Source organism: Phocoena sinus, chromosome 4 (assembly GCF_008692025.1).
Source record: "Phocoena sinus isolate mPhoSin1 chromosome 4, mPhoSin1.pri, whole genome shotgun sequence".
In the NCBI taxonomy this organism is placed as follows: Eukaryota; Metazoa; Chordata; class Mammalia; order Artiodactyla; family Phocoenidae; genus Phocoena; species Phocoena sinus.
The window spans coordinates 69,998,178-70,142,356 of NC_045766.1; positions in this window are offsets into that span (position 1 = coordinate 69,998,178).

Below are 144,179 nucleotides of genomic sequence, written 5' to 3' on the forward strand. Positions count from 1 at the left end.
ACACCAATAATTGAACCAGATTTTGGAAGGGTGGGGCCCAGGCATCAGCATTTTTCGAAGCTCCCAAAGTACAGCTGGAACTGAGACTCATTCCTCCAAATGGATGCAGCCTAAGTGAGCCTTAGTGACCTGCGAGTGGTCCCCTTTGGTGTGTGAGGAGCCCTGCAGGGAGTCACAGAGACAAGGTGCCATTTGGGCATTGAGGCAATAGTTCCTAAGCACAGCATGTTAGAAAGAGACTCTCACTTTGCCTCATATGATCTGAAAATTCCAGACAAGTGTCTAGCTTTTTTAAAAAAATGCTTTATCGTGATAAAATATACATAACATAAAATTTACCGTTTTAACCATTTTAAAGTGTACAGTTCTGTGGCATTAAGTACATTCACATTATTGTGTAACCATCACCACCATCCATCTCCAGAACGTTTTCATCTTCCCCAGCTGAAACGCTGCACCCGTTAGACACTAACGCCCCACTTCCCCTACCCCCAGCCCCTGGCAACCACACATTCTATGCTCTGTCTGTATGAATTTGACTACTCTAGGTATGTCATGCCACTGGAATTATACAATCTTTGTCCTTTGGTGTCTGTCTTATTTTACTAAGCATAATGTCTTCGAGTTCATCCATGGTGTAACATGTGTCAGAATTTCATCCCTCCCTTTTTAAGTTTGAATAATATTCCATTATATCATATCACATTTTGTTTATCCATTCATCTGTCGATGGATATTTGGGTTGTCTCTATGTTTGGGCTGTTGTGAATAATGTTGCTATGCATGTTGATATACACAAATATATCTAAGTCCCTTCTTTCAATTTTGGGGGGTATATATCAGGCTCTATTAACTCTGTAAAGTTACCCGGGACTTCTCCCCCATGAACTGAAGAAATGAGAGTTCAAGGTCTACCAAGGGGTAAGATATTATTTAGGTAAAATGGTAGATGGGGAGTAGGCAGGATGCAAGGGCATTGGTAGAAATCTTTTCTTGGTAAAGTAGGGGGAAAAAGAATTAGGAAATTGACTTTGGCTGAAAATTGAGATGAGGCCCTTGGCCAGGGACTGTCAGAGCATCCCAGGTGTCAGAGGTCTCAAACTGCCAAACCGGTGGGGCTCGGGCTGGGTCTTGTCTGCGCATGTGTAAGTCTGGGCTGCACAATTTTTGAACTTTTAAAAATTAGTTACCTACATTTAATAGCAGGAAAATCTCATTTTAAAAATCCAGATTTCAGGCTTCCCTGGTGGAGCAGTGGTTGAGAGTCTGCCTGCCGATGCCAGGGACGGAGGTTCGTGCCCCGGTCTGGGAAGATCCCACGTGCCGTGGAGCAGCTGTGCTCGTGAGCCATGGCCGCTGAGCCTGCGCGTCCGGAGCCTGTGCTCCGCAACGGGAGAGGCCACAACAGCGAGAGGCTCGCGTACCGCCAAAAAAAAAAAAAAAAAAAAAAATCCAGATTTCATGTTTCTCTTAAAGATCTGAAGCATTTGCAACACTGCCCACATTCCATCGAAGCAGCAAATGGCTGGGGGTGATAAGTGGCTGCCCCCTCTAGACAGGGGCACACACTCTCCGTGCAGCCACAGTCCCCACCCCTCTCCACTGTGAACCTAGCCAATTCATTCATTTGTATTTCCTTGGCCCCTGAGAGTATTTGCATTTTTTACCTGTGATCTAATCCAAAGCTCCCAGAGCATAGCTGAAAACCCCAAGAGCCGTGTGGTTGAGTAACTCAGCCAAGATGACACGGTACCTGGGGTCCAGAACTAGGACCCATGTCACATGACTTTTTGTTTTCAGCCTTATTTTTTGTTTGTTTATTTTCAGCCTTATTGATGTATAATTGATGTATGATAAATTGAACAAATTTAAAGTATACAATTTGATGAGTTGTGACATATGTATACACCTGTGAAACATTCACTAAAATAAAGACTATGAACATGTCCATCACTCTCAAAAGTGTCTCTGTGCCCCTTTGTAACCCCTGCCTCCTCTTCTTTGCCCACATCCCTTCTACCCCACCCCAGAGTCTCTAGGCATTTACTGATCTGTTTTCTGTTACCATAGATTAGTTTGCATGTTCTACAATTTTATATAAATGTAGTCATACAGTATGTGCTCTTTTTTGGTCTGGCTTCTTTCCCTTAGCATAATTATTTTGAGATTCATTTATACTGTTATGTGTATCAATAGTTCATTCCCTTTTACTTCTATATGGTATTCTATTGTATAGCTATACTACAACTTTTATCCAATCATCCATTGATGGACATTTGATTTATTTCCAGTTCTTGGCTATTATAACTAAAGCTGCTATGAACATTCTTGCACAAGTGTTTGTCTGAACGTATGCTTTGACTTCTTTAATGTATACCTAGGAAAGGAATGACTAGATCACATGAGAGGTATGTGTTTAATTTTTTAAAGTAAGTTGTCAAACTGTTTTCCAAAGTAATTGTACACTTTGCATTCCCACCAGTAATATTTGAGTGTCCTGGTTTCTCCAAATCCTCACCAACCACTTGGTTTGGCCAGTCTTTTAAATTCCAGCCATTCTAATGGGGATGTGGTTTTATTTTGCATTTTCCTAACAACTAGTGATGTTGAGCCTTTTCTTCCCCGCTTTGGCCATGCCTGGCGGCTTGTGTGATCTCATTTCCCAGACCAGGGGTTGAACCCAGGCCACAGCAGTGAAAGCCCAGAATCTTAACCACTAGGCCACCAGGGAACTCCGGAGCTTTTTTTTTTTTCTTTCATGTGCTTACTTGCCATGCATATATCTTCTTTGGCAAAATGTGTATTCAAATCTTTTGCCCATTTAAAGAATTAGGTTATTTGTCTTCTTCTCAATCAGTTGTAAGAATTCTTTATTATGCTCTAGACGTAAGTTCTTTATCAGATTCATATTCTGAAAAAAATATTCTTCCAATCTGTGACTTGCATTTTCAATTTTGTAACTTTTTTTTTGAACAGTAAAAGTCTTTATTTTGATGAAGTCCAGTTTACTTTTTAAAAATTTTACATTTCAGGCTTTTTGTATCAGATTTAAGAAATCTTTGCTAAATCCAAGGTCATTAAGATTTCCTTCTGTGTTTTCTTCTAGAAGTTCTATAATTTTGGCTCTTATAAATTTAGGCCTATGATTAGCATAGGTGAAAAATTGAGACGCATGTGTTTGAGTGAGTTGGCCAAGGTGACACGGTGACTCAGACCCCAAATGGGCTCCATGTCACATAGCTCATTGTCCTGAACACTTACTTTTTATTTATTTTTGGATTTAGTTGCAGAATGAGTTAATCACATTCCTTCATTCATAAGTACACCATCACCAGTAGTCTAAGGCAAGGCTCCTATTTTTAATTATATTTTGTTATTTTTACAACATTGATTATTTCTTATATCTCTGAGCCCAAGCCTATAATTTTATATTTTGCTCTGTAATACTGGGGCTTAAACTCTAAATTCATTTCCCAGACTTCTTTGCCAACTGGCTTCCTGGCAGTTTCTGTCAATGGGACACACGGGTTAGAGATAGGAAGGCAGGAGGAACAGAAAAGCTGTCTTTCAGTTTTCTGGCTCCTGTCAGCATCCCTATGCAGCAGCAGAAAAGAGCCGCAGCTCCAGCCCCAAGCTTCCTTCAGCACTCCCAGCACCAGCCATCAGCCCCAGTTGAGCCCCTCCACCAACGGACTGCAAATTATGCCTGCACACCAGCCATGGGGTTCCTTCCTTTGAACTCCTAGGTCCGGTGACACCATTTCTTCCCTTTTGTTCCACCAGCCATAGATGTGATTGATTTTCACTATCTCAGTGTCCCCTTTCTCATCTCCTGGCCTCCAATACCCTTGTAATCAATTCTCTGTATTAAACCCTCTCTGTTTGAAATATCTAGAGTGGTTTCTGTTTTTTCCAATTGGACATTGATTGATATATCCCCATTTCTTGCTGCTGTATGGGCACTTAATCTAGTGTGTTTGGTATATATCCTTGGATATGAATAAATCCTTGTAAAATATAGTTTTTTTCTGCTATAGTTTTAATTTATATAAATGCTGTTGTGCTAAATATCTCATTCTGTTTCTTCTTTTTCACTCAAAACCATTTTGCTACTCATGCTGGTGTTCTACTTCTAGTTCACTGTTTCTGATTACTACATAATATTCCATGACATGCATCCACCTCATTTCACTTAGCCATTACCTAGAGGTGGTCTCTGAGATCATCACCAACTCTCTACTACTGCAAACAACACAACTCTGGCCTGTGTGGGCATTTCTATGACATTTACCCCTGGAGCGAGGGCTGGCCAGACGTCACATGCTTTCTTCAGTTAAGGTCATACTGTCCCTGAAGTTTGCTATCTGAAATGTGTATCTGCAGTGCTTGTGGGTGCCTTTCTGCACATCTTTACCAGTATTTATGATCTGATATTCTAGTGTTTGCAAATTTTGTGAGTATAAATACAATTTTGTAATTTTACTTTGCATTTCTTTGATTATTAGTGAGGTTGGGCAGCTTTTTGTATACTTGCTTATCTTACATTTTCCCCTGTGTGACTTGCTCACACATAGCCTTTGACCATTTTTCCACTGGATTTCCCATCTTTTTCTCTTTGGTCTACGGGAGTTCCTTGCTTATTAGCTTAAGGCATTGCAAACATCTTCTCTTCACATGTTGCCCTTAAATCTTTATCTAATGTGTCCTTTGTTGAACACGAAAATTTAATATTGTTGTAGCCAAATCCATCAATATTTTGCCCTGAGGTTTGTGCTTTTGGATCCTTCTTTAAGAATCTTTTTCCACCCCAGGGTCACTAATATATTCTCTTACATTTTCTTCTATAGATCTTTTATAGCTTTATCATTTTACTTTCCCATGTACGTCGTTTTTCTTTTTCTTTTTTTTTTTTTTTTTTTTGCGGTACGCGGACCTCTCACTGTTGTGGCCTCTCCCGTTGCGGAGCACAGGCTCCGGACACACAGACTCAGTGACCATGGCTCACGGGCCCAGCCGCTCCACGGCATGTGGGATCTTCCTGGACCGGGGCACGAACCCGCGTCCCCTGCATCGGCAGGCGGACTCTCAACCACTGCGCCACCAGGGAAGCCCCCCATGGAGGTCTTTAATCCATCTAAAACTCATCTTTTACACAGTATAAGGTAGGGATTCCAACTTTATTTTTCTTCGAGGAGTGGCCCATATTCCCAAACCCATATGATCTCTTTATAACTTATATGTAGAAAAGCCAGCCCCTTCTCTTTGCGATAGAAATAAACCTCTGTGAGAAAAAACTATGATTGTTTAAATTATAAAAAAAGATTTATTTAAATGTTTTAAATGAGATTTAACTAAACTGGGACCATAAATAAGATAAGGAGATGATCGTGTGCTGGCAGACTCCTCACTGGCTAGTTCCTTCCATCCTACACAGCCCCCCTCACCCCTCACTACCCAACACGGAGGCTCCTGACTCTTGCCAAACATCCTCTGGCCATCCCCTCAGGGCTCCTCCCTCCGGTTGACCTGCCTTCACACATGCCACCCCCCTGCAATGTCCATATCAGGCCGCTTCCTTCTTCTCTGTGCCACACTCATCCCTCCAAAGACGGCTTATGGGAATCTCTCCAGACCCAACCCTTTCAATGTTTTCTGAGCACTGAAGTCTGCACTTGGCCTTAAACATCCCGGGCTGATTAAGCTCAAGGTGTGTGTGTGTGTGTGTGTGTGTGTGTGTGTGTGTGTGTGTTGCTCATCAATATCTCCTGCTTTTATCAAACCCTTTCTCATTCTCGCTCATGAATCCTGTAAAGCAGATAGAGCAGTAAATGTTTCTCCCACTTACAAACGAGGGAACTGAGGCTCGAAGAGTTCAAATCTCTTAAAACTTAGGCAGTTTGCTCAAAACCATGCTGCAGGAACAAAGAATGGCTGGGACAAGACAGCAGTTCTTCTGGTTCTAAGTCTAGTACTCACTCAACGCACCACGCTCTTTCCTAGCATGGGCACAGGGTCTGTCTCTGCAATTAGATGGCCTGTTTCTCAAGGGCAAGGCAGGGTTTGTACCTCCAAAAAGCACTTGTCTCATCTGATCCGAGGGAACTGCTGGCACAGAGGACATTGTACTTGGAGCCTGGTCTTGAACTCCTGCCCTTTGGCTCAGGGCACTTACACTCTTCCTAGCCACAGAGGCTGAGCCCTCTTGTAATACTGTGTTCATCCTTGTCATAGCATTGAGCACAGCCGGAAGCAAATCACCCCTGTGCCATTACTATTTAACGCCTGTCTCCCCTCCAGGCTCCCTGAGTGCAGGGGCCCCATCTGTCTCATTCATACCTGTATTCTCTGTGCAAGTTCTGTACTCGATAAATATTTGTTGAGTGCATGCATGCATGAATGAATAAATGAGTGACTATTTCCTGTGCCTTCTCAGCCACTGCCTGGGCTCCTGTGCTAAGTGAACCAAGCACCTGTATTAGCAAAACTGGCAGCCACCCACTTCCAGCGCCTCTACCACCCAGGCCCAGCCGCAGTAAACCCCTCCCAGGTGGGCAGCTGTGTTTGCCACGCACTTTTAGGTCCAGCATGAAGCCCAGCCAGGGGACCAGTGCCACCGTCAGGGCCCTTCCTCCAGCCCAGGTTCTGCTTGCTTTCCCTTGCAGGCCTCGCCTCCCCCAGCTCTGCATCCCAGCACACCCTGAGTTCATGGCCTCCCAGATCAGGGTCCTCTGTGGCTCCTTCTAGAATCCAGCCCCATGGTCTGCACAAAAGAGACTTTTAATAGATGACGATGAATAATGAGCTCTTTATTCCTCTTGGAAGTTGGATTTTTAATCTGTCTCACAGATATGAATGGAAAACACAGCTGATTGGTAAGTAGGAAAAAATGCTTCCCACTTCCAGTAATGTGCCTCCCCCTGCCGATGTTCAGAAATGTCAGAGAACGCATCAGTGGTAAACAATATCTCTTGAATGATTACTCTGGAAAGAAATGTGGCTCTAAGCACACCATAGGATGTGAGCCTGGAAGAGAACCACTAGAATATTCTCCAAGAGCACCCAGGTCCTGCCTAGGTGAGCTTTCCACTGGACAGGGAGAGCAAATACTATAAGACACATACAGGAAGACACTCATACACACAGAATTGATGTTGAATGGCAGGGTGGTTTGGGACATAGGTTTTGGAGTCTCACAGAATAGGGTTCAAATTCTGCCTCTAATTTTTCCTAAGTAGTTTATTTAAGGTAAATTACTTCTCAGACTGTGTTTCTTCATCTATACACTGGGGTAATAATACTTACCCCATAAGGTTGTTGCAAGGATTAAATGAGATACAGAAACAAAGCTCCAGGAATGCAATAAGGGGCAAAGCAGGAGGGGCTGTTAGTGGTATCAGAACTGGATTTTAAACTTTTCAAAGCTCAGTATGTAGATGTTGGAATGATGCAGAATAAAGATGGCAGGGAAGGCATCTGGGGAGAGGTAAGTTCAGAGGTAGGTATGGGAGAGAGAAGCAAGGTGGGTGCTGAAGGTGGGAAAAAGGGCCCATGAGGAGTGGGCTCAGCTCCGGGTCACAGCTTCTAGTTGTGGTCACTGCTGAACAGTCCCAAGGGGCAGTCTTTCATCTCTCTGATCTCATGCAATTACTTGCCTTTTTTTTTTTTTTTCAGCTTTTCACTGAAGTAGCCTTGGACATTCTGCCCAGCAGCCTGTGAGGCTCTGGGGGGTGCCAGGCGGACTCATGAAGACATCCTGCCCTTGGACACACCCTCCAATCCAGCCATCATCCCGTCCTGCTCAGGGCTCGATGGACAAAACTTGTTAGTGAGGTCAGTGAGCACAGCCATCTCTAAAGTTCCCATGGAAAAGCCGTTCTCATCTCATCTCTTGTCTTTTAAGTTCAACAAGCCAGAGGAGAGCTTCCTGTGTTCCAAAGTCTCTCTTGCTTGGGGAAAAGATAATATTTAAGGACTTGCTGTTCCAAATGTGGTTCTTAGGTCAGCAGCATCCGTGTCACCTAGGAGCTTTCTTGAAATTCTGATTCCAGGGTCCCACTCTGACCTGCTGACTAAGAATCCCTGGAGGTAGTTCCCAAGAATTGTTTTTAAGAAGTTATCTAGGTGATTCTTTCTTTCTTTCCTTCTTTGGCTGTGCTGGGTTTTAGTTGTGGCACACATGATCTTCGCTGTGGCATGCAGGATTTTTAAGTTGCGCCATGTGGGATCTAGTTCCCTGACCAGAGATGGAACCTGGGCCCCCTGCATTGTGAACGTGCAGTCTTAACCACTGGACCACCAGGGAAATCCCTCTTTTTTTAAAATGGTTGTTTGTTGCTCTAGGCCACAGTTCCACGGGGATACTAATAAATGTGATTGCTTTTGCCAGAAAGTTCATCGATCCTGTGGTTTAGTGGGCTGATAATGGAACATGCTGTCCCACTGACTTTTTTTTTTTATTCGTATGTGCAGTAATGTTTGCGAAGCACTGGTTTAAGGCACAGTTTAGATGTATCAGCCTCTCTCGTGCTTGCTTGCATCACTTGTAGCCGTGTGTTTTACCATGTGATTAAGAAACGGTCAATTTTTATTCAAGATAACAGGAAGTTCACTCTGAAACACAGCTGCCAAAACCTTTGTTTCAAAATAGAAAAGAACTTTAGAAGATTCCACTGTGGGTCAGTCAAGAATAATCATAATATAAACTGAACTTTAGAAGTGTAGCTATTTGGACTGAACTATTCTATCAGAATTCTTTGGTTGCAAGGAAGAGAAATGGAATCTCACTATCTTAAACACAAAATGAATTTAGTAGAAGATACAGGACCACTTACAGAATCAGAATCAGAAGAATCAGTCTCAGAATGGCCAGGAAGCAAGGCAGGCGGTAGGGAGCAGGAACTAATGGGTGGTCTGGGAGGGAGCTACTGATGGGATTAGGCCTTCAGTGGCTTTCCAGAGCTGCACTGTCCATCCAAGATGCAAATTTGCAAGAGAGAATCTGATTGGTCGAGGCACAGACGCATGCCAAGACCTGGCCAATGGAAGGAGGACTCCTTGACTGATGGTCCCAGAGCCCCTCCAACACTGCATGCAATGGGTGCTGGATGGTTCCCCAGACATGAGTGGATGGAGCTGACAGGCAAAGCAGGGGATTCGCCCTGCCTCCCCAGGCTGGCTGTCTTTGACCGGACATGAGCAAGAGGAATCCAGATGCGTAAACCTTTAGAGAGATGAAAGGAAGTGTGAAAGTTTTCTTAGAGAGGCTAGGGGAGTTCAAAAGCTCGGAAAAACAGAGTGGAGACCGCAGTTTGATTTAGGTGTAGTTGTAAAGGCCAAAGAGAATGACCTTAGGTCATGACTTCAAGAAGCCCAGCTCTGGGAGGCTGGCAGTGGCAGACGCACTGCGAGCTCTGAAAGGGAGGGAGGCGGAGGTTCAGAGGTGTCTGTGAGCCTGTGAGAGACCGGCAGGGAGAAAGCAGGCGTTCCTGATGCGGGCTCTGCAGGGCGTGCAGGTCTCTCCAACACACACCTGTAATCTGCAACCAGTAAGAGGGCATCACTCCCTCAGGGCCACGGTATGGTGGTGGGGTGGGGGGCTGGGGGCACGGGAGGGGCCCTGTTAGCTGCATTTGGGCTGTGGGTGTGTGCAATGTGACAGCGAGGACCCCAAAGAGGCACCTTACGCGGGAGGCCACCCCTAATGCTGCCAGTATGTACGGACTTACGGACCTTGATGCTTTTAAAAAGAAACATTGACCAACTATACCTCAATTAAAATAAATAAATAGATAAATAAATGAAATATAAATAACAAAATGTATTTATTAATAAATATATTAATAAAAATATAAACGATTTTATTTATATATTTTATTAATAAAAATATAAATAATTTTAAAAAGATTTTAAAAAACAATGAGAAATGTTGAAAACATCAACTTCTATCATAGGATAAAAGTTATTCACAGCTGCTGAAACCCAATGAAAGGCACTAGAAATATATGTAAAAAGTGGAAAAATTGCTAGCACTTAAAATTGCTAGCTAGGTGACAGACATAACGCCAAACACTTAATGTCATCTTATTTAATCCACAAAACAACCCCGAGACCTCTGTTTCACAAATAAGAGTTCAAGCGACACACTCCTGGTCAGGCCGATCATGTGTGGCAGGGCCAGTGTGTAAGCCAGGCGCATTTAACTGTAAAGCCTCTACCAAATATCACAGTAGCAAAGCCTTCGTTAGTATTCAATTTACTAGTAAATTGAGATGTAAAAGTTTGTACAAGGTGCCATCAGAAATAAAGCTTTCATAGCACTGAATACATATATAGTATTGTACAGATAAAGATAGGAGAGAAAACTTCCGCATTTCTCCGTAATTTTCTTTTTACACAGTAGCTACATGAAGCACAGAGTAAGCATCTTAGGTGTCCTTGTTTAATGCCTAAGCTCTCATACAGACATGTATGGTTAGAAATACAAAACATATATGGTCATTTTATATCCTAATATATTTTTTAGCTGGCCAAGTCTAAAGAGAAACCATCAAAAGTTATATGCCTAAAATATACTTGACCAAAAGAGGCATAAGATACGAGGAAAATCTAAAACTCCTCTACGAAAAATCGTGAACTGTTTCCAAACCAAAATAAGGCAGGGCCCATGGCTTAGTGTCGATTACATACCAACCCCATGGAGTAAAGCGAGGAGGGGTCTGTGAGGGCCAACCAACTCCATGACTGCACCAGGCTGATTTAACTCATGAGACCCCCCGGGCCCTGCAGTTCACCTACAGCAGCTATACATTCGGTGAGGCCGTGCCCTGTCACAAAGTCAACGGAACCCAACCCTGCAGTTCTGAAGTCATTCCAGGGAATGTGGGGCCCAGATGGGGTGCAACAGAAAGTAACAACGGACGCAAGGCTCTGGAAAGTCTTTTGGGGGTGGGGTGGGGCGTTATCAATTTTTCCTCAGCGGGGGCCTTCATTTGACAGGGAATTGATGGTCTCTGGAATCTTCGAGAACATTGTGAACCACGTCCCACAGTCTTGCAGCCTAGTTCTAGGCAAAACGTTCTCTCGGGGTGTGAGCTCCCCTCTCAGCCCAGCGAAGGATTCCCCGTGGACAGCCTTTTAATAGCACCTCCCAGAACACTGGCATTCCAACTTGTTATTTAGAAGCTGGCGCGCTCCAGCCTCAGCGCAGGCCTTGGGGATCTCCTTTCCCTGAGTGTTCCCCCGACTTCATCCCCCCACACCTACTTGCTTCCTGGTGCTACTTCTGCATGTCCCTCCCCAGCCCCCAAGCCACTTAGAAAACACAGTCTGCATGATTCATCTCCCTGTTCACTCCTGAGCATGGTGCTTTATATCGGGCTGGCGCTGAATAAATACATATGAAAATGCTAAATAAAACAAATTCTGAGAATAGCTGTCTAGGAGGATACTGCGTACCTAATTTAGGAACTCTTGCTGGTTTATGCCTTGAGATGCAGGTAAACATCTGTTTTTTTAACGCCTGCCACAGATTAGATGTGTGTGAGCAAAGTGTTTGGCATGTAGTAGGTTCAACAAATATTGATTAAATGAATGAATACACTAACTGAAGAATGCATGCAAGGAAAGGAAGGTTCTAATAAACATTTCAGCAGTCCTCAAATCAAGAGGAAAAACCAATAGTGAGATTGGACGGTCTCCGTTTCACACTGCAATGCATTAAAAATCCACAATTCCACAAGTTACATGAACAATTAAAATTCTTAGATGTATCACTCGAGTGTCATTTTACTATATTATCAGCATATCGGGGAAGGTGTCTTTTAAAATTTCTCAAGTTACAAGAACCTACAGTAGAGGACAGGGAACTATGTTCAATGTCTTGTAATAACCTATAATGGAAAAGAATCTGAAAAACAATATATATATATTTTTTGCTGCACACCTGAAATATTGTAAATCAAGTATACTTCAATAAAAAAATTATTTTTAATTTTTCAAGTTAAAGATTTCTTAAGTTAAGAAATTTATTTTGTTTAAATGTTTAAAATTTTTATTGGAGTATAGTTGATTTACAATGTTGTGTTAGTTTCAGGTATACAGCAGTGACTCAGTTATACATGTACATATATCCACTCTTTTTAAGATTCTTTTCCCGTATAGGCCTTTACAGAGTACTGAGTAGAGTTCCCTGTGCCATACAGTAGGTCCTTATTAGTTATCTATTTTATATATAGTAGTTGTGTATATGTCAATCCCAATCTCCCAATTTATGGTTCTCCCCCTTACCCCCTGGTAACCATAAGTTTGTTTTCTACTCCTGTAACTCTATTTCTGTTTTGTAGATAAGTTCATTTGTATCACTTTTTCAGATTCCACATATAAGTGATATCATATGGTATTTCTTTCTCTGTCTGACTTACTTCACTCAGTATGACAGTCTCTAGGTCCATCCATGTTGCTGCAAGTAGCATTATTTCGTTTCTTAACTTTTAAAATTATCAAATTTTTAAAAAGAAGAGGCCCCGTTCATGGGAAACTTCTTCAAAATAGAATTTAATTATAAACAAATGTACTTCAATTCCCTCCTTCTAGATTACAAAGGTCAGACTACTTTCTAAGGTCTGGGCTTTCTTTAGTGAGGAAGATGTGCAAATTAGGAATTAAACGAAAAAGTCAGACCTCATCGTCTGCAAGCACGGCCTCTTTATTTTTTAATAGGCCTCTTTTCCATTTGGTTTGAGATAAAGTGGCCCCAATTATTTTAGAATCCTTTAAAGGAAAAGATATCCATAAATTAAGCTATAGTCCTCCCCTTATTTCTCGGAGAAATTAAATTCTTACCTTAAATGACTTAAATCACCTTGCACAGAACCAGACAAAACTCCCTTCTGTAGTGTTACAGAAGATGGACACAGCAGCACAGAACTTTGGAGCTAAAAAGATAAATAGAAATAGATATAAACACGTACCCCACTAGCAAAATTCAATAGTAAGATCAAAGCTAGACTTTCTCCTTCACAGAGCTCCTGTTAAGATTTTTTTTTCTCTTCCGCACCATAATCTGAGTCTCAGATACTTTCATTCCTATTCAGTCTCAAGATCAAACAGCTCACACACATCTGCTGGGGTAGTTTTTTTTTTTTTAAAGCATTCAATAATTGATGGGGGTGAGGGGAGAAGAGGAGTTTGAACATCAACATAACGGCAACAGCAAAATACACCATCGCACTCCATCTGCCAATAGAATTGAGGGGCCCGGTGGGAAATGTGTGTATATGAGGGGGCAAATGTTTGTAAGAGGTAATACTAACAAGTCCCAAAGAGAGTTTTCTCAGAATGCTTGCCCTGCCACTTAAAATTACCTTTTTTATAAAAAATAGAAAATATTGTTTTATTTCACCTCTTTCCAAATGGAATCCTGCCTCTGGCCTCTTTGGGGAGCAATGAGGTCCAAGGCCTGGGCTTGGAAAGCATGCCGTCACACGCAGGAGCTGGATGTACATACACAAGCAGAGCAAAAGGCAAAACGTGGCCACTAGTCAACAGGGAACTTCTGTGGCAGTGCAGGGCAAGACATGCTGGATTATGACTAGGGAAGAGAGAAGGCTTCCTGGAGGAGGTGATGTTCAGACAGGGCTTTGAAGGATACAGAGGGTTTTGCTAGAGAAGTAGATGGGCATGTCTTGGGCAGAGGCATTGGTAGGAGCAAACTGGTACTGGAAAAATACAGGCATGTTTGGGGTCCAGTGTAACTGGGGTGCAGGGGTTGGGATTGGGGAGAGACCCCAGAGACCAGTGAAAGTTCTGGAGGCAAGATGGAGGGTCAAGGACACCATATATGATGATATTGTATTTACTCATTCTTCACTTCATCTTTCCTCTAGTCCCAGTTACTCCCCGTCCCCACCCACCCTCAAATAGTATCCTTCTGTTTTCAAAACAGTAACATCCAGCAGCATGTAAGGTCCTCTATTATAAATGATGTGGCTTAAGAAGATTCATGTCCAAAGATGAAAAATCAAAATAACCTGTGAAGAACCAAGTCTAAATGAACCCCAAGAAGCAAGACTTCATAGTTTCTTATTATCTTCTCTGGCAGTAATACAGTTTCTCCTCCAAAAGTCAAGAGCTCTGCTATTTGAGGGGCACAGTCCTGGTCTCCCTGCCTGCCTCACAGTCCATTGCATTAGTCAGGTTAAGTAATGTTAGCTGCCATAACAAATAATACCCAAATCTCAGTGGCTTAATACAACAAAAGTTTATTTCCTGTTCAGGTAAAGTCCAATGCAGGTCAACAGCTCTCCTGGATGACTCTCTGCATCAGCCTTAGGGACCCAGGCTGCTTCTTTCGGCCACTAACCTACGATGGGAACTTGGGCCAATCATTTCCCTTCTATGGACTTCAGATCCTCCATTTACAAGATGGTGCTAATAGTCCTTGCCCACCTACCTTATAGGATTATTAGGACTTGGAAAGCGGGGGGCTACTCTTCATTGCGGTGTGCAGGCTTCCCGTTGTGGTGGCTTCTCTTGTTGCAGAGCACGGGCCCTAGGTTCGTGGACTTCAGCAGTTGCAGCACACGGCTCAGTAGTTGTGGCTTGAGGGCTCTAGAGTGCAGACTCAGTAGTTGTGGTACACGGGCTTAGCTGCTCCGCGGCATGTGGGATCTTCCTGGACCAGGGATCGAACCCGTGTCCCCTGCATTGGCAGGCGGATTCTTAACCACTATGCCACCAGGGAAGTCCCTATTAAATTCTTACTATGCATAGACACTATGCAATGTGTAATAAGCATTATTTCATTTAATCCTCATAACAACACCGTCACAAAAGTCCTACACTGTTATCATCATTGTTAAATGGATTTGTTTTTGCATTCATAAGTGAAACATAATTGTAAAAGAATATTACTTGAACGCATTGAGGCCCCACTCCCACCCAGGGCCTTGCACATGTTAAATCCTCTTTCAGGAAGGCCTTGTCCCAGTTATCAAAGTGCTGTGCTCTCCCCTCATTCAGGCTGCTAGCCTCGTGTCATCTTATCAGAGAGGATGTTCCTATCCACTCTATCTTTCCAAATTGTCACCTCCTACCCCATCATACTGCTTTATCCTCTCATCCTGTTTGTTCTTTATAGCATTTTAACCCCCTGACATATGGGGAACTCCTAATTATTTACTGTCAGTCTATCCCAACTAGGCTGTAAGTTCCATGAAAGCAGGAACTTTCCTTGAAGCGTTCACTGCTATATCCAGGGTCTAAAATAGGGCTTAGCACATAGTAGGTGCTGAGGAAACACTGGTTGAGTCAATAGGACCCAATCCTTATTTTATGTTGCTAATTCATGTGGGAAAATGATCCTTTGTCACTTGACTTTTCTTTTTCTGCAAAGGCGCTCTATCAGAAACACAACTGCAGCGTTTCAAGGGCTCTTGAGTCTAAAACATTGACCCTCGTCAAGCTCAGGGGGATGAAATCTACCAGCTGCAACCCATCAGTTCCCTCCTGGTGAAAGATTAGAGGGGAGCACATGCTCTTCCAGCCAGTTCCCAGGCATCTGGATCACCCGCACAAGCCTTAATCAAGTTATCATATCTAGCCAGTGTCTCCTGTATCCCGTCACTTCTGAATGAGAAAAAATTTGCAGACAAATTTCTAGCAGCAGGATATTGGAGCTTTCCTGCGAGGCTGCCTAAAAAACACCTGCCGCACCAGCAGCCTCCCTCCTGTTCCTGCTGAGAGGCGCTTCCAGCCTCCAGCTTGGGGACCGGGTGAGTCTCTCTGCTCCTTTGCTTCCGACCTACCTGCCCCTTGGAAATACTGCTCTGGTACCGGGACTGCCCTGGGCCAGGTCCAGATGAAACATACACCCACGGCCACCTGGTGACGTCTCCATAATGGGCTTTTCCTAAGTTGCTCTGATCAAAGACGAGGGCTCTAGCCAGAATCAAGAAACCTATCACCACCAGCAGCACCTGCCCTCCTCGTTGTCCCGTGTTCTGGGGCATTTGATTAAGTGCCAAGAAAGTTCACTTTAACTTCCAAGAAGCCTCACTCAGCTATTCCAGGGAGGAAGGGTTGCTTTGGCTTCTGGGCTTTATCCATACGTGTCCAACCATTTTCAGTTTTTAGGGAAAACTGTGAGAGAGAAACAAAAAGCGCTTTTCCCCCTTCCTCAGGAAAAAAAAAAAGAAAGATTTTTTTTTCCCCCAGGAGAGAGCGTTTTGCTGGAGAAAAAGAGCTGAGAGGATAAAGATATTGGCAAAGCTTAATGCCATAAATCTGATTAATTTACCTTGTGACACTCGCAACAAAAAAGTTAAGGGTCAGAGTCTTGCCTGCGAAGTGACCTTTCACCAGCAGCCAAGGCGGTCACAATGGGGGCCTGGGCTGCCTTTCACAGCTACCTGCTGCTTCTGACAATGAGATTGGACACAGTCTTCAGCATGATGGAGAACACCTCTAGAGCAGCGGCTTTGTCCTTTCTGCATGCAGAGTGCAGAGCGCCCAGGCCCACATCCTCACCGTCCTGTGTTGAAATAGGACCAGAAAGGAGCTTGTGTCTCTGGGATGGAGAGCCAGGAAACTAAAACAGAGAGCTCTGGCTATGACTCATCACAGAAACATATATTTAATAACTTACAGAATCTACAAAGATGGATCCATCTTGGTCTTGCCCTAAGGCAACACAGGGGGCCATGTCACTAACTAAAACAGGATACAATCAATGCCTAACCTAAGGGAGATTCGGATGCGTGTTCACAGGATGAATGACTGAGTGACGGATGGGGGTGCTTTGTGCACAAAGGAAAGCACTATGAGAGACGGAGTCTGGAATCCCCAGATTGAGGAAACTCAGAGAATGATCTTCAAATCCGTCTCTTAAATTATGTCAATACACATAAGGGATGAAAAATCAGGTGACCCTCCCTCTTCTCACATTTCTATTAAAAGACATCCCAGGCCAGTCACCATCTCATGAGACACAAACAGCTTACACGGGGCCCCAGTCATGGCGGCTCTTTCTGGAAACGAGTGGTCCCACAAAGGACACTCTCAGAGATTTCTCTGTTCCTGTATGTTGCCACATCATGTTGCCAGCAATGCTCACAGCCTTCAAGTTTTGCGTTTCATCTTGGCTTTAGCAGAATGTATTAATAGAGGGGAACATCTGGCGGAATGGCATCACGAAATGGGAACCAGCTGCTGGGTCAAGCGCCACCGAGAGCTGTTTATCCGTGGAATTAACCTTTTGTTCAGCGTTTGTTTTGTGGCCTGGCTGTGCTGTGTTTTTAAGTTCACGTTTCTCCTAGTCTCCTCTCAAGGCGCCCAACTTTTTGCTGATTCAGCACTTCACATGCCTGGCAGAAGGCAGTTTGGAACAGCAGCCATGGAGGCTTGAAAGTCCTCCAGTGGGCAGCTGAACTTGGCCCCTTGTAGATTGATGAAGCCACAGATGGGCCTAGGTGGACTTGTGGGAGAATCCCGGGCAGGCCCAACTCCACCTGCACACTGAAATTGTGTCTAGACAGAAGTCTAGGTGCCCTCACCTCCAAATTCCCTTTGAAACAGCCCGAAGTGTGAAATGAATTTAATGCTACTGAAAGGTCAGGAGCGTGTAGGACAAACACAAGGACATGCTCTGGGAGAGAGAAGGGAAGGGAGGGAAAGAAGAAAGGAAGGGAAGGGAGGGAGGGAGGGAGGGAGGAAGGAAGGAAAGAGAGAGGGAAAGAGAGAGAAAGGAAGAAAGAGAGAGATAGAGAGGGAGTGAGGCAAGGAAGGAAGGGAAGGAAGAAAGAAAGGGAGGGAGAGATGGAAGGGAGGGAGGGAGGGAAGGAGGGAAGGGAGGTGGGGAGGGAGGGAGGGAGGGAGAGAGGGAAGGAAGGAAGGAAGGGAAGGAAGAAAGAAAGGGAGGGAGAGAGGGAAGGGAGGGAGGAAGGAAGGAAGGGGCACTTACCAGAGGGTGTACATGCCAAATTAGCACAGCTCACACGATTCCTCCGTGCCTGCCTGGTCTCCTGCATGGAGGTGGTGGGCTCCGACCATCAGGCAGGTTATGTTGCCCCATGGCTCAGCTCCAAGAAGGAACAATGAATCTTCCCATATCAGCCTTAGGGCTAGACATGGCCCCAAAGGAGGCTGTCTTGTTGTTATTGTTGTTTTGCTTGGGTTTCCATGGAAGCCTAAGATATAAAACAGAGCAAAGAGACCTGGCTCTGATCACAGCACAAGCAGGAGGTGGTCAGGAGCCCACTCCGTAGGACGTTTCTTCCATTTCCCCCACCAACACCCTATCCTCCTCAGCTGGCCCACAAAAGACATTGAGGTTGAGACTAATGGATCCATTCCAAGGCCCAAATTGGTGGAAGCCATAAGAGGAGGAATCGACCTCCCTGTGAGTGAGCGGCAGCCCTGGGACCCGAAGCGCACCTCTGTCTCTCAGACAGGTGCTTACCCTTATGCACTGGGCTAGGTGTGTGCCTGGGCTTCCCTATTTTCTGATCCTACAGAGGAACAGGGCAGGTCTCTTCAATGATAGGAGAGGCACAAGGAAGCAACCTTGGGGCTGTGGGTCCGCCCCACCCCGGGCACGCATTCCCAGCTGGGGAACATATACTGCATATACTGCATATAATGTCTGAAACACTCTAAAACCACCTCTAGCTTGAGATTCAGACAAGCAGACTTCGTCTGGGTACCATATGTCTGGCATCTTAGAGATTTCATTTTACATTAAAAATATAAACATCGGAATGAGGGAAAAGCTGAATTCATTCCATGCTTATTCCATGAAGGGTTTACTTGTGATTTATTAATTTTTTTAAAACAGAGAAGTAAAAGGGAACCAAAAAGAAAAAATCCCAACAGATCACTTATTCTCCAAGCAACCTGTAGCCTGATGCCAGTATCAGGCCTGTCACAGCCAGCCTTGACCTCTTGAAAGATATATTTCAGTGGAGAAATCAGTGCTAGAACATGATACAATTTGAACAGATGAATAATGTGAACAAAAGGAGTTTCCTGGCTCTTAGAAAACATTATTTTGGAAGATTATCCAGACTTGCAAATTAATATGAGATGTTGACATCTGGAGAGACCTGATTTGATAATCTGGCAGGAAATATGAGGAAAACACAAATGGCAGTTTAAAAAAAAAAAAGTTAAAGGAAAGCATGGCTGCTGTGGCCCAGTGCAGCAGTCCTGGAATGTCAGATAGCCCAAGTTCATCACCCGTGAAGCTCGAATGATGGCAAGTCCAGCCTGGGTCCAGGAAGGCTCCAGAAGGGTAGGTGAGAGTGAGGAAAGGGAAGGTTCTTTGGTGAGTGCAGTCAGTGGTAGTGGAAGCAGGCCGGGCTATGGCTGGTCCCTGTGATGTGGCCACAGGGCCGGGAGGAAATGGCCCTCCCAACCTGCTATTACAGCAGCTGTGGTTGGGCCCATCCTGACAGCTCGGTGCTGGCAGGCTACACAGGAAGCTGGCTGGTCCAGCCATCAGCGCAGCGGGAACACACAGCACTTTCCCAAGCTCCGGATTCCAGGGCACACCACTACAGACTCGTTCCAGTAGCCTGATGGTCCCCGGCTCACACACCCTCTTCTCAACCAGATCAAGTGTTAATGTTGTACCTTCCTGTCTGTGGCTAGAAATTCATTTTTGAAAAAATGCTTTGCGGTATAATTTACACTTAGTAAAATACTCAGATCTTAAGTGCTTGATCAGATTTGACAAACGCATACACTCGCGTGTCCCAGACCCCGAACAAGACACAGACCATCAGGACTTCCCTGGTGGCTCAGTGAATAGGACTCCGGGCTCCCAGTGCAGGGGGCCCGGGTTCGATCCCCGGTCAGGGAACTAGATCCCGCATGCATGCCGAGGCTGGGAGTTTGCATGCCACAACTGGGAAGGCTGAGTGCTGCAATAAGGAGCTGCTGAACTGCAACTAAGGAGCCTGCCTGCCGCAACTAAGACCCGGTACAACCAAATAAATAAATATTTTATTTAAAAAGACACAGAACATTTCTATCCCCCCAGAAATGTTCCTCATGCCCCTTCCTCGGCAATGCCCCGACACACACATACACATAGCACGAAGCAATCAGCCACTGATCTGACTTCCGTCACCACAGATGGAAGGTGCTATTCTAGAACTTCATACAAATGGAATCCTACCACGTATCCTCTTTTGTGTCTAGCTGCCTTCACTCAGTATGTTTTTGAAATTCATGCATGTTGTTGCACGCATCAGTTGTTCATTCTGTTTTTTCTTTTTCTCTGAGTAGTCTTTTATTGAACAGATACACAACAAATACCGTAATTTATCCATTTACCTGTTGTTGGACTTCTGGGATGTATCCAGATTTTAGGTATTATGAATCAAAGCTGCCATGAACATTCCTCTAGAAGTCAGGTAAATTCATTCCTCCAGAGTAAATATCTAGGAGTGGAATTGGTGAGCCATAAGGGTAGATGGTCTTTAATCTTTAAAAAAACTGCCAAACAAATTTCCAAGGTGGCTGTTCCGAAGTTCACATTTAAAGTATGCCTATCACGGTGGTCCCCGTGCTCCAGAGTGTGCGAATGACTGCACGGTTGTGGACGCAGCAGAGAACCTGGGCATCGGGACATCTGAGGCATGTTTGTACTGAAGTGTCCAGGACTCAGTTTCCTTATCTGTTGAATGAGGTGGTTGAACAGATGATGTGTCCAAGGGTATTTCTTATTCCATTCTGACATAATGAATCTTCTATTTCACCACTCTCTAGAAAAGCAAAACAAAAAAATACGTTAGCTATTATTTTCTTTAAAAGCCAGTATCTGGGGAGCTCCCTGGTGGCCTAGTGGTTAGGATTCTGGGCTTTCACTGCTGTGGCCCAGGTTCAAATCCTGGTCGGGGAACTGAGATCCTACAAGCTGTAAGGTACAGCCAAAAAAACCAAGCTAATATCTGATTTGTAACCCACCAATAGAGTGACTAGGTTGGTCATCTAACAGTTTCAGGCCCTGGGTCATTTATGATACTACTAACTGCAAGTATCAGAAAAGTTCATTGAAACTGGCTTAAATAATAAAGAGGAGTTATTGGCTCATGGACCTGAAACAAGCCCAGGATCAGGCTGGAGCGACCAGGGTTCCTGTTCCTCTTGTCGATGGTTCCCTGGGCTTTGCCCTCCTGTCTACTGTGGCTTCATCCTTAGTTTAATAACAAGATGAAAGCAGTTCCAGGCCTCACCTCCACATACAACACAAAAGGAATTATCCTTTCTGGTAGCTCTTCCTTAAAAATGAGGAAACTTCTTTTTCAGAAGTTCCTAGAAAACTTCCTCTCATATGTGTCATTGGCCTGTGCTCGATTACAGGCAAGCCGTGTTTATTATATTTCACTTTATTGAGCTTAACAGGTACTGTTTTGTTTTTTTGTTTTTTACGAATTGAAGGTTTGTAGCAACCCTGTGTTGTCAGATGATGATTAGCATTTTTTAGCAATAAGGTTTTTTTTTTTTTTTTTTTTTTGGCGGTACACGGGCCTCTCACCGTTGCGGCCTCTCTCGTGTTGCAGAGCACAGGCTCCGGGCGCGCAGGCTCAGCGGCCATGGCTCACAGGCCCAGCCGCTCCGCGGCATGTGGGACCTTCCCGGACTGGGGCACGAACCCGTGTCCCCTGCATCGGCAGGCGGACTCTCAACCACTGGGCCACCAGGGAAGCCGGCAATAAGGTATTCTTAAATTAAGGTATGAACTACAGTGTTTTTTTGGACACTTAATAGACCACTGTATAGTATAAACATAACTTTTATATGTACTGGGAAACCAAAAAATGTGTGTAACTTGCTTTATTGCAATACTTACTTTATTGCAGTGATCTGGAACCAAAGCTGCGATATCTCTGAGGTATGCCTGTACATGCCTTTTCCAGACCAGTCTCTGAGCAGGATAACGCCATGAGATTATTGGTGGCCTGGATTCCTGGGCCAGTCAGTGATCCGTTAGACTTATCAGCCCTACTAACAAAGAGGTCAGTTTCCCCTACAGCATGAGACTGTATGGAGATGGAATAGGCACCCCCGCAAAAAAGAGGGGGGATAGATATTTAGTAGGCAGCCAGTGTCCACATAAAGCCCTTCTTCACAGGTATAGAAATATACCACATGGTTCTTACCAGGGGCTAATGGAATCTTAAGGGATCACACAGAAGACCCAGAAGCAGAGGCAATTCAGGAAGTATGGTATATTAAATGTGACCACAAATACTTTGTAGCTCCTCCTATCAAATGGAGTCTATTTCCCCATCCCTTGAACCTGGCCTTGTGTGGGTCAATAGCATGTGGCAGAAGCAACACTGTTTATACTCCACCGCCCAGGTTTGCATCTTCTTCCGTTCTCACGCAAAACTGCCTACACCATATAAGGAAACCTGGGCTAGATGATTAAATGATAGGAGACCACAGAGCGGGGAGGCCCCGAGGACAGCCAGCACCAAGGCTCCGGACACACAAGTGAGCCATCTTAGATCCTTCAGTTCCAGTCCAGCTGTCAGATGGCTGAGTGACTCGGGGCAAGAAGAATTGCCCAGCTGAGTTCAGCCAACCAAGAGAATCACAAGAAATAATAAATCGTTGTTTAAGCCCCTATGTTTTGGGCACTTTATTGTATAGCAACAAGGCAGGAAGGGCCCTAAAACTCCTCCAGGGACTTCCCGGATGGTCCAGCGATAAGACTCCGCGCTCCCAATGCAGGGGACACGGGTTTGATCCCTGGTCAGGGAACTAAGATCCCACATCCCACATGCCGCATGCCACACGGCACGGGCAAAAAAAAAAAAAAAAAAAAAACTCCTCCAAACTTGGGCTTCCCTGGTGGCACAGTGATTGAGAGTCCGCCTGCCGATGCAGGGGACACGTGTTCGTGCCCCGGTCCGGGAGGATCCCACATGCCGCGGAGCGGCTGGGCCCGTGAGCCGTGGCCGCTGGGCCTGCACGTCCGGAGCCCGTGCTCCGCAACGGGAGAGGCCACAGCGGTGAGAGGCCTGCGTACTGCAAAAAAAACAAAAACAAAGAACCTCTTCCAATCTCTCCAGCAGCTGATTATCCACAGAGCCTGTCAGGCTGAGGTATGAGACAGCCTGTTCCATTTTTGGAGAGCTCTACTAGGAAGTTTTCCTACTGTGAGGCCGACGCAGCCTTCTGATGCCTCCAGCCTCAGCCCTCGTTCCCCCTACTCACTGGGATCCTGGAGAACGAGTTCAACCGCTCAACTAACACAGAAGCACTTCAGCTATCTGATCACTGCCGTCATCCTTCTCCAGGCTAAACAGTCCTAGTCATCAACCCTTTTTTATTGCTGATGGAACCTAGAGGGCCAGACTAGTAGGAGACTGTTGCAATGGCTAAATGATGCCATGATGGTATCCTGAACCCCTGGGGCCATGGCCAGAGCATCCCCTGAGGAGGGGCTGGCCAGACCTGCAGAAGCGCCAGCCAACCCGGTCAGGGTAAAGGTGGGCTTCTGGGAGCCCACCTCCCAGTTCGCTGTGTTACTGGGAGCCAAATGATGCCTGAAGGGGAAGGAGGCAGGGTATCTGAGGGGGAGGGCTATGGGGCTAGGGGCTGGTTCTGTGTGGGTTGTGGTGGAAAGTAGGGTTTGGTAGGGAGAGAATAGAAAAGACTGGGCCAAAAATCAGATCAGCTGGTGGTGTAAAAAGCAGAAGAAATACGCAGTCAGGAGGACCTGGATTTTGGTCTTGGTTTAAGAGAACCGAGGCCAACGAGAAGGCCAGAGCTGGTATTCATAGGCTGTTGCGTGAAGGTCCATGGCGGGTTAGCTGGAGGTAAAGGCTTGGGCCCAGCAAACAGACACCACTGAGGATTCTGTGCCCTGGAGGAGCTGGTGGGCAGACAGGGCAGGGGAGGTCACCTGCTTTACAGTACCCTCAGGCTGGCCTCTGCCACCCCTCCCACCTCCCCACTGCCTTCTCCTGGGCGTCCTGGGCCACTGGCAGTAAGCCTCCAGTCTCCCAGCAGAGAAGGAACGCTGGGGGCTCTAAGCTCACAGAGTGCTGGGTAAGTCTGCGCGTCTACCCCAGCAGCCCTCGGTTGCCTTAGGACAGAAGCACATTTCTTCCTTCTCTTTATGGGGTGGAACGCATGAGCACAGGGCTTTTTGGAGGCCTCACTAAATATTTGTCATGAGCACTTCGCTGTAGTCAAACAGAAACTGCACGTCGACGCTCCTGGATGAGATTACTCCAAGCTACTCCTCCGCTGCTGCAGGCCCTCTGGCAGTCAGCTTCCCACCCCACCTCTGTGCACCTCAGCAGGTGAGGGAGACTCAGAGAAGCCCCCCTTGGACTGGCACATGGACAGTGGCTCTGTTGGGGATACAGCGTGTTGTAGGTGGAGGGGGTGGAAGGTGTGTTCAGGACATGACTCCCCTGCCCTCAGAGGCCCCACTTCATGGTAAGGATCTGGGAGATGGGATCCTCCAGAAGCCCCCAGGCCAGACCACAGGTTCAGAATCCCCAAGAGCAGGGAGCTATGGAGAAGGAAGGTCAGTCCTGTTGTTCTGTGGGGAGACCAGTGCCTTCCTCAGGACGTGGGGGGCTCCCTAAGGAGACCTCAGGGGAAACATAACCGTATGAGGAATAATGGTGCCGGAGCTGGTTGTGCAGAAATCAGGCGACAACCAGCCAGACAAGAACGATCTGAGAGCTCAGACTAACTCCCACCCACCTCACCCCCTCCAGCCTTTTTTTTTTTTTTTGCGGTACGCGGGCCGCTCACTGTTGTGGCCTCTCCCGTTGCGGAGCACGGGCTCCGGACGCGCAGGCTCAGCGGCCATGGCTCACAGGCCCAGCCGCTCCGCGGCATGTGGGATCTTCCCGGACCGGGGCACGGACCCGTGTCCCCTGCATCGGCAGGCGGACTCTCAACCACTGCACCACCAGGGAAGCCCCCCTCCAGCCTTTTTTATAAAAATGTTCTGCCTTAACTTTTCTTGGTTGGTCAATCATGATATCACAAACACGAAACTCCTCCCCCAAAGCTCTTGGTATGTTTTCCTGAGATTTTCACGTTCCCCCCTCACAAATGATTATCCCCGCACCCCGGAATGGAGAAAATAGATTAGCAAGTGGTTACAGACTCATCCTTTCCACTGCACAGCCCCCATACCTACCTCCACCTTCCCTCAGAAAGTATATCAAGACATTATTGTGACTCTTACATGAATAGGCTCTGCTTAAAATTTAATGAGGTGGTAAGGATTATATCAGAGAAGTCCAGTAACTCTCAGATCCGTGCGTGCTGAGGGGAAAGGGGCCTTTAGTGAAGTCGCTGTGACCACCATCTGCCTCAAAATGTAAAGATGAGTTTAACAGAGATAAAGTGAATAGAAAGGCAGCTTTGCACTTAGGATGAAACTATTATTTTTTTAAGCTAATCCTAAGAAGTCAGGTCATCCCGCAATATGATGGGGGAAAGAAAGGGCTTTTGTAAAAGTTATGCCAACAGAATGCGGAATTATCAAATCTAAAGATAGTAATCAGGAAAAAAAGTATCCTCCAGGGGTACTTTGAGCTAAATATCTTTGAGCTAAAGAAACTGAGGCCTGGAGTGCATAAGTGATTTATCCAAAATCAAAGGCATTTCATTTCTTTGCTGTTCACACCACAGAATCACAAGGTGTCCAATCAGGGGGCACTAAAACCTGACTGGTTTGTTTCAGGCAGAAAAAGGACTGAGCACTATCCCGGTGCCAGGATGGCAGACGTGAGGTCAGCAGTGTCTAACTGTCTAGCTGCTTCCACGTTGACCCCACCAAATGTTGCAGTGCAATAAGGGTTAAATCAGATGGGTCTCGGAGCTCAGATCTGCGTGTGCAGGGGTGCATGCAAACTGCCAAACCGAGGGGAGGAAAGCCCTTGGGAAGCGTTCCTTCTCTTATCTTGATGGCAGGGGTATTTGGTGCCCTTTGTGTAACCCCAAAAGCCTTGAGTCTGACAGCAAAGTTTGCAAAGACTGTCTCCAGGCTGTAGCCCTTGCAAGTGCTTTTGCAAAGATTAGACTGTTTGATAAATAGATAAACTTGGAGCTGGAAGGGACTTTAGATTTTGCCCAACTGAGCCCTCTAGACTTTTTTTTTAAAACAGAGGAGGAAGTTGCAACTCTGAGAGGAGGCAAGAATCACTCAAGGACACACAGTGACTTACGGGGCCACGTGTAAGAGAACCAAGCTCTGGCCGCTGCCTTGCATAGCTTCTCCTGGGAAGGCTGGCTTCTGGAATGGCCCCCAGAGCTCTCCTTTAGTCCCAGCCCATACGCTTCCTCCCTCCACCAGCCCTCAGCTCCATTTCCGGCTTTGCCATTGCTGACTGCACGAGGGAAGCTGGAAGCACAAAACCTATTGTTGCTTTTGCAGAGGAGTCCGTCAGGTCCTGGCCTTTGAAGGCATTCCCATTCCAACCCTAAGTTTATAAAAAAGTTTCTTAATCAGCACCTGTATAAGAATCACTGATGGACTCCTGCTAAACTCCAGTTGCCTGGGCCCCATCCCAGGTAGTGGATTGGGAAACCTCATTTTCAACAAGCACTTCTGGCGAGTCTTATAACCAGGCCGGTCTAGGAAGATTTCCCCAGGCATACTGGGTAGAGTTCAAGGCTCTTCACTGTCAGGCCTCAACCAGCCTTTTCAACCTGATTTCCTGGGTTTCTGCCCATCACATTCCCATGCTTCAGTCTCACTGAACTTTTGGGCAGTTAATAAAATCTCACTTGTGGTCATGAGAGCTACCGTTTACTCGGTGCCTCTGGAGAACCACACAACCGCCATCTTGTTGGAAAGCCTCTCCAAGCTAGATGCCGATACCGACCCCATTTTACAATGAGGATTCTGAGGGGTGGGAAGGTAAGTAAGTGGACTAAGGGCACAGAGCCCAAAGCCCTCACTGCCAGTCATTTCATGGCACAGTCTCCTTGAGCACAGCCCTTGTTTTTCTCACGTGTATCTTTGTTGACACCACTTCCTCTACAAAACTGAAGCCGCCTCCGCCCACTGTCTCTGCCTGGTGGTGTCCAGCTCCTTCTTCCCAGCCAGCACCACCTTCCTATGCCTCTTTCCGGGTTCCTCTGACTTCCTGTCTCGTATTGGAGGTGGTCGTGTGCATCTTCCCCGCTGGCCACTGCCCCAGGCCACACGTGTGTGACTGCGGGAGATTCCTATCTGGTCTCCACCCTCACTCCACACGGCAACAAAGTGATAGTCTTTAAATATCTGTCAGGTCACGTCATGTCCATGTTCCAAAGCTCCCCATCTCCCTGAGACTCAGCTCCCTGACCAGGGGCCTTCCCTCAGGTGCTGACCTCATGCCTACTTCTCGCCCTTTTGCTCTATGTGCCCGAGCTCATTGGCCTTCTGCTGTTCCTCCAAGATGCCGTGCACCCTCCTGCCTCAGGAGTTGCTGTCCCTTCTCCAGAGACCCACGTGACTCATTCTCTTACTTCCTTTATGTCTCTGCTCAGATGTGGCTTCATCACGGATGCCTCCTCTAACTTCCCAGTGCAAGAAGGTAACTCCTTTGGGACTGCACAAATGGGGATGCCAAGGTCCAAAGAGGGAAATTTCTAATCCCAGGTCACACATGAAGCAGTGGCACTCCAGACTGCAACCTGGCTTCTCAGCTTCTATCAGCCCCTTTGCCGCTGATCTCTATGACCAGGAAGTCCCAGCATCCATTCTGCTTATCGCATGGATTTGTCCAATTTCTGCCACACATGGGCCGTATGATCACAGGCAGACAGCTTCACGTGAAAGCCTTAATTTCCTTAAACATAGTGGGGAGGGGCAGAGGGAAGCAAGGAGCATGAATAGAGTTGGCCTCTGAATTAAATAATCTTTGAAGGATGAAGTTTTGCTTCCTGAAACCCACTTCTATGCAGATCCAAGTTATGTAGGGACTAAAGCAAATAGAATTTTGAGGGTTTTCTATGAGAAAAAGAATACAAAAGATTACAAATAAAAAATTAAGTACAGACATGAATATTTATTTAGAAAGCTGGAAAACACCATAAACTTTCAAAATCCTAAAGACAACTTTGTATTTTGAGTAATTAACTACCTAGCATATATATAATTATACATCTACCTACATTCTAAACTACCTTTTGAATACTTTTTTAATATGACAATGATTTTGCTATAATATGATGTTCAGTAGAGATAATAGGAAGATAATACACTCTTTCCTCTAACATGGTTGACTGGAGTTTGTTTCTTTATTATTGAAAGTTGCAAGGCATAAATTCACAATTTCTCACTAGATACACCTGCTTTTTGTAGCCCTGCTACAGGTCTGTGTCTACAGACACAGAATTGCGATGCATTCTATTTCACACAGTTCTCATTTTAAAAGAAAAAAACATATAATGTGCTTATAATTATAAATAATGTCTTACGAAGGATAGTCTTAACAGGAGAGAATTTTCCTTCTACCAGGCATCCTTGAAATGACAACTGACAATAGTATTCATGTGATGATTCAAGGCATACTCCACAGGCTTGCTTTTAGCTCCAAACCTGCAAACCTTGCCTCTCCTCCATTACCCAGAGCCTCCAGGGTTTAGTTTAACCCTCGATGGGTGTCATGACAACAGGTGAGTTGGCACAGTGAAGGTAACATTCCTGGAATCCATCCCTACATCAGAAAGGCTGGGAATATCTTTACTGTACATAGGAGAGACAGCAGACGGTGTAAGTATATCCTGCGAAGCCCAACCTAAAGTATCCCCAACTCAAGGTCCTCTTAGCCGGAGGGCACGATTGCCCTGCGGCCACTTTAACATACCTTGACAGCCCTGGGGGGGTACAATGGAAGGAAAATCAGAGTGGAAACAGCGTTCTTAACCAACTGTGGTTAAAAATATCTGACTTTTGCAAATTTCAAGAAGACAAATGGCAACGAGAACACGTTGGAAGGGCCTGTGCCGATGAGAAGCTTAAACTGCTTTAGCCTCCCTGTGAAGTCAGCCCTGCCCTCGAAGCAGAGGACTGCCCACTCCACCTACCCGTTTAGCCAGTGAGTTAAATCCAGGGAGAAGCAGCCTCTTTGATCCCACAAGAGTATATTTTCCTCTCTATGGAATAACCTCATAAACTCCAGACAAGAGCTCAGCTCTAGCACAAAACCTCGATGACTTCATATGCAAAGGATTACGCAGAGTCCTGCTTGAGATGTCTTGGCCTTGTATTTCATCCTCAGTGTTCAAAGTACTGCACCATCATTTACAATCCTCGTGACATTCTTGTAAGGCAGGTGGGTGGCAGGGACTGTTCGTTATGGTGCTGAAGCCATGCCTCAAACAGGGCTGAAGTCTGGCAAATGAAATATAATCAGCAAGTTATACAAAAAACCAGAACACTGAAGTCTTCACTTTGGGTATGTTTTCTGCTTACCTTTAATACCATCTGATTCTTTGTATAATTGGGATATGTAACTTAATAGTAATATTTCCACTGGATTGGTGACTTTTAGAAAAGGCAAATCTTTAAAGCCATTAAATATCATTGGCTACCTTTCTAATATATCTCTTTTTTATCTTCTTAAAGGGATTACAGAGTAAAATAACTTGAAGATGAAAGAGTGTGATTTTTCCATTTAAGGAGGAGTCTGCTGTTTCTGTTGGCCAAGAGATTGTCGATACACCTCTGAAGATAAATAGTTAATAAAGGTGTTTGGATTGCGACATCTGTTGCCTTTCTTGGAAGCTGGGACTTAATTGCAGACTGGAGCATCAAATCTTCAGAGGGTTCGTAAGACAGAGATTGATTGGGGTCACCAGGTTACCCAGAAGTACAATCCCAATCCTTATCTTGAAAATGCAGTGTCCAGTTGATTCTCTCTGGATCATTACACACGGCACATGGAGGTAAAGCCAGGAGAGGAGTGGTCATACATTTTCCTTTTCAAGATATTTTCAAACTAAGCCAAAGTGGTGCTTCGATTTTGGTGAAGGATCCCAAAGTGAAGGGCCGACGAAGGCTTAGAGCTGGAGGCAGCAACATTATGTTAATAACACACCTTCTGCTTTTACGTCCAGTGAAGAGGAGGGGCACTGAGAGGGCCTTGTCTGCTTTTCCACCTTAGAGCTTGGACCACAGATGCCAAATCCATCCAGCCAAGGGGAGCAGGGTGAAACCTCAGCCTGTACATCACAGGGTCCATTAGCAATCTATACAGTCAGAACAAATGATGTGCTTCTGTGATTAAGATGTGACCAGCATTAACAGCCAGGGGCCACTCTTTAACTGAGTCAGGAGAACTGAGTTCTGGTCAGGCTGTACCACCAAGTCCCATGTGACTTCGAACGGATCGCCTTTCTTCTTGGGATGCCGTGGCTCCATCTTTCAAATGATGGAGTAGACTAAATAATTTCGAACATTCTTTTCAGAATTTGAACTTGACACACAGTTATCTTTATTTTAACGGGTATCCATATTCTGGGTCTTAACTGAGTAAGTTTCCTGGGACTATGGCCCCTGAATTTGAGAATCTATCTCTCCAAAACAGAGACCATCAACAGGGAAGGCCTAAGCCCTGGTCAGAGATACTGTGGACCGAACGACCAAGGAGTGTGGATTTCTGGCTCCGAGTCTTATATTGATGGTCGGTAGCTTCTAAAGGAAACCAATAAACATTATCTCTAGGGTCTCTTTCATATATCTTAGAAAATCCTAGAGAGATGGGGGCATCAACAGAAGACAAAATGCTACGTCATCCACCAGAGCTTTAGGAGATAAAGGTATAGCTTCCTGGAGAATTTTAATTTCACTCCATCGTCCTTTCCAACAGACATATGAACAGAAAGTCAAACGTGGACAGTAACTCCCAGGACCTGTAAAAACAGGAAAGCCTGTTCCATGAAACTCTTCAACTCTAGTAGTTGAAGGAACAGCGGTATCCAGGGCAGGGTTCTCTCAGAAAGGAAGATGTGAGAAAATACTAGGGTGAGTTCAGTGCCATATTTTAAACGCTCAGAACACTTTGGGGTGTGTGTGGGGGTGGTGGGGAGTTACTGTTTGCCTTCTCTTTTTGGCACATAAAAAAAAGGCCAGCACTTACAAGTTGGGATTCCTTAGTCCAAAAAAGACCCAAAAGTGCTTCCCTGAAGAATTCTGCTAGCCTCGACATACCGTTAATTATCCTTTCTTATTCGAATAAAACTATTTTAAATTCATTTATATTTACATTTACAATGATCAAATCCGAAATTTCGTATCTTGCTACAAGGATCACAAAATGTGTATTTGTGATACCGTTGTAAATGTAGAGTCTTATTTCACTTTCTTAAGTTATTGATGTTTAAAAATTTGGAAAATATGCATTTGGAATTGTTACATAATCTTGTCATTTGCGCAGTGCTTCTCCCAGTCTTAACCAACCATTTGGAAAGAGAAGAAACGTGAAATCTATTCATAGTACAGCTCTTTGCTCCCTTAAGCAAGCACGCGTGTGTGTGTATGCACGTGAAACACACACACACACACACACACACACACAAGCCCCTATTCAAATTCCCCCATAACCATTCACATTTCTCTGGTCTACTCTGAGCACCTCATGAGTTTTGTTGCCTTAATTAGTTCCTGCACATTTTCAGAGGTTTAGGAGGGGTAAAGATTGCTTGTTTCCATTTAAGGCTAGGATGCTTTCTGCTGCCTGGTAATCCAGTAATACACTTATGCTGAATTGCATTGTATCCCAAGAAAGAGAGGCTCATACCAAGGGGACGGCTTGACTTTAGCTCCCCTTTCTCCTTTCTTCCCAGACAGGGTGCTCCGGGCTGGCCCAGAACTCAGTTCAGCATACTGTGCTAGGCCGTCAGAGAATGGACTCCTTAGTGCTTGCACTAATCCTCCTCTTTACTCAATAAGCAAGTCAAGCTTTGGGGGTAGGAGTGGGAGGAAAATTATATAATTTGAGTTCATTGGTTTGGGGCTACCCAAAGCCCCAGCTGTCTTGAAGGGAATTGTTTGGTCTTCAAGACCCAATTAGAGACATTCAACTGATGTAAAATAGATTTTATTCTTTTTCTTCAAGTCATTGTCAAGAGACTCAGCCTCTGTCCTTACCACACCAAAAAAATACCCTTTAATCACAGCCTCCCCACATGCATCCTGAAAACGTCTGGAAATAGGTATACATAAAGGCACGGCAGAATATAAAGACATGCTAATTAACTAGTTTATTTTACAAGTTCAAGAATGCAACCTGTAGTGATGAGACAGGGACTCCTTTCAACAACTCTTCAGGTCCTATAAAACGTGTGGTAGCGAATCAAACCGTTTGAACATATGGATGAAACTCTATCTTTCGTCCCTACATAGAGATTGGTTGGACAAATTTGAGGAATTCATGTTTGCCCTTCCTAGAGCTGAACAAAACCACATGTGACTTCCTTTTGAATGATCAACATGCAAGGCATGGCCATGGCGACACTCACTTGCAAAGCAATAGCAGTTTGAGTTTTCAGGCATAAAGTGACCTGAGATGTGTTGGCTTTTAATTCCAACAGCTTAAGCCAATGATGCTGAAATGGGTTTTTGTTGATGACAGCGAAAATCATTCCTTTTATAAGGTCCATGTGACCCAGAAGGAAATTAGAAACAAGAACTGTAATGTATAGAGGCAGCGCCTATGTTTACAGAATCACTACTCGGTGCGGTAAGTTGTTCAGTTCAGTTATATCCCAAGGCAGCACCACGTGCACAGTCCTGGAGAGGAAATGGAATTGAGACCAAGTCCTCATCCTCAAAAAACGTTCAGGCACAGGGGTGGGCAAGAATGAGGGAGTTACAGAAACACTTGTGAAGTTGAGAAAAACAGAGGAGGTGTATGGATGCACATCTAGAGGATAAAAGGAGGAAGGGATTTCATCTAATTAGAGATTTTATAAACAAAATGATGTTCAAGATCGTTCGTAAAAGGTCTAAGTGATTCCAGCAGGCAGAGGAATGAATCACTTACAGCTTTCCAGGCTTCTCTTGAACATTGTTTTGTTGGGGGAGGTTGTCCCAAAGAGAGAGAACAGCACGAAGAAAAGGGTGAGGACAGAAAATTTCGAGGGGAAGGTCTGGAAAACATTGGGCAATGCAATTGAAATGCAACAAAGAGCCCTTGTGGGGAGCAAGTGGAGCTTGGGTTTGGAGGGCAAGGTCAGGGGCAGATCCAAGGCCCTGACTACCAAGGTGAGAAATTTGTCCTTGATTTCAAAAGCAATGGGAGCCATCTAAGGATGTGACCTGAGAAATGGTGGGATCAGAACAGTGCTTTCCATAAAAAGAAACGAAATTGAGTTATTTGTAGTGAGGTGGATGGACCTAGAGTCTGTCATACAGCGTGAAGTAAGTCAGAAAGAGAAAAACAAATACCATATGCTAACACATATATATGGAATCTAAAAAAAAAAAGGTTCTGAAAAACCTAGGGGTAGGACAGGAATAAAGATGCAGATGTAGAGAATGGACTTGAGGACACGGGGAGGGGGAAAGGTAAGCTGGGATGAAGTGAGAGAGTGGCATGGACATATATACACTACCAAACGTAAAATAGATAGCCAGTGGGAAGCACCAACATAGCACAGGGAGATCAGCTGGGTGCTTTGTGACCACCTAGAGGGATGGGATAGGGAGGGTGGGAGGGAGATGCAAGAGGGAGGAGATATGGGGATATATGTATATGTATAGCTGATTCACTTTGTTATAAAGCAGAAACTAACACCCCGTTGTAAAGCAACTATACTCCAATAAAGGTGTTTTTTTAAAAAAAAAGAACAGTGCTTTCACCTGGGAGGCCCTGAGATCAGTGGGCTGTGTGGGAAGAGGCAGTGAGGGTGTAAGTGAGAATGAAGTCCCAGCCCCAAAGACAAAACTCAGATGAGATGAGCCTAGAATGGGTAAAAGGAATGTCTCTGGTAGGAAACCAAGGCATGCTGTCTTCTACAGCCAACCAAAAAATGGATTCTGAGATAAACAAGACACCTTATTGAGAAGGGGATTGTATTCCTTTGAGAGAGATAATTGAGCACCTTCTTTGTGCTGGGCTCTGTCCTGGCGTGGGATATCAGTGAATGTAAGACACTGATCCCTGCCTCCTGAAGGAAGTAATTAACTCCCACGGCCCTCAGAGTCCCCCTTATAAAAGCAGAGATGAAGGGCTAGTTTCTAAAGAAGAGCTTCCCCACGGGCAGCCGTGTCCTCTAGGAGCTTAGAGCTGCTACGCATTGCATAGGTTAGAAATACCAAGACCATGACATGTCCCCATGAAAGTAGGTTCCCTATAGGAGACAAGCCATCTATGTGCAGGCTGTACACAGCTAAACCAGCAGGGTCAGTGCACGAGGGGCAACAGCGGGTAGATAAGGGGTAACCCAAAAGCCAGAAGATGTCATAGACCAGAAGCAGGCTAGGAACAAGAGATATCAAGGGCCTCAACTTTTATAAAGAAATGAGTGATAACTCAGGAGGAAGCAGCATAGAAAAGGAAGGACAGAGTATTGGAACTTGGCATTGTTTGTATGGCAGGAGAAAACCTCTGGCTATAGATAACTCTGCCCAGACTCAGGAGCGGTATCACATGGAGATGGAGGCATCGGGCCATCTGGACACGGTGCCTCAAACATAAGCAATCACCTCCCTGGCCTCTCTTGCCGTGAGACTCTGCTTACCAGGCAAGATGCTGGTTCCACTCAGCTTCCTTGGAGAGCTTGCCTGCAAGAAAATGATGAGCTGGACAAGTGTTTCCAGTCCCCAGGAGAGGTCAATTCCACTCAGTAAATGGGTGAACTGGAAATCTCATCTACACATCAGTTGCCGATACAACAGGCTCTGTGAACAGGATCCTCTTGGCGGCCTGTCAAGGGCAGGACCCCAGAATGCAGTGACTTCACCAAAACACAGCCAACCCTTCTAGGTGTCACTACATACCAGACAATGTTGTGAGCACTTCACATGCCTTATTTCCTTTTCTCCTTACATCTGTCCTATGAGGTTATAACGTAGTGAGGTAGCTCTCACGGTTCTGAGATACGGCGGATGTTAAGTAGCCTCTCCAAGGTCAACCACTAGGAAGTGGAAAAGCTGTGACTCAAGCTTAGGTTCCACTGACTCCTGGCTCTGCTGTTTAGGTCTCTAGCCAACCTCCCTGGGAATCTTCTCTGCTGCCACTCTCAGCACTATGAATATGCAGCCCGTATTGGGTCCTTGGGGGGAGCGGCCACTTCAGCCCCACCGTCACCTCACATTAGCACAAGCATTTTCCTGCAGTCAAAGACCCTCTGCGTGCACTTAGGTCATTTGATCCTTGCTAGCACCCTGAGGGAGGCAGGGTAGGGATTGCTCTCTCCATCTGACAGAGGAAACCACAGAGACTGAGGGAGATGAAGCAGTTTACTGCGGTGGCACAGCTAGCTCGAGAGAGAGACCCGCCTCTAGAGGTCCTGTCTTCTAGCTCTCAGCCGGGGGCCCTTTCTGATGGCTCTTCAGGAGAGCCGGGCCTTTTTCTCATTTATGTATGTATAAATGCCAGGGACAGACTAGCGTGTAGCAAGTGCTCAGAATAAACAATAATGGGGAGAAGAAAAGAAAGAAAAAGAGAGGCTTGGCCCCTCTAAGTCAAAGAAGTGGAATTCAAAGCAAGGCCATGAGGCATCCATCCTCCAGGAAGTTAAGCAAGGACCATGGGCTGGAGATGGCAGAGAGCACTGTGTGTGAGCCCTGGGAGGGGCAGCTGCTGCAGTGTGACCTGGGGGTAGCCCTGGGCCAGCAAGCCAGGTAGGGCACAGCTGGTCTTAGGGAGGAGGTGTTTTTATTAGGTCAGCCTCACACAGCTCCGTTAGGTTCACACATGCTTATGGCTATAGAGCAAAGCCTCGAGGTGATACAGAATCCTTGGGGCAAAAGAAAACTCCGAGCCACGCTCACATATTCATTCTTTCAGCAAAATGTTTGAAAAGACTCTTTGGGACTAAACCAAATGACATCAGACCACCATCCACCCACACCCGCAGTCTGAGTCTGATCCTAACCTAGGAGTGGGACCTTGGAAGGGGTCCCACTGGAAAACAGACCATAATAATCATAAAATCTAACACTTGTTTCAAGCTGCCATGGCCCAGACATTTCCCTAGGTGCATTGGGTGTATTGATTCATTTAGACCTTACAGCATCTCTGGGAGCAGGCACTACCCCCATGCCCATTTCACAGATAAGGAATGAGGACGACAGGAAGCTGAGCAGTTTGCCAAAGGCCATCGTCGGTAAGCAGTGGAGCCAGAATCCCATTCCAGGGCCCTCTCACCGTCACACAACTGTGCAGCCACGCCACGCTAACCACTCCCCACCTGCAGCCCTACGAGTGATTTCTCTCTGCCGCAAGAAGCCACTTTCCTGTGAGTGTCCCTTGAAGCCCTCCGTGGGTCTCAGCCTCCCCTTCTGAGAAGTGAGAGGGTTACACTCTGTGCTCTGGTGCTCCAGCAGGTTCCTGCTGAGTTCCTTTGGCATACGGCCCACTGGAAATACTCTCACGCCCCTATATTTTAATTTATGCCCTTTAGTGTTAAATTCACAAACAGCTTCAGCATCTATCAATAAAAATCCTAAGGAAACTGAGCTGAGCGAGAAACCCACCTAGAACTCCTCTCCGTTCTGTGATAGAGATGGTGTGTCACCAGATGGAACCTGCTGAGATTAATCGGTCATTACCCCTGTAGGGGGCGGAGGCGGGAAGCCTCCGTGGGGTCCTAATCGGAGCCCTCGAGGGCCTCCCACCCCCCTGCATGCCTCTCATTAACTCCTCACAGGTGCACTGGCCCCACAGTAATTGGGCTCCTGTCGGCCAGGCCCATGGGGACCCGCAGCTGGAGGACCCAGGCCAGCCTCTCTTTTTCTTTCTTTTCTTCTTCCCTTTTTTGTTTATCTATTTACCAGGTCAAACAATTGGGAAGACTAAATTCTAAACAGCCTTTGTCATTTCTGCTCCTTTGGCCCCTCTAAGTCAAAGAAGTGGAATTCAAAGCAAGGCCATGAGGCATCCATCCTCCAGGAAGTTAAGCAAGGACCATGGGCTGGAGATGGCAGAGAGCACTGTGTGTGAGCCCTGGGAGGGGCAGCTGCTGCAGTGTGACCTGGGGGTAGCCCTGGGCCAGCAAGCCAGGTAGGGCACAGCTGGTCTTAGGGAGGAGGTGTTTTTATTAGGTCAGCCTCACACAGCTCCGTTAGGGTCACACATGCCCATGGTTATAGAGCAAAGCCTCGAGGTGATACAGAATCCTTGGGGCAAAAGAAAACTCCGAGCCACGCTCACATTTTCATTCTTTCAGCAAAATGTTTGGAGTGCCCAGTACTGTTTGAGGTTCCCAGGTAAAAAAAGCAGACAGAAATCTCTGCCCTAATGGAACTTACATATTAGTAGATAATTTGCCCAGCAGTCCCCAACCTTTTTGGCACCAGGGACTGGTTTCTTGGAAGACAATTTTTCCACAGACGGCGGGGCTGGGTGGTTCAGTTGGTAATGCGAGCAATGGGGAGCAGTGGGGAGCGGTGGGGGGCGATGGGGAGAGATGGGGCGGTGGGGGGCGGTGGAGAGCGGTGGGGGGCGGTGGGGAGAGATGAGGAGCGGTGGGGAGCAGTGGGGGGCAGTGGGGAGCGGTGGGGGGTGGTGGGGGGCGATGGGGAGCGGTGGGGAGCGGCAGATGAAGCTTCGTTCACCCACCCTCTGCTCACCTTCTGCTGTGCGGCCCGGTTCCTAATAGGCCACAGACTGCGGGACTGGGGACCCCTGAATTAGACGATAAATAACCTTATACTATCAGGTAGTGATAAGTGCTGCTATCAAAGGGAAATAAAACAAGGTAAAAGAGAGAGAAGAAAGAGAGGGAGAGGGGGTATGTCCGGAAGGTGACATTTGAATAAAGTAAGGTTGTGAGTCATGGGAGTAGACAGGATAGACTGTTCCGGGTGGTGGAGACAGCAGGTACAAAGCTCTGAGGCAGGAGTGTACTTGAGGATCAGCATGAAGTCTGCTGTTGCTGGCTAGGGTGAGGAAAGGAGAATTTAGAAGATGTCAACACCAGACCTTCTGTTTCTGGAGCTGCCACTATGCAGAGGTGGGAGCAAAGCATCCAATATTATCATCTCAAGATTGGTTGCTAAAATCTTGGAGCTCCTTGAATAGAGTGCATTTTGTTTTATAAAGGAGCAAAGTAGCGTTCATTCAACTATGTATTTAGTGACCTGCTCGTCACCAGCTCCCTGGAGATCTTCTGCACCCAAACTAGGACAGTACTGTTCTCCAGAGACCATCTGATTTGTGTTATATGAGAGAATTATTTTTTCTCCTTGTCAATTTGCAAGGACCGAATGTCTCAGCAGTGGTGAAGATTCAACAACTGAATCTCCAAGGAAAAGAGAGAGAGAGAAAGAGAGGGAGAGATAGATATAATTTATCATAAACTTTAAGTTTCAAGGTTTTTAACCTTTCTTTTATCCTTTCTACAGGAACTGATGTGAAAGAGGCAATCATCTTCTAAAGGCCTTAATTTAACTTCTGAAGGCCCACAGTACCTAGATACTAGGTAGATACCAGAGCTTCACAGAGCATGCAATGTAGCTAGGACCCACGAATACTTAGGTTCTGACCTTCAGATACTGGATGTGTTAGCATAGCACAGCAGGGCTGGGACAGGTTTGAGGGGGTCGCTTGAGTCCAGCCTCTCATCCAGTGCCCTCCTTCTGTACCCTGTTATACAATGTGTTACTAACTCTACGGAGAATTAAAAATAAAATACCGCCTTGGTATTTTCGAGGGAAATATTAGTGAACCCTGTGCTCTCTATTTAGTTGACAAGCATCCTAATGCAATGTCTTCTGTGCTCTCGGTCTGGGTATTTGGAGGATAGAAATGTATCTTTGAGTCTGTCTCACTCTGAGCTCCTAGCTTGTAGAAACATATTAGCTATGCCTATCATGAGATCTTTACACATTTTTTCCCAATCCCCGTGTTCATCTCCTGTCCCCCAAACTGCCACACCACGGCACACGTCTGTGATACTGCTGAGACCGCTCCTGCCTCCTGCCGTTCCCTTCCCCTATTTGTACCTGTGAAATCAAGGCCCACATCCGCTAGATCTTTCCTGTTCTCCAAGGTACCAGTTGCCATGGTACTCTGAACTCCATGAACCACCATGGTCCTCTATGCATCCAGCATTCTGATGGAGTAATGCTACTTTCTGCTACGAATTACAGTTATTTGTGAGCCGCTAGAAGACAGAGATCGTACTGTCTTCATCTTTGCACCTCGCTCTCAGAGTCACCCGCAGTGAGACAAATGACACCACCAGCCTTCCCGGCCTCAGCAATGGAGTCCCAAGGGTGTGTAACTTCAAGGCGGCAAGGACTCAGAGGTTGCGTTAAGCTTTGCCTTCAGCAAGTACGCCAGTTTATCCCTCATGCATTCTCAGCAGAGCCTGGTGTGAAAAATCACTAAAAGGAAACCCGCATGCCCTGGAGTTTCTAGATGGGAAATAATCATGTTCAGACCACAGTTGCTGTCCAAAGACTCCACAGCCTGAACTGTGAACCACTGGCTTCAGGTGCGCTCCCAGCTGCCTGCATAGTGGCGTGGCCGGTGTCACTGGGATGGGCGCAGGAGGAGGAACTAAAGTTTCCGGCTGATGCAGATCAATAACAGCAGTAATGATCAGCCCAGGGGTCTTGCCCAGGTCAGCATGAGACAGCAATCCCGTGAGGCCCGGATTGTAGGGCGCGGCCGGATAGCCATTACGCATGCACTAAGTATGCCGCTAGGGCGTATGCACCTAATATGCTAATCAGGTTTTGAAGCAGTGGCCTCTCCAAAGTCCGGCTTGCGAAATGCGATAACCATACGGACGAATCAGGGACTTACACGAGTCCTTAAGCCCTTATATAAGCAGACAGGCTCGAGCGTACGGGGTCTTCCTTCCATCCGCCCGAAACCAAGCTGTACTCCAATAAAGTGTGATGCGAGAAGAATCTAGCGTGTGGTGATTCGTCATTCTGCTGGTCAGAAGCGGCTCGCCGCACCGGATCATCAGTTCTCCATCATTCACCAGCTGTGTGACCTCGGGGAAGTGACCTAACCTCACCAGCTTCGGTTTCCTCATCGTAAAGCGAGAATAACAAGCACGCCAATCCCATAAGGTTGTTGTGAGGATTAAATGAGTTAATACATGTAAAGTGCTTAGAACGATGCCTGGAAAAAAGTAAATATTCAATGAATGGGCGCTATTAGTTAGAGTAATCATAATAGCAACAGCTATTATTAGAGGAAACACATTTCTATTGGCCTCTTGTGTTGGGGCAGATGAGAAGGAGGGGAGGAGGGGGTGGGGTGAATAAGAGAGTGGGTAGAAGAGGAAGAGCCCTATTGGGGGTGTGGGAATATGGTTTCTTGGCCTGGCTCCATCACAATTTAATTCCGCGACCAGGAGCTAAATCATTGTCCCTCTCTGGACTTCAGTGTCTTCATCTGTAAAATGAGGTCATTGTATTAGATCAGAGTTTCCTAAACTGAGCTAAGCACCAAAAACTTTGGGGGAAGCTTTTTTAAAAAATCTCAGTTCCCAAGCCCCACTTTACTGAATCGGGCTCTGAGATTGTGGAGCCCAGAAATGTGATTTGCTTTCAAGCTTTCTAGGTGAGTCCACTAACTGATGTCCACTAACTGATGCATCCAGTTAGTGTTTGGGAGCCACTGGCCTCACCCAAAAGCCTCAGCCTCAGGGCCTTTGCACTTACTCTTCCCTCTGCCTTGAAAACTCTTTCCCTATGTGTGTCTTTGTCTTGTCCTCTCATTCATGTCACTGCATATATGTTACCTCTCAGACAAAATCTTCCCACTCACCCTATGTAGCACAGTTTTCTTCCAGCCGCTGTCTGACCCCTTAACATGATTTCTTCCCCCGTGGCACTTCTCACTCTGTGACTCACTGGAATGTAAACTCCATGAGGGGAGGGACTGGGTTTGTCCTCCACTACATCCCAGCACTTCTGGAATGGTGCCTGGTACATAACTGGCACTCAGTAAATCCGTTTTGAATAAATAAATAAATGCTCTGAATAAATAAATAACTGTGCATCACCGTTACCTCCGCCTGCAAATCAGAACATGGAGATGGCAGAGGGCGGCAGGGTGGAGAAGGCGGTTAGCCTCTCAGCAACCAGGGAAATTCGGCAACTCAGGACCTCGCCCTTCCTGGGCCCCCGAAGTTCCCAGGACCGTGGGACAGGCAGTGCCCCTAGGGAGAGGTTTCTAAATCCAGCTGACTTCCTCGGTGCTGTGCTTTGGCCTTTCATTGCACTCACGTTTTCCAGGTGCTTACTTTTAGGGAGGATGATGATAAACTTTTCAGCTGTCGCTTTATGGAGGGGTGGGGAAGTATTCCCCATCTCCAGTATAGAACAATGTATACCAACAGACATGATGTCATTTGGTTTTTAAAAGGTGTCTGAGCTGGAAAACGTTTCCAAAAGTATTTTAGTGGGTGTTAGTAAATGACTAATAAAATTTATATACATGGGTTATTATCTAAAAATACAGTAAAATATGAAATACTATTGAAGGTAAGACTTTAGGGGCTAGCATTATACTTCCAGATTTCTAGGGCTTTACAAAATAAATATGCTGATCTAAGTCATTCAGCTCTAAAGGAAAAAGTCCCTTTTCCTATAACACCTCGTTATTTGCATATTTAGGAAGTGTAATTCAAACACACAGTTTCCTGGAGAGGTTTAAATGATCTGTTTAATTGCTGGCTCTACCAAAAATGTACAGCTTGATTACAATACCAGCAGCCTTGATTTTAACTGATTTGTCAAACTTAAAAGCTCTCATTTTCCCTTCTGAATAGTATTTCTCCAAAACTTTAGGGAAAATAGATAAGAGGTCAGATAATCCATGACCCTAAAAAGCACATGTTTTCATGTGAAACTCCAGAAATTCCACACCTTCCGAGAAAGGACCATGTCATAGAATAAGGATCATACCCAAAACACAACACTGAAATAGACCCACCCTAATAAATCCTTAACACCAGCTTCCACAAGATTGAGATTTTATATATTCATATGTCTTCAATAGACAGAGATTTATTTTAAGGAATTGGCTCTTGGCTCATGTAGTTGTGGGGTTAGGCAAGTCCACAATGGTAGGGCAGGCCAGCAGGCTGGAAACGCTGGTAGGAATGGATGCTGCAGTCCTGAGGTGGAATTTCTTCTCTGGGAAACCTATTTTTACTCTTAAAGCCTTCAACTGATTGGATAAGGCCCACTCGTATTATCAAGGGCAGTCTCCTTTACTTAAAGTCAACTGATTGCAGATGTTAGCCACATCCACAAAATACCTTCATAGCAACGCCTGGATTAGTTTTAGATAAAATAACTGGGTACTATAGTCTAGCCGAGTTAACACATAAAACTAACCATCACACCTTCACAACACTGACAAAAATATTACAAGAAAGTAAAAACCACAGATCAATATCTTTCATAAATATAGATGCAAAAATACTTAACAGATATTGTTAAATCAAATCCAGCATTATATATGAAAGGATAACACATTATGACTAAGTGAGGCTTATCCTGGGAATGCAAGGTCGGTTTAAGATTCAAAGAGCAATCAATTTAATTCACCACATTAACAGAACCATAGAAAAATACCACACGATCATCTCAAAAATGAAGAAAAGGCGTTTGACAAAGTTAAACACCCATTTATGATTTTAAAAATCTCTCAGCAAGCTAGGAATAAAATGTCTGATAAAGGACAGCTCTGAGAAATCCACATTAACATCCTACTTAACGGTAGATTACTGAACACTTTCTAAGATCAGGAACACGGCAAGGATGTCAGCTCTCACCTCTTCTTTTCTGGCCAGTGCAATAACATGGAATAAAAAGTATAAACACTGGAAAGCAAGAAGAAAAATTATTTTTATTTGTAGATGACATGAATATGTATGTAAAAAATCCTAAAGGATGTATAAAACCACTAGTTGAACTAATTAGGGAATTTAGCAGCATAGCAAGCTACAAGGTCAAATATCAATTCTATTTTTGCATACTAACAATTAGAGGATAAAATTTTCAAACTACCATTTACAATAGCATCAAAGTACTTGAAACATTTAGGAACAGGTTTAAATAAATACATGCAAGACCTCTATATTAAAAAGTGTACAATATTACTGAAGAAAAAGAAAACAAATAAGTAGAAAGAGATACCATGTTCATTAATTGAAAGGATCAATGTTAAGCCTTTCTCCCTCTTCCCAATTTGATCTACAGATTTAACATAATCCCAGTCAAAATCTCAATGAACTTTTTTGAATAAATTGACAAGTTGATTCTAAAATGTATATAAAAATACAAAGGACTAGAGTGGCCAAAATCATCTTTAAAAAGAAGAGGAAGATTAGAAAACCCACAATATCTGATTTCAAGATGTATTAAAAATCTATAACAATCAAAGGAAAGTAGTACTGGCATAAAGAAAGACAAAAACACAAAGAGTTCAGAAATAGAGCCACAGATATATAGTCAATTGATCTATGAAAAGGCATCAGAACAATTGAATGGAGAAAGGAAAGTCTTCATCAAATGGTTCTGGAACTACTGGATAAATGCTTGGAAAATATAAACCTCAACCCTTACCTCACAACATACACAAAAAACTAATTTGAGATGAATTGTAGAGTTAATCACAAAAGCCAAAATTGTAGAGCTGCTATAAGAAAGCATAGAGAAGTGTCTTCACAGCTTTGAATTGGGCAAATATTTCTTAGATGGGCTAGCAAAAGCACTAATCATAAAGAAAAAATTGAAAAATTGGAGTTCTTCAAAATAATAAAATTTTGCTCATCAAAAAGATGCCATTAAGAAAAGGAAAATGAAAGTCATAGACCAAGAGAAAATATTTGCTGTACCCCTATTTTAGAAGAGACTTTTATCCAGAATATATAAAGAATACCTACAAATGAATAAGGAGAAAAGCCAATAAATAATGGGCAAAATAATTAAATAGAAACATCAAGAAAGAAGATATGCTGTAAAAAAAAAAAAAGAATGTCTTATGTCTTATATGGAAAGAAAAAAAAAAGAAGATATGCAAATGATAATAGTCTCATGAAAAGGTTTCTTGACATCACTAGTCCTTAGAGAAAAGCAAATTAAAACCACAATGAGATTACCACTTCATACCCATTAGAACAGTTACTGTTAAAAAGACTAAAAACATCAAATGTTTGTAAGGAGATGGGACTACTGAAACTTTTATACATCGCTTCTGGAAGCATAAGATGGTACAACCACTTTAGAAAACTGTCAGTTTCTTAGTTTCCTATAAAATTAAACATACACCTAACCTATGATTCAGCAATTCCACTCCTAGGTAATGGCCCAAGAGAAAAAAAAACATATGCCCAAAAAAGATCTTGCGCAAGTATGTTTACAGTAGCTTATTTCATAACAGTCTAAAACTGGAAACAACCCAAATGTCGATCAATACAAGAATGGGTCCCCTGTGGTGTCATCATACCATGGAATACTACTTATACATGAAAGAGAATAAACTGATACACTCCGTCAACATCACAGGTGAATCTCAAAAATACTATTTTGAGCAAAAGACGTCACACACAAAAAATTCATACCATATGATATCATCTATATGGAATTCAAGAACAGGCAAAACGAATATGTAGCAATAAAAATTAAAACAGTGATTACCTAGGGGTGGTTATTGACTATACGGGAGCAGGAAACTTCTGAAGTGGTGGAAATATTGTGTATCTTGATTGTTGTGTGGATTAACAAGATGTGATATGTCCAACTGGATGCTTAAGCTCTGTGCATCTCCCTGCATGTACATTTGACCTCAATAAAGTGGGAAGAGAAAGTGAAAGAGAAGGAAAGAGATGGTGGAGAAAAACAAAACAAAATTAAATTATCTTTTACCTGAAAGCATGCACACACACAGAGACAAAGTAAACACGTGTAAGCGCTATGTTCATTGTGAACGGGGCCAGTGTTGCAGAGTACTGTATACTTTAGATCCATTTCAATAGATATCTTCAAATCTCATTATGAGAAAGGGCTTTCCTCAATTCGTTTTCTTCTCTCTTGGGCTTTATTACCAAAATACCCACACATGTTTGAAAAGAGAGGGAACAGAAACACTAATTCTGAATTTCACATTTATCAGAATCCAAGACAAATTGTTGACATTTTCAGATTTCATCTCCTGCCACGATTCTCTTCGGGAGAGGAAACTAGAAAGGAAATAACTCTCAACTCCTCCCTGGCCTCCTAACTCTGGCCACTTGATTTGAATCTAGTGTTTGACTAATAGCAGAAAAAAAATTTTTTTTCAGGAATAAAAAATTATTATTCTTAGATAACTCTTAAATTTACTTGATATCACCTTCCCATCATGAATGACCAAGTGATATTCTCAACAATATTATCTCGCTTCCTTGAGAAAGTGTACTGGTCACATAAAAATGTAACCATATGGAAATGAATTTCCCCTTTTCACATCTCTGTCCTTGGTTTCCATGGAAGAAGGCTAATTACCTTTTTAATAGCCCTAATTGACGGGCTTACAGATCGTATCCTTCAGTCCCCACTTGTGTGTGTGGTGACGTGGGGGAAGGGTGGCATTTCTTTTCTCTTGATCCCTGAGCTCCAGCTCTTCCCTTATTGGAAGGAGGGCTGCTGGCTCCTGAAAAGACCGTGCCTTGTGTTTCTCTGTTTGCAGGACTACCTGCAGCCCATTGTGGGCTGACCAGGAAGCCTTGCTTTGTCTTGGCCAATTGACACAGCTGCACACTCAGTAAATAGACTCAGATGTTGAGCTTTTGTTTGAAGGATCTTTTCAGATTAATGCAGAGAGAATTCGTTTTTAAAACTTAAGCCGGAGCTAGGATGAGTAGAATGGAGCTGTGAGACATTGAATTCACATCCACAAAATGAGACCAACTGTCTTACAAGGGCGTTTATCCCCTGTTCCTTTGGGAGGTAACACGGAGGGGAGAGCTCCCACTCAGACCATTGTGAGGAGAAGATCTGACCAGTGATTACACCGGCTCCAGCTTCATTCTCCAAGGGGAGAGAGCCCGCCCTTGTTAAGTAAATGAAATTACTGCAAAATATGTGTCTACAACTGAGTTGGGTTTCCTTATTGGCAGATCACAAGAGGTTCTGATAAATGGTATAAACACATCCGTGGCCCGTGGCAAAGGCAATTTTAACAGACTGGCAGACAGGACCGCAGTCTGGACTCAGATCTAGCATCTCAGATCTTTCAGTCCTCTCCTTTAGACCAGCCAGTCTCATCCCTCACCCACGGGCTCATTCTGAACCATTACCTATTGGGACACAAGTATCAGGCATGGCTCCCAACTGATGGCTGGTTTCTTGAGGGGGGACCATATCTTGGAGAATACCATTTCAGTTAGCACAGCTTGGAACTTCAGTCCCAATTTTGAGATTCGAAACTATCGTATTTCTTGCCTCTCTGAGACTTACAAACTCATTTTTCTCAAGCTACAAATTGGGTTTTTGTTCCTCTTTGCTAACAGTTCTAGGTACTGAGGGAGGCAGATTGATGTTGTGGAAAGAATTGTGGCTTTGACTCATAGGATCTGAATTCAAATCCTACCTCTGCCACTTATTAGCTGTGAGCTCTAGGAAAGTCACTGCTCTGAGCACAGATGTCCTCACCATGACAATTAGAATATGATTACTTGTCTCATGATATTGTTGGGGATGGAAAGAGCTTCCTCATATATATGTGAACATAAGAAGCAGTCTTCCTAAACATAATTCAAAAAGACACATGCACCCCAATGTTCATTGCAGCACTATTTACAATAGCCAGGTCATGGAAGCAACCTAAATGCCCGTTGATAGACGAATGGATAAAGAAGATGTGGTACATATATACAATGGAATATTACTCAGCCATAAAAAGGAACAAAACTGGGTCATCTGTAGAGACATGGATGGACCTAGAGACTGTCATACAGAGTGAAGTAAGTCAGAAAGAGAAAAACAAATATCGTATATTAACGCATATATGTGGAACCTAGAAAAATGGTGCAGATGAACTGGTTTGCAAGGCAAAAATTGAGACACAGACATAGAGAACAAACGTGTGGACACCAAGGGGGAAAAGCGGGAGGTGGTGGTGGGATGAATTGGGAGATTGGGATTGACATATATACATTAATATGTATAAAATAGATAACTGATAAGAACCTGCGGTGTAAAAAATAAATAAATAAATAAAATTTAAAAAAAAAAGAAAGAAGCACTTTTCCTAGAGTATTGTAGACTCCGCAACACGTTAGCTCTTCCTCTCCAGGTCTCTGCTTTCCAAAGGTTTTTGTTAAGGAATTTAAAAATATGCCAAATGGAAAAAGCACCAAGGGAATGATCAAGTATGCATATATGAAGCAATCTTCCTTCATTATACTAAGCATACAATAAATATGCTTAGGAATGGCCATTGGTGGGCAACCCCAACTCTAACCTTGTCAAACACTCCCTTTCCCTCCTGCAGCTGCGGTGTCTGAGTGACTGTCACTCTACCCATACCACTACCTCCCCGCTCCCCACATGCACATTCACTAAGCTAAAAAAGAACTGCTGACAGAGCAGAGCCATGAATCAGAAAGATGCAGGGAGCCATCCCAGAGGAAAACAGGCATCAGCAATCCCAAAAGTTGACCATTTCATCAATGAATTATAGACAGGTTGGTACGGAACATATTTCCCAAAGGAAAATGGACTCCTCCTTGCTCCAGGCTATAGAATTGAAAGAAAATGATGTTCCTTCTTTACTTTATGGAGACACTACTCAATCTGGGTTCACTATCACATGTTGTCCATAAAGCACTTTGTGCTGAAGAGTCAGGACACCAGGCCAGCCCTGCCACCAGCTCGCTATGGGCCTATGGTCCCCCCCCAAAATACGAGAAGATTGACCTATATAACCTTAAGGACCCTTCCTGAGCCAAGCATCCAGTACTCTGATTCTCCTGCAGCTTCCTGAAAGGAAGGATGTGAGGGCAGAAATGTGAGTTTTGAACCAGCTCCAACAATCATAAAAAATGCTGACAGGATGGGACTGCCTTGTGGAAAACTACATCAACCCCCATGTTAGGTCAGATGTCAAGTTTTGACCAATAGGACTCTTAGACTCTAAGAAATGAATACTGCAAAATAAGTCTCTGCTTTGGGGAAATCATAAGAGAAATTGTGGTTGATTGAGTTTAAAATTCCGAAATATACCCCCAAACCGTACCGTAGTGTTTCTTTTGTGGCTTAGAAAGCGAAAAAGATAAACTTCTTTTCACTCTGCCAGAGGACTCTGCAGGGGGAATCAGAAGAAAGGCATCACAGCTTGTAGAGCCTTGAGCTAATCACCAAACCTCTCTAAGCCTCAGTTCTCATTCCTTTCTCTGTAAAATGGGGACAGAATTCCTCTTCAAGGACTCTTCCTCCCACGAGGAGAAGGACAAGACAGAGAAACAGGGAATAGTTTAGTGATGCCATGTTTCCTGCCCCTCGCTATAGAGCAAAGGAATAGGTCTATGTTCCATGAGTGGGCTATATCTGTCCATAGGCTATTGAACAGTTAACCTTGGAAATGTTGGAGCTTCCCATCGTACCTTGGCTGGAAATCAACACCAGGAACTTTGACATGAAGTGCTCAGACTGAAGGAAGGCGGCATGGGGCAGTATTTGAGAACACTGAAACAGAGTGGGCTTGGAGAATTGAAAAGAACAAATAATTCTGAGCCTGGACCAGGGGATGCAATGGGAGACTTGACAACAGCATGTCACCTGCCTTGCTTAAATAGGACAATTAAGGAGCACCGGGCTGAGAGTCAGGAGGCCCGGGTGCTGATTCTGCCTTTCCAGTTTGGGCCCCAGCCTCTTCATCTGTAAGGAAAAAGGCAGGAGCAGATGATTTCTAAGGGCCCATCTATTGCCAGGCTGCTGAATCACCCGAGAAATCAGCTTAGTACTTATTCCCCTCCTCCAAGGCTCTTGAGCCTGACTTCAGAAACAAAGATTTATGAAATCAGGGCTTCCCTGGTGGTGCAGTGGTTGAGAGTCCGCCTGCCGATGCAGGGGACACGGGTTCGTGCCCCGGTCCGGGAAGATCCCACATGCCGTGGAGCAGCTGTGCTCGTGAGCCATGGCCGCTGAGCCTGCACGTCCGGAGCCTGTGCTCCGCAACGGGAGAGGCCACAACAGTGAGAGGCCCGAGTATCGCAAAAAAAAAAAAAAGAATTATGAAATCAGAGTCTCAGAGGGAGATACCTTTGGTTTGGAGGCTTTTGGCCCTTGGGTTGAGTTTCTAAATCTCACTCAGTGGGCCGTGTAGGTAGGCAAAGGTGGCTTCTGCTGCAGCCCATGGATGAAACACCGGATAAAGCTACATTTGTGTGTCCTCTGCCCACAGAAAGGCTCCACGGAGGGGCTGGAATTCGAGCTGAGTCTTAAGGGATGCATGGGAGAGGCACTGGTGGATGAACATTCTAGGCAAAGGCAACAGCTCCCACAGTTCCTAGTGTTATATGAACAATCTCAGACTGTATAGCAAATTCCCTGCTATAACCAAGAGTCCCCAAAGCATACAGTGGTTTACACCCCACGGACACTGATTTCAAGCTCATACATAGGATGGGTGGAGCCGCTACCCTCCACCTATCATTTAAGTTTTTGAGCTGACTGAGGCTCTGCCATTTTTAACATTTGGCTTCAGAAGTTGCCCAGAGGGTCATCTTCACTCCAGGCGGCCAGACAGGGCAAAGAGCCCAGAGCTGGCGCTTGTCACTTCCCCCTTCCCCACACCGTGTCTACTGCAAGGGGAGCTGGAAAATGTAGACGTGTGGCTAGGAAATACACAGCAACATGGATTCTGGGGGATGCCAGCCTCTGCCACACAGCCTGGTCCACTCCTCAGGGATGGGTCAGCAGGAAAAGAAGGCAGAATCCCAAGCAAAGCAAGGGGGAGAGATAGGAAGTATCAGGCAACCCGGAGCAGTACTCTGGGGGTAGTCAGACATGTTGTTGACTCAAGACAGCTTCATTGTTGGTAAGCCAATTTCCCTCTGATGGGATGAAGAGGTCTGGAATCCCACAGGGAAGGGGGCCTCCACATCACTCCCGCTGCTTTTGGGGAGGAGAGAGAAGGGATGTGACAAGAGCGACTTTTCACAGGCAGCCATCCGGGCCTCCCAGGGTAAAGTTTGGAAAACCCCTGGCTTCCCCTGGCATTGCCCTTGGCCCTTGGCCCCTCCTCCTGCTCTGTTTTCAGCCCCTCTTTCTGGGCGGGCTCCAGTGACCAGACAGTCGCATGGCCTGATACCTTGGTTCGGTGCCCAGCCTGTGGGCCACTTGGGGCTCGAGTTACTGGTGGGAGCTAATTCAGGAGCCTGGCCCAGCCCTGTGGCTTTGATGGGATTTCATCACCCTGCCTGCGCTGCTTGGCTGGGTGCCTGGGAGAGCTACACAGTGTTGCCCCAGGCTATCTGCTTCCACCGAGGAGCGGCCCTCCTCTCTGAATAGAGGACCTGGAGGTGACTTTTGAGGTGAGGTTTGGGGCTCTCTGGTCCACCCAGTCTGAGAATCGATCCCCACACCAAAGCCATCTGCCTTCACCCAACTTTCCCAAGGGGCAGAGACAAGATAAAGGATAGAGAATTAACACCAAACAACTTGTTAATGATTTTATTGCAGGTTAGATAAAATGCCTCACATAAAACTACAGGAGACCTTCTTTAACCTTACCAGGCTGTAAATATGTATTAACTCAATTACTATCAGCAATTAAGGACTAGTTTGGGAACAGTGGCCTGAGACAAAAAAGATATTATCATCCTGGGAAATGAATCCAGAATAAAAGGAATTTCTTCCACCTTAGCTAATGAGCAGCTGTATAGGGATGGAAATGAAGGCCTTTGCCTCCAATTGCTTTTGACCGTTTGGGAGAGGAGAGAAGGTCCCCTTTACGGAAAGCTCTTGGAAGCACATTAGGGACGTTGTTACAATGCAAATGAGGAGGACCCGTTGTGTTTGGGTGGTTTAGGAGTTTAGTAAAAGGAGTAACATTTCAATTAGTGGGGGAAGGAATGAGGACCTGCCTCAAAGAGGCTTAATTGGCAACTTGGCTTTCCCAGGGGGCTTTGAGGTAGCATCAGAGATGGAAGGTTTTCAGAGATGGGTGAAGAATAGAGCAACTGTAGGGCCCTGGGCGCTGGGAGTGAGAGGGCAGGTGGGGATGCTCAGAAGGTGAACCCCACCGGGCCACCCAGTCCCAGCGCCGGCTCTGATCTTCAAGGCTCCTGGACCCCTTCCCAGGCATTTCACCCAATTCCCCTCTGGGAGCATCAGGACCTGTCCCTTTCTAAAGCAGTCAGGCTCCGTGAAACCCCTTCGCTTTTAAGGGTGAAACCCCTTCGCTTTTAAGGACGGCAGCCCTAACCTCACCAGTGTGGAATTCCTTTTTTCTTCTCAAGAGTCCCTTTTGCTAGGTCTCTAAGTCCAGCTCAGCAGACTGGGGAATTCAACTCCTAATTGCTGAGAGTTTGGGGGAGGGGGTGTGCAATATTGCATACAAATGTGTATTTTCTGTCTGTGTGTGTGTGTGTGTGTGTGTGTGTTGAAGGACCACAGTGTCTGATGATTCAAGTACGATCTGACCTGAAGACAAGGGATTGAACAACTGACTTTTCAAGGAACACCGCTCAAATTTTGCAGGGGTCCAGACTTGCATCTTTCTAGGGTCTTCCTTTGCTGCTGCTGAGAGCCGCAGTCAAAGGTAGTTCAGGAGTCACTCATGTCTTCATACATCTTCACTGACTTGAGGTTTTACTTCTCAATCCACTCATTCACAGGATATGATGAATTTTTTTTTAATGTGGAATAACCTTCCAAAGGAGATATTACAGATAACATGCCAAGATAATTGTTTGAAATGAAATTTGGAAGAAAATTCAACTAACCCTGTGTTTTAGTTGAAAGACAGCCATCTGACCAGGGGTTTGGAGAACCATCCACACAAGGCCTCCTAAGTGGTGAGCTGGTCTTTCTAAGCTAAAAAAAAAAAAAAAAAAAGAACCAGAATGAAGAACTTCCCAGTGACTCCATGACTCTGTTGGTTCTCAGGATGTTGACTTTGGGGAGGGCAGACTTAACTGTCTGCCATGTAGGCCTCCGTGGATGTGGACTGGATTGCGCTGGAGGTCTGACCAATGAACCCTGAGCTGGAAGGCGCAATCACCCTCCATTTGAAGCAATCAGCCCCAAACACGCAGGCCCTTGCTCCAGGCTCTGTCCCTCTGTCCTCCCTTCTCCCGTGGGTGGCTTTTCCTGGAACGCTGGCTCATATCTCTGGAGCCTGTGGTTTGGGGATCACCATTAGCCAACTACAACAGGGTCTGGAGAGTTTACTTCTGCTGTAAAATGGGAACTGGACGCACCCTCTGAGTAATACTCATCCCTTGGCAGGTCTCAGCGGTGGCCTGCTACTTTACAAGTCACCCTCTTCCCACTCCCCTCGCCTTGGGTGCCTGTGTAGAGTGACCACTCCCTTCCCCAACCTCTTCTCTTGCTGCTTTCCCAGAATCAGGACTGAAGGAAAATACGGTATCTGTCTGCACCACGCACGTTCCTGCATCCTGGGCAAGCTGTGGTGTGTCCAGGCCCCACGCCACTGTGAGGAGACAAAACCAGGGCCTTAGCACAGCAGTGTCAACTCCTGATAATTGCCCTGAGTGGACAGGAGATCCTGCACCAGTGATGACTCAGTCACTCAGCTACACCAAGCTCTTCAGCCCCTGGAAAGTATTATTGACTCAATGCTGGGACAATACAGAATCCATGTGCTGGAAAGGTCCTTAATAAAATCCTAACCAACCTATGCATAAGAGACTCAGGTCAAGACAGGCGAAGAAACCTACCCAGGTACCCTTAGGGAGCGAAGGGAAGAGTTGAGATCCAAACCTAGGTGGTGGGTCTGAGGCCAGTGCCCTCCTTCTCATAGTGTTAAATCCCAGCTTCCACTTTCCAGTGGGTGCCTGCCTCGGCTGGTGTGGAAATCAGTTTTGTAAAACCCTGAAAAGGAAAAGAGAGAGACAGAGAGAAGTAGGCTGCAAGGCAAAAGGAAGCCAGCAAGCATCTGTCATAGGTTTTCCTGTAATGGATTGTCAAGACATTATTATATACTCCTGCCCAACTGAAGGTGCATTTTGCATACTTTCTCTGTGTTTCTTCAAACCGCTTTATTACAATCAAAGCTGTTTCAGTGGTGTTTTGTTTAATGTGCAGGAGAAAGTTCTCATACTAGACCGTTATTTCCAAAATGCATTTCTCAGTATCTAAAATGTTTCTACACCCAACATCACACAACCTGTAAGGGCAAAACGACAGATTCTATTATCTCTTGTATTGTCTATAAAGTGAAAATGGGTCTTCCGGAGGTGAAGTAACTTGTCCGAACCCACATTTCTCACGAGTGGCTCATACAGACCTAGGTCCCAAGTCTTCTGACACTTGGCAGCACCCTAGTCTCCAGCAGGAAACACCCTGGCTCCTGACAATATCTCGTTATTTACTCATCCTCTTTAGGGAACAATGAAATCAACGTTCCTTTGAAGCAGGAGAGTTTGGATAGACAGGGTGTATTGGTGGCCACCTCCCCTCCCCTCCTCCAGCTGGTATGCAGCCGTCAGAGACTATTCTGAGTCCACAGCCCCAAGCTTACCATTCCCATCGGAGTCCAGGTCACCAGCAGCGCCTCTCTGAGCCGTTGTTCTGGAATGAATGAGCAGAACTTTCAGTCTACTATTTTAAAGGAACAGGACAGGAGGAAACACATCAGTCAATGCAGGGGCTGGGGAGAGGCTATGGAGAGGAGACAAAATCTTTTCATCAATTTTGCTGCTTGAGAGTTTCTTCTGGACAATATGAGGAAAGAAGTGAAGAACTAAATGTGGAAAATGTGAGCTAATACAGGGTGTTCACTCCCCAGACTAGAGCTTCGCCAGTAAAGTAGATAACAGAAAATATTTCAGACAAGGGACAAGCAGCAAATAAACACCCAAAAGAATAAGGAAGAATTACTTCCTCACAAATGTCTCCAAAAACAAAAAATGCAAAGGACGTGAATTACGCGCTGCTTAGAGCTGACATAGGAGCATTGAACTCACACTCGAAATCTGCCGGTACTAAAAAACAGTGTTTAAGAGAGACATGAGTTCCTGTGGAACAATTCCACCTTTGTGTCTACCAAGCTCAAGTGGGCTTTTCTGCAGAACACACGAAAATCTTCAGTTGGAAAATTGTGTGTGTGCGTGCGTGTGTGACTACACTATGTGTAAAGCTTGTATCTTAGTTCGAACTCTTACCCATCTCTCATCTGGAAAATGGCAATGGCCTCAAAACTGTCCTCCCTGCCCCTGGTCTTGAGTCCACCTCCACACTGCTGTCTAAGATGCAGATCTGACCACTTCCCTCTTTGACAGGAACCTGCCCAGGACTCCCCATGGCCCACAAGAAAAAGTCCACCTCATAGGCAATGTCCTCACCTCCCTCTCCCATCTCAAGGCTCATTGTTTCCTGCCTCACAATTTATGTGCCACGAGCATGGAGCTCTTCAGAGTTTCCTGCCCACACCACATGGTTTCTCTCCTCCACAGCTTCACTTACACTGGAACCTCTGTCAGGAATGACACTTGCCCCTCCGGGACTATAGAACACATCCTGCCTTCTTTTTGTTCTCCCACAATGCCCTGGGCACATCCGCATCTCACACTTAAAGCGATCTGGTTTTGTGTCTTTGTCTGCACTGTTCTTAAAAACGACAACAGCAACTTTCTGTTGAGGAATAACATTCATCAAGAACTGTCCAAAGTTTGCAACCTGCTGAATGTTTACACGTCTTAACCTGCTCCAAGGACAAGAAGTGGCCATTACGTTTTTGAGGTCAGAGGCTGAGTTTTGATTGTCTTTGTAATCTCAGCACCAAGCACAGTGGCTGGCAGGCAGGTACTTCACAAATAGTGTTTGAATGGATCAAAGAATGGTTCTCTCCCTGTCTCTTCATCTTTGTTTGACTCACCTTTTCTACCAATTCCCCCTTAACCTGAGTTGCTCAACGGATAATTCAGGATTTCTTGCCTAGGCTTTGGGAGCCTGAATTCTGAGTGATGAGGCTTGTGAGGAAGTGTTGGTGGTTGGGAGTAGAGGGATGGGGTCAGCTTGGATGCCAAGAACCAAACCTGGATATGCAACTCGGTAAGATCCAAGGCCTGGGCATAAGAGAAAATAAGTCTTCTCTCTTCAAAGACTTTACACTATAACTGCAGCTATGAAAGCTTACCATCAGTTAAGAACAAATGAAGAAAGCACGTATCAGATTTTTGCTTTAGATCTAAGAAGGACAAGTGACATTCATTTCTTCCACCCTCAGCTTCTGGTGCCAGGCATCACTGTCACCTTAGGTCAACAGCTGCTACCACAACTGAGGAGGGAAGGGTCTATTCTACCTACACCCACGAAAGCAATCGTAGGATGTGTAACATAGACTGATGCTTCCTAAATGCTAATGTCCCCATCCACACACTTGTCTGTGAAGCCCACAGCAGGAAACAGTAAACCTACCATTTACTTAGCACTTACTATGTGCCAGACACTGGGCTAAACAACCACCTACACATGTACCACATTTATCCTTCACAGGTATTCTCTCACGTAGGTGATATTATCCCCATTTTACAGATAAGAAAACTGAGCAACTTAAGCTAGGTTTGATCCCATATCTTAGATTCCAAGGCCTGTGAAGATAACCACTATGCTTAGTGCCAGGGCTAGCTCTGCTTTCCCTGTGTCTCCGCTACTGATGAGAACAGCTATAGTGCTGAGATTGAGAACCTCTGCTCTAGAAGATGTCCCCACATGAACCTCTGAGCCTGAGAACACCAGGTGGGCCTCGTGAGCAGAGTGAGAGGGTCCATCCCGATGGCTTACTCCAGTAAGCAGTCTCCATCTCACTGCTGGGAACCCAGGTTCAGTGGATTCTTGTGGCGCAAGGTTGCAGCCTGAATTATTTTTTTAATTTTTAAAATTTAAGTATAGATGATGTACAATGTTATACAAGTTATGGGTGTACAATATAGTGAATGATTCACAGTTTTTAAAGGTTACACTCCATTTAGAGTTATTATAAAATATTGGCTATATTCCCCGCATTGTACAATACGTCCTTGAGTCTATCTTACACCCAGTAGTTTGTGCCTCCCGTTCCACACCCTTATATTACCCCTCCCTGCTTCCCTCTCCCCACTGGAAATCACTAGTTTGTTCTCTATATCTGTGAGTCTGCTTCTTTTCTGTCATATTCACTAGTTGTTGTATTTTTTAGATTCCACATATAAGTGATGTCATATAGTATTTGTCTTTCTCTGTCTGACTTATTTCACTTAGCATAGTGTTGCTGTACATGGCAAAATTTCATTCTCTTTTATGGCAGCCTGAATTCTTATGGTGGATTTTCTCCTGGGGAGCTTGATGTTCACCCAGGGCCTTGTTTTGGAAGAGGTATTTTGGGGGGTTCACAATGCACAAGGAATGAAGCGTGGAAAACAGCCACTCTTTCCACGGGCAGCCAAGGGAGACGAACCCTTCTGAAATGGAGGAGAACTGCTCCCCCAAGGAGCATGCCTGCGACCAGCTGGGATTTCCTCAGCAAAGCACTCAACAGAAGAGAGAGCCTCCCTCTACCTGGCCCGAGTGCTCCTTGCAGAGGGGTATGTCACCCTGGGAACTTGCCCAGTACCCCTGTGGAGCCCCAGGAAGGGACGTTCTGGCCCTCAGACTCGCCAGCATCCAGGCCCCCTCCCTGGCTTGAGGACAGACACAAAGCCACCCTGTGCCTTGGCCCAGACCTCTAATGAGCCCCCCTGCCTCCCACCGCTCAGACATCCCCTGTTTACATTCTGCTCTCCAGCCAGACCTAATCCCTGGGCTCCGGATCTGCACTTAATCCTGTTTCTGTATATCCTCTAGATCAATACATGTTAATAATAGTCATCACTGTGGGTAAGAACCTTGTTTGAGAAATTCTGAACCCTTCAGCTTTGGTGCCAACAGGAGAAAATATGGAATAGGAAACCCAAACATTTACAAACATTCCAGAATGTTTAGTTCAGCCTGCCCGATGTAAATAAGAGAAAGCCCAGGAGATACTCATTTTCCTGGGACTCACTTATTTCGTCCCAAATAAAGATTGGATTAAAAAAAAAAAATCCAAGTCACCGGTCCCTGTTTCTTTCTCACTTCTTGGGGCCATAAGATCTTTTTCACGTAGCTTGCTTCAACACTATCATGTTTCTTCTGTGCTTTGAAACTGAGCCCGTCTCTTTGATGGACATTAGTAAGACGTGCTTTCGTGTCTCCCTAATGAACTTTCACTTGGAAAATACCCCAAACAAGGAAGATGCTAGAAGGCTAACTATGTTTTGTTTAAAGCAAAGAGAGACCCTCTCTTCTGCTTTCCCCCTCTTTGGTCCACCCCAGAGGAATCACTAGCCAAGAATCACAGATGGGATCATTTACAGTTTTACTTTCAAGCTCCCCAGCCCTTTGAGACTGTGTTTACTTGGTCAAAGGCTTCAGACCAGCCAGCGTGGGCCTCCTGACAGCCCCATCTTGCTGGCTCTCAGATACTCTGATTGGGATTAAATCCGTGCTGATCTGTCAGGAAGTGACTGATGGAGAGGCTTTGTCGTGATGCTTGAGGTAAACTTGAGAGGACGGAAGAGTTCAGACGTGGAAGCAATGTGCTTTCAGAGACGCATCAGCCCTTGCCGGGATGAGTCCAGGACAGCAGTCCTGCGGTAGTTACTGGCTAAACAAAAGGAAAATCCGTCCAAAATGGAAGACAGCTTGACACCACAGCTTCCTTTAGTGGGGGTGTTATTATTATTCTTATTTTTAACAAGTGAAAATATTCTGTGGGGGGACAGTTTTCTAAAATCCAATCGACATTAATTTTCAAAGTAAAAGAACACAAGAAATAAGAAAGCAACGAAACTCAAAGCCATTAGACGTGCCCAGGTTGATTTCTCATTTTCCCCTCAATGAGTGTTTCCTTAGGGAGAGGTTAGCTATAATAATTAGTATTTTTTGTATATTTTTTATTTTTTGTGTATTTGTGTATTTTTGTGAACACAATCATGTGTAGCTGGACAATTTAGCAGAAACCAAATACAACTGTCATGGGCACCAACTTCTCAGGGTGGGCAATAGACAAAGGAGGGGATTGGACCTCTGGAAACCTGCCTTCTTCTCCTTGCTTAGCCACTTGCTAGTTTTGAAGGCTTGGGCAGGTCTCCGCCTTTTGACTCTGCTCCTCGTCTATGAAATGGGGACACCCAGGTTCCGTCCTTCACAGATTTGTTCTGGGCATCAAAAAATGGCCGTGAAGGTGACAGCACCGTGAGATCCCTCATACTTGACTGGTTCTCACCATCTGCCCTTGGTGTGTGAGCTTTAGAAGCAGAGATTGGAAAGTGTCACCCATAGGTCATCATTTATAAAGTCCCAGCTCTGGGATTCAAGATTTCTCACCCCGTGCTTTTACTCATGTTGTCAGGTCAGCCTGGAGTGCCCACCTCCCATTTCCGTCTTCTGCATTCCCCAGATGCCCTCCTCTCTCAAGGCTCAATTCAAATGTTGACTCCTCCATACAAGTTCTCTGGTCCTCCCGCCCCCAGAAAGAAGACCACACCCCCTCTGAGTCCCTGCCACACTCCCTCTCTGATAACTGTGAGCTGTCTTTGTCTTCATTCAGTCATTTCCATACGTCATCAGACCTCCTCCACCATTTAGCTCGAGTGTGGAGGCTGTGGCAGTTGTATTTCAGGACAGAGACAAGCCTGGTGCCTTGGACCCAACGGGTACTCACTATTCATTTAAGAAATGAGAACTGCCATAGTCACATTCTTTTTTTTACATATATAAATTTATTTATTTATTTTTGGCTGTGTTGGGTCTTCGTTGCTGTGTGCAGGCTTCAGTAGCTGTGGCTCACGGGCTTAGTTGCTCTCCGGCACGTGGGATCTTCCCGGACCAGGGTTCAAACCCATGTCCCCTATATTGGCAGGTGGATTCTTGACCACTGCGCCATCAGGGACGCCTCCATAGTCACATTCTTCATCTAAATTTTATTTAAAAAGCAGCTACAGCTAGTCCTGCTTAGCGCTGAGACCATGTTCACTGAAACTCATACAGAAACTCTTGTGTCTTAGCAGTTACCAGGGAACCGTGCAAAGTGGGGACACATTCCAATAGGCATGTGTTTTAGTTAACTGATACTGTACAAAGCTAGGATTGCCTGCATACCCAAACAGTAACGATATAACATAAATGTGATCCATCTAATGACGTGAGAAAGAATTCCAGCAAGTCGTGTACGTTGAGGGCAGCCAGCCATATATATTAAACCCAGAACCCATAGAGCATCTCGTAAATCAGTACCCTGGCAGAAAACAGCAATGTGTGTCCAGTCTCAGAGCAGGAGGGGCTTTAATGATGGAATGACCATGTTGTTCTCATTTCAGAACGATTACAGTGGCTTACTGAAGGCTGTTGATAGAAGTCATTTCTGGGGACAGGAGGCAATCTGAAATGTGTGGCTTAGGGGCTGAGACACCATCATTTCTGCCATATGTTAATAGCTTCAGGAACAATGAGACAGAACATTTAAAATCTGGTTGGTCTCAGGAATGCCTTAAACCCCCTAAAACTGAATAAACATCAACCTCCCTGGTGTCCTGCTGCTTCCCACAGTGAACACTGTGACTTGCACGGAAAAACTCACAAGACAATACATTTTAAGCCACTAAAAAACCACGAGGCTTCACAGCAAATCTATTTCAAAAATTAAACATGTTGGGCTTCCCTGGTGGCGCAGTGGTTGAGAGTCCGCCTGCCGATGCAGGGGACACGGGTTCGTGACCCGGTCCGGGAAGATCCCACATGCTGCGGAGCAGCTGGGCCCGTGAGCCATGGCCGCTGAGCCTGCGCGTCCGGAGCCTGTGCTCCGCAATGGGAGAGGCCACAACGGTGAGAGGCCCGCGTACCGCAAAAAAAAAAAAAAGTTAAACGTGCTGAGTTTATATACTCTACAAAAGAAAGGGACACAGGAAAACAGCTAGAAATGTTGCAAGATGACGGTTAACATGAGTTGAAGCAACTTTAAAGGGAGCCGGGCTGTCTGATAATGTGAAGGCATGACTGGGGGTAGGAGGGCGGGCAGAGCACATGACCCAGAGTGAGGACCTTGAAGCTGTGCTTCCAGGTCAGCTGATGAGCCCCCGAAGGCTTCCGAGAAGCGGCTTCGCTGGCCTTGGTTCCCAGCACCTTCACCAAAAGTCAAGGGTAGGTCTCAGTCGCATTCAAAGTCCACCAAAGACAAGATGAAATGGAATGAACGTAGGTTTTGGAAACTGCAAACCAGCTCAGTTTCCCAGATGGGGTCCTCGTCAGGTTGGATAACCTCTCTGAGATTCATTCTCGTAGTCAAGTGAGAAGAGCCATTGAGGGGAATCAGGAGCTCCAAGTGATGCTCCCAGAGCATTTCTTCAAGACTGCCACCTCTCTCCTCATTTCTTAACTCCTGGTCCCTGTGAATGTGACCTTATTTAGAAGTAGGGTCTTTGCAGATGTTATCAACTTACGTTTCTCTTCTTACAAAGACCCTCACTAGTCATTGGATTAGGACCCCCCCAATCTTTTCCAACCTCATCTTAACTTAAGGTGGACCCTAATTCAATATGACTGGTGTCCTTATAAGAAGAGGAAAAGGGCATGGGAAGACAGGGAGAATGCCAGCTGTGACAGAGACAGAGACCGCGGTGTCACAGGGCAAGCCAAGGATTGCCGGCCACCACCAGAAGTTCAGAAGAGCCAAGGAAGGCATCAACCCAGAGTCTTGGAGGGCACGTGGCCCTTGATTTCAACCTCCTAGCCTCTAGAACTGGGAGAGAATAATGTCTGTTGTTTAAGCCATCAGTCTGTGGAACGCTGCACTGCAGCCACGGGAAACTGATACTGACCTCGGTGCTCCTCTTTGCTAAATTTATACTTGCTAAAACATTTACCCCAAACTGCGGAATGAAACACCCCCTGCAATAAGGTTTATGCTTCTATGTTTTATTTCTAAAAAGGTTTCTTATCACTTTAACAGCTTCTCCTGAAATTCTCCTAAACTGCTTACAATCCCTCTTTGGTGTTGATGCTTCCGGAGCCACTGTAGGCAAGACATCTGTCTGGTCCTCCTGGGAAATAAATACTCTTGAACCAGAGGAAGAGGAAGCAGCATTCTGCAGAAGGGGTGAGCTGTGACAGATTAATGACACACTTTTGAGGGGCCTAAAGTGATTTGTCACCGTCCCTCTCCTTTAGCCTGGCAGTGAGTGGGTCCACAGAGCTTTCTTCCAGCCCCGTTCACCAACAGAAACTCAATCTACCTTGCCTGGTCCCTGCACTAAGCGGTGAGCACCTTGAGTCCATGGAATGAGCTGGGAATAGGAGTCCAGGACTCTGGGATCGGTTCCTGCTCTCACCACTCACCAGCCCTCCCAGACTTTCTTCATCTGTAAAATGGGTGTCCCACCTCCACCGCCCAGGGTGGTCCTGGGCCACATTGACGATATCGTGGAAGTGCATGGAAAATCGTGAAGTCCTGTGCAAAGACAAGGTGGTGAAATCATTATCACTCTCATCCTCCACCAGTTGTCAACGCCTATGGGGGCAGGGATCCTCCAAGCGGACCAGGAAGACTGGATCAAAGTGTCCAGCTGGTGAAAGAAGAGTCAGCTGTAGGGTCTGATCCTCTGGTATTAGCTACCCAGGGGGAGAGCGGTGAGATGAGCTCTCCTGGTGGGTGATAAAATGAGTCTACGAAGGGAGGAAGCAGGATGTATAAAGCCCAGGAGCCTGATCTGTTTCTGAGATCAAACAGAGCAGCATTGTACCGGGGTGTGGAGCTGATGTCAGCGTCTAGAATGCTGGTCGGAATCGCCCTGGTTACGCAGCTGGACCGGAATAAGGCAAGTCTGTATCTGAACTCATTAATTTTTACAACCAACTGAACTGTTCTGCCTTTTTTTGGGGAGCGGGGGGGCGGTGCGAGGGCATTGTGAGAGGCGGTGCAGGGGGAGAACAAGGGAAGGAAAGGAAAAGGGAGGGGTTAGTATGTATGGAACAAGGGGCTTCCCACCAGCAGACACTGTCTCATTATCCCCAGCAAAGCCCAGCTTCAACCCTCCAGCCCCCTGGACCATTAGGCAGATCCTCTGCAGCAGGTCCTGCCCGAGGAGGGAGAGAAATGGCCAATGAAACGTAAGGATAATTAGAGAGGCACAAGCCTCTCGTTGGAGTTCAAGTTATGTCAATGTTTCCATTATATGCCTCACTTTTTGGGGGGTTTATAACATAGCTATAAAAGCTCACGCCAGCTGAGAATTTGGCAGGCAAGGTCGCAGCAAAGGAGGGACTGTTTTTTAATTCAACTCAGCTGCTCGTAACTTGGGGTGGGAGAGCACACTGTACATAACTCAAAGGGGCTGGTTGAAAGTATTGAGTACTGTACTGTTTTGCTCTCTGATCACCCCCTCCTCCTCCTGTCATTCCTTTGTGCTATCTCAAAAGGAACAACCTTATGGAAATGTACCCCTAAAAGCTTCCTGAGCCACGAATCTACCTGCCCCTCTCCAAGTGTCAGCTAATCTGGCTTTTCTCCATTCCTAAGAAGCATGAGGGTCCACCCTTTCCAGAAAACGTGCAAACCATTTCACCCAAACCTCTACACAGAAGATGGTCGAGCCTCTGCAAGGGAGCTGTTTGGTACCAGAGCTTTTCCAGACAAATCTCAGTATTTGGGGTGGCCCTTTCCTACTGTGGAACAAGACCTGACCTGGTGGATAAGTATTACTCCCATCTCATAGAGAGGCTTTTTGCCCTCTCAGACACAGAGTGAAGAGAGCTTTCTCCACATTTTAGCCCATGGTCTCCAATTCAGTCAAAGTACCCAAATCCTGCGGGATCCTTAACATTCTAGTGCATAAACACCACCACCACCACTGCCACCATGAAGCCTTCTTTGATTCTCCTGCCAGAAGTCCTCTCTCTCACCTTTGGTCTCCTATTTGATTGTTGAGCTATATTACAGTTATTTTTGCACATTTTCTCTCTTTTACTGTCTGATGAGCCTCTTCTCACAGAGTCCTGAGCTTTTTCATCTCTCCCTGCTCCAAAGTGCCAAACTTAAGTGGACTCTGCTCAGTAAATCGGGGCGGAATGATTACTTAAATACTTAATAAGGACAATCAGAAGCCAGGTGGCTGACAGCAGAGGTACAAGTAAAGCTCAGAATGGATAGGGACTTATCAATCCCTTCTTCCTTAATAGATGAGAAGACAGCACATCTAATTGATTCCTTACATTGTTATTGACAGCAACGCTAAAGAAATGATAAGATGTGAGGTCAAAATCTCCAACCAGAAAATAGTAATAAGATGCAAGCAATAGCATATATGTACATATGCACATAACCATGTTAACGTATAATAGTAATAAAAAAATTAAGCCACACGTGTACATGTTCTCATAACTATATTAACAAATATTTCTATGAAAAATAGGTATATTTCATCAATATACACTGGCTTTGCTCTCCATTGTAAATCAATCCCCAGCCCCTAATGCTATGAAAGTGCTTTTATAAACTGTGGATAAGTGACTGTATAAATGGATGGCATTGTTATCACTGTAGCACACATAACATTCAATAAAAATTTGCCAAATGCATGAGTAAACTACTTAAGGTATTTGAGCTAAATAACAATATTTCTTCATATACTAGAGAAAATATTGTTAGCAATTGTAGTTAATTTAAGTTCCATCATATATACCCAGCTCTAATCTAAGAGCTAGTAATAAATGGGATTTCAGTCTTCCCTAGGGGTTCAGAGGGCTATGGGCCCATTGTCTTAACCAGGCAATGGGGGAATAAACATATGTGTCAGTGTGACTGGGAGGTTGGTCTCTTCAATACCTTTGCACTAAGCTTGACAGCTTGAGGTAGTAGAGCTGGGAGGGCCCAAGTATGATGAATGGGTGGGTGGGCTAAGAAGATATATCAAAGTCAGAGATGCAGACTGGTTTACATAGTAGTCTGCATCCAATTGTGTTTTCTGCAAGATTACTAGTATTGCTCTATAATTTTTGTTTGATTAGAACTTCAAGGTCTTCAAAAATTTAGAAGTATAACTGAAGCCTATGTCTCAAAGTTAGGACACATTGACATATATACACTAATATGTATAAAATAGATAACTAATAAGAACCTGCTGTATAAAAAAAATAAAATGGGGCTTCCCTGGTGGCGCAGTGGTTGAGAGTCTGCCTGCTGATGCAGGGGACACAGGTTTGTGCCCCGATCCGGGAAGATCCCACATGCTGCAGAGTGGCTGGGCCCGTGAGCCATGGCCGCTGAGCCTGTGCGTCCGGAGCCTGTGCTCCGCAATGGGAGAGGCCACAACAGCGAGAGGCCTGCGTACCGGAAAAAATAAAAAGATAAAAAATATAATAAAATAAAATGAAATTCAAAAAATAAAAATAAATAAAAGTAAAAATCTTAGGATAGAAAAAAAGTAAGAGTTAGGACACAAAGCTAATTTGAACTGCTTCTTTCTGTAAGGAACAAAATCTGAACAAAAGTAAGATTGTCCATTACAAAAAAGATCAAGTTCAAACGTTATATATAGTACATCTATATGTAAATGTGGAAGGAATTAATTATTTAGATAATTAATAAATAACAATCAGAAGTCAGATGGCTGAGAGCAGAGGCACAAGTAAAGCTCAGAACAGATAGAGAATTATCCATTTTTTCTTCCTTAATAGAAGGAAAAACAGAAATTTATTTATTTTTATTTATTTATATTAGTAGGAAGAAATAATTAGAATGGTTGAGCTATAGGTCAGTGGGAAAATGCCAAGAACTTTTAATCAGGAAGCTTGAGTTGGAATCTAAGCTCTACCACTATATATTATGTCATCTTCATTTTTCTGAACCTCAGTGTCTTCATCTATAAAAGAAGTCAATATTAACTATGCCATCAGAGAACTAGAACAGATTGTATCAGTCAGGAGTGTGTTTGGCTGCAAGTAACAAAAGAAGAGATTATGGTGACTTCAACAAATGAAAATGTATTTTTCTCACTGAGAACAAGTTGAGGTAGGAATCCAGGGCATGCAGCTCAATGATGCCTTTGGGATCCAGGTTCTTCCTGTATCTCTGCCCTAACGTCCTTGTCATGTTGGTTCTCTTCCTCGTGCTTGTTGTCTCTTGGTCCCAAGATGGCTAGTGTAACTGCAGCAGTATATACACATTCAGGAAGAAGGTGCAAGGGGCAGAAGCCCTTCTCTTTGTGAGTTGTTGTCAGTTGATTCACCCTTACGTCTCTTGAGACACTACATGGTACATTCAGGTCAATCAGTGATCAAGGGAACTGAGATTACCATGATTGGTTTAGACCCATCATCATCATCATCTTCTGGCACTGAGGTAGAAGCCTAACACTGAAATCAAAGAATCTTTCTATACTACCAGAACAACTCAGGGCTCTGCCAGCAGGGATGAGGGGATAGCTCTTGGGTAAGCAACTAACAGGGTCTACGCCAGGGCAAAACAAGATAAGGTCGGGGTTCTCAAAGTGCACTCCCCACATCAGCAACATGTGGGAATGTGTTAGAAATGCAAATTCTCAGCCCCCCCCCCCCCCACAAAACCTACTGAATCAGAAACTCTGGGGTGGGACCCAGCAATCTGTGATTTCACACAACCTGTAGGTGATTCTGATGACTGCTCTGGTTTGAGAACCACTGGGATAAAAATTAAGAAAAAAACAGCAACCAAGCTTGAGGACTCAGTGATCTTACTGAAATGTGTTGTTCATCAGAGCCTTCCTCTGGGAAGGGGAGGGGAAAAAGAGGAAGGGAAGGGAGGGAAAGAGAAGAGGCTAATCCTTATTGAGTACCTACTAAAGATGGACAAATGCCCTTGGTGGACATTTCACCTATGTCTTTTCACTTAATCTGCACAAACCCCGTTTTCCCAGATGAGAAAACTGAGTGTCAGAAAGGTTAAATAACTTGTCCACAGTTATTCATCTGACACAGCTCAAATTCAGTGTGGTCTGATTCCCAGGCAGCGCACTTCCAATTGTTACACCAAAAAGGGAGCAATCCCAGTAAACTTAGAATGACGCAATTTGTAAAAATGTGATTTAAATGTAAACTTATTGTTCCTTTGCTGGGCGTTTAGAACCCTCTGCAGTTTTACCCTCATCTATCTTCCATCCTTACCTTCACTACAGCACCCCCCCCCCCCCACTGCCATATGCACATCCTGGGTCAGAGCCACACCCGACTCCTCCCCATCTCTTGGGCAGGTCCTGTAGCCTCAAGGCCTCAACTAAACTCCTACTCCCTGGAGTGCCCTCCCTTCCCTTTTCTGCCTTGTTGAACTTTATTCTTCTGTAAATAATTAACAACTAAAATTGGCCCTCTTGGAGTGTTCATGATATAATTGTCTGTGTAAAAAATGAATGCAAGAATGCCTAGTTTTAATTCTTACTCTACCAAGAGGCGTCTCCAAGTTTTCCTTTCTAACACCACGGCATTTTGCTTGCGTTTATAATTTCCCAATCTGTTTCATGATGAGATGATATATCTGCCCCTGTCTCCCAACAAACGTGTCAACTCCCAAAGACAAGGCGAGGTTGCACTCATCTGACTACCCTCCACAGCACCCAGTACAGGGTCTGATACTTACTAAGGACTCAAAAATGACATACATAGACTTGAACTATATAACATGAAATGTATATGTGCACTTCCAATAACTAGACTTTTCAATTAGTTGATGAAACCTACCATTTGTAATAAATAAAAGCCTATTTCATACTAATGCTGTTGATGTGGGAGCAAAGCTTTCCTTTGGATCGTTCTAGTGGATTTTACTTGCCCAGTGCTTAGCTAATCCAATCGTCACTGCTGGATGTTGAAATGGAGCCATTTGGGGAAGCTGAGGGGAAAACCTCCCAGTAGGAGCTATTTACGCACCTGCTGGATTGCCTATAATAAATGATACTGGCCAACTCCCAGCACAATCTCTTCGTTCACCCTGTACTCTGACCATGCCTTCCATGCCTGAATTTATTGGGTGACTTCCAAGAAGGTTTGGAAATTAAACATATTTTGCAGCCTCCAAAAAGTACCAAGGGACAACTTTAAAAATGACACTGAGCCATGGATAATTACATTTCTTTTTAAAAAGTCTTTAAAAGAACACCTTTCTATAATAAATGTTGGGGGAATGGAGAGCAAGGGTTAGAAGGAGGGATCAGAGAGAAAATGTGAACATGGTTAATACAATCTGGCACTTTCTAAGCAGATAATACCACAGGTTAAAAGAAATCTTATAAATAGCAAAGAAGGCAGTAATGACATATTTAATCACTCTATCACTCTCTTTTGTCTCCTCAGGTATTCTTCAGCATTTTCTGGACATTCATTCCAAATAACTAACCAACAAAGATTTATGGAATATCTTCCATACTGTGGACCCAGCCTATGAGAAGCAAAAAGAGGAAGAACATCAAGAGAATGATTGCCATTTCTTACATTTTTTTTAGCTTTTAAGAACTTAAAAATGCTTTTAAATACTGTCCTTGATCTCATTCAATCCAAGGTATTACTCTTGTTTTGCAGATAGGTAAACTGAAGAGCGTATGACCAGGATCACATGGTTTACAAATGACTAAGTTGGGGACTCAAGTTCTCTTACATCTCTGTTCCTCTGCCTACAAAGACTAAGGTTGTTTTTAATAAATTTATAGCATATGGTATATGCTCCCACAATATGAAAAATGTTAAAGAATGTTTTTTACAGACTCCTGGGTAAAAAGGCATTGGAACTAATTGTTTAACTTCTTGCACACCAGATTTCCTCTGAAAGGACCCAGAGAAGAATTTAAAGAGAAGAAGCTTTGCAGGGAGGGAGGACCAGCATAGGAAAGCGTGCCTTCCGCAAGGTGGAAAGCCTGGGGCCATCCTGTTCAACATGGTGCAGGTGGGCCCGGAGGAAAGAAGGCACTGAAAGCCATCTCACACCTCTGCTTCCTGAGAAACAGCAGGGGCTCCAGGAAGTAAGCAGCAGAGAGAATGAGACTCCACCAAACCTGACTGCCCTCCCCACTCCAGTTGCAAAGCTTTGAGGGCCATAGGCAATGATGAAAAGGGTGATGCTCAGAGGAGGCGGGAATTTATGAGTGAGTTAAGGAAACTTAAAAAGCAATAGCTAATTAAATTTTTCATTTAAAAACAATAAAGAGTAGAATGGGCACAGCAAAAAGTCAAAATCGGAGGTACAGAAGAGAAACTCTGCCATGGAATGAGGAGGAAAAAGACAAACTGATTGAAATAATAAGAGAAAAAATTGTTGGATTTAAAGAACAGATAATACAGAAAATATAGATAAGAGATGTTCCTGGGGAAAACAAAAGAGAACAGAATAAACAAAACAAAATAACCAAAAATATAAGAGAAGAAAACTTTCCTGAGCTGATATAACCATAAGGATCAGAGTCAGCTGCCTGTGACAGAAATGAAGTTTAGCAACATTAAACTTCAAGGGAGTCCGGAAAATATGGGTTTTATTCCAAGCAGCTATGTGCCCGTATGAAAATCAAGAATTAGTTTACTAAGAAGGAAAATGTGCATTTGGGGGAACCGCTACCAACCACTGCCATAATTGAATAAAACTATATACTTCAGATCAAAAGATCCCACTGAGTACCTGGCAAATTACCTCAAAGATTTCAACTACTAGATATACTCAAGTTCAGAAGCGATAGAAGAATTTACAATTATCCAGACAGATAGCCTCAGATAGCCCCATAACATTAAAGATCAGATGACAATACAGAAATATCTATAGTTTTGGGTACAAAAGATTGCCAGTTAAGACTTCTAAGCTCATCCAACTTGTCATTCATGTCTGAAAGAACTATAAGAAAATTTCTAGCTACTCAGAGACTCCTAAGTATATCACTCATATCCTTCTTGAAAAAAGTACTTAAGGTACACTCCAGCCAACTGAGAGATGAATCAAAATAAAGAATGGAGAAGTTCTTCTGATGAAATGGAACTCACGTTGATTACTAAAACCATTTAAATATATCATCTAAATAATTTTAAAGCATGATTGTAAAAGAGTTTTTAAAATACAAAACAATAATTGAAAGAAAAAATAATGTTAAAAAAAATAACATCTGGTATATATTTGTCAAAATTCAATGAAAATACACTTAAGATTTGTGTATTTCATTGTTTTGTAAATTTTACCTCAAAGGGGTAAAAAAACCAAGTAAATATTAAATTCTAGTTAATAATATTCATGCTGAAATATTTAGAGTGAAGTGTACTGATTTCTTCAATTTACTTTGAAATGCATTTTAAAAAAAAGATGAGCTGGTGAATGGACAGAAGGATGGATAGATACATGACAAAGCAAGGAAAATAAAATGGCAATAGTGGAAACTAGAGGCTTGGCACACAGGCTTTCACTGTAAAATCCTTTCAACTTTTTTGTATGTTTGCATATTTTCATAAAACAAAACACTGGGGGAAAAACGTACTATCTGAGTCTAAAATCCCAGATTAAATAAATAGAACAGGAAACTGAGTAAAGCAGGGAAGGGGGAAATAAAAGTGTGTTTATTTCATAACCTTACATAGGAAACAGTTGATAGGTAGAATTTTTTAAAATTATTAATTAGGAAAATAAAGTCCATATGTTTTAAATTTTTCAATGCAATCCAAATGGAATTTTGCAATAGGGTCTATATATTCCATCTCACTAGAAAAAAAAGGAAACAAAGAAAAGAAAAGAAAAGAAAAAAAAACCCCAAAAACAGAAAGCATAAACAACTTTAATTACGTCAAATAAAAACTAACAGAGGGCTTCCCTGGTGGCGCAGTGGTTGGGAGTCCGCCTGCCGATGCAGGGGACACGGGTTCGTGCCCCTGTCCGGGAAGATCCCACATGCTGCGGAGCTTAACTAAGCCCGTGAGCCATGGCCGCTGAGCCTGCGCGTCCGGAGCCTGTGCTCCACAACGGGAGAGGCCACAACAGTGAGAGGCCCGCGTACCGCAAACGAAACAAAACAAAACAAAAAAAACTAACAGAGTAACTATGATAATACATGTAAATGACTTAAATTCCAATATTTGAAAAACTAAACCTATCCATATGCTATCCCAAGATATATACCTAAAACAAAGAAAGAAAAGTATCAGATTAAAGAAAGATAAACTAGTAAATACATCACACTCACAAATGTACAATCTATAAAAAAATCAGGATCACAATGTTTTTTATCCAAGTAGAATTAAAAGTGAAAAGCTTAAGTGAAATTTAGGTAAATACTGACAAAGCGAACATAAAGAAAACATAACTGTTATGAACCATAATATGCCACATAATATAGAATTTAAAAAAAATAAAGCAAGAATTCTCAGAAATTCAGGGGGAAATCGATAGAAATCTAATAGTAATGGGAAACTTTCAGATAATGTCTTTGACAGTTCATACATGTGTATGCAGTACACATACAACAATATAATAGTCAAGAAGCACCCCAGGTGTGTTTCAATCAGTGCAAAGTTGATCAGGACAATAGCTCTGCTTGTTCTAGAGGGTGAGATTTCCTAATGAAAGCGTACTGTATGTGAACTTATTTGGCATCATACGTCATGGATTTATACACGTAATTGGCTTATGCTATCAACAAACCCCATTTGCACATGTGCTGCTCACAAACCATTCTCCACCACATGTGAGATCCAACCAGGCCCATGAACTATAAAATCTAGAGAGGTTTCATTATTGATTTAGAGGAAGAAGAAATAGCATGAGCTATAAGAACTGGAAAAGATTTCTTGTAACTATTAATATTGAGATATTTCAAAGCAACGGGTCCTAGTACAAGATCAGATGACAGAATAAGAGGTTTCAAACCTTCCAAGTCAGCTTTCATTCCCTAAGACCAGATCATTCTTCCACAAACAGAAATGAGGAAGATGGGAAGAGCAGTGAAGTTAAGGGAAAGTTGATGGGTGTCCGTGAGGACATTTTGAATTTGTTATAATGACAAGATAGCCCACTGGAGAAGCTTTGCAGACGGATGAAAATGCAGAACGGGATCTGGATTGGAGAGTGACCATCACAAAAGTGAATTAAAGCCACACAATGCAAGTTACTTAGGAAGAGGATATAGGATTAGCAAAGCCTGCTAAAGCCAGGCAATGAGACACTTAAATCCAGACAGAGAAGTCTGTGCATGACATGGTAGGCAATGTAAAGCCAGCCAAGGTTTTGAATCAGGGAAGTTGTTGTAATAGGAAATTCCAGTTTCTAAGCTTAATTTCACCTCCCTACGTGTCTCTCAGCAGACGCTTCTTCTGCCCTATGGGATAACACAGAATGCATCTGCCGCGACAGCAGATGACACGTGACAATAGAGAGAAAAGCAGAAATAACATTTAGCTTTTGTGCGGTTCACAGGACTAGCAGGAAAAGCCTTTGGAGAAGGCACAACGTACTCTGAGAAAACCACATTAATCATCAACCCAGGAAACTGGAACACTCTACAAAACCATTGCTATAAATTCAATCTTTACACAAAATCTGGAGGTTGAAGTTCTTGTCACTACAGGGAAGGAAAACAGGAAAAGCTGCCACAAAGAGAACCCACTTGCAACCTGGACTCCCCAAATCCATCCTCAAGGGCAACATTCTCATTTTACAGAGAGGGAAATGGTTGCCAAAAGACAATGTGGCCTGACCAATAACATGTCTATGTACTTCACTCTTCCCAATGACTGTGCCCATTTTGAGTTGAGGAAACCATAGCCTCAAGGGCACCATGACCTGCCCAATGTCACACAGCAAGTAAACATCCAAGCTAATAGTCCAACTCAGTCTGTCCTGCTACTCAGCCAGACAGAGAGAAAGAGAGAAAATTATCTGTGTTGTGTCTAAAGAAACAAACCCATTCAAAGCTCATTTGGTCCGTATTTTGGAAAGATGAAAACCCGTGGTTGATGGGGGAACCTGCATACACCCAACCGGGTTTGGGGTGAAGTCACTGGGACCCTCTTTACAATTTCTACCAAAAAAGTGAGCATCTGTGGGCTTCCTGCAGGGGAACTACCCAGGGGCCTTACTACAGGCTGGTTTGGCTGGAGCCCAGCCCAGATTTCATGGACCAGAATCTCAAGGTAGTGCCCTGGAACGTGAATTCCTAACGAGCCTCCCCAGTGGATCTTATACAAACCGAAGAACAAGAGCCACTGGGGTTTACATTCTTGACCAAAGAACACGGGAAGAGTGAAACCGGATCTTGTCCCCAAGCCTGGGGTCAGACTGAACAGGGAGCATTGTCCTACCTTCAGTCCCAGGTCCTCATAGGCCCTTTGGGCCGCTGTTCACTGTTCAACTCAGCCCAGCCCAGAATCAGTCCTTCTGAAGGATGTCCCTCTGCCATTTTAATTTCCCAAACCTGTCATATAAGCAGTTCTTCTCTCCTAATGAGGTGATTGGTGCCATAATACCACTGGGAAGGTGGCCCTGGTGTGCGGCTCGATTAAGAAAGGTGTATTAAATGATTTACGTTTCTTTCTTTAGCTGCAGCACTAGGTCTAGACTTGCTAAGTAATAAAATGTTGTTAATGAGCCAGAGTATGGGGCTCCTTTGATTCTATACTGTAGCTTTCTAAGTAATTGACGCACTGTTCTTCCCTACCCTATTGTCCAATTTTTCTTTTCCGGATGCCGGAAGCAGAGAGACAGAGACAGAGAAACGGAGAGAGGAAACCACTCAAGTGTCAGATGGCAAAAGGGAGAACATACGTAAAGACTGATTCTCAGCCAGATTGTGACAGACCGACATCGAGAATGCACCTGAAAAGTTATCTCTTAACATTAGGGAGTTCTATCCCTCTGGAAGCCCTGGTCCGGAGGGTCTGGTTGCAGTGTTCCCATTCTGTGAGTTCTGCTGTTCCCTGGAGGAGCCGAGGGGACACCTTAGTTGGGATCGTCTAGCTGAGTTACGCACAGTGTCGTCCATTGACCAGCATCAGCACCGTCGCCTGAGAGCTCTTTGGAAATGCTGACTTTCATGCCCCACCCCAAAGCTATTCAACCAGAATCTGGATTCAACAAGACCCTCAAATGATCCTTATGCACTTTGAAATTTGAGAAGCAGTGTTCTAGATCTTTCCAGTATAAACGAGAACTTCCCAGGCCTCCCTCAGAGAGATCCACCCAATAGAAACAAGCCCACGCCCACCCCAGTGGCAGCATTGCTCTTTTCTTAAATGTGGGAGGCTACTCATGGGAGAAAAAACGAAACCAAAAAGACCATGAAAGAGTTTCTGGACTTGAAAAGTTGAAAAGCCCATATTTCATCCCATAACCACCGATCTGTCCGGCATCATACCCAATGGCTACAGCTCCACTCTGCTAAGCCACAGCTGAACGAAAGGCCAGAGGGAAAACATTCTCTCTGACGTAGGAGAGCCAGGAACGCCAATACAGAGGCAAACCTTCTCACCTCACAAAACGACAGCGGCTGGGAGCAGGAAGGGGCCTTAGAAGTCGTTTCCCACCCTTTCACCCTGTAGAACAAGTAACTGAGGCCCACCGGGGACAAGCGATTTGTTCAAGCAACCCAGGCCTGTTAGTGGCAGAGCTGGCCAGGATGGGGCCCAGGTTTCTTGTCTCAGGTTCTCTTTCCATGGTACCAGGAGCCCTTGGGAAATCTGTGCAAGGACTATCTCCAGGCCAGCTTGCAAAGGCCATTTGCACAACGTGAAACTGTATTCTTCTAAAGCAAATGTATCATTACTCCGTTGTAACCACTGCTGTGGAGAGGCAATCCCGAGGAACCAGTCTGGCGGCTGGTCCCAGAATATTAAGCAGAAAATGAGAACTAAGTTAAGCCATTCTCAAAAACTTGAACTGAATTCAACAGATTAGGAAATGGAACCAACTTTCTTTTGACTTTTTCTTTTTCATTCATTCTCCCCCCACCCCGGAGCCCACACCCCGACCCCCCTCTGGCAACCACCAATCTGTTCTCTCTGTTCCTACGCATTTGGTTTTTTAAGATTCCACGCATAAGCGAGATCGTACAGTATTTGCCTTTCTCTGTCTGACTTACTTCACTTCACTCTCTTGTTCCTAACAGGCTGTTCCGTTCCACCTTTGGCCCTTTCACAGTTATCTGTGTGAAAAGACTGGTACCACCAACCCATGGGAATATCTCCACAACTGACCGATGGCTTGGTTGTTCAAAGTCACCATTAAAAAAAAAATGGTGAAAAAAATCTTCAGATGCACACAAAACCGACTTGAGAGCCAAGACATAATCACATAAATGGCCTTTAAAACCAAAGTCTCAACCGGCAGCCCCATAACATCGCAGACCCCAAGAAACTCAGATCCAAAAGGACCAAGTAACCGCAGTGGAAAAATCCACGTGAGAAAACCTATGGTGAAGAGAGTGCTCCCAAAACGCCAGCTGAACCAACCTCAGTCCTCCAAGCCCTCTTCTTCCGCCACCTCCAGAAGCCAAACCATATGCCAGTCTCCACCTCACCTCCTGTCCCTCTAATACCTAAACTGTCAAACGTCAGCCTCCTGCTTATTCTCTCCGTGAAAGTGACATTTCTAAATCCGGGGCTCCTGTAATCGATCCCCTCTTCTTTTGTGGGTTTTTTTTTTTTTGGTCTTTCTATTTTTTTCTTTTGGTCCTGAGCACCCTGCCATTTTCCTAACATGGAGCCAAGGGGGTGGAGGGGGGGGTGGAGAGAAGAAGCCAAGGCCCCTTCCCTGCAGGGATGTGAGTGACTGCTGTGTTTCCATGGCTCGCCTTCCACTGTTCTCCGTGACCCCTGCAGACTCCCCTTATGAGTGAATGTCCTGGAATGTCTCTTTATTAGGTGTCTGGAGAAGTAAAGCTGTCGTGATGCCAGCGCCCCCTCACTGAGGACTTTATTAGTTTTTTAATTTTCTGTCTGGGTGCTCCTGCGGCATCAAACTTTCCACAGCTGTTAGGAGCCATTAAGCAGCCTCATCGGGCCCTTTCCCCACCCCCATCCCCCTTCTTAATAACATGAGATATTTCTGGACATGCCACATGGAGCCTCTAAAAGAAAGATACTTTGTCTCTCGGATGAGAAATTGTTGGGGGTCTGGGTGGGGAGAGGATGCGCTGGCCTAAGAAAAGCTCCTTGTCTTGTCTCATCCGCATCCCGGCTTAGAGCAGGGCTGTTCAGGCGATGTGGGGAACCGACTTGGGCGGGGCCCGGGGGGTGGCGGTGTGAGGTGGGTGCAGAAGTGAGAACCCACTCTCTCAGCCTTTCTGCCCAGCGAGTAGGGAGCCAGAGGGGAGCTCTGACTGTTTTCAGAGCTGACTTGGAATCCAGCCCAGAGCTTGATGCCTGGTTCAAAGCGTTCCCTTAAGTCTTAGAATGAGTGGACATTCTAAGACCTGCAGGGAAGAATAAAATAGAACGACTTGCAAACTTTCCCCTTGTAGGCACACAGCTGTGGTTCTGGACAAGAGGCCAGGACTATTGCTCGTGACCACCACCCCCCAGAAGGAAATCATGATCCCCACCATCCCCACGTTCTGCTCCTTGCCAGCACCCCTGAGTTGCCCCCAAGCCGGCCATCCACAAGACACCCTGTGTGTAAATCCAAAGATGGGAATATGTGCACCCACACTGACTCACACAAGTATGCACACGCATGCACAGAGTGATGCATTATTAGACCGAGCAAACTGGCCCTTTCCCACCACACTCATGGATCGGGAAGGTTATGACCACTTGGTGGGCAGAGGACAGACTAAGGGGCTGGAGAGCCCAGAGAATTCTCAGCATCCCTCCCGGCTCCAGGCTGCCCGGCAATTTGCTTTCCCGTGGCCGCCTTTAAGCCTCCCTTTGAGAAGACCTTATTTGCAGGGTGAATGTGAAAGCCTAGAGAGAAGAAAACCCTTTGGTGATGCCCGCCTCAGGAACAATTTTGCCTCTGAGAGCAAGTTGGTATTTGGGGTTAATCCCTCTGTGGAAACACTGGGTTGAAAGCCCAGAGGAGGTCAGGGGTCTGATTACAGCTTCTGTTTACATATAAACTTCCTGGTCCTAAGAGACAATAGCAAGGGTGGGGGAGGGGAGAGGGGAAGAAAAGAAAGAAACGGAGAATTTTTTTAATTAAGTGGCCTTCTCTCTTAAAAATAAAGTCAACAAAATAAGGTGGAGCTTGTGTAATCAAGGTTTGATTTTAATGTCTAGGTACAAATATTTCTTTCAAGTTTTTCAGTCAGGATTTACATAAGAGGGTTGAAGCATCTTTTGAAAAAAATTTGAAATGTAATACTGATATATATGCATATATTTATGTGCATAAGTATATTTTAAAAAAAGAAGACAGTAGCCTTAGTCAGTTCTCTCCTGAGAATCAGAGGGCCAGTTTTGCTGTGTTTTTGAGAGTGGGCTCTGATTTGAGTTTTGTTTAGTTTGGTTTGGTTTGGGCAAGGAAAGTCATGAAGACTCTACAACAGACGAATGAGCTGAAAACTATGGTATTTAGGCCAGTTAAAAACTGCTATAAACAGACACATTCTAGAAAAGCCTAGATGACAGTATTAAAGCCATATAACCTCATTCTTTCAAAAGAATTAAGGAGAAAAAAATACTTCCTCCACGTGCTCAAAAAAAGGCAAAGCAAAACTATGCAGTTGGTGGGAGAAAGGGGGTGGGGGGAAAGGAAAAAAAGGCCAAAATGGTCACCAAAAAAGAGTGGATCTTATTTTTAAGATTCATAACTTGAGCAATTTTTTAAAGGATTAAATTTAAAATCAAAATAGTTACTTTTTTTTTTTTTCTTTTGAGAAAGAGACAAGGGTTTAAGAGTCTGTCCCGGACAACTAAGAACATGAAGCAAAAATCCATGAAGAGACCCTATTGCTTGGGACATTTACAACCAGGATGAAACTCAGGTATGTAGGATTTAAATCCAGAAACATCCCCTAATAAAAAAGAAATCCCAAATACTTGATCACTAGTTCCCTTTTGTATTTCTAACTGGTGAGATTTTTTTGGAGGCTTTTGCAAATATTAAAGCTGCTTCTCACTTTTTACTTTATCAAATAAAAAGAAAGCATTTCTTCAGTAAATCCTCATCTTTCCACTTTGAGTCTCCACGTAAAGAATTTTGGAAAGCCAGACTCTAACACTTTGAAAATGAATTTGTCAACAAAAATATTTTTCAAAAAGCGAACAAAAGTTGACTGCAAGCCTTATAGGCCATTAATTGCCCCTCCAAAAGAATCAAGAACATTTCTAATTCTTTCATTTTTCTCCATAAGTTCTGTGATCGCCCTAATTCATCAGCTACTTGGTTCCTGCCCTGTGTGCTTGGCCTTTTTCCTTTTATTCCTCTCATCCCCTAAATAAGAATGGTTTCTTGATATTTTCTAACACGAATTCCTTCAGAGCGTCTGACAGCAGGAAGGTGGCTGTTTCAGTAGCAGGAATAAAGAGGAGACAAGGGAAGGGGGAGAGAGAATGACACAGACAAACAGTACAGAGACAGACCAGCAGATGCAGAATCCAAAAGTTCATGGGCTGAGGCAGTCCAGAAATGCCACGACTGAAGGCCTGCATTGTGAAGAGACACCTAACACAAAAGGTCTGCGTTTCTTAGGGGCCCTGATTTTCTGTCACTCTCCCTTGCAGAACCACTTTTGAGAAGGTGAGGCATTTTGCCAGGCTGAATATGGTGGCTGAATAAAGGGGAAAGAATTCGGGACCCACTGGCAAATATCAAAGGTTGTCAGAGAGCAAGTGGTGAGTCAAAGGGTGACATCAGACTGTGTTATGGGCAGAAGCAGAAGTAAGTCTAACAATAGCTGCCCTTTGGAGTCCAGAAGGCCAGTGGCTGGGCTCTGGACCCTGTAGTGGACTTACGGCCAGGGTGACCATATAATTCAGCCCTCAAACAGGGCACTTTGGAGAGTAAAAGTCGGGAGTCTATCTGAATTATGCTGGGGCAACGCATATAAAACTGACTGCTTGGGCTTCCCTGGTGGCGCAGTGGTTGAGAGTCCGCCTGCCGATGCAGGGGACACAGGTTCGTGCCCCGGTCCGGGAAGATCCCACATGCCACGGAGCGGCTGGGCCCGTGAGTCATGGCCACTGAGCCTGCGCGTCCGGAGCCTGTGCTCCGCAACGGGAGAGGCCACAACAGTGAGCGGCCTGCGTACCGCAAAAAAAAAAAAAAAACAAAAAACAGACTGCTCCAGGCAAACTGGGGTGTTGCTGACCCTAATTAGAATCCCTCCAAAATCTAGGAGATAAAGTTTAGCTGCTCTCAGAATCTTCTCCACAAAGTTCAGCCCCCAGCTGAGTTCCTTTTCCCCAGAGGGAAAGCCTCCATGGTAACAAAGAAAGGGGCATGAGGAAGCACCTTGGCCAAATAAGTGTGGAAAATGGACTGTTCATATTCTTAACCGCTCTGGGAGACTCATAGTATATATGTAGTCATCCCGCATGATTGGTGTGGGATTGGTTCTAGGACCCCTGTGGATCCCCAAGTCCAGGGATGCTCAACTCCTCCATATACAATGGCATAGTAGGGCTTCCCTGGTGGTGCAGTGGTTAAGAATCTGCCTTCTAATGCAGGGGACACGGGTTTGAGTCCTGGTTCGGGAAGATCCCACACGCCGTGGAGCAACTAAGCCTGTGCGCCACAACGACTGAGCCTGAGTCCGTGCTCCGTAATGAGAGAAGCCACCACAATGAGAAGCTCGCTCAGCACAGCGAAGAGTAGCCCCCGCTCGCCGCAACTAGAGAAAGCCCGTGAGCAGCAATGAAGACCCAACGCAGCCAAAAAAAAAAGGCATAGTACAATCCACCCTCCACTGGCTACAGAGGGCCGACTGTATTGGCACATTAGAGATCTCGAGAAGGCCTGAAGTGAGCTAAACTACTTAGCATTCTTCAACCCAGAGTCTTCCCAAAGGTTTTGGACCACCATGAGATCTTTTGTCTGCTGAACAGCTAGAACATTCAGGCAAACACTGCTCTAAACCTTGGGAGGCAAAGTATAGAGGGAAGGGCCAGGAGGACAGGCCTTCTTCTCCGGGAGATGGAAGCTGGCAGAGTCCCTGGGAGCTGTCAGGGCTCCTGAGGATGACACAAGCACGTGTTCAGCGGGGTGATGTCATGCAAGAACTTCCCCCGGTTGCAGCCAAAAGGCCTGCAAAAACAGGTCTGAAGCCATCCCATGCCGTGAGCAGGAAGCCTTTGAGTTCACATTAATGTAGGCAGGCCTCCCCAGCCCACACAATCCTTTTCCTCAGACAGCCACAGGGACTGCATTGGATGTTAAGGAAATGGTGAGTCCAACCCAAACTCAGCTGAGACACAGAGAACTTCTGTTTTCCTGTAACTGTTCCTCTGCGGGGGTGGGGGGGGGGCCCGAGGCTACACCTCATCCATCCCACCATGTCTCTGGCCTGTGTGTCCTGGGGGCAGTGCCTGAGGGAGCTTTGGGGATGCAGCCCCAGTCAGGGGCCACCGTAAACAAGAGGATGAGTTCTGGGAAGGGAGGTGATAGGTGACCACAGAGGCTGGGAAGCAAGCCAGAGGCAGCCCGAGCACCAGGGGAGGCACTGTCGCTGGACGTGGCGGGCAGTATTGACGTGCGGTCCGTGAGGCAGAGGCTGCCTGTCTTGTGGATGCTCCACGGTTCTCACCTGGATTGTCACAGAATCCTCCGAGGCCATCTCCTTGTGGCCAGTCTCCCACTACTCCTGTTTGTCTTTCATTCTGCAGCCGGAAAGACACACACTCACAGAGGCCTCTCCGAGCATCTCGCAGTGAGTTGGTGGGCAGGAAAACCCTCCAGAAAGGTCGTGGTGATTGGGGTGGGGGGCAGAGATCAATACGACTCCCATCACCAATATCCCAACTTCTTCACGTGGCGCCCAAGGCCCTTCATGAGCCCCCTCTAAGACACCTCCCCAATCTCCCACCCCGGCTTCCACCCGCGTCCACTACCTCTACTTACACCCAGCTGCTCTCTGATCCCTAAACATACCGCTCTTCTCATAATCCCTTGCTTTTCCTAATGCTGTTCCTTGCCCACAGAATCCTTGTCTTCCCAGCAAGGTTTTCCTCAGGTACTTTAAGACCCACCTGAGATTTCACCTTTTTAGCTGAACAGCCTTCCTACACCATCTCCACTCAAGCAGAATTCAAGCCTTCCCCCTCGGTGCACCCACAGCACCTGGTCTGGCCCTCACCGTGCCCTAGGGGAGTCTCCTTGGCTGGACTCTGAGTGCCCGAGGGCAGGAAGCTGTCACACCAGTTCCTTTGTCCCCGTGCGGACCCCCAACACCTGTTGCACAGTCGTCAAAAATGCTCAGTTGATGTGGGGTCATGGACCAACAAACAGAACTCTGTGGACTCACATTCAAGACTCAGACAGTTTCCCTCAGCCTTTAACATTTTAAATTTGAAAATAAAAGGCACCAGACACCTGCCTTTATGTCGGAATCTGAAAAGAATGATCAAAATGATGAAAATGTGGAAATGGACAAGGACTTCACAAGCATGGCTGAGCAAAAGGATGTCTGCTGGAGATTAGCATCCTGCCAATTCAGTTCCCGAGAGAAACAATAGTCTGAATGGCTAAAGCCCTTTTAAAGGGAACTAAAGCCCACTCATCTTAACCCCCCACCCCAAATGCATGATCTCCGTGAGTCCTTCAGGAAGCAGATGTAAACACCGTTGCAGACAAGTACCTTCAGCTCAGAGGGGCTTCTAAGATGGAAGAAATATGGGGCACGGGAAGGCAGCAAGGACTGAAGAGAGAAAAAAGGAAATCAAGGAGAAAGACGGTATCTGGGAGGTGAGAGAGGACCAGAAGGCTTGACAATAAAAACACAGAGCTTCATGGAACCCATAGTCCTGCCGGAGGAGAAGGGATCCCGCCTAAGGACTAACTATGGCCCAAGGACCCAGAAAACAGAAGCGGGAGATGAGAAGTGCTCGTCATCAGGACGTAGAGCTGAATAAGCAAGCCTGCATTTTTGCAGTTCTCTGGTTAATTTTCAGCCATAAAAATATGGTCCAAGACTCTGTAAAAATATTCCTAAAACATTCCACATGCTTCTCAAGGCGGAGGGTACTTGTTATGAACAAATCTCCACAAATTCTAGCGCCAAGAGCAACAAAATGAGAATAAAGAAGGAAGAAGAAACGTGAAAAAGGGGGCTAGTCAGAACGCAGAATGACAAATGTGGGCATCCTCCCCTCCCAGCAAAACCAGAGGGCAGTGGAACTTTACAGCACCTCAAAGGCCTACTGTGATGGAGAAAGGTCCAGCAATACAGTCCTAAAGGATATTCTCATCATGGAGAAAGCTCTGGAGCACTGCTGAGTGAACTTCCTGTAGGTCGGATCATAACCTTGCAAACTCAGTCCTTGAGATCTAGGACTTGGAGGGACATCAGCTAGGTCAACCCCACTGTGTCTCTGAGACCCTTCCACGTGGGCTGCTTCATGAGGTGAGTCAGTTTCTGCTTCACCACATTTAGGTATCTTTTTTTTTTTTTTTTTTTGCGGTACGCGGGCCTCTCACTGTTGTGGCCTCTCCCGTTGTGGAGCACAGGCTCCGGACACGCAGGCCCAGCGGCCATGGCCCACGGGCCCAGCCGCTCCGCGGCATGTGAGATCTTCCCGGACCGGGGCACGAACCCGTATCCCCTGCATCGGCAGGCGGACTCTCAACCACTGCGCCACCAGGGAAGCCCAAGGTATCTTGACTTATAGAAAGTTCTGGCTTATAATGAGCCAAAGCTTGGAGAGTAGGGGAGGAGGAGGAAAGGCTGGGAGCTAACAGAGCCGGCTACCCTTCCCCAGGATGGGTCCTCAGGTATGTGAAGGCAAGTTTCATGCTCCTCACTAAGCATCCCTTCACTTTCTGTGACACGAGTTTTATGTCACTCCCCTCAGGGCATGCTCTAGCTGGAACCGAGTACAGAACCCTGGGGGCCAGACCTCACTCCTGTCTACCATTGTGCAGCCATTAGTAGACTATTCTGGTACAACAACAGCTATATCTTAATGCACAAAGAACAAGGGTGCCACTCCCTCCCCTCAAAAAAAGAATTGGCTGAATAGTTTCTGTTGTTCCTGCCAAAAAATCTATGGTGAGCATATCAGAGCCAGCATAGCTGCCATTGGGCTAGCATCACCCCTCTTTCCTCCTCCCTCTCTTCCTCTCATTTTTGGTCCTTATGAGCTGAGATTTAGCCTTGTCGGGGCCTCCACTTCCCCCTCCCAAAGTAACCTTCATTCTGAAGGTGCCCTGCACTCCAATATGTACCCCGAACATAAAAGAGTTCCCAAAAGTACCGCGGAAGACTGAGAGGCCCTAAGGAAACCCGCATTACCCCCTTTAGTAAAATGAGAGCCCAACCCACTGAAGCTGGAAATGGAGGGAGGCTTCCAGACAGAACAGGCATGGCTAATCCCATAGCCTCCAACACCGGCTTCCTGAGACTGTCCTTCCTCTTGGAGCTCCTTACTGGCCTCTCAGGTCAGGAATCCAGCCACTTCTCTTAATAAAATCAAACTCCAGCCCTCCAAGCTGGCCATGGTCAGAGACTCAAAAAAACAGGAGGGGGCTTCCCTGGTGGCGCAGTGGTTGAGAGTCCGCCTGCCGATGCAGGGGACACGTGTTCATGCCCCGGTCCGGGAGGATCCCACATGCTGTGGAGCAGCTGGGCCCGTGAGCCATGGCCGCTGAGCCTGCGCGTCTGGAGCCTGTGCTCCGCAACGGAAGAGGCCACAACAATGACAGGTCCGCGTACCGCCAAAAAAAAAAAAAAAAAAAAAAAAGAAAAAAACCAGGAGGATCACTAGGAACCAGGGCAGGAAGATTCACCTGCAGGAGAAGAAATGGCTCTTTGCTTTCAGGCAGCACTGGCTGCTTAATGACCATTTGTTTTTTTTTTTTTTTTTTTTTTTTTAAATTTTTTTTTCTATTTAGCAGCAAGTAAATTCTTTTTTTTTTTTTTTTTTTTTAAATTTATTTATTCATTTATTTATTTTTGGCTGTGTTGGGTCTTCGTTTCTGTGCAAGGGCTTTCTCTAGTTGTGGCAAGCGGGGGCCACTCTTCATCGCGGTGCGCGGGCCTCTCACTGTCGCGGCCTCTCTTGCTGCGGAGCACAGGCTCCAGACGCGCAGAGCTCAGTATTTGTAGCTCACGGGCCCAGCTGCTCCGTGGCACGTGGGATCTTCCCAGACCAGGGCTCGAACCCGTGTCCCCTGCATTGGCAGGCAGACTCTCAACCACTGCGCCACCAGGGAAGCCCTAATGACCATTTTTATATTCATCATCCCGTCTGGTTCTCAGCCGAATCCAGGGATACAGGTAGGGCAGGAGTTCTATTAATTTTCCAGATGAGGAAACTGAGGCCTAGAGGAGAGAAAGTGATCTTTCCAAATATACAACACATAAGAGAAAGAGTTGATTCTGGAACCGAGGTCTCTAGTCTCTTTCTGATGGTCACAGATGTACTGATACACTAAGAGGCTTCAAATGTCTCCATCCTAGGCACTTTATGCCTACAGCAGCAGCCCAGTGAAAAGTTCTAAAAGTTGACACTTTCTGAGGACCTAATAGGGCTCAAATCAAGCAGCTTCCGTCCTGCAGCTCTAGCCCTCAACCCACGATGGCGCAGTGATATCCTTTGAAATAAATGCTATCTGTGAGGGGCCCAAAGGAACACAGAGCCACACCCTGGGGCACTGCAGGCCCCGCTGAGCCAGGAGGAGCATTCTCACGGATGACCGCAGTCGGCTCTAGGCTGTTGCCCTGGGAGACCAGAGAATCAGCAAGCAAAGAGCTGCCCGCCCTGCTCAGCCTCTCTGGGGCAATAGCTTAGCCCCAAAGCTGGCAAGCGCCCACCACTTGGGTGTGACTCGGCTGGGAGCCCGGCCCTGCAAGCCCGTTCAGGCCTCAGTTCCTGGTGACACTCTCATGCTTCGCCCTCTTGCATATGGGAGAAGAGTCATTAATCTGGCAGAAGCCCAGCTCAGCAGCTGATCGGAATAGGCAACAGCACAAATGTTCACCAGACCAACCTTTCTTCCATGAGGTTATTCAAACGTGAGTTTTAAAGCTACTATTTTAAAGGACTGAACATCAGGTTCATATGATGTGTCTCTTTTCTAAATGAGCACATTTTCGTATTCACAACAGGAATACATTTAGTGCTCTTCTAACTAGCAACCTGGAAAGACACTCCTGTAGATGTTATTCAGCGAGTATTTCCCAGACGTGCAGTCGCAAAAACACGCAATGAGGGGATGGCCATGGCAAGGTGCCGTGCAAAGTGGGATGTAAAAATACCAGCGTACTAACTTCCTCAGTTCAAGTCCCAGTTCACCTATGTAATAGCTTTGTGACCCTGGACACGTTACTCAACTTCTCTGCCTCAGTTTTCTTATCTGCAAAATGGGGATGCTAGCACCTAGCACACAGATTTATGTGAATTAAATAAGATGGTCCTACCTAAAGCACTTAAAACAGTGCTCTGAATGTAGTAAGCCCTTGATAAACATTAGCCTTTATTATAGGGATGGTTTTACTTAATCCTTTCACCCAAAGAGATGGGAACCATTACTATCCTTACGAGGCAAGTTTCCCAAGGTCATACTGCTAATAAGAGGCAAACTCAACACCCTAAACAGGTTTATCTGGATCCAAGCCCCATGTTCTTATACACTGCACTGAACAGCACAAATGCCTCCCAAGAACTCACGGTCTAATAAGACATGAGGGGATTAAGTATTTGTTTTGTGTTATTTAAGTACCAGACACTTTGTTGGCGCTTTACGTACATTAACCTAAGTAAACAAATAACCCTGGTTCAAATCAAAATGTGTTTAGGGCCTCACCAAGTGCCACTGAAAGTCAGGGGATGGCAAGTGTCACAGGGCCAGTCTCTCCAGGTCCCTTGTCTCTCCTCTGCCCCATGACGTTTCTATGGCAACCTCCTGGCTCCCAGAAGTGGCTCCTGCAGGCAGCCATAGCTTTTTTCCTTTGCGCTCTTCTGATTTCACCAAATATCAGACCTGTAAGAACAAGCTACACACAAATCAGAGTTTATTCAGATTTCACCCCCCCAACCCCAGCGCCCCCAGATTTCCAACTGTTTGGGGTCAGCTGTATTTTGGTTCTATCCTGAACAACCAGTATGGACTGAAAAATTGTTTTTTTCTTGCCCATCTCATGGGGGCAACTCAATGGGTAAAACAAACTATAACTCTAGGCACTGAACATAAATAATATTAGTCAGGGTATTAAGTACTCAGAAGAGATAAGAGATTTCAAGGAAAAGTTGCCTTCACTAAAACCTAAACACATGGATTTGAACAACCATATTTAATATGAAGACTGAAGAAATCCATTTGAATGCTTCTATATAAAAATTGGGGAGACAATAAAGTGTAAAGAAGTTTGAAATGTTCTTTTTTGCATAATATAAACCTGCATGTTCAGCCTTATTCAATTTTGTTTCATATATATATATATATATATGCATACACACAGGAGCCTACCCACCAAAAGCAAGAAATCCAACAAGATGTTAATAGCGGTTACCTCCGGAGCATGGGTTAATGGTAACTTTATTTCCTTCTTTATACATTTCTGTATTTTACAAGTTGTACAGTAAGTTCCATACATGGGAACCTTCTAGTTGCGAACTTTCAAAGATGCGAACGTGCATTCCATCAACGTCAGGCGTGAGTGAAATTGCAGCTTGCCCTCCATCCCCTATTGCTGACGATCCTTCAGCCCTACCACCTCCTACCTCCTTTCCCTCCTCCCATCAGTAGCTCTCCTTGCCTGTTCACTGATGCCAGCCCCTGGATGCCAGCTGTTGTGCTGTACTAATGTACTTTTCAAAGTACTGTCCTGTGAGATTAAAAACGTTTTCTTTTTGTGTTTGTTTGTATGTATTATTTGTGTGAAAAGTATTATAAACCTGTTACAGTATAGTACTATATAGCCGGTTGTGTTAGTTGGGTACCTAGGCTAACTTTGTTGGACTTACAAAAAATTGGACTTAAGAACGTGCTCTCAGAACAGAACTCGTTCATATGTTGGAGACTTACTGTATATAGTGAGGCTATGTTATTTTTATAATGTAGAAAGATACCAAAATGATTATTTCAGTTTTAAATTTGTGCAAAGGAAAACAGATATGTTCATATTAGCAATTAGTATTTTAAACTATGAGAAAGTCTAAGAAGCCAACTGTAATAGGAAAAGTAATAATTAAGAAAAACCAAGAAATGAGTTTAGTATACAATTTATATTTATAAACTAACTCAAATTTTGCAACAAAGTACTAATGATACATGCTAACAGACTCTGGTCATTTGTATCCATTTACAAAAGGTTTAATACTTGCAAATTTATCTCTAGTTTGAAGCAATGGTGTTTAATCTTGAGGAAGGGGAGTCATAGATCCATTTGAGAATCGAAGAAGAGCTGCAAACAATAAACCTTTCCCCATAATGAGGATAGAAACACACACATACACACACCCCGCAAAGGCTGACGTATACATTTCGAAGCTTCCTGGTCCCTGAAGCTCATCTACCTCTTCCCCCAGAGTCCATGAAACATAGGTCAAGAAACTCTGCTTCAAGAATTTTCCTTTCCCAATCTCCCCCAAGATTTCTATTAAGAATAATTTCAAGTACAGAAAAAAGTTGAAAGAATAGAGCAATGAACATCCACATACCTCCCACGTAGACTTAGCAATTCTTAACAGTTTTGTGATATTAGGTTTCTCTATCTACATTTTCACCGAAATATTGGAAACTGTCAACATTAGTAACACCCCCATAAATACTTCAGTATGTGCTCTTTAAGAATAAAGATGTTCTGGGGCTTCCCTGGTAGCGCAGTGGTTGAGAGTCCGCCTGCCGATGCAGGGGACACGGGTTCGTGCCCCGGTCCGGGAAGATCCCACATGCCGCGGAGTGGCTGGGCCCGTGAGCCATGGCCGCTGAGCCTGCGCGTCCGGAGCCTGTGCAGTGAGAGGCCCACGTACCGCAAAAAAAAAAAAAAAAAGAATAAAGATGTTCTTCTTCATAACAAGTGTATTACACCCAAGCATATTAACAATAATTCCATAATATCTATTACCAAGAATTTTTTTAATAATCACAAAGAAGGTGAAGTCCCAGGAGAGCATACAGACCTGGAGGTGATAATCTGCAAAGATTGTAAAAACGCTGTCCCCAAAAGAGAAATGTGCAAACCACCTCTATTTTGGTCCCCAGCACGTCTAGAGGCAGTAGCTGCCCTCCTCCTCCGCGCCAGGCCCAGGCAGATCATTTGGCCCAAGGCCTTGGAGAGAAGAAGACCTCAGTGGAGCAGCTGCCTTGGCCTGTGGCATCCCCCCACCAGAGCCCACATGCTCTGACTTGGGCTGGGCGGCAGACACAGATGCCCCTCTTTTCCTTCTCCACCACAGAGAAAGCCAATAACCCATTTCATGGTGTCTTACTCCTCACCTGCCAGCAACGTAGCCATCAACAATCCCAACCAATTCCTGGGCTTCGTCTTTCCCTCGTTCTCCTGCCCCCTCTCCCAAACCTCCAGACAACCAGCAGGGTTGGCTGAACTCAGCCAGACCCAAAAGACCTGGCTCTGCTGCTATTAATCCTCTCCATTCAGACTGGACTTATTTTATAGTGATTTCTAGATGCCAGAAAATTGTAGAGTTCAAAAGTTAAAAGTCAAAAACAAAACCACTCCCTCCCTGCCCCACTATAACCTCCACATCAACTCCCAGTACAAACACATAAGATCCCCTCAGCCCATGGAACACAGCTCTGTCTGTGGTTATCCTTTTGACATGGTTATATAACTAGTGCCTCCCCCACTAGACTGAGCTCCTTGAGAAAAACAACCCTGTCCTTTTCAACTTTGTATCCTCTGTATAGTGGGTTGAATGGTGGCCCTCCAAAAGATATGGCCATGTCCTAACCCCATCAGTACCTATGAATGAGACATTACTTGGAAAAACAAGGGTCTTTGCAAATATAATTAAAGATCTCCAGATGAGATCGGCCTGAATTATCCAGGTCGGTGGACCCTAAGTCCAATGACAAGTGAGTGTCCTTATAAGAAACACGTAAAGGAGAGACACACAGAAGGAGGAGAAAGCCACATGAAGCTGGAGGCAGAGCTTAGGGTGATGCAGCCACAAGCCAAGGAATGCAAGGACCACCAAGCTGGACGACACAAGGAAAGGTTCTCCTCTAGAGCCTTTGAACGGAGAGCAGCTCTGACAATGCCTTGATTTCAGGCTTTTGGCCTCCACAACTACGAGGGAATAAATTCCTGTTGTTTAAAGCCCCCAAGTTTAGGACTCCCCTGGTGGCGCAGTGGTTAAGAATCCTCCTGCCAGCACAGGGGACATGGGTTTGATCCCTGGTCCGGGAAGATCCCACATGCCGCGGAGCAACTAAGCCGGTGCGCCACAACTACTGAAGCCCGCGCACTTAGAGCCCACGTGCCACAACTACTGAAGCCCCCACGCCTAGAGCCCATTCTCCACAACAAGAGAAGCCACCACAGTGAGAAGCCCATGCACCGCAACAAAGAGTAGCCCCTGCTCGCCACAACTAGAGAAAGCCTGTATGCAGCAATGAAGACCCAACACAGCCAAAAATAAAACTAAATTTAAGAAAAAAAAAAAAGCCCTCCAGTTTATAGTAATTTGTTACAGCAGCCCTAGGGAACCCATATATCCTAGTAGCACTGTCCCTGATAGATAGTTTGAATAAAGCATATTTGTTGAAGAATTGAAAAAGCTGAGGATGTGGTTTTATACCTTTTTTCATATCCTATAGACAAGGAAGCATCTCTGAAGGCCACTGGAATCTGGCTAACAAAGACCAAAGCATCGTTATTCTGGGGTCCACTGAACAATTTGTCCCTTAATGAGGTGTTTTAATCTCACTTTATATTCATTGTTCTGCCCTCCTTGATTTTACTGTAAGTGACTGAACTGACTTCTGATGTATTGCCAGCACACCATAAATTGTGAGCCTCTTTCTTTAAGGCTGGGGATGGGAGGAACTAACTCTATTTCCCTGTTCAGTTATTTCAGGCAAGGGTGGGAGCAGCTTTTCTGTGCCAGCAGCATCCTGATTGTGATTCAGGATGTACGGCCTAAGGCAAACAGTTCCTCTTCAGATTCAATCAAATAGGAAGGAGCAAAGGCCCAAACAAGAAAAGCTGGGTTCTCTTTGTGTGCACAGCCAAGGGGTCCTGGGAAGCTTGCGAGGGATGACGCCCTATCTCAGGCTTAGCACGACTGAACTGAAATGGTACTCAGGAAACTTCTGCACATATTCAGAACATGTTTCCAATCCCCCCTTACAGAATCACATTCTGGACAATCTGAAAATCCACTGCAGTGGAAGTTAGTTGCAGGCTATAAGGACACAGGCTAACCAGAATTAAAACCTTGCTTTTTTTATCTCTTTGCCTTGGAAAAAATTCTGCATGCAACTACTTCCATGCTGTTGATTGTGGTTTGTACGAATCGAAGGATGGCTTCTGTGGACATTCTGTTTGTTGACACATGGTGCAACTCAGAACTGATTTTTCACTCAGTAAGTCATGACCCTTTCAAGGATTGAGAAATTGGTTTCGTGAGAGGTGCCAGCAATTTTGCTCAAATGAAACAGAAGAGAATAGAAAACACCAGCATGTATCTTGCATAGTAAGGGTAAGCACTGTCCCATGAAATTTTGCTTCAGTTTCATAGATTGTATATGTCACTGGCTTATGAGAGAAAAGGTACTCCTTGCTGTGAGTCATAATCCAAAAAAGTATGAAAGCCACTATCTTAGAGGATCTGCTGCACCAAACCAGAAAGCACTCTTTCCCGTCTTCTACGTCCCAGTTCTTGAGAGCACTGTTTGCAGTTATGATGGGAACTGAGAACAATCCATCACACAGCTCATGAGAAAGGAGCATCCATTCCCCTATTGCTGTGCCTTCCGCCTTCAAGCCCCACCATTCCCGAAGCCCAGCTCCCTGCTCCTGGGTCCTCCTTTCTACACCTTGATAGAGCCTCACCTGGCTCAATTCCATCTTCCTGGGGCCAACTCTTCTTCCCCCATCATCCTAGAAACTCCACAGCTTTTCACAATTATTCTGAAACAGACTCAAACGTGGAGCCCCTAGAGTCTTTGAGGAAGAAGAGAAACCACCTTGATTCCTTCTCTAACCATCCCTTGTCTTTCTATACCAGTGTGTCCAATTTTCCCTTTTGCCCTTTTGCCAGAAAGATGGTCACCCTGACCCCCATTAAAGATTCTCTCTCATTCACGAATTTGCTGACTCTGCTGGCCCCATGGTCCAATACTTCGTCAGATGTCCCAACACTGTGCCCAGTTTCCTACAGCACCTGCCTCATAGATCTGATACAAGCTTTCTGATCACGTATAAAGGCTGTAACTAGAGCTTTCTGATCACATGCAATTAAGACCTATAACTAACTAGCTTAGCGGAGTAGTATAGATTGGAACTGGTCCTTTGGCATCAGCAGAACTGGGTCCAAGTTTTGGTGTCGCTGCTCTCCTGGCTGTTGACCTTGAGCAAATTGCTTAATTTCTCTAAGCCTCTTCTGTAAGTAAAATCAAGATAATACTAACACCTATCTCAAGGGAGTTGTTGAAGCCTGTTTTTGTTTTTTTTTTTTAAGATTGATTGAAGTTTCTGTGATGAATTCCTCTTGCGCATCTTATGAATGGATTTCAAAAAATGTCTTTATTCTTTCAATGCTTTCAGGAATCTATATTACCTGAGGGAGCTGTAAAAAATGGAGACTTTCTGAAAAATATGTATCGTCTAACGAGTCAAGCCATTCCTGACACCTTACAGTTATAAAAAAGTAAAAAGAAAGGAACAAGGTAGGAAAGAAGGCAGAGGTAGAAAATTCTGCGTATGGTCCAACATCTTGCGTCTGTACCACAGGGATCTTCTTGCATTAACACCAGACCAGGCTCATCTTTCTGCCAGCGGCATCCTCTGGTTTGGTGGGTCTGTAAATCTGTTTCAGTACAAAAGATCCACTTAATGGAAAGCAAGTGTGTTGAGGAAAAAACTGCACTCACATTTTCTTATGCATTCTTTATGCAAAGAAGGAATGATTCAATAACCCAAAATAACCGAAGGAACTGCTCTTTGTGTCTGGAATTGGTCTTTCTTCTAAGGTGGCCGTGGATGATGTGGCATAAAAAAATTAAAAAAATATTCAGTTGATTTTAAAATGGTTTTTAAAACCTTCAGTAATGCATCTGTACAACACCAATAGGAAAAATACTAACACTTCATTTTTTAAATGGTCAAAAACATCAACAGATAATTCAGAGAAGAAATAATGTTTCTCATAAATATATTAAAATGTTTAAGCTCACTAATGATCAAAGAAATATGGAAAGGCAACACTGAAACTCATCTGCGCTAATCAAATTTGTAAATGTTGAAAAAGATAATTAATGTTAGTGTAGGAATAATAAACCAGGCATTCTTCTCTGCTGATGGGATAGAAAGGATAATCCTTTCTGACAACAATCTGGTAATACAAACCAATAACTAGAAGTTCTGTACCCTTTGAGTAGTAATTTAAATTCCATGAACACATTGAAGGGAAATAATCAGAGACGTAGGCATGAAGACATGTAGACATATGTACAAAAAGTTCTCATTACAATAATTTTTGTAATAGTGGAAAACTTGACGGCAGCCTACGTGTCTAATAAGGAAATTGATAAATTAGATGGCTCATCACTATAATGGAATCTTATGCAGCATTATGTTTTCAAAATTTGTAATGGCGTAGGAAAATATGAAGTGTAAAACTTTGCACATAGATGGTTCCTTATTTGAAAAATACATAGATAAAAGAAGGTTAAATAAAATGTACTAAAATATTGATAGAAGTTATCACTGGATGGGAGGATTCTAAGTAAATTTATATTTTATATATTCCCAAACTCTTTAAGCTGGGTATGTATAACTTTTATAATTATGTGTTTGACTCACCACTGTTATACCAAAGCTGTAGCCAGGGGGAGTTGACTTAAGCATGGACATTTAGCTGTCAACTCCAATGTGCTGGATGGTTGGAGGATGCATGTATCACAAGTGATCCCATTCCGTAAGGGGTACAACACATATAGAGATGAACAATCTGAAAATGATGAATCGAGCAGTATAGGATTCTGATCAGAGCAAAGCCTTCTACGTGGTAGGTACTCAGTAGACTACTGAACTTAGTTTTAGTAACAGATAAACAGAACAAGCAGTAAATGCTACTGGAATCCTATGGACAAGGATCCTGTGGCCTGCAGAAGAAAAAAGAACACAGTCAGGGCAGGGGCTGTGGTAGGGCTGGTTCTTGCATTGGAGCTGCAAGGAGGTGTAACTGTGCAACTGTGGAGGAGGGGGAGGGGTGATCTGTGGGAGAGACTGTCATTTCTCCCGGGCATCCCAGAGACAGGGCCCAGGCCCCTCACTGGTCTACCAGTTTCCACCTGCTCATTTCAGTCATGTTAGAGCCTCCTTAAATGTTCATCTTTTTCCTGGATCGGGAAGGAACAAATGAAGGCCCAGGACTGCTGGGTCATCAGTCAGCGGCCATCACTGTACAAGGCAAGGTGATGGCCTCTGCGTGTCCCACCCCTTGGTCCTGGTTTAACTGAGTGCCGGTTAGGGAGGATCCCAAGGAACCAGTCATCTGCACCACACTTCACAGAGTAGCCAGCTCTTCCAACAGAGAGTCTTTCCCTTAATCTCCCACTGGCCTGGGTAGGGCTCTCAGTTTACAGTTAAGGAAATGGAGGCTCACTGAAGTGAAAGGATCTGTTTAAGTTCAGAACTAGCTAGTGATAAAACCAGGGCTTTAATTTAGTCCTTTGTGATAACGTTCCTGGAGAAATACTCTTGAGGTAGAAAGCGTTGACTACCTCTCCCCCCTTTGCATGAGAACAAAGAAACCCTTCCAACGCTTGTCAGCACCTCCTCTGTTTCTTGAAGTCCTGGGTGCGTCAGCACTGGGGGCACCAGAAAGTAACACAAATAAAATGTAAAATATGGTAGGTGAAGAGTTCCGAAGGGAATTATCAGAATCCACTCTCTGCCTATGTTTTGTGGGCAGATAGGAACGCTTCCTGAGGGATTCCTCTTTGCTTCCATCAAATTCCCATAGAGATCTGTGAACCCAAAAAGACTGAGAATTACCGAAAGATCATTGCAACAGAACCAGGGTGGGATTCTATGGACCCTAAATTCAGCTCTGAGCTTCCTGGTCACCAGGGGAAAATCAGCAAAGTAATGATAAGGCAAGGACTTTCTACTACAGAAGAACTTTTTCACCACCAAACTATAAACACACACACACACACACACACACACACACACACACACACACACATTCTAAGACAAACCAAAAGCCAAAATAGAACTCACCTGTCATGCTGTCCACCTCATGGAGTTACAAGGCAAGGACTGGTCAGGAGTCAAAGGCAGTTCTTTTGAGTAGAGGGGCTTAATTGTTTGGGTGAAATTTAAGAATCCGCATTAATACAGTCACAAAAATTCACAAGGCTGTCCAAGACATTGTAAATACTCAAAGATGGAAAACTTGAAGCCGGGGGAAAAGAGACTTGCCCCAAATATATTTGGAAAACCGTAGCTTAGTATCTACACCAACATGCTAGAGGTATTCATCAAGTGTTGCCCAAAAAAAGGTCCTACATGAATCACTTTTATAAATAGACTTAGATTTCATATTAACATTCAAATAATCCTAGAAAGCTGAGGAAGATGTCTTAGCCCTATGAAGGCTCTGGCTGCCGGGCTTGGTTTACTCTGTTGATCTGTCTATGGTACCTTCCTTCAGAGCTAGTGCTGTGGGGAGAATCTGCCTCCCTCCCAGGTCTATTTTTCCAAATCCAAAATTAACATGATCCTAATAAATAAAGAGTTTGTGAGTAGAATTGGGTTTTTGGTTTTTGAGGGGTTTGGGATTTTTTTGTTTGTCAGTTTATTTTTTGTTTTTTAACCCAGGCATTCTCTTTTCCTCGTTTTATTTAACCCTGGAGAACAGAAGTTAAAACACATTCCTGGAGAAGGCGGCTAAACCACAAAACCTCCCCCAAGGCCTAAATCCCTCCTCTGCGTTGGTTGGTCTGAACTCATTGGTTGGTTTAGAGTGAAGGGGCTCTTTCCTCTGGGGCCTTTGAAATAGCCATAATTAACACTTCAGTGAGGTTTATGACACAATGGTATCATGTACAGCAAGAGTCAGCAAACTATGTCCTGCGGGGGATTCGTTGTTGCAACAGAGACCATAGGTCCCACAAAGCCAAAAATATGTACCACGGGCCCCTTTCAGAGGAGGTCTGCCAACCCCTCCACAGCCTCTCAACTCCATCCCCAGCACCACCCACCAAGACGCAGCCGTGAGTTTTGATGGTCACGTGGGCCTTGGTGAGAACAAGGGCTTGAGATTTCTTCTAGAATACTGCCTGCAAAGAATACCAACCTACCAAAGTGGACTGTAGGGACAAGGGTTAGAAAGGTGACCAAATAGAAAAAATGAGGCAAACAGAGAAAAACTCCCAGTATCAGAGCACTCCCACCATATAAGATGCTGTGACTGCTGCTCCTTCTGGCCTCCCCTCCCCTTCCCTGAACCTCCTGGGCAACTGCTGGGTCTGGTCCCAGGTCCCTCTGCAGTCCCATCACATTGGTAGTTTGAGATCAGCCATGATAGGAGTATTTATACCACAAGAATCAACAGAGGCTACAAATCGGAAAACCCCTACACACACACACCAGCCCCCATCTCCCCAAGAGCTGATTATTAAACATTCCCCAGCCTAAGTATGTATTGATACATATCATTTTACATAAATGGCACCATGCATGCATTGTGAGGGATGCTGGGGGCTACGCCCATCCCAGCCCCCAGCTGCAGGAGTGTTGGCTGCCGACAGCTCACAGCTAAGTCTCTCTCTCTCCAGGAATTGCCTGAAGCTGAAAGAAGCTGCCAAACCCCAGGTCTGCTCCCTTCCCGGGGGCACCCTCTATGCAACTACTAGGGTGAAAAAGCCAGATCCATCTCAACTCAGAACAACCCCAGCTCCAAAGTTCCCCTTGGGTTGAGCAGAGGCCTCTGTTGCAACTGCCTCAGAAAGAGGGGAAAAGACAGAGACAAAGAGACAGAGACAGAGACAGAGAGATTGTGAGGCCCAATTGCCCACCACCAGATTCTCTCTTCTTCACCTTCTCTTGTCTTATCTGCTTCAGTTCATTTTTTCATTTGCTTACGGTTCTTTCTAGAGTGTTTTCCTCAGACCATTGCCTGGATATCTGGGTGATTTTTTTTTTTTTTTTTTTTTTACCCTGACCAGCAAGAAGTATTTTGGCTTGCTCCAGTGTTTTGTAGATGTCTTCAAGTTCCCATTATGGTAAGTGAGAAATATGACACCCACCTCTTTTCTTTTCTTTTCTTTTGTAATTAATGTTTTCCTCTTTGTAGTGAAGGGGGCAAGAGGTTCTCTTTACACCTGCTGTTCAAGAATTTTATCTGGATGGGCTTAGGTGTGTGGCTTTCAGTCCTAGTGACCCCATGAGTTCTTTTTAAACCAAAGACTCAGCCCCGAGTCTTTTTCACTCGGGGAAGTAATCATCTGTCATTTGTCTAATTATTCCCTCTCCTTCATGTGTTTATTTTTCTCCTCCTCCCAGAATTCCTATTACTGACATCTTAGGTCTCCTGGGTCCAGCCTTCAGGTTTCTGATTTTGCCCTCATGATTTCCATCTCTTTGTATTTTTGTTCTGGGTATAGGATGCTCTTGCATTTGATCTGTCAAGTCCATCTCCTGATTTAATTCATCCAGTTAGGAGTTTCATTAAAAATATGTTTAGTTCCAGGAAGTCTTTGTTTTCCTTTTCTACTGTGTTTGAAGGTCCTTGTTACTTCTGCTCAGGCTGACATTCTAGCTGTTTGGTGGGGTCCTCTCCCTCTGTGCCCCCTGATCCCTCTTAGATGCACACTTATTTTTTTTCTATCTGTTCTTTGAAACTCAGGGCCAGCTCTGTGAATTCCTTAGGTGACATTAGTCCTGTGAGTAGTTGCATATAGGGAGTCAGTCTCAATCATGGCACCAGGAGGGAGCAAACTTCTCAGTTCCACTGCGTCTACAGGTTCAGCTTATCCTCAGCAACCTGGTGGGAGGGGGGCCGGTCATGAGTGCTGATGTAGCCTAGGACCCACCTCAATTAGAGCCTCATCCCCAATCTCTCCATCCACTGGCTCAAAGGGGAGAAAGCCTTGCCCTGACTCCCTTCCCCAAGTCTCTAACAGAGCCTCACCTGCCCTTGCTCCTCCAGGCTCCGCCCCCATCACTCCCATTGGTTGCCTCATCAGGAGAACACCAAGTTGGAACTGAGAGTCAACGGCAGCCAGGGCACCATCATATGAAAATTTCCATCCCATGTCTTAATGTAAAAACAGGAAAAATTTGATCTGCTATCCCTGGCAAGTGCCTCATTTACTTCTAAGACGACTAAGCTCTTTGTTCTTGCTGGATTTTGGGGGGGAAGTCCTTCAAAGTTGTGTGCATTAATTAAATATTTTTGAATAATTGGATTTACTTTAAAATTGCACTCATTGGGAAAGTGAGTGAAAAAGGCAGATTCCAAAGTACATACGTATGTGTATGTATGTGTGTATGTATCTCCCTCATCTGTAGAAATAGGAAATACATCCAGAAAAAAAGTTTGCATGAGGGCTTCCCTGGTGGCACAGTGGTTGAGAGTCCGCCTGCCAATGCAGGGGACACGGGTTCGTGCCCCCGTCCGGAAAGATCCCACATGCCGCAGAGCGGCTGGGCCCGTGAGCCATGGCCTCTGAGCCTGTGCATCCAAAAAAAAAAAGTTTGCATGAACAAACGCTAAATTGTTGTCTCTAGATGGTGAATTTATAATTTTTATTATCTTCTTTTTTCCTATCCAGATTGTCTAATATTTCTCTCTTATGAAAGGTTAAAGAATTATTCTGTTCAACTGTTAATTCAGCGAAATACATCATAAAATGTTTGATGCTTACAAGCAATTTTAGAGTGTAAGGAGGGAGATGGCAAGCAGTCCTTGGCCTCTCTCCACCTCTATGTCTGTACAATGAGAGCCCCTCTTGGGAACTCCATGCTCTCAGCGGACCCACCAGGCTATTAGTAACCTGTGGGGGCAAAGCAGAACCACAGACAGAAGCTTCTCACCAAGAGTCACCCAGGATGGTCGCCACCTAAGATACACTCAGGCCAGGAATGGGCTTCAGAAGCAAAGCTCAGCTACCCCTGATTCCCCTGGTCTCCCTGATTACCTAGTTCTGGCCCCAATGGACTGGACAGTCTCTCAGAGAGGAACCACTTCCAGATAACTGTCGCATCTCCAGTTCCAGGAACACTGTCTGGCACTTACTGACCACTCAGTAATACAAACCAGAACAGCCATACCAGCTAGACATCAGCCCTGATCTAAAACAACTTCTGAACAGGGCTGACCCTCTGGCAGAGGCTGCAACCCCATTGCTCCAAGCCACATTTTATGGAGTTCTTTTATTAGTCTCTCATGTAACACATAGCCGTATCATAAAACTAAACACCCCATTCTGTACATCAAGTCCACTGACTTCTTGAGCCCTAATTAGCACTGGGCTTTTCCCTCTGAGTGTTGTATTACGGTAATATTATAACTGACAGAAATGGAATCTTTGCTGGGGGCAGTCAAATCCTTCAGACTAACTGAGCTTATGCTGTAGTCACAGTGTCACGGTGTGTCACCCTTTCTCTGAAGTCCCTTTGCCAGCTTCCTATGAATCTCCCTCTTCATCTTTCCTTCCTACCCCTCCCCCTCTCTCCCCAGGGGTCCCTTCCCCTTCCCAAGCTCCTTTCATCTCTTTCAATGACATACAGCCTTGAGGGCTTAGATGTTTGCCTGGAGTCACTGGACAGGATAGCCCCAACTCACCTCCGAGAATAAATTTAGCCTGTGGGTGATATCCCAGATGGAGAGGTTATCTTTAGCCTGGCAGAGGAGGGGAGTCAGTCTGGGCCATGATGTGAAACAGCAGAGGTGGAGAGAGGTGGGCAGGGGGAAGGAACGGAAACTAATACTCAAGAGTGGACAATAGCGAAGCTCAAGTGTACTCCAGTGGTGGAGGATGAAAAGGTGAAAAGTCGTGGTATGCCTCCTGATATATGAGGCTCTTCCAGGAACACCCTGGATTAATGGTCTGTTTCATTCCGTCCATGAACTAGGAACCACTTTAATAGCAGAAAATATGGCTACATTATGGGCAGGCAGTATAAAACCACAAGCACTCATGTTCTTTAGAAAAAGCAACAAACTCAGCAGGATCGGTGGTTTTCAAGTTTCCCCATTCATATCTGTTTACTACTTGTTCATTAGTTTTGTTGTCTGCAGGTGCTAAAGGTTTAAGACGTAAGAAAAATGCATGGAAAAAAATTTACATGGAGAAATTACATTACCTGAATTAGGGGGAAAGCCACTATTATTCGATTTTAAAGGTCTTGGCTTGGAAAGAACTAGGACTCCTATTCCTGAACAATTCAAGAAAGACTGCAGGCTTTTCCCTAGAGAGATTGAAATAACTTTCCTTCCTATCATCCTGATATAAGAAATCCTCCCTTTTCACTCTCTAAAATCTTTCCTGCCATCGTTTATATCCACAGCCTCTTATTTGACCTTCCTTATAGAACAATTAGCAGGATCTTTCATCAAAACAACCACGCACTTGCTAGTTATTATTAGGGGGAATCTAGGTCCTAGTTTGCGCCTGAGCTGGAGTCTGACGTGTCCAAGCACATCTGACAACTGCATGAGGACCAAGGGGCTCCTGGGAGGGAGGGCGTTCTAGGGCAAAGGAGACCTGAGGGGCCCGGGTTGACCCTGGAGGACAGTCTTGTTCATTGGAAGCAATTCATCCCAAGTACGCCTTGGTTAAACACGTTTTCGACTCATATCTGAGTTTTATCAAGAGCATCAGGACCAGAAGGGAAAATGGAAAAGACAATTTTGTTGGAGTTTTATGGGAACAGAGTGCAGACATTAGAGCTTTGGGGCCACGCTACTGGAATGTCACACGGAGGGGAGATGAGCAAAGAACCTTCTTCCTCATTCCACAGAACTCTGGCTGCAGCGTGCCTAGGGGCAGCCATCAGGAGCAGGCCCTGGGGCTCTTAGGCTGTGCAGAGAGCCAGAGATCCCTTGCCCTAGGTACCTTAGGGTAGAGTGCCACTAAGAAGTCACACTCAGGCAGTGAGGCATGGGGTGCTCAGCTTCCTTTACCAGGTACTTATATAATTGTCACCTTTTGTCCTTTTCTTGTCTAGATTAAAGGATGCCAGTTCTGTCAACCAGTCTATGGAGGGCATCTCTATTTTAATGTCATATGAGTGCATTCTGGTCCTCGTTATTTAACTAGAAGTTACCTTATTCACTTCTGTGACTCTCCCTCCTACCAGTCTATAACAGAGTACAAATAACAGGAGATTTGTAAATACTTTAATGAGAACCTACCTAGTAAATAATTTGCTGGTTTCCATCAGTTATACTCCTTAGGATCCACCCTGATTGACAGCATACTGGTACTTGCTAGAGATGGCCTAACACTTCCTGACCCGTGGCCAACCATGACTCTTTGGACCCTTTCTCCACTACCCATGGGCCAGATCAGTCTTCTTCCGTATAGTATTTGAGATATCTACATTTTGCTACTACACAGTTTTTTTTGTTTGTTTGTTTGTTTGTTTGTTTTTTGTTTTGTTTTGTTTGCGGTACACGGGCCTCTCACCGTTGTGGCCTCTCCCGTTGCGGAGCACAGGCTCCGGATGCACAGGCCCAGCGGCCATGGCTCAGGGGCCCAGCCGCTCCGCGGCATGTGGGATCTTCCCAGACCAGGGCACGAACCCATGTCCCCTGCATCGGCAGGCGGACTCTCAACCACTGCGCCACCAGGGAAGCCCTACTACACAGTTTTTATTACTCAACATCACTCAGAATGGACAAGACTAGTTCTCCAGTTCTCAAGCTCAGTGAACATTAAACTTCTTTTCCAGGGTGTTAACAACCGTACCAACATCATCAACACCTGCAAGTGCACTGAGTATGTCCACAATAACCTCATTAAGTCATCATGAAAAAATACAAAAATATTGTATATATGTGCACACAGCATCTCAGGAAAAGAAACTCTTAACGATGGCTGCCCCTGGGGAGGGAGGTGATGAGTTGAGGAGTCTATGCTGGAGGCAGAATTTTCATTGTATACCCTTTTGAATCACTTCAAATTTAAATCATGTGCATGTGGTACTTTCCCAATTAAATTTTTAAAAAGCTGGTTCTAAACAAACAAAAATACAACAAACAATGAGAGGCAGCCCTGACCCCCTTAGCAGTGGCGCTGACAGGTGCCCGTAGTTATGCCTTACCCTTTGGAGTCAAATGTCCACCACCATGCCACTGGCCCCATGGAAAACCTCACTGAAATCAAGACGGATTACGCAATGAAGTGCCTGGCTCCGGTCCCTCACAGCCCTTTCCCCATAACTGGGGCAACAAGACTTCCTGCTATGCCCAGGCTCCAGGACTAATCCTACTCCCAGTCTGGAGGGATTTTAAGGGACTCGGGGTTTGGGTGACTCTGCCTTTGTGTTCTCTTGGCAGAGTTGGTCCAGACCTTCTCTGGTGGGGACACATATCTCCATTTTTAGCTTGCTTGATTATGAAATCCATCGAGGGGTAAATGAGACACCTATGAGATCAGATGCTTTCTCTCTCTCCCTCATTTATTCACCAAATGCAGTTAGTAAGAACCTCATATGTGCAGGATATTAAACCAGGCCTGGGGCAGAAGCAGGTGAGAAGGGAAGGAATATCCCAGTGCCCTCCAGGAGTTCACAGTCTAGTAAGAAGGACAGATGGAGGCCAAATCCACGAGCTTTACTGCATACAGGCAAGCGTGAGAGACAGGAGGAGGAAGGATTGCTTTCAGTCATTGGCAGGAAAATAAGGAGCCGCTAGGAGAGCTTTCAGGAGGGGATGACACTGTTCAGACTTGAAAACTGTTAGGATTACAGCAGTTGCAGATAGAGCCTTCCAGATCAAGGAAATGGCCTGGGAAGGTGACCTTCTTTTCACGCAGTATGAAGGTTCTGCACTACTGCTCTCCCATTCCTTGGAGAAAAGACAAAATGGAAGGTGAAAGGAGCTGGGCCTGGAGAACTCAGGACAGCAGAAGTTCTTTCTGTTTAAAACTGCCTTCCTCTGGCCATCATGCCTGTCTTGTGAAAGCCTATTTGAGCCCAGCCCTCATGATGCCCGCCCCACCTGCAGACAGTCCACTGTCCACCGTCTTTCCCAGGAAGGATAGGCCATCAGACTGCTGCACTCCCATTGCTCCTTATCTATTCTAGAGTGTCAGGGAGATTTCGAGGTTAGGTGCCCAGGCTCCGGGGCCTTTCTGCCTGGGTTCAAATCCCGGCTCAGCCACTGACTTCTGAGTCATCTCAAGCAAGCCACTGGCCCTCTCTGGGCCATAGTTTTACCTTATGTAAAATAGCATAATAATGGCACCTCCCTCCTAAAGTCGCTCTGACCCGGTAAACAAGTTAATGCCGCCAAGGCATTAGAGCGGCACCTGCCTTCCTGCCGGCCTCAGTGTCTGCTACGTATAGTCCCAGGGCTGCTGTTACACTTTACTGGACTGTCTGTCCCTGTGGACATGAGAACTTTGAGGGACAGGACCGCCCTCTTCATATTTGAATCTCCCCCCACGCCAAAACCCCCATGCTTAGAGGTGTCCTGCAAAGTAGGTGTTCAATAACTATCTTGAAGGGACGAACAAAATATGCTCATGAAAAGGAAAAGAAAAGCTGAAGTCCAAATGCAAAGACAAAACAACGTAGGTGAAATGATGAAGGATCCAAAAAAGTAAGCGCAGGGGATGAGAATACACCACACTTCCAGGGGAGAAAAATCCCCATCAACCCTCTTCTACCTCTTAACACGGGGATTGCGCATTTTTATTTGAATGGTATTTTTCTCTTCCTCGCCAGCATCCCTGGCCAGGGCGCTCCCTTTCCCCCTCCCGCGCGGGGCGGTTCTCCCCTCCCCCGCCCGGGCCGGGCCGCGGCCGCAACCCTGACCTCGGCTCCCACGCGGGGCAGCAGCCGGGCAGCCGGCGGGCGGGCGGGGCAGGAAGGGGGAGACGCGGCACCCGAGATCCTTAACTACAGCTTCCAAAGCCCTGCTCGATCCTAATCAGTGTGGGAAAGGAGCGCGGGCCGGGCCGCCGGCCGGAGCCGCCGCCTCTTTTCATAAACTTTATCGCCGCGCGCAGCCGCTGATAAACCACCGTAAATAAACGAGCGCGGGGTGTGCGGCTGCCCCAGGCTGCCTGCGCCCGCCCGCCCGGCCCCGCGGCCCCGGGGGAAATGAATCACACGCCGCCCGCCGAGCTGGAAAGAGTTCCCTGCTCTCCTCCTCTGCACACCAGCGCCATAAATCATCGGACGTTCCTCCCCTCCCCAGAACCCCTTCACCTTTTGTTTTATGGATTCAATAAAAAGTCCAGGAGTTTTCTTTCCGGCTGCCGGGCCACCCCTCCTCGTCCGGGGAGCTGAGTGTGTTGTCCTGGGTTATCCTCTTGCTTCAGGTCAAGTTCCTCGGGCCTGGGTTGGGCTTGGGCCTGTGCCTGTTTGCACAAATCCCCTTTGGCTCCTGCACGACCGGAGAGGGGCTGGAGCAGGGGAAGGGAGGATGGGGAGGTGTCATCTGAAGTCTCCGGAAGCAGAGGTGATGAGAACGGGTTCCCACACAAGTGGCCTTGGACACGTGTGTGGATGGATAGCTGGCTGCGGCCATGTCCTAGTAGGATCCCTGGGCTCTGGGCTTGTAGAGGATGTAGAAGCAGAAGGACTAGGGTCTGTGCACTATCCTGATTGCAAGGACGGGATGCAGCCCTCTCCACTCAATGAGAGTGTGTTCAAAAGTCTCTTAGATGCTATTCGGCAAATCTTTTTTTTTTTTTTTTTTTTTTTTTTTGCGGTAAGCGGGCCTCTCACTGCTGTGGCCTCTCCCGTTGCGGACGCGCAGGCTCAGCGGCCATGGCTCACGGGCCCAGCCGCTCCGCCGCATGTGGGATCCTCCCGGACCGGGGCACGAACCCGCGCCCCCTGCATCGGCAGGCCGACTCTCAACCACTGCGCCACCAGGGTAGCCCTCGGCAAATCTTTTGATCTGCATTCTTTAGTTCTTGAAATTTGCCTTGGGGTCCCACAAATGAACCATCGGTACAATTTGGAGATTGAAGTTTAAGGAAGACTGAGTAGGAAGGAAGACAGAAAGTTGTGAAGTGGAGAGCAGCCTGAAGCACATAGCTCAGTCACAAGACCCAAGCCTCCCGCCCAGCGCTGCTACCTCCTGCCTCTGGACCCTCAGGAAGCCGCCCCTTTCTGGTTTCCTCTGTCTGTCTAATGAGTGAATAATATCTTAAAGCATCCTCCAACTTTCCTAGTCTGTAGGAAATAACATCTTTCTTATGAATCACTACATTTCTGAAGTGTCTTATCAAAGGTCTCTCTGAAGAAACACTGTTAGGTCCGCTTGGAAGACACCGGGGCATGGCCAGTTTCTGTGACTGACGGCTCGCTAGTGACATTAACACCAGACTTTACCCCTCATGGAGGTTACAGAGGTCCAGGGTCCCTCCAGCCAGAACAAAGTTTGCCTCTGGGGCAGAAAAACATTTAAATATCTTTAAAGATCAAACCCGGCACACTTTAACAGCATCAGCTCACGGCCTCTCTGGTCCCCTGACCTGACCATGGTTCTGCTTCTCACGGGAGGGACTATTTGACTCGGAACATTTAACCTGGAAAAGTCAACGTTTCCCTCAGTGGGAAGCAAGGCTGGGGAGGAAAGGAGGTTCTGATGGCAGCTCTGGGAGGGCAGAACCTGTCAGGCGTCCTGAGGAGATGCACTTTGGTTTAACGCTCTGCTCCCTCTCCGGGGGGAAGTGGGTCGGGAGCCACGCCTCCAGCTGTGGCCAAGAGAAGGGGCTCACTCATGAAACAGAAATGGACAAGGGCCTCCTTCTTCCAGAACTCCTTTCTGACACCACAAAGTGTCCCAAGGGAGCGTGTAGCCCCAGAAAGGCTTCACTTCCTACACCCTGGACAGAAGGCCACTCAGTCTCCTTTGCCTCATTTACATAATGTCAAGAAAAATGAATCTTATTGAATTGGCATTTGTTTAAAAATATTGGCAAGGGGTTTCCAACTGAGATGGGAGTTGATTTCGCAGAAAGGAATGAACATTCACTTGATCACTGATTTATTATGTGAGTGTGATTAAGCCTCAGTTCTAAGCTTCAGTTTTCCCATCCATGAATCCTGATGATTTTTAAGGTTTCTTTCCACTCTGTCTTTGGGACTCTAACATACGTGGGATGATCATGGGTAGAAGTAAGATTTTAAACTTTCCAGAAGAGAGGTAGGTAAGAGAAACTTATCTAAATATGAGTCGTCCACGATTGTTCTTGCTTTCTAGTTTTTTCACTGTCGTGGAGGTCAGCAACCCAGGGGGGAAATAACCTCACAAAGATAGGGCTGAACGTTAAGATTAGGCTAATCTGCCAGTTATTTTACGAGACTAGAAGCCCTAGGGGAGTGGTTTTGAACTTTGTACAGTCACAGAACTTTGTAGAATTTGATGAAATTCCCATGCTCCTCCCTCTCTCCTCCCCTCCCAAATGCGCATACAAACTTATTCTTGTCTTTGCAGGTCATTTCAGGGGTTCACAGACCCCTGAAGTCCCATCCAAGGACCCTGTTAAGAATCTCTGCTCCAAGAGGCTAATAAAATATTGACCCTATGTTTCCTTATCTGTAAAAAGGAAATACTATTCACATCCAACTAGCTTCATAAAGGAGAATAAATAACCTGTGCTGTTAAAACATTGGTTCTTTGGCTGGCAAGCATATAATATTGATGCAATCCTATTATTGTCATCTGCCATAGTCATTCCCTATTCTGCATCGTGGGGTGTAAATTTCCTTACAAGAGAGAAGCTACACTGTCTGAAATTCCCAAAACAAGGTCTTCTGGTAAGCCGGGCTGTAAGTCTTCCCATTTGGCTATTAGAAACCTAATGAGTCCCCATGGAGACTAAAGGGAAGGCTGGAGGGAGCTCTGCAGGCACTCGAAGGGCAATAATTGCTGGGGTAGGAATGCACCAAAGGATACCTTCCTGGCTTTGAAAGTCAGTGTAACTTTCCAAAGACTATTTCTTTCTCCCAGAGTAGGTTGTGATACTAGAGAAATTAACTCACTGAAACAAAACCAACGTATAGGGAAAAGGCTAAGCTAATACATTAGAATCAATCCATTTGGTACATGGTTGAGATTCCATGGTTCTTAATCTTCTTGGATTCACAGATTCTTTGAGAATCAGATGTAAGCTATGATTCCTGACCCCAGAAAATGCACAGCCACTGGACATATACTCTCCCTCAGTTATACTTACAATTTAAGAAACTTACAGAACCTTGCAGTTCATCTATGGACCATTAGATTCACGGAAGCTGCACTCCACCTCTTTAAGACCTATTCCGCCTTAATTGTTGAAGACTTTTGGGATCCGTAGATGATTCCGTCTTGACTTCAGGGCCAAGCCTTTGACCATTTCCTCAGAGCCTCTGCAAACAGAGGAAGGAGCAAAGTGTTCTTCCCACAGCTGCTGTGAAAATAACTAGACTGGAGACGCTCAATGTAAGTTGTGTTTGGAAAGTATAGTCCCAACAGCAGCTCTACCAGAAAATGGCATGAAACTATAACCCGATGGTTATTTCCTGGGGGATGGGGAATGAGCAGGGATGGGAGGCCTGCATAGTACAGGATAACGAGTAGGGTATATTCAAAAAATGCAGATAGCACAATCCCTGGAGAATTGAATGCTAAGGGTTTCAAGAAAACCTGGATGAACAGCAATCTTCCCTGGGTGAGAAGTGGTAGAGGAAGCTATGCATCTTTTCAGCAGACAGAGGAGCTGTTCCTGCAGCACCTGTGGCTTGCCTTACTGTGGTTCATAAACATTCACTGCCCTTCCCTGGGAAAAGCTGATCTTTCTCTTCCTCATTGCCATTGACCTTGGCCATGTGATTTGCCCTGGCCAGTGAAATGAGCAGGAAAGGCACCCATCACTTCCAGGCAGAAGATTCTAGAGCCAGCTCGAGGTTTATCATGCACTCTTCTCCGTCTGCCACAAGACTGGCCATATTCCCAGTCTACCACTCCATCATCCTGGTCCCAGAGTGAAAGTGACCTGGAGCAGTCCTGCTGTCAACCTATCAGAGACGTAAGGCAAGTGAATGAAAAATGCTTGCATGAACCATTGAGATTTTGGTGTTGTTTGTGACTGCAGCAGAGCCAAGCCTAACTTACTGATACAGCACCCTCCTTTGGAAAGGAGGAGAGACGGGTGCTCAGAATGGCCCTCACTGAACTGCAGGACTGCTGATGACAGCACCAGCCAAGGTCAACAGGGATCATGTACACACTCCTCGCTCTTTCCATCCTTCCCTCTCCCTGACGCTGTTCACAGCACCCTCTCTATCCACCATCACTGACACTCTAGAGCTCATCTAAGAGCCAGTAGCCCAACATTCATGCCCCCTGCAGTGGGTTGAATGGTAGCCCCCCAAAGATATGTCAATATCCAATCTCCCAGAACTTGTGAGTGTGACCTCATTTGGAAAAAGGAAACTTGCAGATGTAAGTAAGTAAGGATCTCTAGATAAGGTCATCCTGGATCACCCAAGTGCTCTGTAAATCCAAATGACAAGTGCCCTTGTAAAGATGAAGAGGAGAAAACAGAGGCAGAAATTGGAGTGATGTAGCCACAAACCAAAGAACATCGGGGGTCACCAGAAGCTAAAAGAGGCAAGGGTGGACTCTCACCTAGAGCTTTTGGAGGGAGCCTGAAGCCTGCTAACATCTTGAGTTCAGACTTCTGGCCTCCAGAACTGTGAGAAAATAAATCACAGTTGTTTTAAGCCACCCAGTTTGTGGTAATTTGTTACAGCAACCATGGAAAACTAATACTCCACCTTAGCAAAATATCCTCCTTTTGATATAATTGTCAAGGGCAAGGACTACAAACCCGTATACGTACGGATTAGGAAGAAAGCCTCTCCTTCTCTCAGCCCAGTCCCTAGGGCGGGGACGCAATTATGTTTAAAGAGGGGAGTACGCCAGCTCACAAAGCCCGACGGGTCTACTTCCTTTCTGAAGGAGACACCAGCAGCGAGAGAAGTTGAATCCTTGATTATGGGCTATGCAGTAACTGATGCTCAAAATAAATAGCTCCAGGAATCAAAGCTCAGAGGATGATACATAAAATTTTAGAGTCTCGAGGATGGAGAGCGATCATGGAGTCCAGAATCTTCAGACAGAGGGTTTTTTTTTTTTTTTTCCACTTGTTTGTTTGTTTTTATTGAGCTGTAATGAATTTACAATGTTGTGTTAGCTTCAAGTGTACTGCAGTGATTCAGTTATACATATATATATAGAGTTATACATATGTATATATTCTTTTTCAGATTCTTTTCCATTATAGGTTATTACAAGATACTGAGTATAGTTCCCTGTGCTATACAGTAGGTCCTTGTTGTTTACCTATTTTATATATAGTAGTGTGTATATGTTAATCCAAAACTCCTAATTTAGCTCTCCCCCACCCTGCCTTCCCCCTCACCCCACTATCCCCTTTGGTAACCATAAGTTTGTTTTCTATGTCTGTCACAGACAGTTTTTAGAGGTGTAAGAGAGCTTAAAGGATTTTTGCATATTTGCTTGTATTTTGGTTTTATTGAGGACTGTGAGCCCCAGAGAGGGGCGCAGTCTGCTCAGGGTCACAGACTAATTAGGGATTGATTCCCACTCCACCATCCAGCACAGGAAGGCACTTACTGCTCCCAAAACTCTAGCTGTCCAGCCTCTGTGGTTGGAACAGGAACAGGGGACTCACTCCCCAACTGTTCTGCCTGGCTTAGGTCCTTCACAAGCCCTCAACTCTCCCAGTTCGAGGGTCCCAGTCCACATCATTTTAAACATCTTAAAATGTACATTCATCCCACATCAAATATCATTTTTATTTAAAATTTTTTCCAGGCTTCCCTGGTGGCGCGGTGGTTGAGAGTCCGCATGCCGATGCAGGGGACACGTGTTCGTGCCCCGGTCCCAGAGGATCCCACATGCCGCGGAGCAGCTGGGCCCGTGAGCCATGGCCGCTGAGCCTGCGCGTCCGGAGCCTGTGCTCCGCAACAGGAGAGGCCACAACAGTGAGAGGCCCGCCTACCGCAAAAAAAAAAAAAAAATTTCTTTTCATGGTTCTTTTATAATTTTTGCTTTTGAAAGTAATTGACTATAAGTAACCTGTTTGATTTCCTACAATGTTCTCAACAATCCTGATACAGACCCAGGAAAATCTAACCCTAGATAGTTTTCAAATGCAATGAAATTTTTATGAATACTAAATTTCATGATTAGTAAGATCAATATCATGTTTCCTTTTATACAGATTTAATTCAATCAATATAGATATTAAAGATAATACAGGTATTGATTACCCCCATTTACAGAATACAGAAGGGCCACTTTCCCAAGGATACCCAACTGGGAATGAAAGAAGTCAAGAAGACTTCAACCCAGGTCTTCAGACTCTAAGAACAGCCCCCTTTCCGTTGAGCCCAGCAGAGCTACCATTCAAAAGACTCACAGCCTTTCAAAGAATGAGGATATATAAAAAGTCACAGAAGTCAGCCTCAAAGCACTCTCACTGGTCAAATCTGGGGCAATTTATGTACCAAAATGAATAATGATATTAATATATTATAATCATTAAGATAAAAGTCTGTAAGTCCATACTGATAGAACTAAAGAAAGAGAGGAGAAAAAACTTTTTCTTACAGTAAAACACCAACTAATAAATGGAGAAATGATGGAATTAGAAAATTTGTCATTTAGCAACCATCATGGTAATAATTAAATCATCTAAGAAACATCAGTGGTTGTTAAAACTAATAGGTGAAAGTTTAAGAAATGGGAGATTTGCATAGTTTCAGAGTACTTCCACGCAAAATTCTTATTAATTACAAAGAGAAAAAGAGCAACTTTACAATGAACTCAGGAGGAAATATCAAATGGCAAACTCAAATTGAGGGATATTCCACAAAATAATCAGAATGTGATATTCAATAGTATCAAAGTTATAAAATCAAGGAAAGATTGAGGAAGTATTCTAAGTGAAGGAACTGAAGAGATATGACAACTAAAGGCAGCAGGTACGCTTGAACTGGATCCGTCCGCTATAACAAACATTCTTTGTCAAAACTTGAATGGCATCTGAGGATTAGATGGTAGTAATGTGTCAATGTTAATTTCCTTATTTTAATGATTGCATTATAATTATGTAAGGGAATTTGTAAAAATTACACACTAAAGTATTCAAGCTCAGAAAAAAAGGTGTGGGTGTTTTTGCAATTTTTGTGTTATGAAATTATTCTAAAATTAAAAATTTAAAGAAGAAATTCAGGCACAAACAAGTCAAAGTAGAGAATATTAAACATATTTTTGTCACTTCTTCCAGGAAATAGGCTCCCTCCCTCAAGGACAGTGTAGTAACCTGTCAGTTGCGGCAGCCTGGTGCAGGGCTGGAAAGGATTACGTGCAATGTCTATAAACCAGTCCTATCTCCTCACTCTTTTTTAAAAAATTTTATTGAAGTATAGTTGATTTACAATGTTGTGTTAATTTCTGCTCTACAGCAAAGTGATTCAGTTACACACATATATATATATATATATATATATATCCTTTTTCATATTCTTTTCCATTGTGGTTTATCACAGGCTATTGAATATAATTCCCTGTGCTACACTGTAGGACCTTGTTGCTTATCCATCCTATACATACCAGTTTGCATCTGCTAATCCCACACTCCCAAACCTTCCCTCCCCTCGCTAGTTTAAATTCATGATGCCTGGTAGTCATTTACAGTCAACTTTAATTAGCAAGCATTCTTTCATTTTACCTTTAAATTGGACCCATTCAATGAAAAAAAAATGTTCTGAAAAACAAAACACTTAAGACTATTGAGATGGTTCCCATCTAAAAGAACACTTTAAGGTTTTGGGGTTTTTTTAAGTCTGATTTTGTAATGTGAATACTGGTTTTCTTCAAAAGGAGGACCACCAGAAATGAATGTGCTCTCATCAGAGTGTAAGATGAATAAAAGCCACACCAGCTCACCACCACACAGAACAATACCTTTCTGTGTTGGATTCTTCTGTGCTCTCTACTGCCTTCCCACTAAATGATCAACTTCCAATGAAATATCATACAGTGCATGTCTCTTCTTGTCTAATGATGACTGGCTTGCCCCCCTTCCCTCCTCTCCTCCCTCCCTCCCTTCCTCCCTTCCTTCCTTCCTTCATTGTCTTAATGTACTTCAGCATTGTCTGGGTTGATCAATAAGTCTGTTTTCCTTGCAGACTTTAGGAAATCTACAACAGCTAGCGAACCTATCATTTAGCTTAATATAACCTGGGGAAGGCAGAAGAGAAAGAAAATTAAGGCTGGAAATGAGAGGAAACACGCAGTCAGCACATACCCATTTCCTTTGTGAAGAGAGAATGAAGTCTGCCGACATCCAGAGCTCTGTATGTGTGCTGGGGCAAACTCCAGCTTAGCTGTTTCTACTCTTCTTTTTCAAAGAAGTGACATGCCTGGGGAATGTTTGCAGTATTTCTACAGCATTCCATAGGAAGCTGCACTGACTCTCCATTCTCTCCAAGTGGAACAGGTTGCCTCCAAGTCACAATCCTGCTCTGTTCCAAAATTTTTTTAAAATTATTATTTAGAACGTGGAAATCATGTTTCAAATGATAGTTTAATTTCTAGATTAGCCACAAAGGTTCCCATAATTAGTGTGTAAAGTAACCAACACCTGCACACACACACACAACCCCAAACTTCATCATTCGAACTGCTAAGGTGGCATCTTCAGGTAATGGCCGAGTCACGTGTTCAATGTTCAGACACTACCTTGATGTAAGTGATCCATGTTGACAAACTGCTCTTTCACTTAGAATTCTGATGTGAACAAGAACATAGTGAGGGGTTCATGCTAGGCCATCCTCTCACTCACCCCCACAGGTATAGATCCCAAGAGCTACATTGAGTTTTATACTCTGATCACAGTCTTGCTGTAATTTTCATTCCAACCCTCACGGGTAATGTTCCTTCTTCTCTCTCTTTCTTTCTCTCTCTTTATCTCTCCCTCCCTCCCCCTCTCTGGCATAATCTGTTTTACTAAGCCCTGAAAATAGGATATTTGGGGAGAAAATGAGGTCTGAAAGGAAATTTAGGAAAGTACATATCATTTTACCACTGAATACGTATTTCATTTAAGATGGGCATCTATGGATACTTGGCAGAATTCTCTTGTTTAACACATCTTTTGAATATTCCATTTACCGTGATAATGAGGAAAAGCAACAGGAAGAGGAGAAGGAAGACCCAAGTAACTATTGGTATCACCTTATTTTGTGACCGCACTTGGTTATAAATTTATTAGATGTGACATGATTTAAGTTTCAAAAAATGATAAGACCGTCATCAGGATGATGTCACTGAAAGTACCAATGGCCCTGAAATTCTTATTCTGTGACAAAAAATGAGGGCAAATCTGTCTGGTATTCTCTCTACGTGTTCTTCCTCAAGACAAAGTTTCTAAAATAATCTCAGACACCGTGTAACATTTGCCAGACAGCTGTTCTAGGGAATGCCAAGAAGATAATCCTTGGGTTTATCATAGTCTTTTGTGTTTTTTCTCCCTTCAGTGAATTCTGGGTCCAGGCCAGTTTATTGACGCATGTTCTGAATGTTCAAAAAGTCCCTCTAAGGAGACTTCATGGTCCTTGAGGTCTTTTACGCCTAGTTTACTGACCTAGCTGAGAAGGTAGTTTGTTGACCTCTTGGCAAAGGGATTGACCTTAACTCTGTTTGTAGAGGGCAAATGTCTATGAAGATGAAGCTTCCACTGAAGATGTATCTGGTCTGCATGGTCTCTCTCCATCCCTGAGACAGCTCCCCTCCAGCGTGGATAAAACCCTGGGACAGGGAATTACAGACTCGATCTTAGAGCTGGGAGGAAATGCTAAAGGTGACTTGGCCCAGTATTCTCCTTTCTGAACTGTTGGTTACCCCCACTGTCTAACAGAAGTAAGTTTTCTAGAAAATGAAATTTTAAATTTTTTTTAATTTAATTTTTATTTTATATTGTAGTATAGTTGATTCACCATGTTGTGTTAATTTCAGGTGTATAGCAAAGTGATTCAGTCTTACATGTACATATCTCCATTCTTCTTTTATTTTTCAGTACGAGGGCCTCTCACTGTTGTGGCCTCTCCCGTTGCAGAACACAGGCTCTGGATGCACAGGCTCAGCGGCCATGGCTCACGGGCCCAGCCGCTCCGCAGCATGTGGGATCTTCCAGGATCGGGGCACGAATCCGTGTCCCCTGCATTGGCAGGCGGACTCTCAACCACTGCGCCACCAGGGAAGCCCTCCATTCTTTTTTAGATTCTTTTCCCATATAGGCCATTATAGAATGTTGAGTAGAGTTCCCTGTGGAAAATGAAATTCTTTTTACTGATAAACATGTTCAGAATCTCATGGATATTTTCATACACATGACTTCATCTTTCAGTCAAATGAGTTTATGGAAAGAATTTTAGACAGGGGAGGAAAGGATTTTGTGTGTTTACATAGACCTAGATATGAAAACTTGAGGTCAGCCCTTCTCTCAAATCTTCAAAATGCCAGTGTTCTCTGACTCCGCTGCTTCTTAAATCATCATCATCTGTCAGACAACAAAAAGGACAGTTAGTAGAAGAGGAAACAGGGGCATACAGTATGGACAGGGGACTGGGAAACATGCTGAACTCAGGCAGAGGTAACACGAGGGAGGAACGTTCACCACTCTCTTTGAGGTCCTGACAGATCGTTGCAGGAAGGCATTAAAAAAAAAAAAAAAGAGGGACTTCCCTGGTGACGCAGTGGTTGAGAATCCGCCTGCCAATGCAGGGGACATGGGTTTGAGCCCTGGTCCGGGAAGATCCCACGTGCTGTGGAGCAACTAAGCCCGTGTGCCCCAACTACTGAGCCTGCGCACCACAACTACTGAGCCTGCGTGCCACAACTTCGGAAGCCCGTGTGCCTAGAGCCCGTGCTTTGTAACAAGAGAAGCCACCGCAATGAGAAGCCCACGCACCACGACGAAAAGTAGCCCCCACTTGCCGCAACTAGAGAAAGCCCGCGTGCAGCAACAAATACCCAATGCAGCCAAAAATAAATAAATTAATTACTTAATTTGAAAAAAATGAAATCTTGCCATTTGGGGCAACGTGGATGGATCTAGAGGGTATTATGCTCAGTGAATTAAGTCAGAGAAAGACAAAGACCTTGTGATCTACTTAAATGTGGAATCTAAAAAACAAAACAAGCAAAACAAAATGAAAACAGACTCATAGATACAGAGAACAAATGAGTGGTTACCAGAGGGGAGAGGGGTGGGGCTTGGGCCAAATAGGTGAAGGGGATAAAGAGGGAAAAATCTCCAGTTATAAAATAAATAAGCCACGGGGATGTCACGTACAGCCTGAGGAATACAGTCAATAACGTTGTAACAACTTTGCATGGGGACAGATGGTTGCTAGACTTACCGTGGTGATCATTTCATGATGGATGCAAATGTCAAATCGCTATGTACTACACCTGAAACTAACATAATATTGTATGTCAACTATATTTCAATAAAAAAGAGTTAATATAAAACTACACTTTAATGAACCCAATATATTCAATAAATCATCATTTTAATATGTAACCAATATTTTTAACTTGTTCATGAGATACTTTACGTTCCTATTTTGTGTTAAGTCCTCAAGTTCTGTTAAGTGTTTTGCACTTCCAGTGCATGTCCATATCGACCAACCACATTCCTAGTGCTCAATACGCACCCGTGGCTAGTGGATGCCATACTGGACAGTACAGATCATAGAGTGGTCAGGTCCACAGTGGTGCAGGAAACTGACCTGTCTTATGCTCCAAACAGAAGTCTGAGGGTTTAATGAATGAGCAGAATGGGCCTCAAAATAAGGAGATTTTCAGCCGCTTCAAGAGTAGTCAGCGCCTTCTGGACTTCCTAGAGTTGCCTTAAGGACTTGTGAGCAAGGTCCCGTCAGACGGTGCTTTTCCAAACTCAAGACTTTATGGGTTAACCAAGGGCATGACTGAAATGCAGAGCAGCCCAAGAGGGACACTGGCCTTCCTCACGTCACTCAGCTCTGACTTGGTAAATAGGACAAAGATGGGAACTCAGCTCAGCCTTCTATTCTGCCAACAACTAGCTAGAATTTTGGCCAGATCATCTAAGCCCATGCCCAACAGAAACCAAATAGGCCTAATAAGAAATGTTATATTACCTGCTCTTGGAGGATTTTTCCTTCAGACTAGCAGGGATATTATGATTATGTAATATAAGGAAATATTGGTTGAGACAGAAAAATGGGGAAGCAATGAATGTTTGGTGAAAAATTCTGGAAGTCAAATGGCCTTGGAGGATTACTGACTTAGAAAACTGTATGGGAAGTGAAGCATTCCAACTCCCCAAAGGGTTTTAAAGGTTTACTCATGCCCAGGCATAAAGCAAGTGGCCTAAAGGCTGCTTTCCCACTGTAATAACACAGGCTGTCTCCTGTGAGAGATGTCATTTGAGTGTGTTGTTAGAAAGAATTCCATGGTTATCTACAAAGCTAAGGTTTGCCCTACCAGCACATTCCTTATGTTCCTAATAGTGACATCTGTTTACATATGACATCCATAATGTATATGAAGTCATTGGACCCTAACAACGTCCCTGTGAGGTGGGACAGAACACTGAGGTTCCCAGAATTGGCAAAGTTAGTGGGTTGTAGTGGATTTTAAAACCAATCTTCTGACTTAAAATCTACATAACTAGTACACAGGGTCACTGACTTGTAATGTATGCTTGGCATGTAGTCAATAAACACTTAATAAAAGTTGGTTGATTGAATTAATAGATGAATGAAAGAATGAATGAAAAATAAGAAACTGAGTCTCTTGAAATTCCTCAGAAGACACCATTTCCAAATTTAAGTATGAGCTCACACATCCTCAGGAAATGTCCTCAGGAAAGTGTTTTGCTTGATTAATATTTTTTAGGACCAGCAAAACATATCTTTTAGTCTAGATTTCCGTATCAGATCATTATATAGTAGTTTGAGAACACCGATCTCTGTTGCTCCATGCCTTGTGCAGACATCTCAGCAGTGAGCTGAATCTTAGGCAAAGTAGCCTTCACTGGGAAATGTGTTGTCCACAGATGACCTTGATCAGCTGCAGAGACAGAGGCAGCTGGGTGGAGAAGGTGCTGGTCAAGTCAGCCTCTGCCAATGCCTGTACTTTCCTGGCTTACCTAGAGGTGGAAGTTTTCAGGGAAGAAGATGCTGAAAGGGGGCCAAAGGAACTCAACAGACATACTGGGTAGAAGGAACAAACCAGTTAAGAGAGAAAATTGTCTGCCTATAGACTATTTTGTCCTTCAAATTCAAATTCACTCTCTCTATTTCTGGGGGGAAACGATATTTCTTTATTTCAAAGGATCTCAGACTCCAGATATTCCAGCTGGAATAAATTGAGAGATAATAATAACAAAAATAACTAACATCTGCATATCCCAGGTGTGATCCAAACGCTTTACCTGTATTAACTCATTTAATCTGCCAGTAGGTACTACCATCCCCCTCTGCAGTAATCCCATAGTGTACAATCCTGGGTACCACTGCTGACATTGTCTTTGAGAACTCCAAGAGAATGGCACCCACTGAAGTTCTGCAACCCTGCAGCCTTGCCCGTGTTACAGTGGAAGAGACATCACATATCCAGCACTTGCATTTTACTGATGGAGAAACTAATATTAAGTAACTCACCACACAGCAGGTAATTGACAGAGCTGATTCCAGAATCTTGACTCACTGGTTTTGAGGCTGGTGCCTGTGCAATCCGACATGTACTCCATTTTGGAAGCTGTGAGTGACTTCAGTATCCCTCCCTTTAAAGAGCTCACGACTAATAGTGGAGGCACAGGTCACATAAGTATGTAAAAACCAGCACATCTTCACATTCAGGTTCTGGTTAATGGTTCCATCATCTTCTGGTTGTACATGATTTCTTTTTCCTCAGGTCCCCAAGTCACCAATAGGTCTCCACATTCTTACATCTCAACAGAGCATAGTAGTTGCAGACATGCGCTCTGAAGTCACACCACTGTATGAACTTGGGCAAGTTTCTGTGCCTCAGTTCCCCTCTCCAGAATGTGGAGAAAATAACAGAACTTATTCCTAGGGTTGTTATGAGAATTAAATGAGTTAATTTTCTAAAGCAATGAACATAGTTCATGGCGTGTAGTAAGCATAGTATGTGTTTCATAAAATGCTAGATTATTAAACAGCCTTCTAGCTTCATTTTTTTTCCTACAATATCAAAATACTCTTGCTAAAACCCAAGTCTGCTTACCATCCTCCGGGCTCCACATTATCTAGTAGCTCTCAAGAGTTTGCACAAGAATCCCCTGGGGTGTTTGCAGAAAAAGGCAAACTTCTGAGCCACTCCCGGGATTCTGGTTTAGAAAGTCTGGTTGGAGCTCAGGAATCTTCATTTTCACCACATAACCACAAGGGATTCTGATGTAGGTGGTCTGACAGCACAGTTGGAGAGGGAAAACCTCCCAAATACAGTCCACTTTTAGCAGGGCTCTCAGTGACCCTGGTCATCTGGCCCTTGTCCACCATTCCAGCCTCACTGCTCAAAACCCTGCCCCTAATCCTGCCAGACAGACCTGTGTCAGGAAAAATGAAAAGCCATGTTAAAGTCAAGCCCAATTGCATTTCTCCATATGACTGCTGTGTTATATGAGATTAGGAAAAAAATAGCTGAGTTGACACCCAGCAAAGTCTCTGTGGGCCATGCCGATGGGTCACCATGGGAACCACGTCTCTGTGACTTAGTCCAGAGTGAGCATAAAAGCTGAGAGGGACAAAACATATGGTGCTTCTGAGTTCCTGTTCTCTTTCTCAACCTCCCTTAGAGACCAGGCCCCTTGTTTTCTTCTCTTAAAGTAACTCAAGGGATTGTCAGTTCTAAATTTGGGAAAAGGAAGGTGAGAAGGGGCAGAATGGAGACAAAAGCAGGCCTGAAGCCAAGGGACAACTCGTGGAGATAAATGGCATGTTGAGGTCTAGGAATGCCCTGCTCCAGACTGGGAACTCATCCAAAGAAAAAACTATTTTTTTCCTTCATAGCAAAGCTGCTTAAACTGACTTGATGTTCAACTCCCTAAAAACTAAGTCTTGACAGACTAGTCTAAGAACTTGATAATACCTATTTTGCCCAGTTACATAATCTAAGCACTTTTAAAAGGTGTTTAGATGGAAAACAAAAGTCCCTGAGCTTCCTTCTTAATGAATTCCAGGTCAAACCCATTAGTTATTTTGTATTTAAAGTTGACTTCATCAACCATCAGAAAAGCAAACTCCCTTCTCTGCCTGGACTGGGTTGAATGGTGTCCCCCAAAATGCATGCCTATGTGAAATCTGTGAAGGTGATCTTATTTGGAAATAGGGTCTGTGCAGATCTAATTGAAATGGAAGTGAAGATGAGGTCATACTGGTTTTCTGTCTTCCTTCACTTGGGTTACTATAACAAAAATACCACAGGCTGGGTGGCTTATAAACAATAAAAATTTGTTTCTCACAGGTCTGGAGGCTGGAAGTCCAAGATTGGGTGCCAGCATGGTTGAGCTCTGCTGAAGGCCCTCTTCCCAGTTGCAGACTGCCAACTTCTCACTGTGTCCTCGTGTGGTAGAAGGGGCTAGAATGCTCTCTGCAGCCTCTTGTATAAGGGCACTAATCTCGTTCATGAGGGCTCCACCCTCATGACCTAAGCACCTCCCAAAGGCTCCTAGCTACTAATACCATCACATTGGGGGGTAGGATTTCAACACGTGAATTTGAGAGAACACAAACATTCAGAACATAGCAGGTGAGGTCATACTGGATTAAAAAGGGAACTAAATCCAGTCACTGATGTCCTTTAAGAAAAGAAGACACACAAAGAAGAAAACACCATGTGAAGGCAGACACACAGGGGAGAAAACCATGTGACAAAAGAGGCAGAGATTGGAGTGATGTTGGAACAGGCCAAGGAATGCCAAGGATTGCTGGTTACCACCAGAAGTTGGAAGAAGGAAAGAAAGATTCTCCCCTAGAGCCTTTGGAGGAGCATGGCCCTGCTGACGCCTTGATTTCAGACTTCTGACCTCCAGAACTGTAAGAGAATAAATTTCTGTTGTGTTAAACCACCCAGTTTATGGTGTAGAGTGATGGCAGCCTTGGGACCCTGCCTGACAGATCCCATTCTTGATGATAGAAAATTCATACTCTGCTGGCTTTCAGATTGATCATTGGATAATCATCAGGTCAGCTGAGCATGAAAACATCACTAGACTAAGCTCAGATCACAGAAAACAGTAAAAAGCAGGTTTTTATTTTTTTTAATAAATTTATTTATTTATTTAATTTTTGGCTGCGTTGGGTCTTCGTTGCTGCGCGTGGGCTTTCTCTAGTGGCGGTGAGCCGGGGCTACTCTTTGTTGGGGTGTGCAGGCTTCTCATTGCGGTGGCTTCTCTTGTGGCAGAGCATGGGCTCTAGGCACATGGGCTTCGGTAGCTGTGGCCCACGGGCTTAGTTGCCCTGTGGCATGTGGGACCTTCCTGGACCAGGACTCGAACCCCTGTCCCCTGCATTGGCAGGTGGATTGTTAACCACTGCACCACCACAGAAGTCCCAAAGCAGCTTTATTTTTGCTTTATTCCTTAAGCAAAGCCAGTGTGGGGTGGAGTTAGAGTTCCCTGCTGGACTCAAGTCCTTTGACAACAGCATTCCAGTTTCCTTCAGGGTCTGTCCTCTGCCCTCCTTGTATGCAGTTTGCATGCAATCTGTCAAAATGCCTTGACATCCCCTTACAAGGAGCTGCCGTCTCAGCCATGCGTTACTTCTTGAACTCACTTCTGGGATTTTTGAGCCAAGTACAACGACTCCGGAAAGAAGAGCTGCACTCCCTTGTCCATCCAGCTGCTGAGCCCCAAGGGACTGTCCACCAGCCTGGACACCAGGAGGTAATCAAGACTGGTTCTACTATCGCCAGAAGCAGTTTTTATTGCCTGCAACCCACAACTATATGGAGACACCTGCCTGTATCTAACCCCTAAACACCTTTGTCCTCTCATGGAGAGTGAGGACAGCAAGGATTCCTGGGAGGGTCTGATGAAATGTCACAATTGCCCCCCCCCCACATACACACACAACTGCATTTGTTGCCAGAGTACAAGAGCCTCATATACAGATCTTTGACATAAATTTATTTCAGAAATCAATACAGTGCTTGCAGAGTTAAAGCTGCTGCCGAGCTTAATGACTGTACTAGTCTGCAACTTGAGGTACATTTTTCCCTCCTCTTTTCTGTTGTTTTTGATCTTTGATGCTCGTTTCAAATATTTATTATAAAACTCTCCAATCTCAAGTGGAAATAGGTGAGATATAAATCATAAATAAATAGACACACAGGGAGATCAAAATCTCCATGAATCTTATCAAGCGAGATTCATAAGTGATCTAAATTTAGCTTCCAGAAGCGTGGCATTTCTTCCCCAAACTAGTCTAATTGGGAAGAAGACAGATTGGATCACAAGATAAAACATGCCCCGCCCCGTCTCCCTGGATGTTACTGACGTTTTCATGTTATCCCCGAACTCAGACACCATTACCTTCAAAGGCCTGCCTTAGATCCTGAAATATATTCTGCCAAGTGTTCAGCAGCATCATGAAATAAAGCAAATTCTTAAACCACCAGTCAGAGGTCCCAGGGGGAAAGGGAACCTCTCACCAGAAACTTGTGAAGAGGACAGGTCACACTGGTCTTGTTTTGTTCTGTTTTCATATTTTTTAACTGAATCGGTGTGCTCACCTGACAGGGCTGGCCCATCCGGAAGGGATTTCACTGGGTGACCATTTGGACAGAGAAAAGCCATCTTTGTTTTCCAGCCCCTATCCTGTCCCCGGGGCCTGAAAATAACACCAACACCAACTTCTCTCAAATCTGAGGAGCTATTGTGCGAACTTGAATAAGTCAGTTACTCTTTCTTTGCCTTGGGGAGGAGGAAAAAAAACAAAACAAAACACAGACGGGACTCTTCGCAAAAACCAGACCAAAGGACTGAAAAGAGTAATATTTTCCACATTCGGATGAAAGATGGTATGTAAATGCAAAATGGGTCGCTGTACTTTATTAAATTTCTATTACACTCGAATTAGTTATAGGGTGACATTTTGACTGTTTCCTCCTTGTAATTCTCATAACTCCACCTGTCTGACATTTCCTTCCTCTCCGGGGCCCATGGAGAACAGGTCCCACTTTGTGGGAAGGAGACCACCCTGCAGAATTTCAAGAACACATTCCCGGGAAGGCTGTCACTGAGGCACACACAGGAAATTTCAAACAGTCTCAGATATCAAGAGGTTCATCGCTCCCCCCGGGGAACTGATCATTCAAGAACTACCCATGGAAGAACAGCGAAAGTTCTTCATAAAAAAAAGAGAAAGAATTCCAAATGCTTTCCCCTCCTAATAACCCTTGGGGACAAAAACTAATTGAGTAACCAAAGAGACACTTCCCTCCTGATCTGAGTGGGCACTCAGAGAAAAAATCACAAAGATGAAAAGCATAACACCCATTGTCCAGAAGAAACGCAGAGGGCAGTAAGTGGACTGGGAGAGGGGAAATAGGATACCAAGAACTGAGATTTATGAAAAAAGAGAAGACAAAAGGCAATGACCTTGAACAAACATAACCTTTACAGAGGCAAATGAGAGGCAGGGTGTTTATGAGGTGCCCACGCCCCATCCCCACCCCCGCTTTTTCCTTGGTTCACAGCCAGGCGTTCAAATGGCATCACATATGAGATTCAGCAGACTCTAGCCCCTACCTCACTTTGAGAAAAGTCGTTCAAGCACAGATTCACTCTAATGCATGTTCTTCTGTTTTGGATAAAACCCAAGGGGCATTACCTGCCAAGTCCCTGAAGGATCTCATTATATGTGGTGAGGGGAGGATGAGCCTCGCCCCCTAACCTGGCTCTGTGGTATTTTGGGGTCATAAAAGAGTGGTGTTAGCACCTAGCCCCGAAGCACAAGCATTAGTGGCCCTGCCATTTGAAGCCAGTGCTTTTCATTTCTCCCTAAAGTATCCCAAATAGGAGAGGAAAATGAAATCATATCCCCAAAGGCTGGCCAGCAAGGGTCCTGCATATTCTCTATACACTCCCCTCCAAACTCCTCCCACCTACACTCAAGCCCAAACGTTCCCTAAAGCCTGTGGTTAAGCTTAAAAATTCCTGCAGGATTTGTATCCCACTACTCCGTAATATATCTTGTTTTACTATAAAAATATTTCAAATTACTGCAAAGTGAACTTATATCCCATGAGGATACGCCAATTTTATCCTGTCAATTAATGGATTTTGCTGAGTCACGACCCCAACAGGAAACCTGGTACCCCACTTTGAGGAGCACGCTCTTAAACAATCACTTCCCTTGGAGAGGCAAAATCTGGCCACTCTGGACACACATTTGGGCAGCTGCCCTATTTCACTTTCAGTTGTCACCAAGAAAAGCTTTTTATAGGTGAGCAGCATTCCTATAACCGGATGCCAAGGGGGACGCTTCTCCAGTGGTGGTGTGCCTGCCTCTCTTTCCTCAGAGCCCTCTCTGGGGAAGCTGCAGAAACGTGATCTGTTCATGCTTAATCTCTCAAATCTTAAAATGGCCTGCAAAGCTCTACATGAACTGCCTCCCCACCCCATCTCTCCAACCTCATCTCACAGTGCTGTCTTCCCCTCAATCACTGCCTTCTAGCTTTGATCCCACTGGGCCTTCATTCTAAAAGTAGCACCTGCCTTGCTGCAAATTCCCTTACTTCGGAAGGAAGGAAATGGTCCCACCCTTGGTCGACATGAGTCCAAGGCTCTTCTCCAATAGCCTGTCCAGGTCCCCGGCTCATCTAGGACTTGATCTCTCTGGGATCTTCCTGCCACCAGTCCTTAATCTTCTGGACACTCTAGCTGGCCCCCTCAACACCCATTCCACACTTCCTCTGCAACAGTCAGTCCTATACAACTGGTCCCAACCTAGCTCCAAGATCTAAATCAGGCGCAGTGACTCTCTTCCTCTTTCCACGGTTCAGGAGTGGGCACATGACTTCAGATCATTCAATGATGAAAGCTGAGGACCTTTGTTTGATGGTTCGAGGGGAAACAATCTTTACTATCTTTCTTTCTCTGCACATGGAACGAAAGGAGGTATCCTGGGGGCTCTTAGTAGATACTGTATAAGCAGAATAAGAGCTTGTTTTAGGATGAAGCTGACACACAGAAGGCAAAGAAGAGGGAGCAAAAGAAACTAGATCCTTGGTTACATCCCTGAGCCACTGAATTAAAACAATGTTGAGGCCTACCCCCTAGAATGTTTATTTTCAAGAGCCAATACACATCTTCATTATTTAAGGCAGTTTGATTGGAGATTATGATAAACAAGTTTCTTGCCTTGGGGGAGTTGACAGTCCAATCAAGAAGAGAAAAAATGCATACCATAATGAATATTAACACTGGAGGAGGAACAGGGTACTGAGAAGCATAGAGCTGGGTCACCTACTTCAAGCTTGGAGTCCAAACTTGGAAAAACCGACCAAGATTAGATGGGTGGATAAAATTAGGCAGGGAAGGTGAGGGCAAGAAGGAAAAGCAGAGGGAGGGTATAGAGTTCCACACAGAGACAAGAAAAGGCTTAAAGTGAGAAAGAACTTGGTGCTTTCATGAAACCAGAAATGGTCCCAAGATGTAGTCCTGTCCTAAAAAACAGTCACTGAGAGCGTGGTTACTTTAGATTCTACCAGGGATCCTGCCATCCCTTTTAAATTAGTTGTAGCCTGATGACCTTGGTGCCTTCTTCAGCCAAAAGGCATCCTTGAACGAGCAGTGCAAGTAGAGGCAGCAGGTACTGACCCACCACGAGCAGTGCAAGTAGAGGCAGCAGGTACTGACCCACCACGTCTTTGAGAGCCACTCACACCATCCCCCTGCACATCCCACACCCCACACCCCTCCCCTTCCCCCCCCACCCACACATACTCCCAGTACTAGCCCTACGCCTTCCTCTGTTCATCTGATCCCAAACCTCCTTATCAGCCAGGCTACGCATATCAGAATACCAGGTCAGGGGACTCTGGTGGTATCCAGCTATGGTCTATTCTCATCATTTGCAGATTCACCTATTTATAATCCCAAAGTCAATACTCAGGGCACTTTGGTGCTCATTCATGGATATTTGTAGAGGGATGAAAATTTTGCATTTTTGATGCCCACATTCCCAGCTGATACATACCCTGTGTCTTCTTGTTTCAGCTCTCATACTGTAATGGGGTGGTATTTAGTGCCACTTTTTTTGCATTTTTGTGTGTGGTTTTTGTTTTGTTTTGTTTTTAGTGATTTCACTGTTTAAAACAATCCCCAGGGATAGCACTGAAGTTCTGTCTAGCGTTCCTTAGTGCAGGAAGGCTGTGATGTGTGTTATGGAGCAAATAATATGCATGTTAGGTAAGTTTCATTCAGCTGTGGGCTGCCAGTTCATTGTTAATATATATATATATATATATATAGTTAATATATATTGTTAATATATATATAATGTAATATATATTGTTTATATATATAATATATATTTTTTAATCAGGTGTCTTTAAACAGAAACACACAAAAAACAAGATTTGTACTGATCAGTCATCAAAAATGTTGTGACCAGAGGCTCACAGGAAACTAACCCTGAGTTCCCCCTAGGAGCGATGGTTCAGTATTTCCTAATTCAGTAATCACAGCAACTCTATAGAATACACTTACCATGAATTACAAGGATAGACTGTGTCGGATCATAGATTGCAAGGACTAGAGGCTGTGTCTCTGGCTCAAATGTTTGTTCCTATATGAATTAGTATAAGTGCACTGCTCTAGCATATGGATATCCAAGTTCAGAACAGTTCAAATGCAACAGATGTTTAGCTCTTATTCACACATCAGTTTTGAGTGGGTGAGTGAGTCAACCCAGTGTGTGACCCTCCTCCACTTGGCTCTGTAGGAATCTCAAAATCTGCGGGGCTAGATGGACACAGACATTATAATATGTGGTTTTCAAGGTACCTGGGCATTATCCTCATTTGGCCCAAAGGAACATGTGGGAGTGCACCTGAAATGTTTTGATGGGCCAGACAGGAAGTGGCACTCATCACTCCTGCTCACTTTCCATTGGCTAGAACTCAGTCACATGGCCATACTTAGCCACAAGGGAGTCTGGGAAATGCAGTCTGGCTGATGACCAGGAAGAAGAGAACAAGATTTCCTTGACTGCTTGCAGTCCCTGACACGGTTGGTTTGTTTTAGGGACTCATATGAAGCTGGGTTCATACCAAGACCTGTGACTGCCCCAGGAAGATTAATAATTTGCTCCTTCCCCTTCAGTTCTTCTTTAAATATTTGTTCAAAGTTTATTTTGAGGCAAAACCAAGATCTGTGTAGAGACGGGGAGGAAGAGAGCTGCACCTTGACCTGAGGAAATCCTGCCCAAACCCTTGCTTTGGTTCCTGAGCCAACTCCAGGGCTGATGAAGATTCCTAGCCCTGCTCTAGGGCTGCCTGAAAGCGTAGCCTCTTCCTAACCCTCGTTGGAATCGGAGCCCTTGGGTGTCATGCAGCCCAAAGGCTGAAGGAGGGTCCTGAAGCCCTTAATGAGGAGGCACTTCCAGGGCCAGGAATCCCCCAGAGGAACCACACAGGCCCAGCAAGCCCCCGGCCTCAGAGACAGGGTGGCCACAGAGGATACTGGCACCAGGTAGGGAGGCCGAGACCCTGGCCACTCCCAGGGGCAAGTGGGAGGTCACACCCAGCCAGGCAAGGCCTGAGCTGGACCCGACTTTAGCCAACTGAGCCCCTTCCCACACTGTGAGGCCAACTGTAAGGAACCTGATAGGAATGCGACAGTGTGAGAGGGACTTTGGGAGGAGTCTGAGTCAGACCACCCTTCAGCCCATGTCCTAGGGAGGAGGAAGGCCCTTTTGTGTTTTGGAAGCATTTGTACGCGACCAGGGAGCTGCAGACCACCTATGAGGCCTCCTCACCTTATTGCTCCCAAAGTCAAAAGCAACGCGGACAGGTAATGCCCACAAAAAGGCACGCTAGCCTCTGTCCTCCCTCTTTGGTAGCTCTCCTCGGTGTCAAAAGAAAGACTCCCAGGGCTTCCCTGGTGGCGCAGTGGTTGAGAGTCCGCCTGCCGATGCAGGGCACACGGGTTCGTGCCCCAGTCCGGGAAGATCCCACATGCCACGGAGCGGCTGGGCCCGTGAGCCATGGCCGCTGAGCCTGCGCGTCCGGAGCCTGTGCTCCGCAACGGGAGAGGCCACAACAGTGAGAGGCCCGCGTACCACACACAAAAAAAGAAAGACTCCCATTCTATAAACCAGCAGAATCATGGGGTATGGAAACAACCCCTGAAAGAAAACTTTTTTTAAATCCCTGAAAAAAAGTCTCCCTGAAAGAAAAAAGTCATAATAATAATTTTATGTTGAGTGGCAGGCCCTGTGATACACATTTGACATGTGTTGTTGTACTGAATTCTCACGATGACCTGTGAGGTAGGTATTCTAACCCCTGTCCTACTAATAAAGAAACTAGGGCTCAAAGGAGTGAAGACACTTGCCTACATTCACACAGCCAGAAAGAGGTGGAGTCAGGCCCTTCTGTCTGACTGCTAAGCCGGTCTTCTTAAGCTCTGAGCCCTGAGGCTCTGACACAGTTGGTCACTTGCAGTGTGGAGGCAGGGGAAGCCCTGCCCGCAACCTTCCTGCACCTGCACCTCCCCCTCCTCCACAGCTGAGGCCTGTCTCCCCACCTAGAACCATCCTCACGCTGATCATCTAACAGAACGGCCCCGTCACCGCCATGCATTCACTGACTCGGCCCTTTCTCTCTGATGGGCTTTCAGGCCTCTCCCTGGCATGAATGCCATCCTGTTGCATCCGTCACTTCCCAGGTGCTCTGCTGACATTTGCTCACCAGCTGCCTGAGCTGAAAGGGGGTATCTCTAGGATGCTCAAGGGAGCCTCAGGGGGCAGAGCTAACCATAGGAATGTTCTCTCCTCCTTGGTCACCTCCCTTCAGGTGGCTCTTGAAGAGACTTGGCACTGTACCCACATCTCAGGACCTATGACTTCCCCTAGCCTTCCTACAGGAGTTCAAAAGATAGCGTGATCCATCAGTCAAAGAAGTTCGATATTAGGCCAGTATGGGGCAAGGCTCTGGCCCATGCTTTCCCCTGGCTGACTGCCATCAGTGGCTTCTTGAGCAACACAGAGATGCAGCCTTGATCTCCACCTGTGCAAACAGCACACAGGATGGAGCTGAGCCCTCGACAGGCAGGAAAGCTCTGGGGATTCTCTGGACCCTGCCACTATCACCCTGCTGCTTGACCTTGGACAACACGCCTCCTTTTCCGAACAAGATAAACTGGGGTTCTTTCTGTGGATTTCCATGGGCGGCCTGAACTGATGCAGTTGGCGGTGTTTACTTGGCCTATTCTCTCTGGAGGCAGTCACCACCTCTGGCCTCCTTTCAATCTTTTTTCCTCCTTTTCTTTTAAAATAGATCCCGTGGATTAGTGTGGGATGAAACCAAAGAAGATTTTGTGATGGATCATCATTTAGGATGTTTCTTCTTTACATTCTTCCTAGGGTCTGGGGGAGGGGCCGGGGCATTGCTCAGGCCAAGGCTTTATTGGGGTGTTGCTAAGGCATGTCAAATTCTCCCCAACCTTTCTCCCCAACCAGATCTTCTTTCCAAGGCTGTAGAGGAGTTGGCAGAGAAAGGCCAATCAGGTGCCACAGCTGTGTTCCCAGGAGTCTGGGTCGTGCCTGGCTTCCCAGATGCATTGGACTGAGTAACAGTGTGGTTAAGAGAGTTGCCAAACACCACAGAGCTGGGGAAGGCCCTCCCAGAGGGCAGGGATATTAAGAGCAGGCCAAAGGGCCCAGAGTCAAGTCCCAAGGAGGAAGCTTCTGGGGAGCCACGGAGGGTGCCTGGGGCTGGGGATGGCAAGCTTGCTCCGGGCCCGACTGCTGACAGCTCCCTGGAGAACACGTCACCCTGCCTCCCAGGGCCTCAGTCTCTTCATCTGGAAAGCCAGCAGGTCAGGTCATCTGAGGCAGACAGTTACTAAATTGGTCTGAGCTCCCTTCCGACTCTGGGATTCTTCCACTACTTTACAATCTAGGGGTCCAGAAAGGCACTCCATTCGCTTGGAGCACCGGGGCCACACCAAACCTCAGGTGCAGCCCTGCAGCTCTCCCTCTGCTCTCGCTCCCTGCCAGCCCTTGCCAAGGAAATGGGATTCAGACCGTTCCCATCCACTTACCTTAAAGGCAGCCAAACGATGGCCTTGTGAAGAGGACAGATGCCTCCAAAGCCATGCTGAGCCTTCTGGGTGGGTGACTTTTATGACTTCTCTCCCTCCTTGGGACCAGAAAGCTGCATTTGACCAACACTCAAGCCTCAAAACTTGCAGTTTGCCTGGAGCAACCCCAGGCATCTTAACCTTAGGGAACAACCCGCTCAGCCTCCACCAGACACTTGGAAGGTGAGGGAAGGGGGGTGGACACATCACACCCGCTGCCCTGTGACATTCTCATCTCCTCCCCACCCCCCACCCCCGCCTCCTGGCAGGGAGAGCTGGTCCCAGCCAGTGTCAAAGGGTCAAAACAAAGCTCCTTTTACATGTGCATTTTCTTCCTCTATGGCTTAGACTGTAAAGTCATCAGGAAGCATGGTCTAGTGCCCCAAGCTCCAGACAGACGGCCTGACCTCTGTCCTGGCTCCCAGGACTGGCCTGAGCCAGACAACGCACCCCCGGGACTGTCTCCTCTGCAAAGCAACTCGGGCCTCCGAAGGCGGCATCACCTCTCAATGCAAAACACAGCCCCTCCCTCCCTCCTCCGGCAGCAGCCGGACTTAGGACCAGTCTACCTCTTGGGAGAGGGAATCACTGGGGAGGGCTGTGGAAGAACAGAGCAGAGTAAGAAAGGCTTCATTGTACTGGGGGCGGCGGGGGAGGGGATGAAGACCTCAGGGACCGTCTCTCTCATCTTCACTGTCTTCACTTTTCCACTCTCCTGGCCCTGAGGTCGAGGGTCCCTGCTCTGGGCTCCCCTGCACTTGGGCAGACTTCCTTTGTAGGGGAACAGCCCAAAGTGTGGATAAACAGAGGGGCCCATTGTAGACGGCTGCTGGGCGTCTCTGGGGATCAGTAACACCTTCATCAGAGAGGTGCTTATGTAAGCATTCGCTTCCCTTCCCCACGCCCACCCCTTAAATAAGCAGGCTACTTCCTCCCCTCCACCCCTCCCCTTGCAGCTGGGTCATTTTGCCTTCCTCAGGCTGGAGCCCGACTTCACATCCAGTTTCAGCCCTCAGCTGCCCTTGGTGCATGCTGTGTCCTGCTCCTTATTTTTTTTCAATTGAAGCATGGTTGATTTACAATGTTGTGTTATTTTCAGGTGTACAGCAAAGTGATTCAGTTATACATATATTCTTTTTCATATTCTTTTCCATTATGGTTTATCACAGCATATTAAATACAGTCCCTGTGCTGTACAGTAGGACCTTGTTGTTTATCTGTTTTATATACAGTAGTTTGTATCTGCTAATCCCAAACTCCTAATTGATCCCTCCCTCACCCCCTTTCCCCTTTGGTAACCATACGTTTGTTTTCTATGTCTGTGAGTCTGTTTCTGTTCTGTAAATAAATTCATTTGTATCATATTTTAGATTCCACATATAAGTGATATCATCTAATATTTGTCCTTCTCTGTCTGACTTACTTCACTTAGTCTGATAATCTCTAGGTTGCTGCAAATGGCATTATTGCATTCTTTTCATGGCTCAGTAATATTCCATTGTGTATATATATACCACATCTTTTTTATCCATTCATCTGTCGATGGACATTTTGGTTGCTTCTGTGTCTTCCATGTTCTTCTGCCCCTCATGAGCTCTCTTTTTACACCTGCCTTTAAATGAGCCCCTGACCTGGCTGTGAAGGAATGCTTATGTCCCTGTCTGTGCTGGTGTGACAAGGTTTTTAGGAGCTGAGACACATAAGGTGAGGCCTCAAGGTTGCTGAAGAATGGGTCCCTTCAGTGACCCTCTGCCAGGCCTCTGGTGAGGATTTTCATCTGATCCTTAATCCTCCTTCTGCCCCACATCCAACCCAGCTACCTACCGCTCAAAATCCCTGGCCATCCTGCTACCAAACAAGGAAATTTTGTGTGCCCTTCATCACTGACATGAGGTGTGCGTTTTCTTGGGGAGAAAAAGGTAGCAGGTGCCGGGGCAGAGAAGTCCACGAATTTGAAGAGGCAGGCCTCCTTGCTCCCAAAAGTAAACCACTAGACACAGTTTCATGGCCCTTAGATAAGATCTACAAGAATGGTTCTCAACCCTGTCTACATGTTAGAATCCAGGTCGCCTCCCAGATCCATTAAAAGGAAATCTCTAGCGGTGGGATCAGGCATTGGCCAACTTTGAGAGCCACTGATCTAAAACAATGCCCCAAATGGCAGTTTGGGAAACAGCAGCTCAGACAGGGCAAGTGACCTGCCCAAAATTAAACAGCCAGTTGGGACAGAGCCCTGAACAGAGACTGGGTCTCTTAACTGTAAATTCATCTCTCTTCTGTCACGGTTTCCCCTCTGGGTGCTTTAGGAGAGAAGGACTTAATTTCGGGTATGCGTTAAAATGATCTGGGGAACGTTTGAAATATACAATGACAGGCTTCATCCTGGAATTCTCATTTAATTGCTCTGGAGTTCGGCCTGGGTATACATTTTTTTTTTTTTTTTTTTTAGTGATTCTAATAGATAATCATGACTGGAAGAAGCCCTGCTTTAAAGGTAAAACTCAGAAATCTCAGACAGAAGGGGAAGGAGAAAGAGAAGGGAAAAAAATAATGCTACAGAGGTCAGGGAAGGGAAGAATGTTCCTGGAGGCGGCGTCTTTGGGATCTGCCAAAATGCACGATGTTTGAGCTGGATCTGGACGGAGAAATGGATTTAGATACATGGAAGTGGTCAAGGGCTTTCCGAGGCAGGGGCAGTATGAGCAGAGTCCCACAGGAAGGGATATGGGAGATGTGAGAGCTGAAAAGTGGACAGACAGGTCAATTGGGACGGGAGCGTGAGAGACCACGAACGCCACGCTCGGGAGCGTGCACTAAATTGTCCAGGCCACACAGCAGAAGCGCCTGGAGGGCTTGTTAAAGCAGAGTACCCAGCCCCAGCCTCAGAGCTCAGATTCAGTGGGTCTGTGCTGGGGCCTGAGAACTTGCATCCCTGACAAGTTCCCAGGTGGTGCTGATGCTGCTGGTCCTTGGAAGACACTTTAAGGACCACTTGGCTGGGTCAAGGGAAATCACTGGAGGTTCTGACTCCTGGAGACTACGTTTGAGAGAGGGAGAGAGAGAATGGAAGAGACTTGCTGTCAGAAAGAGAAAGACAAATACCATACGATATCACTTAAAACATGACACAAATGAACCTATCTATGAAACAGAAACAGACTCACTGACATAGAGAACAGATCTGTGGTTGCCAAGGGGGAGGGGGGTGAGGGAGGGATGGCTTGGGAGTATGGGATTAGCAGATGTGAACCATTATATATAGGATGGATAAACAACAAGGTCCTACTGTGTAGCCCAGGGAACTATATTCAATATGCTGTGATAAACCATAATGGAAAAGAATATGAAAAAGAATGTATATATATGTATAACTGAATCACTCTGCTGTACAGCAGAAAGGAACACAACATTGTAAATCAACTCTACTTGAATGAAGTAAATTTTAAAAAAGAAAGGAAGAGACTTACTAAGATAGGAACATGATCTGATGCAGAAAGAGAAAACAGGAAGTCCAGAGCAGGGGCTTCTGGTAGAAGTAGCAAGGGGGGACCTGAGGAGGGCCTGGGCGGGCAGCTGGGGAGGAAGGGCATCTAGAGGATGTTAGTGGGGGAAGGCACAGAATGTGGTAACCAACTGCATTTGGAGGGAAATCGAGGCAGAGTCCAGGGTGAGTGAACTGGGGAGGCCAAACAGCCACGACGATGACGGGAAAATTCTCTGAGCTGAGGAGGCAGGAGAAGTAGCAGGCATGGGGCAGCACCCGGGGCTCAGCTGGAATACAAACACTGAACCCTTGCCTCAAGCTCCCGGCAAGCCCATGACCTCTGACTTAGGCCCGGGGCACGCCAAAGTGAAGAAGGCTTGGCCCTGCTCCCCTAAACGTCACTGCTTCTACCTTAAAACTCCTACCCTCTTGGAGGGCGGAGGTGGGCTGAGCCAGTGTGATCCTCACCCACCCCACAGAGCTTCGGGCCTGGAGGGAGGGGGAGAAAAGGGTGTGTCTCTTTCAGGTCAAATCAGGGAGGCAACTTTAGCAAGCGTGGGCGTATTACTCATGCTAAAACTCATTTTGCTCCAAACCCTTACTGTTCATCTACCTACATGCTTACAGAACGTGCTTGCCCCCTAAAGCAGGGATTCTCAGTCTTGGCCACATGTTAGAATCATCTGGGGAAATTTTAAAATGCCATGTACCTGGTCTGCATCCCACGCCAATTAGAACAGAATCTCTGGAGTGAGACCCAGGCACCAGTATATTTTCAAGCTCCCTGAGTCATTCAAAAGTGCAACCAGGATTGAGAACTGTGCCCTATAGGGTGTGTGTAGGTAGGCTTCAAATAGCGTATTTATGAAAATGCCACTTCCTCCCTAAGGAAATGGTTTGAATGTGTCTAGCATCACCCCGCCATCCCCCCACTCCCTCTTCCCATCCATGGGTACGGGTCAAGGGAGGTCAGCTTTCTGACCCACAGGCCTGCCCCGCAGTTTGGGGCTGGGGCTGGGGACCACGGCTGAGGTGGGTGGAGCTGGAGGCTGGGCCCTGGAAGGGAGGGGCTGGACCGCCCAAAGTCCAAGGAGGCTTGTACCCCAGGACGCTGCCCAGAAGGCAGGTGGACGGGGTGGGGTATGGTTCAGAGCCAAACCCACAGGGAAGCTCTGAGGACCTGAGAAGCCTTGTGGGAGGAGGGAGCCGTGGGTGTGGGCGACGGGAGGGGTTCTGCATGGATGTTGGCAACTCCCAGAGCTGCTCTTCAGGTCCAGGTGAGTGTGGGGAAACCAGGAGGGGGCAGAGTGTGACAGGGGCCAGGGTCCTGGCCCTCCTCCCTGACTCAGAGTCCCAGACGCAGAGAAGATGAGGAAACTCTCCGGGGAAGGATGAGCTTTAGGGCCACCGGGATTTGGGGGTCCTGAAACCGGTACAGTTTTGTGGGGGGCATCTTTAAGAAAAAGAATCTGAAGTGCCAAGAATAACATGGAGCACAGGGCCTTGGAAGGCGGCTGGGCAATGAGGGGCCCAGTCATGAGCTTTATGACCTCTCAGTAAATCCGCTCTAACAGGCTAACGTTTTGTGATGGGACATTAACTGTTTCCTTTCCAAAGCTTGTCATACCCTCCAGGGTGGTACTGGTGTCGTCCTCAAGGCACTGTGGGCTTTGGGACACCTGTCAGACCAGGAAGGCCATTTCTGGGGAAACAGAGCGGTACAGAGGTGTCTGTGATCAGTCACCCAACACATCAGTGACTATGCCACCAGCAAAGCCCTCAGTGCCAGCCCTGCACGCCAATCACTCCCTCCGCAGACGGTATGAGAACTCCCCACGTGTCAGGGCCGTGCTGGGCGTGACAAGCACCACAGTAACTCAGACGTGGCCCCAGCTCTCAAAGATGAGACCCTGCCCTCAAGGAGCTCTAAGTGTGGTGAGGAGGCCAACTCAGGCTGGCGGTTACAGCCAGAGGAGCACGGGAAAGGCGCGTGCAGGGGCCTGTGAGCACGGGAGAGCGGGTGAGAGGCACTCACCTCGGGCAGTTCAGGAAGGCTTCCCGGAGGGGGCAACAGGAGAAGGAGCCTGAGAGAACCAGCCCAGCAGAGGAAACTCACCAGCCAAGGAAAGTTTTCCTGCACTGCGAACAGCCACAACAATATCTATTAAGCACCCACTACGTACCGAGCCTTGGGCTAATCCTTCTATATCTATGAAAACGAGTCTGCACAACATCCTCACGAGATGGGTCCTATTATTATCCCCATTTTACAGATAAGGAAACTGAGGCACAGTGCCACTGAAGCATTTGTTCTCAATCTCACAGCTATTTAAGCGGTGAGTCTGAATATTAAAACCAGGAAGTTTGGCTCCAGGGCCCATGTAGGCACAAAACTATGAGGGGACAGCTTGGAGTATTTGGGGAACTGCAAGAAATTCAGCATGTCACACACAGGAAGCTCAAGGGAGGCTGGCAAGGAAGGGGGCTGGGGAGGCCAAAAGGGCAGGATGGATCCTGAAGGGCCTGGAAGAACAGGTGAAGGAGTTTGGGTTGGTCCTTCAAGCAAGGGCGTAGCATGGTCAGATCTCGGCTTTAGAAAGGTTACTCTGCATAAAAGATGATCATAGAAGATGGATTGGAGGCCATCCGATGGAAGCAGGAAGACCTCTAAGGATGCTACGGCAGAGCCTTGGCAAGTGCTCATGCAGCATCAACGGAGGCCAAGGGACAAGCTCTAAGCTCCTCTGGCTCCAAAGACCAGCTTTACCAGCCTGAGTGAGGTGGGAGGGGGTGGGAGGAGAGAGGAGCAGATTTATGCCACAGAAAGTGTTCTGGATTTGGAGCCAAGAGACACGAGTTCAATGATCACATTCCCACTGGCCACCTTCACAGATATAGTCAAATCCCTTGACCTCTCTGAGTCACAGTTTCCTCATCTGGAAAGTGGGCATAATAATTCTCACTGTGACTCAGTTTTTTGTGAAATGTAAACAACGTTAGGTATGTGGAAAATGACCCACAAGTATTACTGGTAATCTAATGCAAGCTTTAAAAAGTCCGCACAATTAAGTGACAGCCCAGAGACCAGACGCTTCATCTCCTCAGGCTGAAGTGGTTTCCTTTGCCTGGCAACAGGTCTCACAGCTCACGCATGTTCCCACCTCCACAGGACCCACCAACCGTCCTCCCCCTTCAAAGCACGGCCCAGATGGCACCTCCTCCATGAAGCCTTCCTTCAGATCCCCAGGTGGAAATAACCACTTCTTCCCCAGAAGGAGCACTACTTACTAGCTCTTCCAGAGTCTCACCTCTGTCTTGACTTAGCTGCAGTTGGTGATGTATTCTGCTGCCCTCAGCCCCAGTGCCTGTTGGCTGGTGCCTTTCTTATTCCTCTTTGCCACACAAAGGACACACTCTGTGCGTTTTTGTTGAATGATTAGAATACAGAGTGAGTGAGTGACTGGGCTGTGGTCCCACAGAGAAATCTGGGAAGACAGCAGCCTTGATCCAGTGAAAAGGGCAAGATGGTTCTACATGATGGCATGAGGGTCAGAGGCCTGGAAAGCTACCAGTGGCCTTTCAAATTCCCCAAAGACAGACGTGGAAATAATAACAGTGAGAATACTGTATTTGCTCACCGTTATTGAGTACTTATTCCATGATTTGCTAAGTGTTTCACTGAACTGTCTCATTTAATCCTCACAAAAACCTGTAAGGGGGTAACTTTTATCCAACACCTCGCCCAGTGCCTAGGACAGAGACAGTGCTCAGCTAATTTACAAAAAGAAATGATTGATGAGGAAACTGGGCCCTGGAAGGTACAGTCACTTGCCTAAGGTCATACAGTTAATAGGCAGCAGAGTTGAGATTCAACTCTTTACTACATACTGCTTCTCATAAAAGAGAAGAGGACAGGTTGCAGGCGCCGTGAAGGAAAAGCAGGCATGGTGAGGGGAAGGCTTCTTCCCTCTGCATTGGTAGAAGGGGCTGGAATCTGAAAATCCAGGAGAGAGCCCTGATCAAGGGTGCTTCTTGGCCAACCTTCCCAACCAGAAGAGTCAAGTACGAGTCACCGGTCCCCGCCTCGGAGGAAGGGAGACGGTTTCAGAGTCCAAGGCCAGCACCTGAGGAGAAATGGGGCTTTATTTGCTTGAGTCTTTTTCCAGACATTTCCTTATCAGCATTTCTTCTGGAAGGATGTGGGCAATCAGCTTCATTACAGGGCTCAGGCTGACAAAAACCCTGTTTATTAAAAAGGGTGGAGCGGACTTGGGGTGTCCTAGGATCTGTTCTCCTCCCCTGCAGCTCAGCTGGTTGAGAGAAGGTGGGACGCAAGACAGAGAGGGTGAGAATGGGCAGGAGGAACCCCACAGCCTTCACCCGCGAGAGCAGGAGAGAAGTAGATCCTGCCTGACTGATCCCAGACCCCGCGCTGCCCCTGCTGACATCTGATAAATGCTTCCTGTGAAAATGTTTACCCAAGAGGAAATGGATCCTGCTTCCCCTCCCTACCATGCGGGGGGGAAGAGGGCTGCCGCGGCCCCATAAATCCCAACAACTGTCCCTGCTCACCACCCCGCCTCCCTGGGGGCCCCAGAGTGGGGGAGACGAAGGTGCCAGACACAGAAAGATCTGTGACAGGAGGCAAGTACACAGCCAGGGCAGTCACGACTGTAGGAACACGCCCATGTCCATTTGTCACTTTTATCTCCTATTTTTTCCTCCATTTCTTTTAAATTAGGTTGCCGTCTATCCTGGTTTTATCCAGGAAGTCTGAGGGTGGAGCTAGCAAACTGTCACAGTGAGTCTAAAATCTTGGGAGAAGTGTCCACGGGCCTGGAAAAACAGTTTTGCTTCGCCAACAATCAGGGTCTCTAGGTTCCAGTCTCAGGTGTGCTGCTGTCTTCTCTGGAGAGGCGCATGGACACGTTGAAAAGAGTGTGATGTCAGGAGCCACAGCAGCCTGTCAGTCCTGGTGTCATCACTTATTCACCCTGTGACCTTGAGCAGGTCCGGTAACTTCTTGGAGCCTAAATTCCCTCCCCTGCAGAACAGAGACAATGGTATTACCTGCACACACTTTCCTGTGAGGCTCAAGTAGGGGAATGCATGTACAAATGCTTTGAAACAGAAAATAATACACAGTCATGGGTTTTTTTTAAGCCAAGGAACTTGGCCGAGTTCATCTATAAAATGGATACAGTAATCTCTGCATTTCACTTTCCTGAACGTCGGGAGGACAGAAGAGATAATAGGCACAAAGGTGTCTAATACCTTGGGTCAATTTTCCATTTCACCAGCATGCAAACCATCAGAAAATGAAATACACTCCAAAACTTTTTTCACTTCTAAATCATGACTATCTCAGGCTGCAATAGCACGGAGGCAAAGCACCAAGACTAAATTATTTTTTAACTATCACATTCTTGGTCTCTAGAAGTTCATGGTAACATATCTAACTTAGCTTGAATCTCTCTTTAACTGAAGCACCCCAGTTCTCAGCAATCGTTCTGTAAAGTATAACTCACAGAGCACACGTATCAGAAACAAACCAGCAGCTTATTTCAAAACCCACATTCTTGTGACATACTGGATCAGAACTCCGGGTGGATAGGGCCGGGAAGTCAGATTTCAGCCTGCCCGTCAGGTGGTTAAACGTCCTGCATGCTGACGTTTAAGAGTCACTAACCTGGAGGCCCCACTATTTGCTGCCGAAGAGTGATCAAACCTTCTCTATGTCCTTCAGCAGCCAATCCCTGGATCCCCAACAGAGGAGACGCAGGTACACACAAATCCAGTAAAGCCCAAGTCATGTGACCCCACCTTACACGGCCCCACATCCATGGATCTGATTCTGGAAAAGGCAGATGAGAGGGGCTGGGTCCAGAGCCAAGTCTTTTTTTTTTGAATTTTATTTATTTTTTGATACAGCAGGTCCTTATTAGTCATCCATTTTATACACATCAGTGTATTCATGTCAATCCCAATCTCCCAATTCATCACACCACCCTCCCCACCCCCCGCGGCTTTCCCCCCTTGGTGTCCATACGTTTGTTCTCTACATCTGTGTCTCTATTTCTGCCCTGCAAACCGGTTCATCTGTACCATTTTTCTAGGTTCCACATATATGTGTTAATATACGATATTAGTTTTTCTCCTTCTGACTTACTTCACTCTGTATGACAGTCTCTAGATCCATCCACATCTCTCCAAATGACCCAATTTTGTTCCTTTTTATGGCTGAGTAATATTCCATTGTATATACGTACCAATCTTCTCTATCCATTCGTCTGTCGATGGGCATTTAGGTTGCTTCCATGACCTGGCTATTGTAAATAGTGCTGCAATGAACATTGGGGTGCATGTGTCTTTTTGAATTATGGTTTTCTCTGGGTATATGCCCAGTAGTGGGATTGCTGGTCATATGGTAGTTCTATTTTTAGTTTTTTAAGGAACCTCCATACTGTTCTCCATAGTGACTATATCAGTTTACATTCCCACCAACAGTGCAGGAGGGTTCCTTTTTCTCCACACCCTCTCCAGCATTTGTTGTGTGTAGATTTTCTGATGAAGCCCATTCTAACTGGTGTGAGATGATACCTCATTGTAGTTTTGATTTGCATTTCTCTAATAATTAGTGATGTTGAGCAGCTTTTCATGTGCCTCTTGGCCATCTGTACGTCTTCTTTGGAGAAACGTCTATTTAGGTCTTCTGCCCCTTTTCTGATTGGGTTGTTTGTTTTTTTAATATTGAGTTGCATGAGCTGTTTATATGTTTTGGAAATTAATCCTTTGTCCTTTGATTCATTTGCAAATATTTTCTCCCATTCTGAGGGTTGTCTTTTTGTCTTGTTTGTAGTTTCCTTTGTTTTGCAAAGGCTTTTAAGTTTCATTAGGCCCCATTTGTTTATTTTTGTTTTTATTTCCATTACTCTAGGAGGTGGATCAAAACAGAGCCAAGTCTTGACAACAGCGGAGACCACAGCAGGGATTAGCACAAGTAAGGAAACACAGCTGATGCACGATACTTAAGTAATAAATAGGACCACTGTGCCTTGCGAGGACAGACAGGGGCTGCAGGTGACATCAGAGTCCAGGTTTCCTGGCCACTGATCCAGGTTACAGGAACAATGTTAGAGGAGGGCAGAAGAGAGATGAGCACATTGTTACAGATTCTTGGGATCTAAGAATTCTAATGACTTGCATGTTTCATTTTCATCAATATACACTTTCCGGGCATCTTGAATCTTAGAGACCTCGGAAGGGATTCATACATTCTCAGGTACCAGCTGAACTGTGGTTGGTCTATCCGTTGAAAAGATCCTATGACTCTGTCTACACAGTCTCAGAGTTGTGTGTGGAGACGTCGTATTTCCCCAGGGGGCTGACCTCCCAGTTATTCTTCAAGATGACCTGACCTTACTGTATTCCACAATGACTGTTTGAGGCAGCCCTTAGTCATCCTATAGGACTGTGGTAAGCGTCTGCAAATAAGTAACTTTTCAATTCCATTATGTCTTTTGATGGCAGCCACAGCCCCTGTGACTAAAACAGGTTGGGGCTGTCTTCTCCATTTCTCAGGTGAGCAAGCTGTGGCTCAGAGAGGTTAGAAGGATTTTCTAAGTCACACAGTATAAAGTTCCTTAATGGGACTCTGGGTCTTCTGGCTCAAATTCCCTTCCACTGCAACTTTCTTATTAAGCCTCAGAAACTTGACTTTTGAGATACATCTAGATGCTTTCCTCTTAGCATCTTGAAAATCTATAGAGCTCTTCTTTCTTGTTTTCTGGTTAAAAACAAATTCCTTATGTAATACTTTGGCATGTGAGTTAGGATGACCCATCATCTCAATTTTCCCAGGACCATCCTAGTTTTAGCACTAAAGTGCCCATGGAGTCCCTCAGCCCCAGGCACACTGGGACAGCTGGTCACCTCACTATGAGCTCAGGCCATCTCATCACCCCCTCAGGGTGTCTCCAGCTGTGGAAGAACCCATGCCTTCTGACTCACTCACCTACATCCTCTGCTCCCCAAGAATCAGGCTCTTCAGAGCAAACAAGACACTGGGCAATCACTCTCTATCCACCTAAGCTCGTTGGTGAACTTCTGATCACAATGGACGTATTAACAATAGAGGAGAAAGCACGCAGAAAGGAATATTAGATTCATCAGTACCAATTTCCAAATGACCATATACAAGCACTTACATTATTGAACCCTGGTTCTGGAAGGGAAAATGATTCAGGACACAAACACTCTGCTTCTCCACAGTTAATTTAGAACAAAGTGGTATGTGCATTTGTTATTATGGCCACTGGAGCAGACATGCTGGGCTTTTTGGGGGGGTTTCAAATATTTATTTATTTATTTGGTTGTGCTGGGTCTTAGCTGCAGCACGTGGGCTCCTTAGTTGCAGCTTCAGGGCTCCTTAGTTGCGGCACATGAACTCCTAGCTGTGGCGTGCACGTGGAATCTAATTCCCTGACCAGGGATAGAACCCAGGCCCCCTGCATTGGGAGCATGGAGTCTTATCCACTGCACCACCAGGGAGGTCCCGACAAGCTGGTTAAATCCTGGCTCTGCCACTTAATAACTGTGTGACCTGGGGCAGGTTGCCTAAATCTCTCTGTACTTTAATTTCCTCATCTATAAAATGGAAATAAAATCTCCTTCATAGACTTATCGTGAGGACTGATCATAAAAATCATTACAGAGTGCCTGCAGTAAATTGTCCATTGTCCCCATAACCTACACACTGCACAGCCAACACCAATGTCTAAATATTGTGTCACACAAAACAAGAGGAGGGTAACAGGGCATTTGTTTGTTTCCCAATAATTGGGGAAAGTAAAAGGGAACTCGAAAACTGTCTTCCCAGAATATATTCTTTCTTCTTTACTTTGAGAGTCATTGTCTCCTCCAAGTATTATTGCTGTCTTTAACCTCATGATCGAGGCTACCACAAATAAAAAAGGAACGATCACCTGGATAATGAATTCTCCCCGGCATTAGTACAGTCCTTTATATACATTAACTCACTTGTACACTGTACACTTGTACATTAACTCACAAGTGTACACTCACTTGTAACTCACTGGTGGTTACTCCACCAGACCTGTACAAGCCCTTCCCATTATCAACCAAGGTGGTTTGCCCCTGATGCCTGACTAGTATTTACTACTTAGCATCTACCGTATATTTCTTGCTAAGCTGGGTACTATGGGAGATGCAACAAAGTGTAAGAAATGGGAGGAGCTGACCCTTGATGCATTTACTATTTATCTGAAGGACAAGCCATCAGTGGGTAAAACACTACATATCAAGTACCAAATGACCTGGGTGTTCAATAAGGACAAGAGAAGGCAGAGGTCACTGTGGGCCGAGGAGAGAGATGAAGAAAGGGAAGAAGAGACATGAGCTGTCATGTGTTAGGTGCCTGCCGTAGCCCAGCTTTTTACATACATCTCATTCAGTCCTCTAACCGATGCTATTACAGCGCCGCCTGTGACCCTCCAACCTCATCCTTGCAGTATGCTCCAGCAAACATCCAGCTTCCAGGGTCGTGTCTCTGGGTCTGAGGGCTTTTTCCAGAAGGGGAGCAGTCCAGCTCTCTGGGAAATTAACCCCCTCTGGGGAAGAGCCTTCAGCCAATAGACTGGGAGGGGTCAGCGTTTAAATACCCGAGCTCCCTCACCCCATGGGGAGAATAATTTTCAGGGCATGTGTTTTACCCTTTTTCAAGAATGCCTCTGTTGGGATCAAGCTGTGGCTGCCCACAGTGGTAACTGGCTTGCTAATGAACCCCTAACTGGTTTCCTTCCTTTCCCTACACCACTGCCCACACCTCTGCCTGTGCTCCCTCACCTTTTAAATACACCATTTGCACTCACGTCCTTGTCTCAGGATCTGCTGCTGGCCAGACCCAACTAAGACAGCCTCGTATTTCCTGTGAAACCGGTGAAAACTATCCTTTCGACTAATGGGAAAAACTAAGACTGCAAGAGATTAAGTAACTTGTCTAGGGTCACACAGCTTGCATGTGGTAGAGCTCAGGTCTGAACCCACATCCTGCTGACTCCAAGTCCACACCTGTCCTGTTGGCATACTTCAAGAAGGGCACACACGGGCTTCCCTGGTGGTGCAGTGGTTGAGAGTCCGCCTGCCGATGCAGGGGACACGGGTTCGTGCCCCGGTCCAGGAAGATCCCACATGCCGCGGAGCGGCTGGACCCGTGAGCCACGGCCGCTGAGCCTGCACGTCCAGAGCCTGTGCTCCGCAACGGGAGAGGCCACAGCAGTGAGAGGCCCGCGTACCGCAAAAAATAATAATAATTAAAAAAAATAAGAAGGGCACACGTAAGCATGTCACTTGACCACAGGGACACAGCCCACCCCTACTCACACTCACCGCACTCAGGAAACTAGGAACTTTCCTCAAATCAAGGCTGAAAAAGAGGTCTCTGGGCTGTAAGGACAGGAATGATGGTAACTGGGGAGAAAAATCGCCATGTGGAAATCCTGTACTCTGTATTTGAAGGCAGGTACAAGCCAAGAAATGGGAAGATACCCCTTCTGTATGTGAAGATGCTGAGAAAAAGTTGTCTCCGCGTTGTTTCTCTGGATCCACAGAAGATGGCTTGTGCTGCCACACTTCCAATATGTGACAGTTTCTGCAAATCTTTTGGACGAAGGCATCATGCAGGGCTGTGTTTGAGTGAGAGGCGTGGATGTTTCGTGACAACCAAACCAGAGTCGGAGAGCTTGAAACCTTTGCTGTGGCTCAGGCAGCTGTCCGTGAACCCAGGTGAAGTTTTGGCTCCGTTAAGAGGTAACCTGATCCAAGTTTTAAGCAAAACGGAATTAGCATGGTCAGGAGCAGATGGACGGGGCAAATCACATGAAATCAGCCTAAATTTATCAAAAGCCGTCAGCAAAATTTCTTCTGTTTATGTCTAGTGTTCTAGCCATCTATTGCTGCATATCAAACCATCCCCAAATCTGGTAGATTAAAACAACCATCTTATTATATCTCATAGTTTTTGTGGGTCAGGAAGTCAGGCCAGGCTTGGCTGAGCAATTCTGTTCCACGTGGCACCAACTATGGTTCTCGGAGGTACTCAGCTGGCAGGTGGGCTGGTCTGAAGGGTCTGTGATGGCTTCACGCACATGTCAGGCTCATGGGTGGACATGGCTGCAAGGCTGGGCTCAGCAGGGACTGTTGATCAGAAAGCTAAGTCTCCAGCGAACTAGGTGGAAGCTATGTGGCTTTTGATGACCTAGCTTTGAAGTCACTAAGGGTCACTTCTGCCATACTACTTGTCTAAGCGATCACGAGTATACCCGGATTCAAAGGAAAAGGACTTGGACCCAACCCCTCAATGGTTGGGTGTGTAAAAGTACAGCATCCAGTTGGGGTTGGAAGCCAAAAAGGGGAGTCAGAGCCTGCAGGCTTTCTCTAAATCTGAGGTTGTAGCTGAAGCTGCTTTGCCAGGGGATTTGTAACCTAGGGCCGGGAAGGAACTGGGAAAGGAGGGATCTGGCAGGGCTAAAATCCCTGCTCTCCTGACAGAGCTCCCTGCTTCCGCTTTACGTGGCTGGCACACAGCACTGCAGTCCCGACTAAAGGGCAGAGTGAAGGCTCTCACCTGCTCAGGACCCTGGTCCCTGGGAACTGAGAAAAAGGGAGGAGGCCTCCGTAGGAGAGTTTGGCGGATCTGAGCAGTGTGCAAATCGAGCAAGTATCAGGAGCCTGAGAAATAGTGCCTGGTGCTGCCCATCACATAGAACATCTGCAGCTGACCTTAGGCTCCACGGGGCACCGTCACCTTCCAAGGCGTCTGCATCTCCCAAGGTGAGGCCACCCTGTGCTCTTCAATCCTGATGTTACTGTCTAATCACGGAGAAGAGTCCAAGTAACAGTTTCTTTTTTTTTTTTTTTTGCGGTACGCGGGCCTCTCACTGCTGTGGCCTCTCCCGTTGTGGAGCACAGGCTCCGAACGCGCAGGCTCAGCGGCCATGGCTCACGGGCCCAGCCGCTCCGCGGCATGTGGGATCTTCCCGGACCGGGGGCACGAATCCGTGTCCCCTGCATCGGCAGGCGGACTCTCAGCCACTGCGCCACCAGGGAAGCCCAGTAACAGTTTCTTACACACCTGTGGATGGGTGCCTGGCACAGGTTGTGTCCTCAGAGGAGGCCACCAAGAAAATACACTGATCAATTTGATGTTTGTGTTCTTCTTTCTTCTTTTCTTTCTTTTGTCATTTACTACATTAGAATTAGAGACCTAGAAATAGACTGCAGTAGGAGGTTGGTTATGAAAGGAAGGGAAAGAAAGAAACCTGTTGTTACCAAAAACAACTTCCTGGCATTGAACTGTGGTCCAGCCTAGTGTCTGGGAGTAGAATGGTCCAAACCTACAGAGACCTTCTCAGCCA